Here is a 142,642-nt window from a genome sequence, read left to right as displayed (position 1 = left end):
AGACTGGATTTGCTCACTTAATTCCTTATCGACAAGGAGGGGCAGACGGTTTCTTTCTCAGGCAAAGTGGACCCTAGGAGGCCTCTAGACAGGAGGAGGGAGGGAGATAGACGACAGGGAGAGGCGGGGGTGCGGGGGTGGCTCTCCCTCCATCCTCGCCTGCCCAGACTCATCCGCCCCTCTCTCCCCAAGGAGTACAGCCACGGACTGGAACCACCTCAGCTCACCCTGGAGCCCCCTGTGGGAGTGGAACCCCAAAGAGTCTTGCTTTTCAGAGACAGGAAACCTCAGTGAGGGCTGGTGGCTGACACAACTGTTAAATGAGATGGAGCTCCCCTTAAATGCAGGTCTCCAGACACTCAACTCTGGTGTACTTACCCCTCATCTCCTACCAGTGGGGCAAAGGTAGAGAAAGAGCTCCATGGGACCCCGGGCTGGGGTCCCACTGCAGAGTAGTCAGGGAGCACAGGCTGTGGAGCACGGACCCCACCAGGGAGGGGAGGCAAGAGGGCCACACAGGTAAGAAGGAGCTGGCCGCTCAAGGAGTCAACTCCGATGGGGAGGGATGGTTTGGGCCAAGGAGGACTGTGAGGAAAGACAAGAGAAGCAAGGCCTCAGCCCAGAGAAGAGAGGTGTGGGAGAGGATATCCAACAAGAATCACTCCATTCATTAAATGTCATTATGTTAACAGCCTTATGAGGTCCATGTTATAATTCCCATTATACAGATGAGAAAACTGAAGACTAGAAAATCTCTAGAACATGCCCAAGTTCACATAGCTGGCAATGGACAGAGCAGTGAAGAGCCTGCCCCGGCACCAAGCCCTGGAGAGGGACCAGGGTCACTCCCCCAGGACTGAAGAGGGGCGGAAGTAAGGGTCCACTCCACCCTTCCATGCCCACCTCCAATCTGCTGAATGCAGGAGTCAGCTAAGAATCCACATCTCAGCTCCCAACCCCCACCAGCCCTCACCTCCCACCCTGTCTGTCCCCATGCCCGGAGCTGCTCCACTTCCCCCTCCTCCCAGAAGCTTCCTGACATCCCATCGCTATTGCCTCTGCCAGACCCGCAGAGCAGACCCTGTGTTTGCCGGGATGCAGGGCTCTGGGTCCTGGTCTACTTGGGTGGCTGCATGGTGCAGAGCTTAGCATGGGCTCCAGACTCACACAGCCCTGGCTTTTGAAACGCAGCTCTCAGCTGTGCATCGTCAGGGCATCTGTGCCTTGGTTTCCTCATCCATAAAGTGGGACTAATAATGGCATCTACTTTCAAGGACAGTAAAGATTTAAGGAGATACTACAGGTGAACGATTCACCCAGAGATGGGTAAAGGAGGCACAGGGAGCGTGTATGCCTTCTCTGACGTCCAGAGCACATTAGTGGCAGTTACCACCAGAACCTTAGAGCTGGGAGATGAGGAATGAGGCCCACATTAGAGGCAGCCCAGGTCTCTGAACTCCTGGTCCCATGCTCCTGCCCCTAGACCATGAAATCACACAGTCCCCATGGCGGTGACTGCTCAGAGCAGGCCCCGGGAAGCTGGACTCCCGCCTGCCCTTCCAGCCCCCATACTCCCTCAGGGGCTGTCTCCACCTGACCCCGGTGGTCTGTCTCGGGTGTGTACTGTTTGCAACAGGCGCCTATTGTCTGCTGGCCTGAGTGCACCTGTAGTGCCTGTCCCAGCCCGGTGAGTCAGCTCTTGGCAGGCCGTGAGGCAGCCACTCCACATCATCTTAAGCCTGAAAGAGGACCTTTCTTTTCGCTTTCCTCCTCCTTCCTCTCTCCGCTCTCCATGAAGTGGTCATCTCCGCAGGCCAGCAGGGAACAGCATTCTCTGCCAGGAGTTCTTGAGTCTTCTTGGCAGAGAGGCAGGGTGGGGCCTCGGAAACAAAGAGAAGGCGGCCTAGGGCTGGCGAAGACCCTGAGCTGCTTTAGGGCACTGTTCACCCCCAAACTCCCTGCTTCCAGGGGGGCACCTAAGTCAGGGCAAGAGCAGCAGCCTTTTACTATGACAACCTATACCATCCAGACTGAGATCTGAGATCAAGAGGCTTCTAAGCAGACGAAAGGTGCTCCTGACAATTGTCTGACAAGGGTCTGACAAACCTTAGAGCTTTGCTTATCCATATTTCCCCTATCTGAATCGGAGCCTATCTGCTCTTGCCTTGCACACTGTTCTAGCCTGCTTGGTTAGCTACTTTACATATGTATTAAAGGAATAAATTCAGAGTGAGGAAAAGGCCATTAAGGATATTCTCATTGACAGCAGAAGGTAGCAGGTGTTGAAGATACAAACAACAAAAAGTGACCCAAGAACTAAATAATTAAAGCAATCTCAAGTTGTTCATGGTAGAGGCAAAGAAAATTACACACCCCAGCTCTGTGTTTCAATTACAGTTGGGGATATTCTTAACGGGGACCCAGACTCTTCAGTGGAAAATCAGACTATGGCCAATATCTGTTTAAAAATGTTTGAGACTATGATATATTTTTTCACAAGGACTTTCAAAGAACATGATTTCATTTTTCTTTATGTTTTTGGCCTTTAAAGAATTAAGTAAATAAGAGTTCATAATGGCAGACTAAGTGATTTAGACCAATGCTCCCACTGAGGACAACTAGAAGAGCTGGACAAAATATTTTTAAATCTGCTTGAAGGTATTAGAGAGCTAACAAGATAGTGAGGAATTTCGGGGCGACGACCTAGACCTAGAGAAGTAAGAGTGGCGTGTGAGGCCATTTTTTCCCTGAGGGTGTTTGCCCATTCAGGAGGGGTCAGCCAAGTCCAAGAAGCTGAACAATGCTTTTGACAGCCTTGTAGGTCTAAGAGGACGTGGATTGGAGTTCCAGGCTTGCCATAGGATGGGACTTAGTGAAGCCTCTCTCTGTGAGCATGCACCCCAAAAGGGCCTTACCTTAGGAGTTAAGGATAAACCAGAAGTAGACAGCTCAGTTTCCAATCACTCAATTCTTAAAATTGAAGTAGGTGATTCTGTAGTATTATTGCTCCAGGCACCTGTTAGGCACGAATGTGAATCCTCTCTAAAGGAAGGTAACATCATTCTAGGCCTCAAATTATTTCTACAAATAAGTCTGTAAATACAATGTCCAACACATAATCAAAAATACCTACACCCATGAGGAGTCAGATAATGCAATTTTTAAAACATCAGAAACAATAGGCAATAGAATAGACCCATAGAGGCTACATGTATTAGAGTTATCAGCAAAGTAACTATCCTTCCATGTCCCAGGAGATTGTTGTGGTTACCATTGCTATACAACAAATTACTCCAGAACTTAGTGGAATAAGCAACAACAATTTTGTTGTCTCATGATTTTGCGGGTCAGGAATTCAGGAAGAGCTCAACTGGGAAGTTCTCACTCAGAGTCTCTCATACAGTTGCTGTCAGATGTCAGTTAGAGCTGGACATCCAAGACAGCTCCCTCACATGGCTGGCAGTTGGTGCTGGTCATTGGCTGGGAGCTCAGCTAGTATTGTTGACTAAGGCACCTATGCATGGCCCGTCCAGCATGGCAGTCTCATGGTAGTTGGACATCTTATATAGCAGTTTGCTTCCTCCAGAGTGAGTGTCCCAAAAGAGCTAGGCAGAAGATGCAGGGTCTTCTCTGACCCAGCCTCAGAAGTCATATAGCATCACTTCTGCTAAATTCCATTGGGTACAAAGAAAATTGACTAAGTCCAGCCCAGACTCAAGGGGAGGAAACACAGACCTCCCCCCCACTATCTCTCAATGGAAGGAGTGTTGAAAATTTTGCAACCAAATTTTAAAACTTCCACAGAGATAAAAGAGTTAAGCTTCTATTGTTGAGAAAATTCCAATAGATTGACAATCTCTTCTGAACAATGAGATGTTCTAGACTTTGTCCAAATGAACTATGTATCACCCCTGAGGAGCCTCTTACAAGCCCATCTGGGCCATGTCTCATGAACATCTTCACAATACAACATACTACTAGAGATGGTCAAGGGGTGAGGGGCACCCCAGCTCCATGTCCACATTCACAATGACTCCTCCTGCCCTCACCCCTTCTGAGGCCTCTGTTTGCTCCAAAGAGATGGTGAGGAATCTCTTCAGAAAGCCCAAGAATCTTAAAAGCATGCAGAGGCAGAAGTAAAAATGATCTCAAGTGGTATATATCTACTCTGGGGCTTCTCGAACCTGACTGACCCCTAGAACACCTGCTAAGAAGGAAGATCCTCAGAGAAGATATTTACAACTTCAAAACCCACCAGGGATTAAAATCTGAAATAGTCAAGGAACTCCTGTTAATCAACAAGGAAAAGACAAAAAAATCCAATAGAAAAAAAATGAGACGAACAGACATGTCACAAAAGAGGAGGTACAATGGCCAAGTGTATGAAAAGATCCACGAATTCACTAGTCATCAGAGACATGCAGCCTTCAAATAACAACATGCCTCTCCACACCCGACTGGATAGCACGAATTAGAAAGGTGGATCATACCCCATGTTGGGAGATGGGACTCTTGTGTCCTGCAGGTGAGAGAATAAACTAATATAACCATTCTGAGCAATCTGGCTGTAGTTATGAAACTAAGTGTGCATACGCCCTGCATCTCAGAATCCGGCAAAGGGGTAGATAGCCTGGAAAAATGATCGTACAGGATGGAAAGAGGACATGTACAGGGCACGCATGGCAGCAAAATTTGGAGTAGTGAGGAGTTGGATGCAGCCTGAGTGTCCATCCCTGGGTCATGGATAAGTAAGATGTGGCGGCTCCCTTGAAAGTGGCAGTTAGAACAAGCCAGGCAGACATACAAGGATGCAGAGATCTCCTCCGTAAGAAATGGAGGAGAGTTACAGCCCAACACCATTTATGTAAACGATCAAACATGCAGAAAACCACACGACTTGGTCTACGAAGAAGATGCATCACATTTCAAGACCCATATCAAGCACGCAGAACGAGGGCCTGGGCAGGGGGTCGGGGGTGGTGGGAAACGGGAGTGGAGATCAGGGGTGAAGGAGAAAAATAAGACAAAAAGTAACATTAAAGGGGGCTTTGAACAGACCAATGATGATCTTATACTGTGAACTGAGGTGTATAACTAGCTCAGTTGTTGGTGTCTGTGGTAAAAATAAATAAGTAAAGCTGATTTCTAGACTTCGACTACAGAGGTTCAGCTTCAATACGTGTGGGGTGAACCCAAAAATATGAGTCCTGGTGATTCTGTTAATGCCCTCTGCAGCATCCGAGATGCATGGTTATCAGTGGCTTCTTCAATACTGCCAGCGATGCAGAGCTCATTCCTATACTAATTAGTAGAAAGTACTTCTTATTATATTACGTTGTTAAATTATATAATATATGTTATTATTATTATATTATATTATTATTATGTAATTAAGTTCTAATGATTAGAAAGTTCTTCCTGAGGCCAAAAATTTATCTCCCTGTACCTTCCAAACCATTGATCCAAGTTCCATTCTTTGGAGCAAATGAAATAATCAGGTCCCTCCTGCTTCTGCATGCCAGCCCTTCAATGACCCTCCATTTCTCCAGCATCTCTGTGTTCGTCAAGTTTCCCTCCTTCCACCCAGCCACCTTAGCCCAGTTGTCCCCTCAGGTCTGATCTAGCTACCAATGTTTCTCCCCAAACATGGCCATCTCAAAGAGGTCCCACACTCTGGGTACAGCCTGGCCAGCTCAGAGTATAGCAGGACATACACCTCCTTCAGCCCGGGCCCTATGCTCCTATTATTATAACCTCATATTACAGTTAGGTTTTTTTCTTAAAGCAATTTTCAGTGAGTTTATGGTTAGCCAAACTTCCAGGTCTTTTTCACTAGAATTGCTATGAGGCCTGCTCCATTCATTTCCCCTTACACACACATAAACACACACACACACACACACATACTTGTATATGGCACAAAATGAAGTCACGATAGCTATGCAGTGTAAAGCAGGACCCCAGCCTCCTACCTTGTTTCTTGTGTATCCTCTGGAGATGGTCTGTATACAAATGTATGCACGTATTCTCGATTGCACAAAGAAAAGCATAGTCTACACTGTCAATGTACTCTGTCATGCACCTTGCTTTATAATTTAACCGGGCATCTTGGAGAACTTTCCTTATCAGTATATAACTCCTTGCCTCATTCTTTGTATCAGCCCCACGGCCTTCCATTGTGTGGATCTACCCAAGGTATTTAATTGATCCCCTACTGGTGGATATTTAGGTTGCTTCCAACCCTTTGCAGCATTCAAGACCGTGCCTCTGGGACTACCTTTGCACGTAAGCCATTCCATATATGCACCAGCGTCTCTGTGAGATCAATGCCCATGTGCCCTTTGACTTGGATTTTGTATTGATCCTAGAGCTGGACTTTGTAATTTCTGCCTGCTGTTGATCTCTCCTGTTGGTTTTGCCCGTTGTTCCAGGCACCGTCGGGCAGATGTAAATCCTCATTGTGCCACAGAGCCCATTCCTCTGGTCTGCAGGTCACCTGCAATGGGGGGTGGGGGGGGGGGGCAGCCTCTCAGATCTCCATTCAAGCCATTGATTAAAATGCCCTGGGTGATGACACCAAGGACTAGGGCCCTGGGGCAAGCCCTAGAGAATCTCAGGAGTCCATTCATCCCTGTTCCTGTGGTCCAGTCCCCACTGCTGTCATGGGAGCCAGCCTCGCCAGAATATCAAAACAGGCTCTGTCACCCTCGTGGTGGAAATCCAGCACCCCCACCTCCAGCAGCCCTTCATCCTGTTTTCTCCCTGCCGGTTTCAAACTTCTATCAAGAGCGCACCCTCCCATCCTGCCAGAAAGAGAGCTGAGGCCGGTTAACATGGTATCGTTCGCTCCTAGTGGAGTCGGCTGGAGGGTCTGGAGAGGAAACCCCTGGCCTTTGTAGTCAGCAGAACTAGGACCCTCATCTGCCCATTTCAAACAATGTGGCTTTGGGCACATTGTTTAGCCTCTGGAAGCCTCACTTTCTTCCCCTGCCAACTGGTGGTAGCAGACCCCACCTCTCCATGTTGTGAGGATCTATGAAATTACTTGTCTGCGGCAGGGTGCTACGTTATCTGTCTGTCTGCCTGTCAGTCTAGCTTCCTTATCTATGAATTCACATGCCAAATAATCAACTCCCCAGTATTCACTGGCAACTGACTTCAAGCTCACAAGTCTGTCGTTTCCCAAATAGACTCTTCCCACTCGTAAACATCAGAACATGTCAGCCCAGCTCTGAGGTGGTGCCCTCCCTCCAGAGCTGAGAGTCTGTGCCCAGGAGCTGGAGATCCTTCTGCACCAGAGATGAAGCTTCCTCTGGCCTCAGACTTAAGCCCCACGAATGTCGCCAGTTCCATTCCAGCATCTCTCTTTCCTAGGATTGAGTTAGACCTGCTCTTCTCTGCTTTTAGTTTGTCCCTCTTAGGGGGAGAGTTGGCCCTATTTCTTGTTCCAATGGAGCTAATAGAAAGAATGCCACCCAAGGTTTTTACCGTGAGGTCTCAGCATTTCCCGCCCCAGCGTCCTCACTCTCTGCAGGGTGAGCTGGGCACTGGTGTTTGGCTGAGAGTTCAGTTTACCAGATTTCGAACATGGACGTTCAAAATGGAGTTCGTGTCAGCACCCTCGGTGCCACCTGAGGGGCAGCCTTCTTCCTCCACCTGGGTCTGGCCTTGACGGTTCGGACTGGGCTCCACTCCCAGCCTTGCATCCCCTGGGCTCTTGGTGCCTTCCAAAGTGTAAAGCCATGGGATCCTTCCTTTCCCGGAATCCAGGATGCCCATCACCCAGGGGCCCACTTCCTTGGGCTCACTACCAAACGTTCACAATGATAAGGCCACTGTCATTTCCAGTGAGTGTCCACATGGTCAAGGACCCATTTACCTCAGCCAGATTTGTTCAACAACCCGGTGTTATGGGCACATTGTGGGGCAGACTCTGCATTAGGCGCTGGGAGTACAAAGGAATACAACCCAGCCCCTGCTCTGGAGGGGACACGGCCCCCACCGGCTGCCACGATGGGCTGTGAACCAGGCAGCTGCACATGCCAAGGTCAGGGGCCTGGCCGCTCCTGCAGGTTTTCTCCCTGCCAGTTTCAAATTTCTATCAAGAGCATGTCCTTCCATCCTACCAGCTCTGCTTTCCGAGACACGAAGAACCTTTGTCTGATGGGGCGGCCGAGCCTGTGTCCCAAAGGCATCGCTTCTATTCTCCAACACTTACGAGGTTGGAGCACAGGAGGTAGGAGCAGTTAGGCAGAGGCAGGACATCACCTGGGTCTGTGGGACTCCCAGCCAGGTTCTTTCTACTGTTCCATAAGCAGCCCACCCCCTCCTACCTTACTGCCCACCCCGCCCAGCTCTGTCCTACAGCTCTCTGGAAGGGGGAGGGGCAGGAACTAGTTCTATATCAGGCCCTGTGCTGAGTGGACTCAGACCCAGGTCCAGCCCTCCCGGAGCTTGTCTCTGTCTTTGGGGGACAGACATGTGCATGAAGGACTGTTAGTCAGGGGGCAGGTGAGCTGTGCCCAGGTGGGAGGTATGATTGCAGGGCATTCAAGCTCAGAGGAGCATTGCCCCTGAGCTGGGAAAGGTGGGAAATTGTGTGAACCCTGGTTTGCAGAGCACTGCGCTGCTCCTCAGCTTTTCCACAAGCTGGGCAAGAGGGCCAACAGTGTCACTGGGCCAGTGAGGGCTGCTGAAACCTGGAGTGAGCAGGGCTTGGAGCAAGCAGGACCCTGTTCTGAGCTTCCTCGGCCTGGGCAGGAGGCACGGGCTCTGGAAAGCTCTGTGGGGTCTTCCTCTGTACACCTGGGTCCCCAGATCTGTTTTCTGCAAGCAGGAGACACGTCTCAGCCTGGGGAGCGGGGTGGAGGTGGGGGTGCCTGGGCTGGCCCCCGGTAACAGCATCTCTCCCAGACAGCCCAGCCGCCCAGAGCTGAAAGGTGGGCAGCAGGCAGCTTTGGCAGAGGAACAGCAGCACACCGGGGGCAGCCGGAGTCCTGACAGCCACCTCCACCCTCCCTCCAACCCCAGAATGGGAGGGGCCACTCAGTCTCGCCCACCCCCACTCTCCCAGCTCACAGCCCCCTCCACCCCAGGACCCCAGCCTCTCCTCTGAAGCGTGGGGCTGGAGTTGGACATACCCAGCCCGGGTCTCACAGGAGGTGGGGGTGCCCGGGGCTGAACCCCCTGCTTGGCTGCAGCAGAGGCAGCCCTGGGCCAGGACCCTGACCAGGGGAAAGGCACCTAGAAGTGCCCCTCAGACAAGTCCCTTGACCTCTCAGAGCCCCAGTCCCCTTGACTGGCATGTGGAGGCCTCTAGAACTAAATGAGATAATGCAGATGGCGCGTCTAGATCGTGCTCAGTGCTTGAGAAACAAGACTTGTTGCTATTGTTGTGGGGGTCATTAGCATTATGACTCGGCTCTAGGCCCTCTCCCCACTACTGCCCTAGGTTGGGGTCATTTGGTTGAGGTCCACAAGGCCAATACCCTGTGTGGGGATAGGCGGAGCTCCCCACAGGGGTGGCCCCTTCTGATGTGGCTCAGGAAAGAGAGAGGGGCCTCAGACAAGATGCTGGATTTCAGGAGGTGGGAATCCTGACGCACAGCACAGCCTCTGGAGGAGCTGGGATGTGTGCATGTTGGCGGTGGGGGGCTGGGTGCACGGAAATGCAACAGGAGCCAGTAGGAACACCCCGCAGGAGAACCAAGGGGAAACGGTGTGAAGGAGGCCTTGTCGGCCACACCATCTCAGAGGCCTGGTTCTCTCTGAATATATCACTCTCAGCGTTTGAAACACTCCAGCCTGGTCTCTGCTGCTACAGGGAATTAAGGGCAGGGCCTGTGTCCTTCATTCACTCACCACTCCTTCTTTCCTTCCTTTCTTCCTTCACTCAACCGGGCTGTGTTGAGCACCTCCGGAAGTCAAGGCACTGAGGAGGCAGGATCGACAAGACACCCCTGTCCTCAGGGTGCTTTGACACTCTCTCAAACAGCCCCGCCTCTCTCCCCAGGACCAGTGTGCGGTGGCATCAGAATCTGGTGAGAGACCCCAAGGGGGCAGATCTTCATGGGCCAAGCTGCGCTTCTCAGTCAGGAGGGTATTTCCAGTGCCACTCTTGGAAGTTCTGGGGCCCATCTTTATTAAAACAGGTGGCATTTCCTTACTGTCCCATAGCCCATGAGGGAAAAGGAAGGGTGCCCTATTCTTCTCTGCATCCATGTTTGCTCTGTGACCAAAGTCCTGACAATGGTCTACCAGCCCCTACAGGATCTGGTCCCTCCCACCTCTCTGACCTCATCTCCCACTACTCTCCCTCTCACTCATTCCATGCCGGCCCCTTTGCTGTTCCTCAAACAACCAGCTCTGCTACCACCCCAGGGCCTTTGCATGTGCTAGACTCTCTCGTGGAATGTTTTCCCTCAGTTGTGCACATGGCTCCACCTTTCAGTTCCTTACTCAAAGATTATCGTCTCAATGCGGCCTTCTCTGACCTTCCTGTTTAAAATTGCATCACCTCCTTACCTCCACACTCCCATCCTTCACCCTTTATTGTTCTCCAGAGTGCTTACTTACCACCTTCTAATACACTTATTTTGCTTAACGTTTTCACACTCCACTAGAATGCCAGCTCCATGAGGTCAGGGACCTCTGTCCGTTTTGCTCAGTGCTGTCTCCCCAGTGCCTAGAACAGGGCCTGGCACATAGTAAGTACTCAGTAAATGTGTTGAGCAGGAAAGGGAGGGGGCTTCCAGAACCACATGTCCCAAGGAGACCTCAGCATTGATAGGACTGGCAAGAGGCCAGTAAGTCCTACTGGGGGCTGACCTCCAGCCAGGAGCCGTGAATGGAAGGTTTGCCAGGCAGGGTGCTAAGCAAAGAGCCAAGGGCTCATGCCCCTTGCCCTCTCGGTGTCACCTCATCTGGCTGCAGAGTTCAACGTGTCTGTGTTAGGGGCTGAAAGGAAGCATCTCCTCAAACCCAACTTGAATATCATCTCCATGGGAAGCCTGCCCTGGTTGATGCCGCCTGACCGTTGGCTGACCTTCACCCCAGCACGTTCTCCCACCCCCAGCCTTTCAGCCCCAGGTCGGGTACAAGGCCCCTGAGTGAAGCAAGAGCAACAGGGCAGGGAGAAGGGAAGTTGTCCTAACTGGGCACCTACTGTGTGCCAGGCATGTTCCATGCCCTTTCTCTCCACAGCAGCCCATTCTACAGATGAAGAAACTGAGGCCCAGAAAGATTATATAACTTGCCTACAGTCACAGAAGTAGTAATTGAGGGAGCAGAATTCACACCCAGCTCTCTGATCTCTTGCGTTGCTACCTACCCCAGGGACAGCAGGAAGGACTCCACAGGCCCAGCTGAAAGACTGTAGAATTTGTGACTCTGTGGAGGGGTCTCTGAGGGGCAGCACTGGGTGTTGGGGTTGGCTGAGGAGGCCTGGGCCCCTGTGCATGCTGCTGACACTCCAGCTCCAGCCACGGGGCAAATCTTCCACCCTGGGTGGGCATGGGAGCTCTTCAAGGCCATCTCAGGGGTCAGGGACAGCTTGCCTCAGCTCCTGCTGGCTGTCAGCTCCCTCTGCTGGACCCAGCCCCGAGGAGGAGCTCAGACACAGGGACGCCGCTGTCTGTCTGCACTTAGGTTCTGGCAGCCCCTCCTGACTGCATTGGGCAGTCACGCGTGGGGCACCTGCTGGGTCCTCCCAGTGTCTGGAGAAGGGACCCTCCAGAGGATCTGTTCTGGGTGACCTGGGAGCCTTACAGTGGAGGAGAGAACAAGGGAGGGGGTTCCAACCACTGCAGCCCGACGCTCATCTCAGACACAGCGCTGTGTCTGTGGACAGGGAGCATGTCTCCTCCATTGGGCAGGGGCTCCCTGAGAACAGGGATGATTTCTCCCATCAGACTGGAAACTCCCTCAAGGTAAGGACTCTGTCCTCCCCCTCAGACAAGGAGCTGCCCGTAGGCAGGGGCTGTCTCCAACTTCAGACTGGGAGCTCCTCAGTGGTGCCACTGTTTGCCCGTGATAAAAGCCCAGGGTAGCCCCCAAGAACTCTGGGACACCTTCTCAGCAGCCTGGCCACTCCCAGCTCCCAGACACCTGTCCCTGCCACTCTCCCCACTCCCTGGGCTCCCCGTCCCAACTGTCGGAGTGAGCTGACACTAGGCAGTGCTGGAGAGTGCCACCCTGACCTCAGCAGCCCCAGAGGTGGTGCAGTGAGCAGCCTAAGAGCTGTGCCACGGATGGGACGTGACTGCCCCCCTGAACTCAGCTGCAGCCTCGGCCATGAGGAAAGCGATACTTTGGGGAGGCGGGGTGACCAGTGACATCAGCGTACGTGACAGCCCAGCTTTCCCCTCTGCCCTCCACCCCTCCCACCTGCAGTGCCTGCTGAGCACACTGACCTTCAGCTTACGGGCACAGGGCTCTCTATGTGTCCACCCCAAGGACAGGGGCAGTACCCAGGGAGGAGGGCACTGCTCTCTGACTCTTTGCCTTCTAAGTGAGCACCCAGGGGACCAAAGGGGCCTCAGGCCCTAGCCCTCTCCAGCCTTGGCTTCTTGGGCAGGAGCCAGCCACTTCCTGAGTGACCCCCTTGCTGCCAGCCCTCCCCTGAGGGAAGTGGTCATTCTCTTGGCTCTGCTAGATCTTCCTCCTGAGTGCCTGGCAGGCTTCCGGTAACTGGGAGCCAGTGTAGAGGGCATCTGGCTCCCCACCCCAGGCCTGCTGATGAGTAGCCAGGCCTGCATCCCTGTGGAGGCAAAGGCCCAGCCAGCATGGGCAGGGCCAGCCGTCCCAAGGAGGCAAGTTCCACCACCTCGGAGGACCACCACTTTCCCCTGAGGTGCTTTCTGGAGAATCCTGTTGCTGCAATAGCTCTTCTAAAGTGCCCCGCTAGACCCCACCCAAGGGATGCTGGGTCCAAGCTCAGCATCTAAACATAGTCCCCAGGTGGGGCAGACCAGTTAGAGACACCCAAAACTAGACCAGTGGTTGCCAAACCTGTTTTATTGTGCACCCTTATCAGGAAATATGAGCATGCACTCCATATAGGTATATGTCTTTAAAATTATGTATGTTAAGGCCGTCATTGCAGCTAGCCTGAGGTCTAATACTAGTTGGGGCAAGTGACAGCAGCAGAACAGCAAAACAGGAATTTAACAGGGATATCCGGGAACAAGAAAGCCATAATGAGCCTTGATGAGCTCCCACATATTCCTGGGGGTGTGGAAGCCTGCGTGCACACCAAGAGGAAGACTGAAGAGGGCCTTAGCTATGTACTCATCCCTGGCTAAGCACCCAGAAAGTAAAAGCTGGGGAAGATTAGTAAACTCCCTCCCTCTTGAACATGTGCCCCAACCCACACACAGACGCGTTGGCAGAGGGTGGAAGCCTTACCGGATAAAGATATTTAAGCACAATTTCTGACCAATCTTTGGCAGAACACTAAGCTATGCTGACCCAGGGCAGTTCCTAGGAAGCCAGGCTTAAAAATAAAAAGAATTTAAAAGATAAACTGAGCAGAGACATCAGCAGCCTCACGCTGTGAGGAACATAGACTCCACAGCGTTAGCATAGGCAAGTCACTAAACAAACGAACAAACAAAAACTCAGTGACAAACAACCTAGTGGGGGTGGTGGTGGTGCTGGTGGTGAATCAGACTTCAGAATTGCTACAATATATTATCTAAAATTTCCAGATTTCAACAGAAATTATAAGACAAGCAAAGAAACAGGAAAGTGTGATCCATGCAGAGGGGAAAAAGCAGTCAATAGAAACTGTCTCTGAGGTGGTCTAGATATTGTACTTAGCAGACAAAGACGTCAAAGCAGCTATTATAAATATGTTCAAAGAACTAAAAGAAGCCATGTGTATATAATTAAAGGAAAGACTCATCAAATGACTCAACAAATAGAGAATATCTAGAAAGAGATAGAAATTATATATATATTTTAAAAACCAAATGGAAATTCTAGAGTTGAAAGGTACAATAACTGAAATGAAAAATTCACTAGAGGGATTCAACAGCATTTTTGAGCTGGAAGAATAAATAAGCAAACTTGAAGATAGATCAATTAAGGTTATCCAATCTAAAGAACAGAAAAAACAAAGAATAAAGAAAAATGAACAGAGCCTCAGAGATCTGTAGAATATCATCAAACATACCAATATAAACGTAGTGGGAGTTCCAGAAGAAGAGGAGAGAGAGAAAGAGGCAGAAAAAAATTTGAAGAAATAATGGCCCCCAAATTCCCAAATTTGATGAAAAATAGTAATTTACACATCCAAGCAAATTCCAAGTAGGGAAACACAAAAAGATCCATAGACATCATTGTAAAACTGTTGACTGAGACATGAAAGATTGAAAGACTGAGACAGAGAAAATCTTGAAAGCAGCCAGAGAAAAATGATGCATTATGCAAGGAAACCACAATAAAATTAACAGCTGATTTCACATCAGAAACAATGGAGGCCAGAGGAAAGTGGGATGGCACATTCAAAGTGCTGAAAGAAAAAAACGTGTCAACCAAGAAGTCTATTATCCAATAAAAGCATCCTTCAAAAATGAAGGTAAAATAAAGACACTCCCAGACAAGCAAAGAGTGAGAAATTGTTGCCAGGAGGAATGCCTTATGAGAAATACTAAAGGAAGTCCTTCAGAGTGAAAAGAAATGGCACCTGACAGTAACTCAAATCCACATGAGAAAATAAAGAGCACCAAAAAAGGTAATTGTATAGGGAAATATAAAAGACACTATAAATACATGTCTCTCTTTTCTTCTCTTAGCTGATTTAAAAGACAATTGTATAAAATGATAATTATAGAGCTATATTGTTGCACTTGTAACATATAAAAATATAATATATATTTATAACACAAATACACAATAGCACAAAGAAAAGGCAGGGAAGAGAATTATACTGGATCATGGAAAAGACACTACATGGTAACTTGCATCCACAGAAGAAAATGAAGAGGACCAGAAATGAGAACTATGTGGGTTAATACAAAAGATTCCATAAATATATTTTTTCTCCTTTCTTCTCTTAAAAATACATAAGATGGTACAAAGCAATGATTATAACACTATTATTGGACTTATAGCATATATGGATGTAATATACATAACAATAGCACAAAGGATGGTGAATAAATGAAGTCATATTTAAGCAAAGTTTTGATAATTTACTGGAATTGAGTTAGTATTAATCTGAAGTTGATCGTGACAAATTACATGTTTTAATTCCCAAAACAACAAATAAGTTAATAACTCAAAAATATAATGAAGAAACAACAACAAAGGAATTAGAAGAAACATTAGGAAAATATTTATTTAACACAAAATAAGGCAGAATAAGACAAAATAAGGAAGAACGGAGTTACAAAAATAGTCATGAAGCATATAAAAAAATGCAAAACTGCAGAGATTAATCCAACCCTATCAATAATTACGCTAAATGTGAATGACTTAAACAATAGCAACCAGATTAAGAAAAGAAGATCCAATTATATGCTGCCAACAAGAGGCACTTTAGATCCAAAGACACAAATAGGTTGAAAGCAAAAGAATGGGAAAATACATACTGTGCAAACAGTAACCATAAGAGAAAGAGAGTGTCTATTCCAACGTCAGACAAAATAGACTTTAAGGGGAAAAAAATGATACTAGAGACAAAGAGAGACATTTTATAACAATAAAAGGGTCATTCATCAGAATGATGTAATAATTAAACATGTATGCACCTAACCACGGAGCCCCAAATACATGAAACAAAAACTGACAGAATCAAAGGGAGAAGTGGAGAATTCAACAATAATAGTTGGAGAGTTCAATATTCCACTTTCAAGAATGTATGGAAGAACTAGACAGCAAATCAGCAAGGATATACAAGACTTGACCAATGCTATCAACCAGTAGAATTTGCCATGTAGCGAACACTCCAACTGTTAACAGCAAGAATATATATTTTTTAAGGGCACTAAGAATATTCACCAGGATAGACTATATGCCAGACCATAAAACAAGTCTCAATAAATTGAAAAGAATTAAAATCGTACAAAGTATGTTCTCTAACCACAACAAAATTAAACTAGAAATCAACAACAGAAGAAAATTTGGGAAATCAACAAACATTTGGAAATTAAACAACACATTTCCAAATAACCCATGTGTCAAAAAAGAAATCACAAGGCAAATTTAAATGTATTTTGAACTAAATGACCACAAACATACAACATATCAAAATTTATAGAATACTGTTAAAGTAGTAATTGGTAGTAAATTTATAGCTTTAAAAACTCATGCTATAAAAAGAAGACGCCAAATCCATAGCCTAAACTTCCACTGTAAGAAATTAGAGAAAGAAGAGCAAACTGGGCCTGCCTGGTGGTGCAGCAGTTAAGTGTGCACATCCCGCTTCAGCAGCCTGGGGTTCACTGGTTCAGATCCTGGGTGCAGACGTGGCACCACTTGGCAAGCCATGCTGTGGTAGGTGTCCCACATATAAAGTAGAAGAAGATGGCACGGATGTTAGCTCAGGGCCAGTCTTCCTCAGCAAAAAGAGGAGGATTGGTGACAGATGTTAACTCAGGGCTAATCTTCCTAAAAAAAGCAAACTAAACCCAAAGCAATCAAAAGTAAGGAAATAATAAAGATTAAAGCAGAAATCAATGAAACAAAAAACCAAACAACAGTAAGAAAAAACATTGAAACTAAAATGTAAAGATCAACAAAATTGGCAGACCTTTAGCTAGACTGACCAAGAAAAAGAATTACCAAAATCAAAATGAAAGAGGGAACATCACTACCAATCTCACAGAAATTAAAAGGATGATAAGCGAATACTATGAATAACTTTATGCTAACAGATAAGACAACTTAGATGCTTAATATCGTTAGTCATTAGGGAAATGCAAATTAAAACTACAGTGAGATACCACCTCAGACCCACTAGGATGGCTATAATCAAAAAGACAGACAATAACAAGTATTGGTGAGGATGTGGAGAAACGGGAACCCTCATACATTGCTGGTGGGAATGTAAAATGGTGCAGCCGCTTTGGAAAACATTTTGGCAGTTTCTTAAAAAGTTAAACATAAATTTACCATATGTTGCAGTAATTCTACTCCTAGGTATATATATATATACCCAAGAGAAATGAAAACTTATGTCCACACAAAAACCACAAATATTCATAGCAGCATTATTCATAACAGCCAAAAGGTGGAACCCACTCAAATAACCATCAACTGGTGAATGGATCAATAAAATGTCACCTATCCATACAACAGAATACTATTCAGCCATAAAAAGGAATGAAATACTGGTTTATGTTAAAACATGAATGAATTTCAAAAACATTATGCTAAGTTAAAGAAACAAATACAAGTGGCTAGCCTGGTGGTTCAGTGGTTGGGTTTGTGCACTCTGCTTCAGTGGCCCAGTGTTCGCCAGTTCGGATCCCAGGCACAGACCTACATACTACTCATCAAGCCATGCTGTGGCAGCGTCCCACATACAAAATGGAGGAAGACTGGCACAGATGTTAGCCTAGGGACAATCTTCCTCAAGCAAAAAGAGCAAGATCGGTAACGGATGTTAGCTCAGGGCCAATCATCCTCACCAAAAAAAAAACCAAACAAACAAAAAAACCCAAAAGAGAAACAGGTACAAAATACCACACATTGTATGATTCCATTTATATGAAACATCCAGGAAATGCACATCTATAAAGATGGAAAGTAGGTTAATAGTGGCCCAGAGACTGGGGTGGGAACTGGGATTGACCGCAAATGGGCAGGAGGGATGTCTTTGGGTGGGTGATGGAAATGTTCTAAAATTGGATGATGGGGATGGTTGCACAACTATGTGTATTTACTAAGAACCACTGAATTGTACACTTAACATGGGTGAATTTTATGCTATGCAAATCATACTCAAAGTTTTAAAAAAATTACACATAAGTACTGCATATAAAATATACATTCACCAAAAACATAGAAATTTTAAAAGATAAGATAAAATATATATAACTTAATTTCTAGTATTTTCTTCCTGAACCCTTCCCACTTTGGAGATCATTGAACTCAACTTCGAGGAGGGATGTGTGGTCCAATGGTTTGAGATGTGGGCCCTGGAGCCAGGCTGCCTGGGTTAAAATCTCAGCTCTGCCACCTACTACATGAATGACCTTGGGAAAGCAATGTAAGCTCCCCGGGGCTTTGTCTCTCTGGCTGTGAAATGGGGATGATGAGAGTAATAATAACTAAGCAGGATGTCCAGAGGCTCCTGGGAAGGAACAATGGGGAGAGGCTACTCCCCATTCATCCCTGGGGGTGACCACTGGACCAGGCCCATTGGCCCTTAGGAGCCTTCTTCATTCCTAACTCCTGGGCAAGGTAGGCTTACCAAACCAATCCATAAAGCACTTACTGTATGCTTAGCACAACCAAGCAGGCAGGTTTGAAGGATGAGTCTCCCCGACTCCAGCAACACATACAATATGCAGACTGCCTCACAGGTTCACAGAGTCTCATGAGAAGTTATCTGTATTGTGCAGATGGGGAAACTGAGGCCCAGAGAGAGGACAGTAACTCTTCAGAACACGAGCAGGATTGACACTTCCTACAGTGAAAAGAACTTTGAAAAGGAAATGTCAAAGATGCAATGGCAATTCTGAGCAGCTCTGGGCAGAGGGAGAGAGTGAGGGGAGCTGAGGGAGGAGGTACACAGAGAAGCAGGATGTGGGTGTGCAGACGGGGTTGGGGGGGGGGGTAGCTGCAGCCTGTCACTCTGCCAGAAGCTGGGAGCGCGCCACCAGCCCTGCAGTGGGGAGAAGGCAGGCGGCAGGTGGGCGGGGCTCAGAACACCCTAAGATGTCAGTGCCCCTCACGGCCTGCCTAGGTCCTGGGCTCAAGCCCCATCCCCACATCTATTCACCCTCATCCAATCTGAGCTGGGCTGGACCCCTGAGGATATTGCCAACCCTGAGTTCATCCACCCACCGCAGGTCAGGTCGGGTGGTAGGAGGTGGGGAGTGGGGCGGCTCTTCCCAGCCTCCACGCCCACTTCCCAGGGCAAACTCCCAATCTGCCTTGGGATCTCAGTGTTGCAGGAAGACCTTACCTGATTGATTACCCCACCCCAGGAATGATGCTTATCACATTTTTATCATTTTTGTGTGCCGATTGTTTCAAGTCTTTCCCACCCACAAAGATGGTAAGCTTCAGGAAGGCGCCAGGCTCTGGCTTGTTCAGCACTGATCTCCCACACAGGGCCTAGAACATAGTAGGTACCTGATAAATATTTGTCAAAGGTGTGAATGAATGAATGACCCCTCCAGTGGGGAGGGCTACTGTGTGACCCGGGAGCCTCTGTTTCCACTCCTGTAAGCTAGGATCATAATAATGACAATCATGTGCTTGGCATAACCCCAAGGTTGCTGTGAGATCAAATGCAACAACAGGCACGAGAGACTTCTAAGAGCTGTCCAGCCATCTGTCCAAGCCCTCTGCAGGGGGCTCCACTGCAGATGCCGGCACGACCGCTGCGTGGCTGGGTCAGGCTGGAGAAGCTACTCCATCTCTTTGAGTTTCAGTGTCCTCAGCTGTGTGATGCAATGCCTACCTCACAGGGCAGCGGGAGGTGGATCACTCAGCCCCACGTCTAGCCCAGCGTAAGCCTGGCACTCAGGGGGTGGCCACCGTGACTATTACCTTCAGCTCCAAACCCATTTTATACAGGAGTTACATGGAATTGCTTGTTGAGGACCCAAAGAACGATATTATAGGATATGTTTTTATAGTACATCTGGGCCAAGAGGGTGGGTCAGAGTTTTGGGAGAGACCTCTTGAGCACCTTGTCTGTCCCAGGCATTGCACTGCACACACACAGGGAGCAGCCGGCCATCTGGGTCTGCCCTAAGCTGGTTCCTTCTGCAGGAGCAGCTCAAGAAGGTGAGGTCTGCCGCAGTGGGAGCATCTGGGCAGGCCCTTGCCACAGGCAGGACCCTGAGGGAATCAGGCCATAGGACACTCATGCAGTGTGGTGGAACAGCAAGAGGGCAGTGGCTGCTCAGAGCTCAGCTTCAGACCACAGGGACAGGCTGTGCTAAGCACTTGACTGGGGCTTAGGAGAGGGATGTACCCTATTCTGAGCACCCTCAACAGATCAGGCTTTGGCCTGTGCACTTCACACAATCCTGCCAATAGGTGCTACTAGCCCACTTTTCAAAGGAAGAAACAGGCTCAGAGCAGTGAGGCGACTTGCCCAAGGTCACACAGCCAAAATGTGCTCAGCTAGAATTCTAACCCTGAGCCAGTAGCTTTCCACTGCCCTATCCTGACCCCCTGGGAAGGGGGCCAGGCTGGGGGGGAACTCGCCCTTGGCTATCTCCTGGGAGGGAAGGGAGCAACGGGACCCAGGGCCCTGGACACTGTCCCCCCAAGTCTCTGCTACTTCCAAGTAGAGGTCGGGGCCTCTGTTGCCTCCAGCAGAATAATACTATTAGCTATAATTTAATGAGAGGCTATTGTGTGCCAGTGAGCTTTCGTTAACTCATTTAATCCTCAAAACAGCGTATGGCTGAGTCCCATGATTATCTCCATATCCAGACGAGAAACCCAAGTCCAGAAAAGTGAGCATGGACTCCTCCGGCATCTCTTCTACTTTCTTGGAAAAGAAAGATGTGTCGTCAGGGCACTTTGAAACATCGACCCAAAGTCACAAAACAATAAGGGAGAAATGAGTTGGTTGGGAAGTCCTCCCTCAGGTCTACCCCGAGTCTTCCAGGCTGCAGTGAGAGCTCGACATTCCACAGCTTCTCCAGGCCGCTGAAAACCAGCCCCCACCACATGGCCTTGGCCCCTCCTCTGCTGGGGGTCAGCAGGGGGGGTGGTTGGCTTTTGTTCCCCAGCCCTCAGGGGAGCATCCTTACCCCAGAGAGGCTGCCTGAGGTCATGGGTCTGTGCCCCCTCCCCAGGCCAGCCTGGCCATGCTGGCAGCCCCGTCAATCAGGTGCAGCCGGCTCAGCAGCCGGCCTTTTATTTCCTAAATTAAAAGGGCTTGTGATTCCTGATTGAATTAAGGGCGGGAAGGTCAGCTCTGAGACCAGCAGGGAGATTTCAATCACAGGAGACAGGCGGCAGCCAGGGTGGGCAGGAGGGCGAGACACAGGGCAGACAAGGCTGGGGGCCAGAGTGGAGACGCCACTGCTTCTCTCCCTGGCTAGACCTGGGCAAAGCGTGTTGTGACGATGGCTACTCCACAGCACCCACCCCCACCCCCGTTTTGAGCACGTTGGTTTGAATCAGAGAAATTTCACTCTCCCCCTTGCCCCTCGTGCAGTGGACAGCCTGCACCACTGTACTAGGCAGCCTTGCTTGGCTATCAATTGGTTAAATGCCCTCAGAAAAGTGAATTCCACAGTGCTGCTCACTTTTATTGGTAGCAAGTTCTTTCTGGCTTCTCTGCTAAACTCCATGTCGGACCTTCAAGAGACAAGAAGGACGAAGCTACTTGCCTTGGAGTCATAAAGGACAGTTTCTCAGCCTGCTTTTCCTCCACCTGTGACTCAGGCTCTGGGATGCTACAAACCCCCAATGCCTTCCTAGAGACTTGGACAGAGTGGAGAGAGGACTGCGGTGAACATCAGGAGGCCTTGGTCCTCCTGGCTGTGTGCCCTGGGGAAAGCCCCTCTCTTGCTCTGGGACTCAGTTTCCCCATCTGTACATGGACAGCATAGCCCTTACAGGGTTTGCCAGAAGTCTCACCTCCCTGGAGAGCCGTGGTAGGATTTGCCTTCTTGCTTGGGCTGGCACGCAGCGCACTTTGGATAACCATGGACACCCCCTGCCCTCACCAGCCAAGAGACAAGTCAGGAGTGACAAGGCCTTGACCCCTGTCTCTGCAGGGCAGATGCGGAAGTCCTGGAGTAAAGGCCCCATGTCTTCCAAGGACAGGCGAGAGGAAGCAGGCTTTACCCATGGTGAGTGGGACTGGAGTTAGACGTCAGGATGAACTGACTTCCCGAGTGAGGGTGGTTTCTGAAAGTAGATCATACAAAGCCCTCTCTCCCTCCCACACTCCTCAGCCTTGTGGATTCTCCATGGGGCAGCCTTAGATACAGGGGTCACACCGCAGCTGGTGGGACTGAGGTCAGACATGGGAAAGGACTTCCTAACGGAGGGCTACATATAGCAGTGGCATACACCACCAAACGAGGGGTGGCGTGGGGCCTGTCTGGGAAACTGGGCAGTCATGGGCCCCACCTAGGATGGTGGATGTGAGCTCTGCACCCGGCTCCAGAGAGCTGTGTTCTCCTCTCTCGCCTCACTGGTCTTGAGTGGCTCCTTCCCCTCTTCTGCAGAGGGGAGGTGATGATGCCATCCTAGACACCAGGCAGGCGCGGCTTCCAATGGTGGGGTGCGTGGGTAGCTGGGAGACAGCATTGCTGGGGTCTTCCCCCTGTATATTTCAATCATGTCTACCCTTCAAATAAGTAAAGAAGATCTTATTTTCCGTGTCTAGGCCCAGGCAGTGCCTCGCTCCACCAGCCAACTCGAAAGCCCTTTCCACGGACCGATTGTGGGGCCAAGCACTTTGCATGCATTTCACTCAACCTTCTAATGACTGTTGTTACACCATTTAGAGAGGAAACCGGAGCACAGGGAGGTCCAGGAACTTGCCCAAGCTTAGCGCTAGCAGAGCAGCCAGGCTCTACAACAGTGCCGAGCTTTGAGCTAGAACTCTGAGCTCTGTAGAGTTTTGAGCACTACGGACTGTGCCAAGTCACTAGGCAAGACTAGGGCCGTCTAGACGTGTCCCTCTCATCCTCCATCTACCCTCCTCCTGGCCACTCCCAACCCAGACTTCTAGGAGAGCCCTCTCCTCCCACATTCCCCTGTGAGGGCTTCCTTGTCCCACCCACATCTGCCTCCATGTTCCCTACCTGCCCCGAAGGTGTCCTGGAAGGCAGGGGCAGCCCCGTGCAGGGACTGGGCCTGGTCTTTGGGGTCTGAGTGAGCTCCCTGTAGGGCCTGGTTCTGTTAGTGCTGACAACCTCAGGTGACATGAGGGAGAGAGCCCTGCGTCCCCCACAGAGGGGACCCCTCTTCCTTGGTGGACTCTTAATGACTCGAGTCCACTGGGGAGACATGTGGGGACAGCCCTCCCACTCCAGGGCCTCAAGCTGGAGGATGTCTCCTGGGTCACACCTCTCCCAGGGGCTGGAGTTCTCTGAGACTCGGATTGGGTGCTCTGACTGCCCTCCTGCCCTGCCCTCCAAGGGCCTTGATGGAGTGCTGGATGCTGGAACCACAAGGAGTCAGGCACAGGCCTCAGGGCTCATGGTGGGTGGGTGGTTCCATGCCCTCGAGCCCAGTCTTGGGGGAGGCCTGAGGGGGCATCTATGGAGGGATGCACAGAAGAGATGGAATTCACAGTGGGCTCTGAAGTAGGAAAAGTTGGCAGCTAGGTGGGCAGGTCAGAGGAAGGCATCTCCTAGAGAGAGAAGAGCAAGATCAGAGGTGGGGAGGTTCTTATGTTTGGCTGCACGGCTGTGTGGGAAGGAGGCAAGGGCTGAGGCTGCAGAGAGCTTGGTGAGAGGAGGCAGCTGGCTGATGACACTAATGCCAGTGACACCGGGTACTCCCTGCAGGCTGCAGAGTTCTAGACCCATCATACCTATTGTCTCATCTGGTTCTCACGACTGCCCTAGGCGTAGATGCACCTGAACAACAAGGAGATGGAGGCTCAAAGAAGGGAACGTCACCTGCCCAGGTCACACAGCCAGGGAGATGTGCACCCTGGCAGCCTGGCTTCAATGACACACCACACAGCTGGCCTCCTTCCTAAAACTCTTGGACTTGATTCTGCAGACAGATTTTAAGGAAGGGTCTGGCCAGGTTTGTGCAGGCTGCTGAGTGGAGGATGAATGGGAATGGGAAAGGCAGGAGGCAAGGAGCTGGGGAAGGAATGGCTGCAGTAATTGGAAACAGGAGGCCTGCCCGGCAGTGTTAGGAAGTTGAGTGAGCAGGGCGAGGGCCAGGGCTCCAGACTGGGGGTGGGAGTGGGGGGGATGGGGTGGCGGGGGGAGCAGAGGAGGAATGGGTTAGGAAAGAAGGTGATGAGTTGCATTGAGATCATGTTAAGCTGAGGGGCTATGAGAACTTCAGGGGTCCGGAGCTCAGGGAGAAAGGCCCAGGGTAGAAGAAAGGATGTGGAGGCCAGTGTTAATGACTGAGGTCTTGAATGGGTTCAGGGAGAAGAGAGGCCCCAATCTTACAGTGAGGATTTCTGACCTCTCCAGGACCCACCGAGGTGGGAACCCTTCAAGGAGATGGAGAGGAGACCCAGGGGAACGGAGCATCCTGGGAACATGGGAGGTCAGCATGCAGAGGCTCTGAGCAGGCCAGGGAGATAAGAACTCAACCGCACCAAGCAGATTTGGTGCCCAGGAGGTCCTGGTGGGTCCCGCAGAAGGCAGGGACCAGTGCCAGGCTGTGGGGCGAGGAGGACATGGAAGCCAGGTCACGGGGGTTGGGGTTGGCTTTCTCCAGGAAGAGGAGAAAGATGGGGGAGTGTTACCGGGGAGGTGAGAGTGCACCTCTGGGGTCCCCAGGCAAGCCTCATCGCACGTGTAGGTCCTAGAGCTTCGGGTCTACCTGCCCAGGCTCCCTCTGATGAGCACTCCTCTCTGACTTCCTCCCCACGTCCTCCCCAGAGTGCTCGGAAAAGTGCCGAGCCCATTGCAGGCCCTGGGAAGGGTTTGCTGATTCACTGAGGCGGAGAGCCCTTCAGCCAGAAGATGGAAGAGTGCCCGCCCTGCCGCGAGGCAGGCGGGTATCACAGGGCCCAGGCACGCAGGGCAGCCTGGAGGATGTAGGAGAGGCAGCAGCACTCCCACCATCCTTCCCACACATGTTCTGTGCACGAGTACAGGTGGGCAACGGCCAGCCCCAAGAACCAGGGAGAGAGAGACAGAGGAGAGGTCCTGGGACAGCAGTTCTCTAGGAGAAGGCACAGTCCCTGCCAGCTGGGGAATCAAGGAGGGCTCCATGGAGGAGGTGGCATTAGCACTGGGCCCAATGGAGACGGAAGCAAAAGGACATTCCCAGCAGCAAGTGCACAGGCAGGAAATCAAGAGGCCTCATCGGTGTCTGGCAAGGTGCCTGGGTTGGTTAGCTCCTTGGGCGGGCCAGCCGTGAGTTGTGGTGAGACAGGAAGCCAAAGGGAAGCTGGGTTCTAGGTAGAGAGAGCTTTGAACGTCCAAGGCGAGTGTGCACTTTATCCTGTGGGCAATGGGGAGCTCTTGCAGGTTTTTCAGCAGGAGAGACACCTGGGGCAGGAGTGGCTGTGGGAAGGTAACGTGGTCCTCACTGGGAGAAGGACGGAAGGAATGTCCATCAGGGTCTCCCACGGGGCAGGAACCCCAGCTTCACCATCCGACTCTCCCACAAGCCGGGCTGGTAAAAATAGCTGGGAATCCCACTGGGATAAAAATAGCTGTGGGTGGGGGAGTCACCTGCACGGACAGGTTGGAGAAGTAGGTCATGGCTGAGGGCCACCTGGGAGGTGAGCAAGAGGGAGCCAGATCTCCACGCAGAGCCGACTGCTCCCTTCTTCACCAAGAAGACCCAGCCCCTCTGGGCGGCTCTGGGCAAGCTCAGAAAATGGAGGGTTCTTGAGTCAGCCCTCCTAGGCCTGCAGGCCACCCCGTGTCTCCCCATCTGGGGGCATTCCCATCTCCCAGCTGTGTCAGGGCAGGGCTGGCTTAGGCATCTTCCGGCACCTTCCCTCCGCTTCAGGAATCCACTTCCCAGAAGAATCTAGTGCTTGGTTTCTTGGCGACATCACTTCCTGAACTCACTGAGTCCAGAATTAATTTCTCTCTTTATTGCTACTGTTTGTGTATTGAGAATTTATTAAATTCTATGCCCTGTGCCAACTTTGCCACACTACATGGACAACGTTTCTGAAACATGTCTGTTCCCCAAGAGCCAAGCCTCTCTCTCTTAGAGCCCTTGTCCACACTGCTCATTGTTTAGAAATTATCATACAATAAAATTTACTTTCTTTTTCCTTCCAGTGTATAGTTCTATGAATTTTAACACCTGTATAGATTTGTGTAACAATCCCCACAATCAGGATACAGAACCATTCCATCTTCCCCAAAACCTCCCTTATGCTATCCTTTATAGCTACACCCTCACCACACCCATAACCCCGGCAACCACTAATCTGTTTTCCATCACTGTAATTTTGTCTTTTCGAGACTGTCAAGTAAATGGAGTCAAACAATAGGTAACCTTTTGACTAACTTCTCTCATTTAGTATAAATGCTGGAGAAGCATCCAGTGGTTGCTGGGATCAATATTGCTCCTTTTGACTGTTGAGCAGTATTCCATTGCATGGACGTACCACACTTTAACCATTCAGCCACCGAAGGACGTTGGGATTGTTTCTAGCTTTTGGCTATTGCAAATAAAACTGCTCACAACATTCATGTACAGGTTTTGGGTTTTTAAAAAATTTTTTCTTCTTCTTCCCAAAGCCCCCCAGTGCATAGTTGTATATTCCAGTTGCAGGTCCTTCTGGTTGTACTATGTGGGACACTGCCTCAGCGTGGCCTGACAAATGGTGCTAGATCTGCACCCAGGATCCAAACCAGTGAAACCCTGGGCTGCTGAAGCAGAGTGTGTGAACTTAACCACTTGGTCACAGGGCCGGCCCCCATGTACAGGTATTCACGTGAAGAAAAGTCTTGGTTTATCTGGGGTAAATATGTAGGAGTAGGATTGCTGGGTCGTATGATAAGCATATGTTTAACTTTACAAGAAACTAACCGTTTTTCAAAGTGCTGGTACCATTTTGCATTCCCACCAGCAGTAGGCGAGAGTCCCGGTTCCTCTGTATTCTCCTCAGCACTTGGTTTTGTCAATATTTTTTATGATAGCTGTTTCAGTAGGCATGCAGTGGTATCTCATCGAGATTTCCATTTGCATTTCCCTCGTGGCTAATGATGGTGCATATCTTTCCATGTGTTCGTTTGTCATCCTTATATCCTCTTTGGTGAAGTGTCTGTACAAGTCCTTTGCCCAGTTTTGAATTTGGTGACTTGTTTTCTTGCTGTTGAGTTTTGAGAGTTCTTTATATGTTTTGGATAGAAGTCCTTAATTGAATATGTGGTTTGTAGATTTTTTCCCCACAATCTGTAGCTTGTCCCTTCATATTCTTGACAGTGTCTTTGGCAGAGCAAAAGTTTTTAATTTTGATGAAGTCCAATTTATCAATTTCCCCTTTTGCGGATCATGCTTTTGATATCCTTTATAAAGCCCTTCACCCAACCCCAGGGCATGAAGATTTTTCACATATGTTCCCTTCTAAACGTTTTGTGTTCTACATTTAGCTCTATGATCCATTTTGAGTTAAATCTTTGTATTTAGGCCAAGGGTTAGTTTTTTGCTTATGGATGACCAGTTGTTCCAACACCGTTTGTTGAAAAGACTACCCTTTCTCCACTCATATATCTTTGTACCTTTGTACATATTGATCACATTTGTGTGGATCAATTTCAGATTATTTATCTATGTATCCATCTCTTTGCCAATACCACACTTTTTTTTTAAAGCTTGGCACCTGAGCTAACAACCGTTGCCAATCTTCTTTTGTTTTTTCCCGCTTTTTCTCCCCAAATCCCCCAGTACATAGTTGTATATTTTAGTTCTGGATCCTTCTAGTTGTGGCATGTGGGATGTCAGCTCAACGTGGCCTGATGAGAGGTGCCATGTCCGTGCCCAGGGTCCGAACTGGCGAAACCCTGGGCCACCAAAGCGGAGCACGCGAACTTAACCACTCGGCCACAGGGCTGGCCTCACACTGTCTTAATTACTGTAATGTCATACTAAGTCTTAAAATCGAGTAGATTCCTCCCACTTTCTTCTGTTTTTTCCAAAATTGTTTTAGCTATTCTAGTTCCATTGCCCTTCCATAAAATTTTAGAATCTCCTTGTTAATATCTACCAAAAAACAAAAATTCCTGCTGGGATCTTGATTGGTATTGTGTCAAATCTACAATTCATTTTGGGAAAATCGACATCTTTTCCATGGTCAGTCTTCCAATCTGTGGATACAGTACATCTTTCCATTTATTTAGGTCCTCATCGATTTCTTGCAACAGCATTTTGTAGTTTTCAGCATACAGATCATGCATATCACACTATGGTCTTTATTAGTTCAGCTAATACTCGCCTCCTCCATTAGATTATCAGCCTCATTAGGGTAGGGACTACATCCATGTTGCACACCACTGTGTTCACTGAGCTCCCAGGGGGCCTGCCAGGTATGCAGCAGGCCCTCACTAAATATCTCTGAACGAATGACAGCCCTGTGCACACCATCTCATTTAATCTTCCCATGATCTCTGCAGGGTATAGATTATACTCCTTACTTCATGGAGGAGAAAACCGTGGCTTGGAAATGAGCTGTAGTAGGCATTATTCTAAGATGGTCCCAAGCTTCCCACCCCTGCTGTACACACACATTAACGCCCTCCCCTTGAGTATGGGCAGGACCTATAAATATGATGACATATCATTCCTGTGATCAGATCATAGTCTACAGCAAAAATGAAGGGATTTTGCAGTTGCAATTAAGGTCCCTAATCAGTTGACTTGAGTTAATCACGAGGGAGATTTTCTTGGGTGGGTCTGACCTAATCAGGTGTGCCTTTTAAATGAGAGTCTAGAGGACACAGATAGAGGTCAGAGAGATTCAAAGCAGCAGAGGCACTCTCCTGTTGACCTTGAAGAAGCAAATTGCCATGTTGTGGAGAGGTTCACATGATAAGGAATAGCAGTGGCACCTGAGTGGAGGCCCTCAGTCCCACGACTGCAAGGAGCTTGGCAGAGGAGAGCCTCAGTTGAGATTAAAGCCCCAACCAATGCCTTGATTTCAGCCTGCTGAGACCCTGAGCAGAGAACCAGGCTGTGCAGTGCCCAGACTTCTGGCCTACAGAAACGGTGAAATACCACATGAGTACGGCTTTAAGCTGCTAAATGTTTGGTAATTTGCTATGGAGCAATAGAAAACTAATCCCAGAACTGGGACCCACAGGCCCCCAGACTACCAGGCTCTGGCTCTCCACCACTCCAGCATTTCCTGATGCCTTCTCCTTTTGGGGGGCATCGGGCCTTCCCAGTTCATGCCTTCTGTTTTATTCTTCTGTTTGGATCACAGGCTTACAGAATCCTTGGTCTGTGACACTCATTAATGGTCCATGCACTTTGATTTACATTGCTTAGTTAGTTGGTTTAAATAATGCAATAAGCATCCCTAAACCCACCATCAGAACAATAGCTAGTTCTTGATAGTAACCCATCTAGCCGTGGCCCCCATTCCACCCCCATCCCGCTACCTGCGGTAACGGTCATCTGAGTCCCCCGTCCATCATTCTCTCACTTACTGCTTTGTAGAGTTTAATTGCATGCATGTGGATTCCATAAAATTATTATTTTTAATTTTAATGGTTTTTAACTTTATAAAAAGAGTATTATGTGGTACATAATTTCCTGGGACTTTTTCATCTCAATTTTACATTGCCCAGATTCACACACATTGTTGCACGTTTGAGTGGGTCTCAAACGTTTTGACTGCCGTATGGTGTTTCTCCATGTGACCACGCAGCCACAGCCCGGTCACCCACTCTGCTGTTGGTGGGCAATTTGGGCAGTGGCCAGGTTTTTGCTGTCATCAACAGTGCTGCCCTGAACGTTCTCCTGTGAGTCTCCGAGTTCAGAAATTCATTCTCAGAGTCCAATTCTGCCTAAATAAACCAAAGGGGACGGATTTGGTTTCTTTGACATAGGAGAAACAGGAGCCTAACAAAACTTCCTTCTGGGGGCCACTCTTGACTGCTTGCTCCCACTGCACCCCCCTGAAACTACTAACAGATCCACTCAAACGCCATCAGCCCCAGACACCCAGATCTGGGGCCACGAGCCCCCACCACCTGGGGAGTGTGAGGAGCCGGCAAGCAGCTCCACCCCGACCCAAGTTCCAACATCAAGCACGGCCTCTGAGGAAGCTTGCTGACCACAGTGGCGGCTCACCCACGGCTGCGGGCAGGGCTTTGGCCCCAAACATGTCTCTCTGTGAGCTTGGAATGCAATGTTCTGGAAAGCCCCCCAGCCTAGACCACTGCAGAGCACGCGATGACAGTGAGTGTGGTGACAAGTTGGGAAAGTGGGAAGTGAAACGCAGCCCCAGGCAGGTCTCACTGGAGACCCCGGTTGAGTCACTGACCCCTCTTGGGCCAAAGTGTCCTCACATAGCCCAGAGGAGATGCACACCCAGTGAGATAAGAGGCTTGACATCTGGCTAGAAGGAAAGTGTGAGAGAGTGGAGAAAGCTGAGAGCACGGCCACGTCTGGCAGCTTGTGGTCCTTTCTGGAAAAAGGACCCTGCCCAGGGCTGAATGGAAGGGCCACTCATGCCCAGGGCCCTCAGGCACCCTAACAGCACTGTCACCATCAAATTGGAGGGGACGACGGCCCCTCTCCAGGCTGTGATCCTCTCTAGGTGCCCCCTGTCTGCCCTCTCAGCAGGAGCTGACCGCACCCATGTGGGTAGCGTGGGCAATGAGAGTCCCTGCTACAGGACCAAGGAGCCCAGTGGTTAGGGGCACGTCCCTTTGCAAACAGAGCCAAATCAAAATCCCAGCTCTACCCCTTACCAACTGTGTGACTAGGTGGCTTGCTTAAGATCTTCAAACCTCAGTTTCCTCATCTATGAAATGGGGATGATGAAGCACACCATCATGTGGTGATTAAGAGCACACTCCTTGGACTCCAATCTTGGCTCCACCACTTATTAGCTGTGAGACCTTAGACAAGTTACTTAACCTTCCTGTGCTTTGGTTTCCTCAACTGTAAAATGGGGTTGAAAATGCTACCCACCTCCCAGGGTTGTTATGACAATTAAACGAGTTGATGTTTGTAAAGAGGTTAGCACAGTGTAAGTGCTCAATAACGAGAGTGATGGTCAACATCATTCATTCATTCATTCATTTAACTGGTTTTAATGGGGGGTAAGGAGGAGGGTCGAGTCTTCACCAGGCACTGTGTCTAAAGCTGTGGGGGCAACACAGCAGAGGAAGACAGCCCTTGTGATTCAAGATCTCACCACCCATTCAGAGGAAGAAGCAAGTGCCTTGATAACTCAGACACAAGACCCAGGCATCACAGAGAAGGGCAGAGGACGGGCTGGGTGCCCTGCTAGAGGGAAACCAAGGAGCTTGCCGAGGGAGTTGGCGCTCAGGGGACTGGACCTTTAGGAGGAGCGAGGGTTTATGTGAAAGAGATAGCGGGCGGTGAGAAGCTTGTTATCCGGACGTCAGTGTCTGGCACTGTGGGGCACAGGCCTCAGCCTGGCTTGTCCCAGCCCTGCGTTGTTCAGAGAAGAACCCGAGGTCCAGAGAGGAGGGGTCACGCAAGGGCCAGTTAGCGGCAGGGACATTGGAATGCAGGCCAGTGCTCTTTCCACCCCACACCACAAATGAAGCTTCCGTCCCCCTGCCAGGGTATCTAATGCTGCATAATGGGGCACCCCCAAATGGAGCGGCTAAACAAGCCATTTCCCGGCCTCTCTTGTGTCTGTGGGTCCGCAGCCTGGGAAGGGCTTGGCGGGCTGTCCTATGGCGTCAGTTGGACAGCAGCTGGCGCTGGAGCAGCAGGGGCTGACTGTGCGCTGTCTCCTCTGGCCTCAGGGCCTCGCCCCGTGGTCCTGCCCGCATGGGCCAGCGTGGGCTCCTCACAGCGCGGCCGCCTCTGGGCTCCGCGGGAGCCTTCCAGCCCACGAGGTGGAAGTTTTGTCATATTTTCTGGCCCAGCCTTGAGAGTCTTGCAATGTCTCTGTCACTTTCTATGGGGTACAATCAAGTCACAAACGCACCCAGACGCAAGGGGAGGAGGACTAGACTCCGCCTCTTGACAGGGGTGTGGCAAGGTTCTAGAAGAACATGTAGGATGGGAGATTTTGTCATGGCCATTTTGGGAAAATAACATCTGCCACTCATATCCTCTCGTCCCTGGCCCTGCTGTCCCCTCCTGGAGGAGGTGGGGCAGCAGAGGATGGATTAAGGCTGTCTGGAGTGATGAGGCCCCAGGAGCTATAGACATGGGCAGAGAGATGAGGTGCCGAGGGGGTGAAATCCTGGGGTGGAGAGAGAACAGACAGCGGAGAAGAGGTGGCTGTCAGGGGGCGGGGACACCAGGGCAGCCAAATTTGGCCCATTCCACCCCACCTTGGAGCTGCTGGACAATCAGATGCACTGGCCTGGCAAGTAGAGAGGACGTTCCTGACCTCAGAATGGCCCAAGCTCAGGCAGGTGCCAGGTGTCAAAATGCGCAAACCTGGGCTTCCCCACCCTCCCCAAAAAAGGAAGCACTCAGAAAATTCTTTTGGTCAGTAAATAGATTGAAGAAGATAAATTGAGGCCAAACTCCAGGAAGCCCGCTCCCACGGGCATGATGCAGCCAAACCATGTCCTCATTCCTCCAGCGGTGGCGTACAGGTGGTGCCTTCCTGCATGCCAGGTCTGTGACAGGTAACGACGGGAAGTGAGGGGAGCGAGAGACCTAGCCTTCACCCAAGGGATGAACGTCAGAGAGAGGCCTGCTCTCCCTGAGGCGTCTCAGCCGGCCTGGGCCTGACCAGGTGGGGTTGTGAGGGCACATCCTGACGTTTCCCCAAGTGACCCTTTTCCTGCCTTACTCCTGTCAGCTCCCTTAGAGGGGGGCAGCAGCAGCCTCTACTTTCTGCCCACAGGCTTCTCTAAGGTGAGAGACCCCTGCTCACCAAACTGAGGATGAGTGGGAGCTGGGTGGGAGGGGACAAGCAAGGTCACAGCCCCTCTGTATCCAGTGAGCATCATACTCTGAAAAAGACACTGGTCCCTTGGAGTGTAGCCAATGGAGGGGGATGGGACGAGAAGCCTAGTGCCCACCACCCAGGGCCAGAAGGGTGTGACCTGCATTGAGTCCTTTCATGCTCATTGCCTCTGTTACTCTTCACACCAACCTTGGTGGGAGTCACACTATCCTCATTTCATAGCTGAGGAAACTGAGGCTCAGAGGCCAGACAAACTCAGACAGAGGCTAAATGATAAAGCTAGATTTAGACCTGCATCCTACCAGCTTTTGGGCCAGACTCACCCTTTCATCAGTCTAAGGAAAGGAGAACTTGGGGTCACCATAGACACTGTCTTCAAACCCCCAGGGATCAGCCAGCACTCCGGGGCCAGACTCCTCCCTGTTATCTCCAGGAGCACAACTGGGACTTGGGAGGTCACAGGGACACAGATCTGGGTCGTTCTAGCCACACAGCAGCAGGGAGGGTTCAGGCTGTTCGACTCCGAGGTCCTCCCACCTGGGAGTCTGGTTCTGCAGAAGGTTTTAGTCCAGATCCGCCCCCAGCACACACGTACCCCCCACCCCAAGCAGGGGTTCCCCCACTCCTCACCCTCTTTCCTTTGTTCCGTTCACTCAACATGCCTTGAGAAGTGCAGCGGGTGGGGTGGGGGTGTTGGGGGGACCCATAGGGCAAGTTGTAGAGAAGAGTAGGAGAAACTCAGGATGGAGATTGCAAGGCTGAAGGCAAAAGCTCCCCTTGTGCTCCAGCCAGAAGCTGGGAACATGGGAAATGAAGGCCTCTGGAGAATGGGGAGGTCTGGCGACTCAGTGCCAGCCAGAGTGTGGGGGCGTGAGAGGAAACCAGAGCTTCCTCATATGCCAAAGGTCAGAAGGAGATGCCGGCCATCCCTGGAGTGGGGTCGGGATCAAGGTCAATCCAGCTTCCCACCCAACACTCCTGTGTTCTCGGGTCCCGGCTACAGGCTAACTCAGCCCTGTTCTCACCACACCAGCACTGCTGTCCCACAGGTATCAGAAGAGGGAAGCAGGGCTGTCTCAGAGCCCCTGTCTGGGATGGCATCTACAGGCAGGGTCTACATGGGCCCTTCACACCTGCATGAACCCCTCGCAGAAGAGTCAGAGTCCTGCTAACTGAAGAGCTGTGCTGCATGCAGGAGGAGCCAGATGGAGGGGGCCAGGCCTTGCCTCCAGGAGTTACGAAACAGAGGGTGAGCCAGGCAGACTCCCCACCAGCAAATCCCCAGAGCAGGGCCTATGGGAGAGGAGACATGCTTGCAGCTGCTACTAGTGCAAAATGTGCTTAATTACCCGAAGTGCCAGTTGCAAGGCTCTCCCTCAGGCTGTCGAGGTCTGGGGAGATGCTCATGCCCAGTGGAGTCCATGGGGGCAGCAAGGCAAATGCCAAGTCATCTTTACTGTGGGCTTCTGTACGGGGGGGAGCCTGCCTAGAGCTGTGCTTTAAAATAGCACTTTTTTTTTTTCCTTTTTGCTTTATCTCCCCCAATCCCCCAGTCCCCCAGTACATAGTTGTATATCTTAGTTGCAGGTCCTTCTAGTTGTGGCATGTTGGACGCTGCCTCAAAGTGGCCCGACGAGCAGTGCCATGTCTGTGCCCAGGATCCGAACCCGCAAAACCCTGGGCCACCACAGCGGAGCGCATGCACTTAACCACTCGGCCACGGGGCCGGCTCCTAAAATATTACTCTTGCGAGAAGGATAGAGGGGGCTCCCTTCCATAGGCCAGGCTCCCACTTGCCTCCTGCCCTGGCCCCTAAGAATTAGACTCTTAGACCGAAGCTAAACTAGGCCTCTGTCTTAGCCTGGTTTTCCGTAAAAGTGGAGCTTGAGTGGGCTTCGATCTGGGGTGCAAATCATTTATTTGGCAAGTGATCCCAGACAGCAGGAGTGAGGGCTGAGGGCAGGGGACAGAGTGAGACAGGGAAGGGGGATTGGCCAATACCAGGATGTTTTACCACATTAGCCATCCCTGTGGATGACTGGTGACCCCACAGGGACCTATTTAAGAGCCTTGTGAAATGTGTCTCCAAAGTGTATGCCCAGGAGGGCAAAAGGGGAGAGTATTTGTTGGCTTCTGTCCCTCCACTGGGCATGGGGACTGGGTTTCCCTTCTGAGGTGTACACGCTGGCGGACCTCAGAGGTTCTCAGGCATCCACAGGCTGAGATCCACAGGCATCCATGTACAGGACCTCAGAGAAGCCTCGGCAGGAGGCGGGAGGCACCGGACCACGGCGAGGTGCCATCTGATTGCACCTGAGCAGAGCCCAGAAAGCCTGCGTGGAGCTGGCCACGCAGCAGGGGCTAGAGTAAGCCATAGGGAATGGAGGAACTTGAACCCAAGTGTCCAGTACAGGCCTCCACCTTACTGCCTTCACTGAGCCGTCAGCAGCATCAGCAGCTTCCTGCAGGGCCAGCTTTTCCAAGCGTGAAAAATACTTTCCTGTAGCCAGAGAAAGCTTAGAGCTTGGACGTCAGAGTGGAAGTGGGAAAGTTCTAAGCACACGGCATGGTTTCAGAGCCCTGCTCTGCTTTGTCCAGTTCAAGGACCAGTCTGGCTTTGCTCTTTAAGTGCTTCCCTCACCAGGGAGCCTGAGTCCGGAAGGAAGCAGAGTCCGTTCAGCCTGGAACTGCCGCCAAAGCCCTCCCCAGAGTGCCTGGTGGCTCCCAGCCCCCGCCGGCCTCTCCGCATGCATTTATTTCCTGCCCAGCCAGCCTCACTTCATTTCTCAAGCAGCTCATTCATGCTCCTCCACTTTCTCCCTGCTCAGTGGCTCAGCTCTTTTTCTGGGCCGCACCCCCAGCGCCCTCCTGCCCACCCACTGGACCCAGACACTGGCACCAGCTTCCCAGGCCCCCTGTGGCTTGGCCCTTTCCAAGCCTGTTTGGGGCTCTGCCCAAATCAGCAATTACAAGTACCCACTTTTCTCTCTCGCTCACACAAGGTAGCCATTGTCCACTGCACAAGGGAGGACCATCCGTGTTCATGCTGTGGCGAAGAAAGGATGTTTACCCAAGGTCGTCGGCACCACCTTCATGCTGCGTCCAGCCACTACATGCCACCTCACATAGGCCCACATGGCAGGTGCAGAAAACAGACATGCAGGCTCAGAATGGGCTCCAAATGGGCACACAGGTGGCCCACCACTTGCAGAAATGAGGCCTGAGCAGATCCAGTCCTTTCTCAGCTGTGGCTTCCCTCTGCTCAGGCCCTGAGCTGCTCTCCTCCATTCCTCCTTCCCACCTCCCTCTAATCCTCACCTCCACAGTGGGTATTATGATTCCCACTTGACAGATAAGGACACTAAGCCTCAGAGGAGTTCATTAACTTTCACAAGGGGAGGGGAGAAGAAAGGAGGATGGAGGAGGGAGAGAAGGAAGGAAGAAGGGAAGGAGGTACCTGTGAGCTCCACTTCTGCAGGGCATCCAAAGATGGCAGAGATCGGAGAGCCGGCCCTGAGGAAGTTTCTAGTCTTCCTCTTGGGAGACAGGGTGGTGAATTGCTCAAGGTCAAAGGGAGAATCCCCCACTGAGCTAGGGCTTGGAGATTTGGACCATGGAGCAGGATGGGGCCACCCAGAGGGGTGAAAAGAGTGGACAGAGGCAGAGCATGACCTTGTGAAAGGTCGCCTACTCCTTGCAGAGGCCCAGACCACAAAGGCTCCAGCTGAGACCAAGCTAGAGGAGGCTGAACATGGGGAGAGGGTGGGCTCTGCTCATCTCTCTGAGACAAGAGCTGAGGCCACCTGCCCTGGGGGACTGGTCCCAGGCGACCCCAGGTCTCTCTCACCCTCTGCAGAAGAGAAGAAAGATTCTCAACCAGGACACATCTTCCCTGGAGGCACAAGACGCACAGGACGCCTCTCAGGGGCACGGCTGCCCACCCCTGCGCACCCTCCAGCCCATGACCACCCTGGTTGGGCTCCCAGGTGGGGAAAGGGATAGTGGGTAGATCGCTTGTGTGGGAGGCAGGGGCTGTTTCCTGACATTCACGGCAGTGTCCCAAGGCCCAGAAGCCTCCAGGAGGGGCCACAAAGACTTTGTCTCCAGAGGTCAAAGGGTAACTCAGGCAGCCTAGATGGGCCTGCACGACCACCAGAGCTCAGGGGACAAGACAGGCACTGGGTTTTTTGGGAAACCCTGCGACTGATATCCTAGGGATCCAAAGGGACCTATGGGGTCATGTCTGTCACCACTCAGTCCCTAGTCAAACACTCCCACTGCCCTGAGGATATGGGCCAGAAGTGGGGAGGCCCTCCCCTGTGTACTTCCCAGGCCAGTCAGCAGAATAGCTAATTGTGGGGTGAACGTGGCCTCTAGAGGTCGTCTAGGGGTGGGTCCTTAGCTTCGGGATGTAGGGGAAGGGCTCCTACTCCTGGCAGAGGCCCAGTCCACAAAGGCTCCAGCTGGGACCAAGCTAGAGGAGGCTGAACAAGGGGACAGGGTGGGTTCTGCTTATTTTGCCATGAGCAGGACCCCAGGTCTCCCTCTCCTTTTCTTCCAGGGGTCCTTTGCATAGGTTCCTGCCACACTGAGCCCATCTCAGCTGGCCCAAGCCTTGAGGAGCCAAGCCGGGCCCCTGAAGACCCCTTACTCCCACTCCTGCACTGCTTGCTTCATCTAATTTATTCACTCAGCCATTTGATGAGGATTTATTGAGCACCTGCTGTGTGCCAGGCCCTGTGCTCATCACTGGGGAGGTACCAATGAGCAAAGGAAACAAAAATCCCTGTCCTGTTGGAGCTCAGATTTGAGGAGAGGAGTGTGTTTACAGATAATAGATACAATAAATGGGTAAATTATAGAGTCTTGCATTCGTTTCCTATGGCTACCACAACAAATTGCCGCAAACTTGGTGGCTTCAAACAACAGAAGTTTATTCCCTCACAGTTCTGGAGGTTAAAAGTCTGACATCAAGGTGTTGGCGGGGCCGTGCTCCCTCCAAGGGCTCTGGGAGGGGAGAGTAGTGCCTCTTCCAGCTTCTGGTGGCTCCTGGCAATCCTCGGAGTTGCTGAGCTCGTGGCCGCATCCCTCCAGTTTCTGCCTCTGTCTTCACGTGGCTTTCTCCCCGGTGTCTCTGTGTATGCCCTCTCCTCTTCTTATAAGGACACTATTTAGAGTCCACCCTCAATCCAGGATGATCTCATCTTGAGAGCCTTAACTGAAGCACATCTGCAAAGACCCTATTTCCAAATAAGGGCACATTCTGAGGTTCCAGGTGAACCTGAATGTTTTGGGGGGACACTATTCAACCCATAGTCATATTCACAGGTTCCAGGAGTTTGGACACAGATGAGTCTTTTGGGAGGCCACTCTTCAAACCACTGTCAATATATTAGAAGAAATAATTTGTAGATTATTTGGAGAAAAATAAAGGGTGGTACTACAGAAGGGAGGGTGCTGGGGCTGGAGTGAGGAGGGCAGGTTGCAGGATTCAATAGGGTGGTCAGGAAAAGCCTCACTGAGAAGGTGATGTTCAAAGACCTCAAGGAAGGTGAGAGGGCGAGCCATGGAGATATCTGGGGGAAAAGCATCCAGGTAGAAGGAACAGACAGTGCAAAGGCCCTGAGGCAGGAGTGTGCCCAGCTCATCTGAGGAATAAGGAAGCCAGAACAGAGAGAGGGAGGGGCAGAGTGGTGGTAGGGTGGGATCACATGAGGCCATGTGGGCCGCAGTAAGGACTTTGGCCTTGACTCTGAATGATACAGAGCAAAGGAGAGACGGGAACTAACTGTTGTCACAGCATCACTCTGGTTGCTGGGTTGGGCATAGACTGTAGGGGGCCCTGGGCTGAAGGGTAACTCCCCTGCCCACTCCCCCACCGCCACCAGGCGCCAACGGGCAACAGGCCCTCCTCGGCTCTGGAGTGGCTGCCCAGGACTCTGTCATAGAGAGGCGCCTCAGATCCCCTGCCGTCGGACCCCCTGCCTGCCCACAGGGCTCAGGTTTCCCCTGTCAGCTGTACCCACCAGAGCCTGGGAAAGTCAGCTTTCCAGAAAGATTTCATCATTTTCCATTTGGAAACGTTTGCTGCTCCTGCCACTCCCTCCCCTGCCTCCAAGGCTGAGCACAAAGAGCTGAGACTTTCTGGAGCTCAGAGGGGCCATGGGCCGGGGCAGACGGGCTCCAGCCTGCCCCACGGTGACGTGGGACCAGCTGGCCAGGCTCCCACCGGGGGGAACCTCCCTGGCCCCCATGCCTGCTCCCCACCACTCCAGAGTGTCCCTCATGGACTCTCCCAATCATAGTCCTCCTGCCCTGGCACCTCTGCAGCCTGCTAAGGGGGAGGGCACCAGGCAGTGGCACTGGAGAAGGCTGTCGAGGAGGGGAGAAGGGCTGGACGTCCTCCTCCAGGACTCCCTCACAAAGGTACAAAGGCAGGGTAAGTGGAAACTTCCCTTAGCATCTCTGGACCACAAGGTTTTCCTCTCCATAATGCTTCTCACTCTCGTTGCTATTGTGGGCCTGTCAACACAGAATCTGTCAGTGTTTGCAGAACCTGCCAGCATTTGCAGAACCTGCTGTGGTTTGCAAAGCCTGTCAGTGTTTGCAGAGCCTGCTTGGTCACAGAGCCTGTTACTGTTTGCTGAGAGTGTCTTTTGTTCCTCCAGGCAGTCCCCACCCATTACACAATGCTGGCTAGTAGAGTTCCCTCTCTCCTTCCTCCCCTGCCCTGTCCCACACCCCTCCTTGAGGTCTCCCCAGGTATCCACAGGGCATTTCTCCAGAGGTCCCAAGACTTAGAACTGTAGAAACCTCACAGCTAATCTTCACACTCCCCGGTGAGACCATATAAGCTGAGGAGTGGGGGGCTGGATGGAGTTCTGCTCCTATGTGAACAGAGGGGCAACTGCCTACCAAGCTTGGTCCTGAAAAGAACACACAATTTGAAGCCAAGCAGAACTAGACCTCTGTCACTTCCTAGCTGTGGGGCTTCAGGCATTCTCTCAAGTTTCTGAGGCTCAGTTTCCTCATCAGTAAAACGGGAATGCATTACGACGTAGGGCTGGGTGAGATTCACCTGATACACTGGATGGAGAAAGACTGAAGAGTCAAAAGGCTGCCAGTGACAAGCGCCTGTTTGTGCCAGGCATGGGGCTTGGCTCTTCCACAAAATATCTCCAAGGGCTAAAGAGGTCCCAGGCAGCTCTACGTGGTGAAAATAAGTCTGCAAGGGTCACTTCACCCTGGCCCTGGCTGAGGGAAGAAATCTGTCAGGAACTTGGAGAGAGTCAATGTGGGAGCCCCCAGACATTGGCCCTCCTCCTCCCCCTACTCTCAAGGCTGCTTTGATAGTGAGAGAAAGCAGAAGGGATAGGTCTCTCCTTACTGACCATGAGCTCCCTGAGGTAAAGGTTCTGCCTCCCGCCTCAGACCGGAGCTCCCCAAGGACTGGCCGCGTCTCCCTCAGACTGGGGGTCCCCGAGGGCGGGGCCGCGTCTCCCCCCAGACCGAGGCTCCCCGAGGGCGGGGCCGTGACCCCCTCAGACCGGGGCTCCCCGAGGACTGGCCGCATCTCCCTCAGACTGGGGCTCCCCGAGGGCGGGGCTGTCTCCCCCCAGACCGGGGCTCCCCGAGGACTGGCCGCGTCCCCCCTCAGACCGGAGCTCCCCGAGGACGGGGCTGTCTCCCCTCAGACCGGGGCTCCCCGAGGACTGGCCGCATCTCCCTCAGACCGGAGCTCCCCGAGGACGGGGCTGTCTCCCCCCAGACCGGGGCTCCCCGAGGACTGGCCGCGTCCCCCCTCAGACCGGGGCTCCCCGAGGGCGGGGCTGTGTCTCCCCTCAGACTGGGGCACCTTTCCCCTCTCAGCCCCCCGGGTTGGAGTTCTAAACATCAGCCTCTCCAGCTGTATTCCTGCACCACTGAGTGACCACGCAAGGGACCACGCATCAAGGGTGGGGCCCTCCTGAGGAAGGAAGGGCTGATAAAGGGTTATTTCTCTGAGCACTTGACACAAGACAAACCAGAGCCGCAATCAGAGGGTTCAGTTGGGAGCCATCAGCCAGCCGACTTTAATAAGTGCCTGCTGTATGCGAGGCCCAGTGGCTGGTGCTTTGGGAGAGACCAAGAGGACCTCTACATGGTGTCCAGGTGCCTGGGAGACACGCCTGGGCACTGTGGGATGCTGAGTGCTGGGTGGATGCACTGAAACAGGGGCCTGGGGGAGAAGGGAGCAGTGACCTCCACAATCAGGCGGCCTCCTCAAAGGAGACCCTGGTGGGACCAGTCCCTGGGGTCAGGTTGAAGGCAGTGGCCCTGTGGCCTCAGCTTTGGCCCTGGGGGTCTGCTGAAGGCCCCTCCCCCAGCCTACCCACCCCATTCTTCCTCCCCCGACCTTATCTGGCAGTCTTGGGCTGTGTTTTCCTAGAGCTTGTCCTCTCCTGTCCCCTCGACCCCACCCAAGGCTGAACCCTCTCTCCTCCTGCTCCTGCCCAGCAAGTCCTGGCTAGGTGGGGTCGGGGGGACAGGGGAAGGAGCTTCAAACCCATGGAGGGCCCTTCAGGACTCACCTCCTGGATCCTGAGGCCCCCATCCCCCTGGCCCCTGGTAGCCTGGGAATTTCTCACAAGAGGAGTTCATGAGGGGTTCTAGAGAAGAAGGGAGGACCCCTGGAGGAGGCCCTCTCTTCCCTCCCCTGCCTCCACACCGGGCAGTCACGCCCCAAACCGTTAGAGGATTCCACAACCCACCAGGCAGTGGGCTCCAACTGGATCATCCCACTCCTGCTCCCCACCAGCAAAGTGAAGCCAACTCATTTCTCTTCTCAGCCCTGCCCCAGGTTCCCGAGCAATGAGGAGCTAGGGGGTCCCCTGAGGGGGCTCTGCTATCACAGTAGCCACACTCAGCATATGTAGGCAGCCTGGGGTCCCTAGAGGTAACAATGGTGAGGGAAGGTCAGTGTTGACCAAGCCTCAGGGAGCCCCAGAATAACGGGGGAGGGGAGATACAGCCCTGCCCTCAGGGAGCTTCCAGTCTGTTGGAAGAAGACAAAGCCCTGACTTGTGGAATATCCTATTCAACGAGGGAGACGCAGCCCCCGTCCTCGGCAGCCCCCAGTCTGAGCAGGGAGACCCAGACCCTGTCCCTTCAGGTTTGGTCTCATTTGGCCTAGAACCCCTCAATCCCAATCCAGGGAGTGAAGACTGAGAGATCACCATCTCCTGCCTTAGGTCAGAGTCCTTCCCACCCACCCCGAGAACTAAGGCTAGGACCTAGAGCAGGAAGGGAACTTAGAGACCCCTGTCCTAAAGGGTCACTGGCAGAGACTCTTTCATCATCATCTGGGCTCTGGGCCCCAGGGTCTCCCAGAATCCTGCTAAAAAGCAACCTCTCCATGCAGGCGCGGACACAGGGAGTGGCCTTGCTTTGTCCCATCAACCCCTTTGCTCACGCCAGACACTGATAGCAGTGAAAGGCGGGCCCACGGGGTGAGGGAGTAGGGGAGACCCGATAAGCTGACCTTCCTCCGGCTCCTGTTTTGGCTGGGGCAGACCAGTGTGCTGTTTGGTCTGTGGGCCCAGGGTGGACAGGAGACCCTGTGGGGTAGGGGCTTCCAGGTCCAAGGTCCCATTGGATTGGGACTGGCAGGAGGGCAGTGCATCAGAGGCCCTCTGAGGTCTCCTACTGCCAGGCCATGGCTCCCTTCAGGCTCTTCAGGACACCCACCTGACTCCGCAGTCCCCACCCCAGGAGACAAGGGGCTGCCCGAGCCTCCCCACAGCTTCCACCACCTGCCCAAATCCCTCGGGCCCCTGCTGCTCTCCTTTCTAGAAACCTTGCCCCAAGCAAGGAGGAAAAGAGAAGGAAAGGACTGTCTCCTCAAGGGAACTAAGGGACAGAGGCTGGCAAAGATCTCCCAAACCCCGTGCACCCACCCTCAGCAGCCGTGTGGGGGAGTGACAAGAATCCGGGGAAGATCGTGTTCAATTTGGGGGAGTTGAACACAATCTGAGTATTAGATAACAGTAGGAGATTATTAGTTTTATCCGGTGTGAGAATGGCATGCTGCTTTATACAGAAAATTGGGGATTTTTAGAGATGCATTCTGAAGTGATTAGGGGTGACATGTCTTAGTGTGCATAATTTACTTTAAAATATTTCGGCACAAAAAAAGATGAAGCAAATCTGGCAAAATGTTCGTTATTCTATCTTGGTAACGGATGTTTGCAGGTTCATTGTACTGTTCTCTCTGCTTATATGAACGTTTAAAGTTTTTCATAATAAAATGTCAAAAAAAAAAAGGAAAAAGAGTAAGAAAACAAAAGTTGTACTAACCTGGGTTTGAATGCCAACACTACCACTTCCTCGCTGTGTTATCTTAGGCAAGTCGTACAACCTCTCAGGGCCTCATTCCCTCCAGAGCTGAATGGTACAACTATAGTCCTCTCAGTAGGGTGCTGTAAGGATTAAGCTTAGTGACTAATGGGGAGCCCTAGCACAGCCCTCGGACACAGCATGTGCTCAGTTAAAAATGGTTGTGAGATGAATAGACTGGAGGCTTGGAGAGGGGAGGTCTTCTCAAAATCTGACCCTCAGTTTCTCAGCCCTCAATAAGCAGTAGTTAATGACATTACCTGGGTCAGCAGCCACCCCCCTGCCCCCAGCCCCTCTTCCATGCCAGGAGTTGTGTTGGATGCTCGGGGGGAGAGAAGGGTTGAGGTAGTAGGGCTCCTCTTAACAGGACCGGTGGGCACTGGTTCCCTACAAGGAACACTGAAGTTAGTGGGCCCCCTCCCCATTTGGTACCCAGCCCAGGTACAGAGCAACTGCCCTTTGGCAACTTCCAGTCATCCAGCTCTGAGGACAGTCAGGGCTCACGAGGGGCCTCAGCCATGCTTGGCAGTGCCAGGCTCCCCTGCTCCTGGCCACATGGCCCCCAACTGGAGGGTTCACATGTCCAAGCACCAGCCAGCCACCTGCTGCCTCCTGCCTCCCAAAATAGGAAAGCGTTGGCCTTCTCCCGTTACCAGCCGCGTGCCCTACTGCCCTTGTCCTCGGCATGGGGCTCCCGCTCCTCCCCGGCTGCTGCGCTGTGGAGGGTGTCAAGGGGCTCAGCCCCCAGCCCTGACTGTCCTTGTGGCCATGGAGAGGGAGATTCGGTTTCTCCATCACAAGGGCATCCTCCAGATGGAAGTCAGCCCAGAAGGAGGAAAAGGCCACCTGAACCCCTACCCATCCCTAAATTCTGCAGGGCAGCGGGCTCCAGAGACCTGAATGTTCTGAGGAGCTGCTGGTGGAGAGATACAACCTTTGCACCCCAGGAGCTCCTGGTCTGATGAGAGACACAGCCTCTGCCCTGACGAAGGCCCCAGTCTGAGGGAGGAGACACAGCCCCCCGTACGGGAGGGCTCTGGTCTGAGAGGGGAGGGCCAGTCTGAGGAGGGAGGCTGGCCACATTGGGGGTGCAGGGCCTGGAGGGCTGCATTAGGCCAGTGGCAGCCCACAATGTTGCAGCTTCCTTTGGGAGCCTGGTTATTTTGGGGTGGGCAGGAGGAGCAGGCAACTTTCCAGATTAAAATAGGCAACTTCCCAGATTAAAATAGCCTTCCCTGGGTGTCATTCCTGAGACGTGCACAGCTCCCAGCTGAATGCTTGTCACAAGGCTGTGTTCCTCCTGCCCCTCCCAGGCAGGCTGGGCAGAATCAGAATGGCAGGCCCAACGGTGGGAGGGGGGGTGGGGGGGGGGGCGGGAGTGTGGTGTGGAGGATAAGCCTCATTTCCTAATCAGGGCAGTGTGAGAATGCAGCTCCAGCCTTCAGGGCCACCCAAAGCTGTCCACCACTTGCCCAACTCCTCCTTGCTAAAGGGGCTGCCAGCACCATCCCTCAGGAAGTCTTCCACACTGACTCCAGCTGTATGAAGCCCTCTGGCTCCACTTGCCTCCCCAGTGGTACGTCCAGTTAGTAATTTCCCGTGGTCTGGGGCTCCCCCTCAGACTGGGGCTCCCTGAGGACAGAGCCGTGTCTCCCCTCAGACCAGGGCTCCCTGAGAGCAGGGCTGTGTCTCCCCTCAGACTGGGGCTCCCTGAGAGCTGGGCTGGGTTTCCTCACCACCCTGTTTTGCATAGTGTGGGAAGAAAGTTGACCCAGGACTCAAGAGCCCTGGGTTCTAGTGGTGACTCTGGTGTGACTTTGCCCTCAAGGACAGCGGCCTGCTTGGCATGGCTCTTCAGAGTAGAGATACTCTGGTTACAGATCCAGGTTCTAATCCCAGGCCGGGCACTCCAGGCTCCAATACCTCAGCCTGCTTACTTACCCCTTGACCTTCCACGGGGTCATGAGGAGAGCAGCCACTCCCGCCCCAGGCAGATGGTCAGGCTTAAATGAGATAATGTGCACAAGAGACTTGGCGCAGTGCCCGGCAGAGGGTAGTGAAAAGGTAAACCAAAGAGAGGCCTAGTGGGTCAGTTCTCAGGCCAGTTGTGGGTTGGGCAGAGCCCTAAGCTCCCTGACCCCGGAGTCTGGGGCCAAGACTGGCCCTGGAAGGCCACAGAGTGACCCAGGTCACTGGCCAAGCCAGGGATATGAAGATTCTGACCTGCAGTTCTAGGAACAGGGCACAGTCTGAGCACTCAGTGCTAACACTTGCTTTCCCTTCCCCCTTTGCAACTCTCCCTCTGGCCACCCAGCTCCAGCTGTCTTTGGTCCCTGTCCCCCATCATCCCCCTGCCTATCCCTACCACCCACCACCACCACTTGGAGGAATCCAGCTGCCCTGTATGTGTGACGTCTGGCATGGCGTGACCCCTCCAAGCTGGGCAGGGGACTGGGGCCAGGCCCAGACAACATAAATACATTCCGGGAGTTTACATTGTGGGGGCTGAGAGTACACACCAGTCAGCCGCTGCTGCCCCTGTTTATTCGCTGGGGGTTCATGGCCAGGGCGCCACTGTCGGAGGAGGGTGGAGGCAATCCTCGGGGGGCTGCAGCTGTGTGGACGTCAATGGACTGGGGACTCCTGGAAAGCCTGTAGGTCTCCTGGGTCAACCCCTCCGCCATGTCCCAGCTGCCTCAGCCCTCCCCATGGACCATGTCATGGTGCACGTGAGAGTCTGAGCACAGAGTGGCCTTCCTGAGCTTGTGGTTAGGGGCCCCTTGGCCCTCCTCCCTTGTGGCCCCTGCCCTGCTCCAGGAACCCAGCTCAGACCTCAGTGCATTTTCTCTGGTCAGGCCAAGCTGGGTCAATCATTATTAATGCTGTCCCTGGAACTTTTCCAGAGTGTTTTACTTTTCTGAGCAGTTTCCACCACTCAGCATCTTCTCCACCTACTCTAGGAAGCAGGCTCTGCAGGGACATCTACTATCTGCATGAGAAGGTTGAGGCCCAAAGGGTACACTGGCCCTGACTCCCACCCACAGCTACCTGTGGCGCCTGCATTCAAGACTGACAGAGATGATAGTCTCACAGGGGACCTGCACAGTGATCCACTTGACAGATGAGGAAACCGAGGCTTGAGGTGGTTAAGTGATGACTTGCCCACAGTGGCTCAGCTGGTGAAGTTAGGATTCAAGCTCAACTCTGCCGGGCCTGGCTCCAACCTCCCTGCATGGTCCTTCCTAACCCACTGCCCAGAGTTCAGGAACCTTCTGGGAGCAGGCAGGGGTCCACACATTTCTCGGAAAGGCTCAAATCTTCCTTCCCTTCCAAGATGTTTACATTGGAAAGTCAGAGCATATCCATTAATATATTCATTCTCATTGACAGTGCAAAGCCCTGTGTGAAGCATTGGCAGTAGGAAGGACCAACAATAATAATAAACAATAGCAAATGTTTATCAAGCACTTACTGTGTGCCCACTTCTGTTCTAAGTACTCTATATACAACATCTCAGGGAATCCACACTACAGCAATATGAGACGATTATTAAATCTATTATTAATCCAATTCACAGTTGGGAAGACTGAGGCACAAGGAAGGAAAGTGGGTTGTCCCAGGTCACACAGCTAGAAAACATAAGAGCCAGGATTGAGACCCAGAGCCACTAGGCCGTGTGTAGGAGATCTGGGTGGAGGCTGACTTTATCAACTGGTTTAAATAGTGAGAGTGTGAGTGCTCTCTCACACACACACACACTCCCCAGCCAGGGAGGGGACAGGCACAGCTGACCACAGTGTACAGAAGTAATCGGAGTACTGCCGGGTAGATCAAGGAAGGGTTCCTGGCAGAGAGGGGTTGTGTGCCAGGGCTTAAGGGAAGGGAGAGATATAGGCTGTTCCTAATGTGGGGAACACAGGGCAGGACTCACCTCCAAAGGGCCACTCATGTGACCCTGAACATGGTAGGAGTTGAATCAGTGTTCTTGGAAGGATGGATAGGTGATAACGTGGTGGTTGTGATGGAAGTACTGATGAGGATAGCAGTGCGATGGTGCTGAAGATGAGATGAAACGATGGTGGGAAGGAGATGGTGGTGTGACAGTGGAGGTGTTAGTGATGGTGGTGGCGGTGATAAAGATGGGAACGCAATTAGTGATAGAGGCAAGAACATAAATATTATTTACTTTACACTCCTGTACACAGTCCTTTGCAGTTCACACCAGCCATCACACATTCCTAATTCTCACAGCTACCTTCGGGTGGGCAATTTCATCCTCACTTTATAAATGATGACAATGAGCCACAGACAAGTCATATTCTGCTTGCCCAAAGTCACAAGGCCAGTAAGCTGGCCCGGGCTCTCTGCCTTCAGGGCTCCTCCCCACTTGGAGCAGGGTACAAGGGCAGCGTGAGAATGCTGTTGGTGGTGAGGCAGAGGCCATTCTGCATTCCCAACACAGTGGGCTCAGCCGTCCTCAGTTTGGGGGAGCAAGGAGTAGAACTCGATGAGGGAGGAAGCAGTTCTAATCCCCGCCCCACTACCGACCGCCTGTGACTTTCTCTGGGTGGCGGCCAAGGCAGATGTCAGCTGCCAGGTGACAGCAGGCCTGCTGGGCAGAGTCAGTGGAACCTGGCAGGAGCCCCACACACCAAGGGGATGAAGTCAGGGGTGGGAAATAATCCTGGAGTCAGAGAAAGGCTTGCTTTGGGGTGACATTCCTGGAAAGTTCTGCTATGATTGGCTTGAAGTTGGGGCTTCTGCACAGCCCTTTCCAGTCAGGAGCAAGTTTATTAATAAACCCTGCCCTACCCGCTGCCCTCAACCTGGGGTGGGGAGTCTCACTGCAAGGGGGTGGGGAGATGGAGACTGAGCCCTTAGATCTAGGCGGGGGTTACAAATGGCCTGTAGCCCCCAGACTACATTCCCCACCCCACTGCAGCCATAGGGCTCCCCCTGCTTCAGCCACAGACTCTGAGGGCTTAAGAGAAATGGTAACAGGGGTGGGCGGTCTGCACATGAGTGCAAAGGGCTGCAAGCGAGAGTGCCTGCATGTACAGTTGGGTGTGCAGACGTGAGCTCCTGAACAATGTTATGAGGGTAATAACGGGCTCTGGGGGGTGCACACGTGCAGGGGTACCCATGGTTGGCCTGGAGGAATGTAAACCATGTCTCAGCTGCCTGCAAGGGTGTTCTGTGTGAGCCCTGGGCCATGTGTGTGGGCGGTGGGTGGGGGACATTAAGTGTGAGGGTGCTAAGGCCTCGGGAGCACGGCCTCCCGCCCAGGCACTTCCCTCTGCAGCTCATTAGCACCCAAGGCCTCAATTTACTGCCTCTGCTCCTCTACCCCCTGGCTCTGACTTCATTAGGCTCCAGCCCCCTTCCTAGGACAGTGGGGAGGGGAGAGGAATGACTGCTTAATCTGCAGTGCAGGATCCCTGGGGAAGGAAGGAAAGTCCTGGGGGCGGGGGAGAGGGGAGACCAAGCACAGAACTTAATATAGTCACAGGGCAGGCCGAAGAGGATGTCAGCTCCTATTACACCTACCACCTCGCCCCCATCATATGACCCAGCTCCTGCTGGTGAGGCGTGGGCAGGGTGAGGAGCACCTGGGCCTGGGCATGCTGGGGGCTGCCCTGTGCTCTGTCCTCCATACATCCTTAAATGGAGTCCCTCTCCCAGCTGGTCCTCCTGGCAAGGGGCAGGGTCCAGCTCTCCGCTCAGTGTGCCTCTGGATGGCTTGGCTGGGTAGTCCTGACTCCCACTGGGCCAGCCAGGAAGGGAGGGAAGGGGTGGGCACCTCCAGCACTGATCCCAGCACAGCCCCCAAAGGGACAGGTCCTTCTGATGCTCACCCTCCCCCACCTCCCTCCCTCACCCCTAGGTCCATGGTCCCAAACTATGGCACACCTGTGGGCAGAGCCCTGAGTTAGGCGTAGTGGTGAGAGCCAGGGTGAGAAGGAGCAGAGCAGCCAGGTCAGCAGCCCCTTCCCAGCCGCTTCAGGAAAGCAGTGCATGTGCCACGAAAGTCGGGTTCAGATAAGTCCTCCCCTAAACCCCTCCAGCCTAGAAATCCCGGAGCCCAGTAGGAGGGGGACACAGCCCTGCCCTCAGGGAGCCCCAGACTATCACATCAAATCCCCTCTGTTGAGCTTCCTGTGTGACCTTGGGGATTTACTCAACATCTTGGAGCATCAGTTTTCTTGTCTGTGAAATGGTAACATGGCCGTGTCCCTCAAAGGTACTTGGTCTATGCCTGGCAGATAGCAAAACCTGAATAAAAGGTGGCTGTTCTTCTTCAATGTGAGCTTTTTGTGAAAGAAATCATCACATTTGGTTTTTAATTGGGGAAGTAGATTCCAGTAGGATCGTGTGCACTCCCTATTTCCACCTAGAGACAGGTCATCTCTGGAAGGTCTGGCTGCATTGACACCCCATGGTCTCCCCAGGTAGCCCCAGGCTTCATGTTTATAGTCAACAAATATCCTGAAAAGTCTGTCACACAAGCAGTCCCAGGCATGAGGACACCAGTGCAGCACGGGGACAAGGCAAACCCTGCAGCTGCCCCCACCAGACAATGCTATCCGGTGGCTTCTGGTCATTGACTTCCCGGGAACCCAGTTTTTAAAACTTACTTTTTATTGAATTGTAAGGTTTGTGCATCAAATTGAACAAATCTTAAGAGATCTGGCAAACTTGTGCATATGTATATGCCCATGTAACCACCACCCAGATCACGCACAGAGTATTCCCGCACCCCAGGAGGCTCCCTCAAGCCCCTCCCAGTCAACCCCATCTCTCAGAAGTAACCACTATTCTGACTTTTATCACCACGGGTTGGCTTTGTTCTTGAACCTCACGCACACGGACTCCTAGAGCATACACTCTTTGTATGGGGCCCAGTGTGGTCAGTGTGGGGTCTGTGAGGGTCATCCATGCTATTCCTGCAGCATTAGGTCTTCCTTTTTAGTGGCTGAGCAGCCTTCCATTGCGTGGCTATGCCACAATTTATTATCTATTCTGCTGTTGATAGACATTTGGGTTGTTTCCAGTTTTTAATTAATAGCAGTAAAGCAGCCATAGCATTCTTGGACATGTCTTTCAGTGCACGTAAACATGGCAACCCATGCCTGAGAGCAGATTTTGAGGGGGATGCTTAGTTAACAACTCCAGGGAGGGAAGGAGGGATTGAAAATTATCATGCTCCTGCCCTGGGCCATGAGCTTTTTTGGGTTCATGGGACCAGCCACAGGGGAAGGAGGACAGAGGCAGAGCAGCTCCCAAGAGGAACTCCACCAACCTCGTCACTGAGCCTAGAGCCAGCAGCATGTGTGTGTGCGTGTGTGTGTGTGTGCATGTGTGTGTGTGACTGTATTCGTTTCCCAGAGCTGCCATAACAAATTACCACAGACTTGGTGGCTTAAACCAACAGAAATTTACTCTCTCGTAGTTAAGGAGGCCAGAGTCCAAAATCAACGTGTCAGCAGGTTTGGTTCCTTCTGGAGGCTCTGAGGGAGTCTGTTGCATGCCTCTCTCCTAGCTCCTGGCATTTGCCGGCAATCCCCAGTGTTCCTTGGCTTACAGCTGCATCACTCCAATCTCTGCCTCCATCATCATGTGTCCATCTTCCCTGTGTGTCTCTGAGTCGCTGTGTCTACAAATCTCTCTCTCCCTAAAAGACACCAGTCATCAAATTTAGGGCCCACTCTAATCCAGTAAGATCTCATCTTAAAACTTGATTACACCTACAAAGACTCTATTTCCAACTAAGGTCATGTTCCCAGGTAGTAGGGGTTAGGATGTCAACATATCTTTTGGGGGACACAATTCCACCAACAGCAGTGATTATGACTCTGCATGTGTGGCTGTACATGAGTGTGGTTGTATGAAATTGTGAGTGTACATGAATGTCTATGTGGGTGTGTACAAGTGTGAGGGAGTACTGAGAGTGTGTGTGCATGTGCTTGTGAGAACGTGTCTGTATTGGTGTCTCTGGTTGCGCTCATGTGGCCGTGGGCACATGTAAGTGAGAGTGTGTGTGCCCCTGTGTCCATGGACACCCCTGCTGGACAAGCTGAGAAGGGTGGCAAGACAGCATGGTGGCAGCAGGCCTGGCTCCCTGCCGTGGTTGAAGCCGTGTTTGGAGCCAGCCAGGGTGGGCCAGCAGGGCCTTGCCTCATGAATCCAGAGAGTGAGCTGTGAGAAGCAAGGACAAGGGTGTTTGCTGAGTTGGGCACAGGCTGGTAAGCTGAGGTGGTGGCTCCTGGCGGCAGCATCCGTTCCCAGGTCCTCTTCCAGGAACGTTCCTAGAAGGCCCCTCCACGCAAGCTCCTGTCCCCTGCACCCCATTTGCCTGGATGGGGTGGTGCTGGCTGACTCATTCCCTCCCAGGGTTAGAAGCCAGCACTCAGTTACCTGTTGTGCCAGCCAGGTAGGGGTGGGGCAGGTAGCCAGCCCCTCCCAGGCCCTGCCCCTAGGCCAATCCAGAGAGTACCCAATCACCCGCCACGCCTCGACTGGGGCTGGACCCCAGGAAATGGAGAAAGACAGAGGTGAGCACATGGTCAGGGAAGGCCTAGTGCAGCCCCTTTCGGGCAAACCTGCCCCCGGAGACAGGACATTGGGAGGGTCTCCTCAATAGTAATGTCAGTCAGGGCCTGCTCTGGCCAGTTAACTCATTTAAACCTCACAACCAAGTTTAAGTAGTATTCTCATCATCCCCATTTTACAGATGCTATTGCTGAGGCCCTAAGGAGTTAAATGATCTGCCTAAGATTACACACATTTGTTTATATTTGTTGGAATGCTTTTATTCTCTCTGGAAATCCACGCCCTACCCCTTCCTCCAGACTCAGCCCCAGCTCCTCCCACCATCTCCCTGCCTACCACACACCCACACCCTGGAAGTGCAGCCTCCCCCCTGACCTTCCCCGGGAAGACCCTCTGGCCCAAGGAGCAGTAGGGGGGCAGGTTTGGGGTGGTCTCTCTGATTCCACCCTCCTGGGCTCCTCCATGGTGTCCTGGTTTTGGTTTTGGTGTGGTAGTGAGCTTATTCTCTCTGTGAACATGTCAGTGAGCACACATTGGAGGAGGGGGTGTCTGGGCATGCTGGCACACCTGCAGGTGGGCTGCCCCCAGGGACCCATGAGGGCACGGCTGTGGTGGGACATACATTGCACAGGGTGTACCTGTGAAAGTGCCTAGGCACAGGGTGCAAGCCCCTGTGGATGTTCATGAAAAGCCTGTCCCCCTGCATGCTTGGGCGTCTGTAGGGTGCCTCCCCCATCTCTCCCCCCTTATCAGATAACTGCCAGGATCCTCAGTTCTCAGACTCCCGGGCCCCAGGCGAGAGAGCCTGGTGAAAACTGCCTAGGACTGGGAACAGGGGCACCTAAGTCTCAAGCCTCGCCAGCTCCAGCCGCAGGTGCCCTTGAGCCAGCACCGCCCCACCCTGGCAGCTGGAGTGTCCTCACCCAATGGGATGGGGTGACACAAGGGGAGGAGGCAGCAGGAACGCTTCTCCCGCCCCCAGGAGCACAGGGAGTCTCATTACCCCGGCACTCAGTAGACTGGGGGGATTGAGCCAGGACTTGGCATTGACTACAAAGTGTGGGGGGCACCCCCCAGCACTCCCGCGGGCGGCTGGCCGGGGGGAGGGGCTGTGACGTTCAGTGGCCTCATGCAGCCGAGAGGAAGTAGCTAATTGCTGACCTGATGACTGGGCAGCCTGAGGAGTGGGGTGATGATGCCACTCGCGGAAGCAGGCGCCCCAGCCCAAGGAGGGGGCCCTGCAGGGACGGGTGGGCCAGGCCTGGGCTCTGCAGAGGCCGAGGTGGCTGTGGCCAAAGGAGCAGGGGGTGGGGGTTGTTGAGGCTGTGACCGTGAGAAAGGGCTCCTCCAGGGCTTCCCTCAGCTTCAGGGGAAGAGAGTTCAGAGGCACCGAGGGGATGAGGGGATTTGGGACGGGGCTACACGGGGCAGAGTGGGAGAAGATGGAGGCTGAGGCTTCTTCTTGCCCCCTCTCCACCTACGTTGCCCCCACCTTCCCATCTCCCCCACTCCCACCTTATCCCCTCTTTGGTCCCTGTGGCCCAGGTGGGTGAGGAAGGAGGGAGTAGATGGAGGGTTCTTTTCATCAGAAGACCCCCGGGCACCAGCAGCCTTCTTGGCCATACCTACCCTGCTGAAGACCAGAGCTCCAGGAGAAGCAGTGGCACTTCAGCTGTCCTCACAGACAGGAAGAGCAGGTGGAGAGAACAGCACAAGCAAAGGCCGGGCAGTGGGGTCTAGTGAGGGTGATGGAGGATAGGGCTTGGTGGCCATGGTAATGAGGAGAGAGGAGATGCGCAGCGCCGTTCTGCACCAAGGGCCACACTGTCCCTTCCTGGCAGAAACGGTGGGTAACCACACTTGGAGCTTCTCCCACATGCTGGCCACAGCCTCTGGCCAGACAGGCCTGGCCTCGACTGCCAGAGCAAGGGCCAGGACCAGGTCAACAGCCACGCGAGATGGGGACCACCCCCGGCCCCTCCATCCCCAGGTGTATCAACACCAGAGAACCAGCAGCCCTGAGTCCCAAGAAACAGGATCCATCCGCCTGTCAGTTCTCTGGGCCCCTAGCGCCCCCTGTGGGCAGGAAGCTACACGAATGGGGGAGGGGCCTCTACCTGCCTGCGGGGAGGAAGGGAGACAGACTTGCCCTCCTGGAAGCAAACAGACCCTGCCTCAGGGAACCCCCAGTGTGACGAAGGAGACACCGACATTGAGCTCTGAGCTCCAGCCTCAAAAGCAGCCCCTGTCCTCAGGAAGCTCCTAGTCTGATGGAGACGTACTACCATCAGAGATCCATTCCGAAGGGTGAAACATACCAGCTGGCTTTAGGAAACGTCGTAGTCTGCGGGTAGGGACACACAACCCCAGCGAATTTTTCCGGAGCCCCCAATCTGTTGCAAACACAGATTAGACATTTTGGTGACTGTAGGGCTGCTAGAAAAAAATACAAGATGCCCAGGTAAATTTAAACTAACAACGAATAATTTTTTTAGTATAAGTATGCCCCACATGTTGTAGGGGATATACTTGTACTGAAATATGATTCGTTGTTTATTTGAACTTCAAATTTAACTGGACGTCCCGTATTTTTATTTGCCAAATCTGAGAGCCCTAGATGCCTCCAACTTGAGGGAGGAGGGGGGACTCCCATACACGGAAATGCAGGTAAACACCTCAGCGTGCTCTGGAAAGCAGCTGTGAGGCGGGAGGGGGAGTCCTGGGGCGCCGGCTTGCAGCAGTTTAAAATTCCTTCCAAGCCAGATCCCTAATCCCTCGGTGCACAATGGCCGCCTTCTCCCCCGCCGCCAGCGCCCACGCCCTCCCCCGCGGGGCCGTGGCAGTGCCACCACGGGCCTCCCTAAGCCCCTTTGAAGCCGCCAGAGCCCCGCGCCGCGGGAGGCCCCGCCGCTATGCCAGTTATGCCAGCTATGTCCCCGCCGCCGCCGGCCACCACGGCTCCCCCATTAATGCTAGCTAATCTGGCTAATAAATAAACTCCCCTCCCAGCCTCAGTCCCCCACTGGCTCCTCCCTGCTCCCCGAGAATTGATTCCAGGGCTTGGGTGAAACAAGCGCCCCCACTCCCTTCAGATGCCTCTGCTTTTTTTTCTCTTGCTGCCCTACGTCTGTTGCCCATGTCTGACGGGACTCGGGGCGCCTCTGCCTCGTGCACTGCATCTGCATCTCTTTCAGTCCACCTGCGCGCAGGGAGCAGGCCACATGCCTGGGTGCCCGGGAACTAGACTCGATGCCCCCGAGAAGATCCGCTGGACCGAGGAGCGCCCCCTGGAGGCGGGAGGAGGAGCAGGCCACGCCCCTCCTGGCCCCGCCCTCCTGTGTCCGCGGAAGTGGGCGCCCCGCGGGCTGCCCCAGGACTGGTGACTTCGTGCTAGGGAAAGGCGCCGGCGCCTCCTACGGCAGGAGTCCCTTCTCCGCGGCCTCTGCCGCCCCCTGTGTCCCCACCCGGGCTTCTGAGAGTCTGACTCAGAGCCGAGCCCGCATCGCTTCACCTCCTACAACACACCCGGAGCGCGCGGAGAAATTACAGGATTGCAGGGGCACGGCTAATGCTCTCTAATTACCCACTGCCGCTCTCGTTCGCGGCGCTCTGCGGCGCTGGGCCAACATGCTGTAATTAGGCCGCCCCTCCCCGGTCCCTGAACCCGTCCCCGGTGCCCAGGACAGCGCGCATCCGCTCAGCCCGCCGCCCCCTGCTGCCCTCCGGGACTGCCCCGCGGTCCCAGGAGAGAGTTCTGAGACCCCCCCACTTGGGGTGGGGAGAGGGGAGGTGCGGGACTTGGAGACCAGCCCCTCCCTCCCTGTGAGCCTACAGTCCTGGAGATCTCTGCTGGAAGGGACTGGGAGAGTAGGGACGGTGCAGGACCCATTTCGTTGACATGGACACTGAGGCCTATTGGAAAGCTAACTGTCCGGGGGAGGGGTGGGTAGGGCACCAGGGCAACAGTATCCCCATATTGCGTATGAGGCACAAAACAGTAAAGGCTCTCAGGGAAGGCCACCAAGCCAAACTTCCAGATCAGCTCATTTAAGGGTGGCTCTATGACGCCCCACCGTCTCCTTCCCTTGGCGAGGGCGTTACGTTCCTGCAAAGAAAGGTGATCCCCCATCATAGACCCGGAGCCCTTGGCAGCCGACCAGCTGTGACCTGTTGGTCACAAGGGAGCTGGCAACGGGTGGCTTCAGTCTCCCATCCCAGGAAGGGTGGGAGGAGGCCCTGAAGACACAAAGCCAGACCTGGCAGCCAAGACTAAGGGGGAGCAACTTGGCTGTCTACTTCTTTATCCAACCAGGCTCAAACCTCTCCTCTGTCGGGAATTCTTCCCTGGTGTCCAGGGAGTCGCAGGCTCGCGGCCTTGGGCCAGGGTTAATCTTTAGTGAGGTGTGGACCGGCCTGTGGGAGGATGTGGTCTTTGTATTGAAGATGAGATCCTGCAGACAGTGTGGGCTCTCCGACTGCCTCCCCGTAGGCAAAGGCCAGTGTGGCCAGACTGGTCCCTGAGGCTTTTGAGTGTGAAACACGGGATTTAGACCAGCCCAGCTGGCCTGTGCCTTCACCCTTTTCCTCAGCTGCTAGGATCTCAGTCCGCACTATTGCCACCCTTTGTCATCTTTGCGTGTTTCTCCATAAGCCTGCGAGGTGAGTGTCACTGGGACCCCCCTTTTTGTCTCCCCCCATGCGGTGGCAGTGGTGGCTGAACACAGTTCTAGAAACCCCTCTAGTACCTCCTTTTTACGTCTTGAGTTTCAGTCTGTGCCTTGGGTAGGCACCATATCTTCTCCAGCAGGGATGACAGCTAATTTCTGCCATGAGACTAGAGGTTCCTTGAGGGCAGGGCAGTGTCTCCCCTCAGACTGGGGCTCCCTGAGGACAGGACTGTGTCTCCCCTCAGACTGGGGCTCGCTGAAGACGGGGCCATGTCTCCCCTCAGACTGGGGCTCCCTGAGGACAGGGCTGGGTCTCCCCTCAGACTGGGGCTCCCTGAGTACAGGGCTGGGTCTCCCCTCAGACCGGGACTCCCTGAGGGTCGGGCCGTGTCTCCCCTCATACTGGGGCTCCTTGAAATCATCAGATTCTCCCCACACATGTGGCATTTGCACCCCACCCCACTCCCCTGGCTCTCCGCACGGCCCAAGCATTCCTCCCAGGACACCGTTTGTCACACTTTGATGAATGAAACCTACTAAGAATAACTCAGTCCTTGTAGTCTCTAAAGGACAGAGTGTGGAGGAGGGAGGCTGGTGATTGTGGGGCGCTAGGGGAGGATGGACACGGCCATTCATTCAATAGCATTTTCCCAGGTGCCCATCTGGACTCTGAGAGAAGATACGGTGAATGCCACAGAGCCCCCTCCTGTGCCATTTCTGCTGTTGCCAGTAGGGGAGCAACCACAGGATCCCTGAGACAGAAATGCCCCCTTCTTTATAGACTTCCCACCCCAGAAGTCATCACTTCAGGGCCACCCAGCCTCCTCAGTGCTTGGCACCAGCTCCCTGTGCTTGGAAGTCAGGTGCTGGGGGTAGGAGGCTGCTTCCAGTGGGACAGGGCTGTGGTGGGGTGCCTGTGGAGCAGCCTTCTTCCTCCTGTGGAGAAATGTCAGAGGGACCACCACTGTAGAAGCTCTCAAACTGGCAGGAGGGCCTTTGGTGCTTTAACTGGGGGAGGCGGTGTGAGTGATCCAGAGGATGAATCTCTGTCTTCTGCTCCCCCGCAACTCTCTCTCTCTCATCCTGCCCCTTCCCACTCCAAAACCTCAAGCCTCTAGCTAAGAATTGAGCGACCTTTCCAATGCAACTATTTTCCCAGGCACTTCACAGGGGGCCTGCGGGGTGGGGAGGCTGTGACCTTAACCCGCTTCCCTGGACAGGGCCTTCCTGGCACTCTGCCCCCACCTGCCACCTCCTGAGAAGGACATTTCGGCCTGGTCTTGGCAAAAACATCAGCCTATGAGCTAGGCAGCCTGGTATGGTACCAGCTCTGCCACTGAGCCCATGGTGACCTTGAGAAGACATGTCCTCCTCTGCGCCTCAGTTTCCCCACATGTAAAATGAGTTTTGTCTAGTTTTCAAACCTTTCTTTTTTAAAAAATAACAGATCCTTTTGTAACTTATGTGGAGTCTCAACTAGTAACACAGACAAAGTTTGGGGTTCTATGGACAAAAGAGGAGTGGGGGCCCAGAGCGCCGATGTTTAGTTTGACACACACGTGCACACACACACGTGCACATAGCTCAGCTCCAGGGCACTCCACAGAGCATACTTCACAAACCTCTGAACCCTGAAATCCTTCCCTGTGCAAACACTCTGGGGCCCTGCCAGGGCTGGGAGTTCTAGAACTGGGGGTGCTGACAGTGACTGTGGGTTGCCTGAGTGTAGGGATCAGGGCTGAGGGGTAACGGAGTAGGGGGCTTGAGCTGGCATGGGGAGTCCTTTCAAAATGGGTAATCCCACTGAGGCTGGGCAGGCGCCTGGGTCCAAAGCGGGGTCCCTGCCAACCCTCACTGCCCTCCCTACCCCCTGAAGCCAGAAGTCAAGTATGCTTGTCTGGCCCTGGCCTCCTCAGCTGGGGACAGGGGGCACAAGTGGAGACTGAGAGTGCCCTTCCCCCGGGGGAGGGGCAGCAGGTGTGGGTGGGAGCCTCTGGCAGCTTTTCTCTGGGATCCCTCTCACTATGCCTGGCCAATGCCAGAGTGGCAAGAGTTGGGGGACTGGCAGGGGCCCACAGTGCCTCAGGGGTGGGGGCTGAGCACCAGGCAGCCTGAGTGTGGCAGCATAGCCCCCTGCAGGAGATGCAGTGAGCCTCACAGCGCCACTGATGCTGGAAATGTGAGAATTTGGTGCCAACAGAGAATGCAGGTGGGAGGAGGCCCATCAGGCACTAGTGACAGGAAGGCAAGAGTGAGGAGAGGAACAGGTGCCACACAGGGAAGAAAAATGGCACCGATAAGAGGCAGGCCTGGGCCTGGGGTCCCAGTTCAGGACAGCAGGGATTGTCCCTCCAAAGTGGGGGAACAGCAGCAGTACCCAGTCCCTCCTTGCCCACAGAGGGACTGTGCTCTGGGGTCCTGAGAAAGGCCTGTGCTCAGCCCCAGCTGCCTGGGGTCACCAGGCAAACGAGGTGCTGCCCTTTCCCTTCACCCCTAAGTGATCTGCACCTGCACAGCCCTGGAAAGATCGCTGTTCCCAATTGCCCTCAGGGGACATGTGGGGGAGCACAGGAGTTTCCCCCAGTCCCCACCTCCCTGGGACGTACAATGAGGGATGGGGAGAGCTACCTCACCATCCTCCATCCCACACACACACACATACACACACACACATACACTGGTGTCTGTTCCCTAGAGACTTAGCAGCCTTGGCCTGGGTCACTGCTAATGTCCCAGGCATGACAGCGCGCTGGGGCTGCAGGAATGGAAAAGTCAGCCAAGGTTTCTGCCCTCATGGTGCTCACATTCTAGGGAGGGAATGACAGGTGATCAACGAGTCAACAAACCGTAAAGTTCAGGTGGTGAGAAGACAACTATCAGTGGAGAGTGGGGGGATAGGGGGTCTTTTAGGTGGGGTGGTGAAAGGATGCCTCTGGGAGGAGGTGACATTTGAGTGGAGACCCGAGTTACAGGAAGCCAGTCATGCTTTGGGACCAAAAGGACTCCAAAATGTACAATATTTTTAAACTGAAAGAACATGTGTCCATAGACATTAAAGGACAGAGGACTTAGAACTGTCTCTGGAGCATGTTTGTGTCCAGCACAGTGACAGGAAACCCACATACATTCTCTCTCAGAGCCCTCTTCAGAACCTGTGTGTCAAATGGTATTATTTTCATTTTACACATGGGGAATATGAAGCCCACAGAGGTTATTGTTTCATTCATTTCATAAGATGCGTTGCGTTTTAGCCTCTGAAATCACTATAATAAGTCCCACGTGGACCTGCCCGCCTAGATCCTACAGTCTGTGAGGACAGAGGAGGATCAGGAGGGCTTCCTGGAGGAGCCCATGGCTAAGTTGAGTCTGAAAGGAGGAGGAGGGGGTGACAGAAGTGATGAGGAGAGGAGGGGGCCCAGAGGAGGTGGCATCAGCAGCAGGGAGACCTGCAGGCAGAAGTAAAGGACTGAGGAGGGGGTCGTGCCGGGCTGCCTGGTCAGCAACTTGAGTGAGCTGGGGTGGTGAGTGAGGACCCTGCAGGCAGGTCAGAGTACGGAAGGGCAAATGGGGCCACGTGGTGTGTCTGTTAGGCAAGGCAGGTAGGATAGGACCTCTTCCAAGGCTCTGGTGACCTGGCCACCCCTGAGTGACAGGGTTAATAATGGCAAAAGGTGGGTGCCAGCCAACAGCAAGGCATAGTCAGACAACTCACACAGGCTTACGCACTCCACACACACAGACACATAGACAGACATGTGCACCCCATACATGCACAAACGCACATGCAGCTGGCCTAACTGTCCATCTCTACTGATGAGGGCCTGCAGAGAGGCACAGGACGGGGGTCAGAGGGCACAGAACAGCGTGACTGCATAGCTCTGGCCTTGGGATCTAGGCACCTCTTTCAGGACAGATGTGTCTCCATAGCCCCCTTCCAGGCTCTCAGGCCCCTTGTCCTCCTCTCCACTTGTGCTCTGAGATCTCACCTGCCAGCACATTGTCCAGGATGTGCACATAGGACCTGGTCACGTTCATAGGGGAGGCAGCCCTGGGCATCAGCCAGCAGGAGAATCCAGACTCAGAACAGACCCTGCCAGGCTGGAGTAAACAGGCCAGACCAGAGAGATGAGCATTCACAGGGTTAACGCAAGGGCTCGAATGTGAGGTCAGACACTCAACAGCTCAGACAGGCTGGGGGAGGCCACATGTAAGATTGGTTCCAGTGAGCACTCTGGAAGGGGACTTGTCCCCCAGGGAGCAACGAGTATGCAGTCTTGGGCGGCACTCATGGAAGGGCAGCCTCATGAGTGGAGGCTAGGCAGAGAGAGGGGTGCCCCTGGGCTCTGAGCTGGCCAGTCCCTCCCGGAACAGGGTCCAGACCTGGGGATCTTCTTCTCAAGGGGACAAGGACAAAGACAGCGACAGGGTGGGGAACTCGTCATCCCCGTCCTCATATGACAGGTCATATGAGGAACTGTCACAAGGATGTTCAGCCCCAAGAACGAAGGGCCCAGACACCTGGGAGGCCCACACTCCAGCCATGGCCTTTGCATGTGCCACATCTCCCACTGGCAACTTTCCTCCCTCCCTAACTAGTTAAGCCCTGCATGCTCTTCCCACTAGCTAAAGCAGCACTTCCTCAGGAAGCCTTTTCTGACCTCTCTGTGGAGTATGTCCCACTTTTCTGTGCTCTGCCTCCCACCTTGCCCTGGTCTTGGGGTACCCTTACCAGAGGCAGCTTTACAGTTTTCTGCATGATGGACCACAGTCTCTCTAACTAGACTGCAAGCTCAGCGAGGTCAGGGGCTACATGTGCTGCTGCTTACTGTTGTTTTCCTGGTGTCTGGCACACAATAGAAGCTCAAGAAAATGGAGGAAAGGAGGAGGGAGAAAAGGAAGGGAGGAAGGGAGGGAAGGAGGAGAGAAGAAGGGAACTGAGCATGCCTTGAACTCTCCGAAGGCTGCCAGCTGCCAGCAGCCATACAAAGGAGGGTTAAACTGGTTCTCAGTGGCAGCAGGAACACCAGTAGAAGGTGAACCTAGGGAGTCTGATTTCAAATCATCAACAGTAAGGTTGTAAAAGTCAACTGGTCACAGTGTGGATTGGTCTGCCCTGGAATACTCTGTGCTTCTCAGGATGAGTTTAAGCAGAACCAAGAGCACTTCTCTGAGGAGCTATTACTCCAGGGAATGAAGGAACCGAGGAATGATGAAAAATGAAAGAATGAATGAACAAAATATGACTGATGATACTACAGAGTATTTCACGCACTGGGCAGAAAGCCAGAGACATCTGACCTTTGTCTGTGAGTCTAGCTGTGCCAGACCCCAGGTGGACAACGAGCCGAGGACCCTGTCCTCAAGGAGCTCAGCCTGGTGAGAGATGCACGCAGCACATGTACATACAAGAAAGCACACTGCAAATCCACCCAGCAATGCCACACGTGTCCTACTAGATGATGTTCATAGCAGGGCAGGGAGAAAGGTGTCTTGGGAGCAGCTCAGTCCTGACTTCCCTCCCCACACCTCCCAGCTTTCTGAAGGAGGTCACATTCTGAAATCCACTTTGGGCCACTTTCCCAGGGGGTAACCCCTTGGCACAAGTCTTTCCTGAGGTCAATGCCCCTCTGGCAGCTTCCTTCTCAGGATCAAGGGTAGGGTTGGGAAGGAGAAACTTGGCACCTGGCCTTAGTCAGCAATGACCTTATCTGCAGAGGCTGGGGCTGGGCAGGGGGTGGACACCCTGGCTCTGAACACCTGCCCCCAGCAGGTTCAGAAGCCTGAGACATATGCCTAGCCCATGCTCAGGAGGCCCCCACGCCCCGACCCCCAGCTTCCTGAGAGCAGGGATCATGTCTTACCTGCCTCTATTCCACCCTTGGTACAGAGGAGGTGCCCACAGGTTGTGACATGAGCAGTGCAGGGCCAGGGCTGGCAGAGCTGAAATAGAAAGGGGTGTTCTGCTCAAGCAGACAGAGATGGAACGCCATCCTAGCTGGGGTGCAGTAGTGTCTAGACAGGGACTGGGAAGAGCACACATCCCCCTGAGGCCCCGAAGGCTGGGACCGGACTGAACTGTCTTCTGTTCATGCTCGGGGCTTGCCCTGTCTCCAGCAGCCCCACTGTGGCCTATGACCGGTCAATGACTCACAGCCAGCTGTGGGCATGGAGGGGAGAAAGTGGCCCCTAGCTGAGCTCATGTACTTGCAATTAGCCCTCTACGCCCCCTCACCACGAGAGCCTCCGGCTTCCACGCACGCACGTCCCAGGCTGCCCTTTCCTGACCGCAGCGTGCCTCTCACTGCTTATTTTAGCCTGATGAAGGCTCTTGAAATGTCAGAGCTGGAACCGAGCTGGGGCTCATGGAGTTCAACCCTTTCATTCAACCAGGGAGAAAATGGGGACTCAGAGAAAGTCGGTGATGTGTTTCAGGTAGCACACTAATTGGCAGTACGGCCAGAAATTGACTGCAGACACTGGGAGCCCAAATCTGGCTGTCCTTAACTCAGGGGGGCAGTCTGCTCCAGGCGGCCCCTCACCAGACTTCTGGAGCCTCTGGAGCCAGGATGCCTGGATTCGAATCCTGATTTGCCAGTTATCAGCTGTTAGACTTCAGGAATGTTACTTTGCCTCTCCGTACCTCAGTTTCCCCATCTGTAAAATGGGGCTAATAATGGTACCTACCTCCCAGATTGGTGTGAGGATTGAATGAGCTACTATATCTGAATTTTTGAGACCAGTGCCGGGCACATGACAAGCACTCAGAACATGTTAGCTAACATTCTTACGTGCTCAGTAGAGTCACCAGGATTTGGTCCTCGGTGTGAAAAGTTCAAAAATTTGGTTTTACCAGTTTGTCTAAGGGTAAGCAGACTCCGAGAGGCTGGCCTTCTAACCAGGCTTGTGGCAAACTGACATATGGTGTTACCCTGGGGACAGATGTTGCTGTCAGAAGGACCACAGTGGGAACAGAGGCTGCTTCTCGCTCTGGCAGCCACCACCTGAGATCCAAAGACTGCAGACATCACAGCAAGGGCAGTTGGAGATTCTCAGGGCTGTTCAAGGTGGGTGAGCCTGAAGAATGCCCTTCTGAACTCAAAAATGGGCCTCTGTTCATCTGCAAAACTGGGGAATCATAGCCTCGAACTCGCGGGGTGATTATGTGCATGAGAGCAGGTGACACAGTACCTGGCACAGTCCTTTCCAGCCTCCTCCCATGCCCTCTACCCCATCCCCCATCACCTGCTTGAGGCCAGTTCGTCTTGATTCAGAGCATCCTCCCCTGGATCCACTTGGATAAATATTGACAAATTCTTCTCCTTTCACATTCCTCCTTTTTTAGTCGCCAAAGCTCTGACACCTCACACCAGATGAACTATGGTCCCAGAACACGTACAAGATTGGGGTGGTCTCATTCCAGTCCCAGAGATGTTTGTTGAATTAATGACTCTGTGGATCAATGAATGGAGCAGTTCCCAGAATCTCCTGAAAACTCACCCTGATCTCTCAACATTGGGCAACACTCTGGTTTCCCCAGGTCCCCAGCCATAAACTACTTCTGGGGAGAGGCTGCTCTGCTGTTGTCTTATCTGTTCCTGCCATCTTTCATCTCCCATTAATACAGCAACCTTTCTCTGTTCCCACCCACCCCACCATCCTGTCTAGACAATCTGGTATGTTTGCAGCCTCCCCCAGCAGGAGTGCCGTCACAACCATTCTGCTGCCATAAGCACTGCCCTCATGCCTGGTGGTCAGTCTCAAGCCCTCTTCTGCTCCCCAAGTGACAGCTGTCCCCCACTCACCCAACCCAACTTCCTAAGATGGCCTGCATAAGAAAACTGACCTCTTTAGGTGCTATTCCAGCTCCACTGATAGCCCATGATGCTGGCCAAGGCCCAGCCCTTGCCATGCCAGCCCCAGCTGGCCCCCAGCCATAGAGTCCTGCTGTGGGTAGCCCACTCCTTTCTGGGAACATCACCTACTGTCTGGACTCCTGTCCATCAGGGCAGACTGAAACTCCACAGATTGGGAGGCCAGCGAGAGCCAGCTAGGAGTTTTTGCCCCTTTGAAGGTTGGGATGCTGAACACTAATTCTACCCTCAGGTGCAGGACAAGGCCTGGGAATTGTCTCCAGCTTGGTTCCAGCTTTTTCCTCATCATTGACCTGCCACCCATGCCTCCGCGTGGTCCTGGGGTACCAGTGGTCCCCACGCACCAACCAGAGCATTCCAAGAGTGTTTGAGCTGGAAGATCCTAAGGAACCACCCACGCTGGTGGAGATGCTCCTAGAGTGTTTGAAAACATGTTAGAGTCTTTTTCATCGTAACAATGATTAAGGGTGCTCTGGTATTGGGTGCCACGGCCCAGAAATGCTAAATGTCCCTCAATGCACAAGGCAGTTGTGCAATGAAGAATTGCACCCCTTCCTTCCTTGGAGAAACACTGATTCTAGTCAGACGTACTAACTGTGCAATTGTAGTAACTAAGAGCCAAGGAGGATAAGAGACTGGCTCAAGATTACATAGCAAATTGTCTTATAGGCAATCCAATGAGGGGGACCCAAGTGTTCTCGTTCTTCAGGATTTCAGCGTGATCTGTTCTCCAAATCCACTGGCAGTCACCAAGTTTGAGGCACAATGAGAGAGTTAAAGATGAATGTGAGACATTGGGAAGGCTTCACAGAAGTGTCATTTTGAGCTGAGCCTTGAAGGATGGCTCATGGACTTGTGACTTTTGCAAGTGGGGGAAAGCATAAAGGGAAATTGTGGGGCATGAGGACTGGTGTCCAGCAGTGAAGGTGGCTGAGAAATGAGCAGAGGCTTTGGGAAGAAAGCAGGAGAATGGGAAGTGACTATAAAGTGAATTGAAGCTAGATCACAGAGGACTTTACGTGTCAAGCTAAGTATTGAGATTTTCTTCTATGGGCAATGGGAAGCCACTAAAGATATCAGAGTAGAAGGTGTGCAATGATGAGCTCTCTGCATAATAGGAAGGTACTGAGGCTGCCTGCGGAGAAGCAATTCCGGGTGGAAAATTATGGGGGCAGGAAACCACTGTCAGAACAGTCCAGGTGAAAGACACACATGAGGTTATGGAAGAGGACAGGGTCCCGGAGATGGGCTGAGGAAATGGAGATCACCTCAGAGCCAAGCAACACTGTGGGAATTGGTGATGTCCTTATCCTTAAAACAAGGGATATTATTTTGGTTTGAGTTCTCCTGGAAGTAGCCCCTGAGAAAAGGATTTGAACATAGTTTATTTGGAAGATGATTTCAAGAAATAACAGTAAGGAAGTGGGGAAATCAGGCAGGAAAGGGGAAGGTAGTCAAAAAAGAGTATTATATCAAGCTAGTTACTGTGGCAAGTGGAGATCAATCTTGCTGGAGATTCTGGAAGACAGTAGAGAACATATACCTCCAAGTTAGTCCTTGAAAGGCAATGGAGTTGTGGGTATTTATCCACTGACTCACACCAGTCATTGTTTGAGGGTTGCTCCTTGGGAACACTAACTCTCTGGTACTTTTGGAATGCCCCACGTGCAGGAGCAGGCTCTGCATCCAGAAAAAGCCCTCAAGTATAGCGTCTCAGGAGCTTGCAATTGGAAGCTACCAGGTAGCTGTGTAGGCAAATGGTGAATATCTATAAGATGCGGCAAGGCCCTGATAGTATCTGCAACATATATTCTTTACATAAAAGTGGAGTGAGTGAACCAAGATGGCACCCTGTCTAAAAATGACTCCATAAGTGAACCAGATGGGATATTTCTGAGAGAGGGCCCTGATACCTGAAATGCCTAGCTCCTGTGACCCCAGGAAGGCAGAGACGGAATGTGAAGTACGATAATATTGTTCTGTCAATTTTTGCTTTATATATTTTGACACCAAGTTATTAGGTGCATACAAATGTAGAATTATTATATCTTCTAGCAAAATAAACTTTATAGCATTACGAAGTATCTCTCTTTATGCCTAGTGATGCTTTAAAATCTAGTCTTATTTTAATATATCTACACTAGCTTTTTGCTTTAGTTAGTGTTGTATGCTATATCTTTTCCCATCCTTTATCTTTCTTTGTCTCTATTAATTCAGGTACATCTATGCAAACAACGTATAGTTGAATTTTGGTTCTCATCCAAAATAAGTCTGAAAATATTTGCCTTATAATGGGAAAATTTAGTCATTTTACATATAATAAAATTATTTTTATATGTAGGTTTAAATCTACCATCTTACTCAGCATTTTCTATATGTCCTACCTACTCTATGTTCCTTTCTCTCTCCCTACTTTGCCTCATGTTAGAATTATTTTATTCACTTATCCTCCTCTATGAATTTGGAGGTTATTCACTTTTACAATTTTTTAGTAGCTATCCAGAGTTTACAGCATGCATTTTTAGCAAATCCTAGTATTAATTTATTCTTTTACTCTCTTCCTCCAAAATGTAGCAAGGACCTTAGGACCTTAACTCCCCACAAACTCTATCATATTATTATTTTTCTGTACATCAATATTATTTTATATTTATCCACACATTTACCATTTTCATTAGTCTTCATTCCTTCCTGAATCTCCGACCTTTCATTTGGGATTATTTCCTTCTGCCTGAAAAATATCCTATTAATGTAGGTCTGCTGGTAATTAATTCTCTCAGTTTCTATTAGCCTGAAAATTTCTTTAGTTCATCTTCATTCTTGAATAATTTCTTCTGGGTATTGAATAACAAGGTAGCAGTTATTTTCTTTCAGCCCTCTGAAGAATACCATTTTTTTTTTCTGGCTTCCATTATTTCCACTAAGAAATCAGCTGTATATCTAATAGTTTCCCTTTGGAAGGTAATCTGTGTTTTTCTCTGTCTGACCTTAAGATCATCTCTTTATCTTTGATTTTCAGCTTTTAGTTTTACTCTAATAGTAAAGATGTACTCTTTAGTTTTACTCTGATAAGCCTAGGTGTATAGTCCTTTTTACTTATCTTGATTTAGGTTCTTAGGGCTTGCTGAACATATGGATTGATGTCTTTTTATCAGCTTTTGAGAGCTGTCAGCCATTATCCCTTCATATAGTCTTCTGCCCCATTCTCTTAAACCTCACTATTTCCTCTGGTCTCTTAGACGCTCTTCTGAATTTTCCATCCTTTTACCTTTCCATGCTTCATTCTGGATATTTTTTCTCACTCAGCTTCTAATTAACTAACTCTTTATTCAGCTTTGTCTAATATGCTCTTTAACCTATCCTTTGAATTCTTAGTGTCAGGTATTATGATTTTTAGTTCTAGAACTTCCATTAGAAAAAAAATAGTTTCAATTCTCTGCCAAAATTCTTAATCACATCTTTTATCTCCTTGATCATGCTAAGCATTATATTCTTTTTTTATTTTAAAATCTGTATGCATAACTCCAACAACTAGAGAGGATGTTATATATGTTTTTAGTATATATTTGTTCATGTTGTCTTGTCCCATCACGTGTCTGGTTTTTGGTTTTGTTTTATGGGGTTTCCATGTTTGTGTGGTTCTGTTTCTTTGTGTGTGTATGCCCTGGATGTTGTAGGTGGAAAACCATTAGTAGAAGATGTCTAACCCCAGGATACTATCTTCTTCCAGAGAGGATTTACAAGAGCCTGTGTGCACTAGCAACATTGGAGCACCTTAATTAATCCAGTTTCAGGCATTGAGATGAGTCAAAGCTGAGCTGCAGGTCCTGTGAGAACATGTCTACTTCCAGTTCCTCCTTACTCCTCAGGGGTCCCAGCCCAAAGCAAGGGGGTTCACCAAACACTCCTGTTGATAGGCCTTGTCTCTTATCCCCCAGGAGACCCTCAGAAGCCCTGATCAAACTTTCAGCCTCTCAGTTGCTTCCTCCATTCCCAAAGGAAAAGCACTTCCCAAGCCAGGTTCACCCCACTAGTCTCAGTCCTCTTCATATCCCAGCCCAATAATTCTCCACTACCTTATTTATCTTATTAGTGCTCAAGTGCTTCAAACAGTTTGCTGTTGTTTTGTTTTCATTTTTGGTTTTTTTAATATATAGCTTTTCCAGTTGCCTTCAGTAGGAAGGTTAATCCACATTGGCTAGTCTACTGTTTCTGAAAACAAAAACAATGATGCATAGGAAGTTTCTGAAACATTTGCAACAGTGTTAAAAGGTGTTTTTTTAAAGCCAACAGTTTACACAACATAGATTAATATGTTACGGTTTATCATAACAGAGTTTATTTTTCTGAGTTAAAAAAAAAAAGATGCGAGATTTATATGATTTGTTGGCTTTAATACCAAAGAGAGTTAATCAGGATCATAAACTTAGAAGAGCAAAGTTAAATGATAAACTGGTTTCATGTTTTGAAAATAAAATTAGATTCTGTATTCATTTTAAAAGAACCATGACTTGGGAAAATTAGCAGGACTGGTGGGTGGGTGGAAATTTATATGAAGGGATGAGGAGCCAAGGGCTTGATCTGGGGTGATAGGGAGGAGAGAGAGCAGGTAGACCTGGGGAGAGCATAATGAGTTCAGCACTGGACGGCCTTCCTAGAATGTGCTGGAGAGAGTCCTGCGAGGGAGGTCAGTCAATGGCCAGAAGGGAGGTTCTGGCTGCATGATCTGATAGACTCAAGAAACAGAATTGGGAGCTGCTTGCGCACAGACTGGACTTGCAACCAGAGGAGCTAAATGACCTAGTGTAGAGTATACAGAGAGAGGAGGATGCTATCAGAGCACTGACTTTTGGGAGCGAAGGGAGGCAGAACGAGTTCCAGGTGGTAGGCAGGTGGAACGTGCAGGTCCTGAAGGCCTTAGCAAGAGGCTCCCTCGAAGCCCTGGGGGTCGTAGGCCAATTTCCCCCAAGAGGCTGAGGCTGAGATGCGGGGGAGGCCTCTGCTGATTTTGAGAGCGGTTTCCGTAGTGTCGGGAACCCAGAGGCTACTGAGGAGGGGTTAGGGATCCAGTGGGAGGCCAGGAAGCAGAGGCAGTGTGTATAAACTTCTTTTTTAGAATGTGTGGGGCTCTGAAGGAAGGAATTGAGATGGTGATTAAGGGAAGAGCTAGTGGGAACAACTGGAGGAAGTTTGTGGGCAGAAGGGAAGGAGCCAGGGCCAAAGGAGGGACCAAAGAACCCTCAAGATGGAGCAGAACTGAGGGAGTCAGCACCCAGGAATCCCTGAACTCCACCAATAGTTCTCATTATTCCCATTTTTCAGATGAGGAAAGTGAGACTCAGAGAGGCTGACTTGCCCAAGTGACTACTAGAGAAAAACGGGGCTGGGATGGGACCCAGGTGTGTCAGGTTACAAAGCCCACCCCTCCATATCATTCCACCCCCATCGTGATTTCAGGGTTTCCATGACCATGACCACCCCCGTCACCACCACACTGCCACCGTCATCACGCCCACCATGGCCTCCACCACGGTGACCACCACCGTCACTATCTACCCCACCACAATAATTATGCTCACCCAGTATGAGATTTCCTGTGCTGGATGCATGCAGTTCCTGTCTTCGGGGTCTCCTATTCTGAGAACACGCGAGCAACAGAATAAACTGGCCCAGACAGTCAGCCAGAGTCTTTTGATCACATGGCCGAACAGCCCGTGCCAGTCATCTATTCAGACGGCCTGCATTCCTGGCTTCTTCCTAGGGGAGGGGGCATGTCAGAAACTGGTTTTTCCATTTGCCCATCTCTTCTCATGGCAAACTCCACAGGCCTCCCCCATCACCCATCCTCACCCTACCCTGATCTTCCATTCATTGTCTCTGAGCTGGGAAAATTAAACAGATTTTTCCGAGGGAAAATCCTTAGGGAAGGGAGTGTGTGCAGAGGGATTAGTGCTGGGCCGAGCCCCAGTCATTCTTGGTCCTCCTCTGAGACTTCTCGGCTTCCTGCAGGGACATGCTCCCCACTCACCAGGGCTCCCTACCCTCCCCCAACTCACCACACCCCCTCCTTGGTACAAGCAGGGATGGAAAACCCAGGGCTTCAGCCTGACCCCACCACCCCTATGTGCCCATGGGCCCCAGACCCTCCCTAGCCCTGCCCAGTCCCTCTCCCCTGAGTCGGCAGCCTCAGACCCTGAGAGATGGAAGTATGGGATGCAAAGGGAGTCAAGATGGGGAGGAGGCAGGCCTGGGATGCTCAGAGAAAGTTTCCATGCTGAATGGCTCATTCTGAGCTGCTCTGCCAATTCCCCCTCCTCACTAAGCCCAGGATTAGAGTAAGTGGAGTCCTGGAACACAGGAGCCAGAGTCTGGGAATGGAGCACAGTGTGGTGAAGGGAATCAGGCAGGCTTCCCCTGGAATCCTCATTCAGCCCCTCACACACACCCGCTGTGTGGTCTGGGCAGGCCATTGACCTCTCTTAGCTCCACTTCCTCACTTGTCAAATGAGGATCATCAAGTCTGACCACGATTGGAGAGGATGTGTGTAAGATGTGGTGTTCAGTCGGCGGCGGTGGCTAGCTGACTATTACCACTGTTGTTATGAGTTCTAAGTGCAGGAGGAGTGGGAAAGAATGGGTATTTCCTGCCCCTGACTCTCGGGCCCTGGAAGGCCGAGAGGTTCAGTGAGAGAACGTGGCATTGGCATCTGATAGGCCAGGTTGGACCTCGTCTCCACTGTGTGAGCCCAGCAGTGACTCATCCTCACCAGGCCGCCACTTCCACACTGATACACAAGATGCATTATAGGTCTGCTTCAGAGACTGAGTGAGATTTAACACGGCGTGGGTCTAGCACAGTGTCTGTTGTGTCTGCCCTGCTTCCCTTTTGCCTCTGTCTGAACCCAGTGAGGCCAGCTCCCTGGCTCCATCCTCTGCCCTCCTCAAGCGGTCCCAACCATCCTTGTCTTGCCTGATTTTTGCCACACTCCCTTGCTCCTCTTCTCCAAAACCATATTCACCTGTCACTTGCCTTGCTCAAGAGCCTACCATAGCTCCCTATTACTGATCACATCTAAATCAGCCTTCTCAGCCCGGCATTTGAGGCCCTTTCACCTCACCTTCCAGCCCCATTTTCTCTCCCTTGTCTCACCAGACGCCCCTTGCCCTAAGCTGACTTGGCCCTGGCTGACCTCCTGCTCCCCAAACTTTCCCCACAGCACTCATCTCTTGTGGCCTCCCTCCACCCTCCTCCCTTGTCTTCCAAGCTGGACCCAGCTCATCCATCTCCAAGCTCCAACAAACAAGTTACAGACAAACCAAATCTCAAGCAGCAGCCAAGAGGAAGCCTGTCCATAATGGGCCATAATACAGTTACCGGCGGGTCGGCTTTGGGAAGAAGCAGGTAATCGAATCTCCATCCGGGTGCCATCTGTCTCCGTTGCCCCTGCCTCACCCGCGAGATGCCCGCCCCACATCCGGCAGCCCAAGCAAGCAGGTCCCGGGCCATAATGTGATTCCATTAAAGAGAGGTTGGGTGCTTTGGGGACAAGGGGAAGAATTTCAGAAGGACAAGGAGGAGAAGACAAGGCCAGAGTCAGAGGGGACAAGTACAGAGTGGCACCCACCCCAAGACTGATCTGGGAAAGGCAATGTGGAAAAAAGGCTGTTGTCTTCAATATGATTGTTCCTTTTGTATTTTTAACCACGTTTTCTTCCTTTTAAGTTTCTGGAACGGTGGTGTTGTGGAAGGGTTCCAGGTACATGTCTATGCAAAACTCCCACACAACAGGGCAGAGAGGCTCAGGCCCGGACTCTGGCATCAGGCTGCCTGGGGTGGGGTCCCCACTCTGTCCCTGGCCGGGTATGGGACATGGGAGAGGCTATTTAACCTCTCAGGGTCTGAGTTGGCCCCTCTGTGAAATGCAGATGATGGTAGTAATACCCCGCACACAGCTGGCTGTGAGGCCCAAGAGAAGGGTCCCAGGTAGAGCCTTAGGGCGGATCCTGCCCTGTACGACCCCTCCTATCGTGTTAACTCTCCCGGTTACAATGCCAGGCAGAATAGGATGGCCACTCCTCGGGGGCTGCCTTTAGGGGCCACCCGAACCCTGTCTGTGTGCAGCAAAACAGTGTGGAGATGAGAGCTGTGCAGCTGGCAGTGGCAGGCAGCAGCAGAGATCAGCTTTCAGGATCATAACTGAGCCCTGCTCCTTGTCGCGCATCAGGGTAGTGTAGGCAGCCTTGTCCCCACATTCAAAGCCAGCCCACCCTAGAGCTTCTCATTCCACTGGTGTGGGGTGAGCCCGGTGAGGCTGACAAGGCCAGGAATGGGGACCAGCATGTCTAGCTTGGGTTGCAGGGCCTGGTAGAGAACCAGAGGGGGAGGTCAGCAGGACCAGGAAACACAGCCGCCAGAGGTCCACCCAGACCCTCACAGGCAGCAACAGTGGCATGGAATCTATACTTGCCAATTCCCTGCTCACTTATTCCACACATGTTTACTGCCCCTGCTCTGTGCCAAGGCCAAGGCCGAGGTGAGGCCCTGGGGTTCCAAAGAGCAGGAAAACGGTCCCTGTCCTTCAAGCCACAAGTTCTAGTGGAGGAAGCAGTGACAGTTGACACGGTAAGAGCAGCAGCTGCTGGTCACACCCTGAGAGAGCTGGAGTCAGGGAGAAGGGGGTCGTATATGTGTATTTTTTGCAAAATTAGAACTATACTGAGCATGCTCATAACTTATATTTTTTTTATCAATAATTCCCACCTTAATAAAACAGTCATCCACAACATGACCTCACTAGGCTACAACCTATTGTATACTGTGGATGTGCCATAATTTACTTAGCCATTCCTCTGCTGTTGGGCATTTAATTTTTTTTCTAGGTTCCACTGATACACAGAGGGCCATGGTAAGTGAATGTTCTCATACACAAGTAGCTGTTCATTTCTTTGATTGTTATTTTAAAACAAAATCCTAGAAGCAGAATTGCCAGGCACAAAGAGAGACACATTTTTTCAAGTCTTGCTCCGTAGGGCAGGACATCCTTCTTTGGGATGTGCTGGTGACGAGCCCAGCAGAGGAGGGCCAGCCTCCCCAGGACCCTTTCAGGAATGTCCAGCTGGGGTTGGTTGCAGCCTGTGTTTATCCATCACAAGAGCATCAACCCCTGTTGCTTCCCAGGGATACTACAAAGTCTTATAGCCTTAAAGCTTGTTGAGCCTCGTGAAAAATGGGACTAAAACCCAAGTTGCTCGTGCCTAAGGAATAGCATCTGCTGCAGAATGCTTGGATCATTGTATGGGATAGGATTGCACTAGGCTGCAAGCCTCAGAAACTCGACCTCAGAGACTGAACCAAGGAGGGGGTATTTTCCTCACACCACAAGAAGCATGGCGGTAGCAGCAGCCAGAGACTGATGACCCGCATCTGTGCTGCCCTCCATGACCCAGGCTCTTCTAGCTTTCCTTCACTCCAGGCTGAGCATGTGGCTTTCCCCCTCATGCTCAGAAGACGGCTGCTGGACTCCAGGCATCACACCCACATTACAGACAGGAAAAGAGGGAAGAGGGAAGAGCAGAGCATGAGGCCTGCTGAAAATCCGGTCCCCTTTTAAACAATTTTTTTTAAGATTTTTATTTTTCCTTTTTCTCCCCAAAGACCCCCGGTACATAGTTGTGTATTTTTAGTTGTGGGTCCTTCTAGTTGTGGCATGTGGGATGCCACCTCAGCATGGCTTGATGCCGCTCCCCTTTTAATCAGGAAAACCACCCAGTCCATCTCCAGTTACAGCTCATTGGCCACAACTGTGTCCCAAAGGCCCAGCCTCGTTGTGAAGAAGCCTGAAGAGTCTAGCTTTTCCTTGGCACATTGCTGCCCCGAATTGGACCTGGAATTGTGTAAGGAAGGAGGGTGGGGAAGATGGACATTTGGTGGGCCCTGACACTGACTGCCACCTTGCTCACATGCATGATGAACTGCAGAGTGCCTAGCTGCCTCATCCGGGAATGTGCAGCCTGGAGGCAATGAGTCTCCCAGGCCTGGAGAGAATAAACAGAGGTTAAATGATGACTTGGCCAAAACGCCATGGAGGGAATTCAAACAACAGAAGGAAATCAGGAGACTCCCCAGTTCTCTCCAGCCTTAGGGCTTTGGGGGAGAGTCCCACACTCCTAATTAGATTATTATATTAAGTTTGGTTTAATGCAGAAAGTATCGTGAATCAAAATCCCAGATTCAAACTTCACTCTTCCCGTTAACATGTAACCTTTAGCAAATTCCTAAATTTTTTCAGCTTCAAATTCCTCTACTACCAAATAGGAATAAACTAGCTTGTAATTATTAAGTGATTAAGAGATGCCAAGCACTAAGCAAGTTATTTGCTTGAATTATCTTATTTAGTTTTGACAACAATCCTAGGAGATGGTTGTTATTGCAGATGAGAAAACTATAGGACAAAAGGGCTAACAGTGGGGCAAAGCTCTTTACCCCTGTACCATCCTACCCGTCAGACTTTGAGGTGAAGTGAGATCAACACTGTAAACTGTAATGTGCTTCACAAATGGTCCACATGGGAGCCTCATGCACTGGCTCAGGATGGTGGGTCTATCAAATCTAAAAGAAAAACACCAAATCCATTTATTCATTCAACAAATATTTATCCAGTGCCTGCTGTTCTCAGAATTCTTAGGGGATATATCAGTGAACAAAACAGACAAAGTTTCCCACCCTCAAAGAGGAGATAGTCAAGAAACAAAATAAATGTTTCATATTTATATATATTTGATAGAGATGGTATGAGCTACAGAGAAAAGTAAAGTAGAAATGGGGTTCAGGGTGGCTAGAGGTTGTCATTTTACATGGGGGAGGATCAGAGAGAAGGCTTCACTGAGGAGACATTTGACGTAAGACCTGAGAAGATGAGGGAGCGTGTCATGTGGATACCTGGGAAAGGCAGAGGGGACAGCTGGTGCGATGGCGCAAGGTGGGGCTTGCCTGAAATATTTGAGAAACAGCAAGAAGGCTTGGGTGGCCCGAGTGGATTAGGTAGGCAGAGAGTAGGGAGAGGAGGTTGGAGAGGCAATGGGGAGGGGTTGGTTAAGGTTTGGTGGGCCACTATAAGGATGTTGGCTTATTGAGGGAGATGGAAGCCACTGGAGGGTTCTGAGCAGAGGAGCAACGTGATCTGGTTTATGTTTTAACAGGATCACCCTGGCCCCTGTTGAGAATAGACTAAGCAAGGGAGGAAGCAGAGAGACCAGTTATGAGGCTCTTGCAATGACCCTGCTGAGAGAAGATGGTACCTTGGACCAGGTGGTAATGGGGGAGCCAGTGAGAAATGGTCAGATTATGGATGTATTTTGAAGTTAGAGCCAATAGGATTTCCTGATGGATTGGACACAGGGTGCGAGAAAAAGAGACGCATCAAGGATGACTACCAGCTTTTTGGTCTGAGCAACTCAGAGGAAGGAGTTGTCATTAACTGAGATGGGACTACTGTGGGGAAAGCAGATTTGAGAGGGGGGATCAGGAACTCAGTTTCAGACATGCCAATTTTGATATTCCTGTTAGACATCCAGGTTGGGATGTTGAGCACGCAATTTGAATAGACAAGTCTGGAGTTCAAGGGAAAGGCTTGGGTCTAAGATATAAATGAGGAGTCATCAGCATACAAACAGTATTTAAAGCAATGAGAGTGAATTAATGTACCAAGGGAATAAGTGTAGATAAAAAAGAGAAGCAGTTCAAGGACTGAGTTCCAGGGCTCTCCACTGGTTAGAGGTCAGAGAGAAGAGAAGGAACAGCCAAGGAGACAGAGAAGGTATAGCTGGAGAGGTGGGAGGAGAACCCGGGAGTGCAGTGTCCTGGGGAAAAAGATAAAAAACACGGTCGACCTATCTGGAAATATGCGTAAAAGCTTTCAAAAAGTTAATTCCCTGTAACTAAAAATTGCTCTTCAAGAATATATTCTAAGTAAACACTCTTGGCTATGCACTAAGATTCATGGCCAAGAATGTTCTTGACACTGTGGGTTATAAAAGTGAAAAACAGGAAATAACCTAAATGTTGAACAGCAGAGGATTGCTTAAATAAATTATGATACATCCATATGATGGGCTAGCATGCAGCCATGGAAACCCAAGTTTTAAAAAATATTTTTAAAAGGTTGAATGCCCTGTGGACAGATTTATCTTCATGATCTATTATTAAGTGAAAACAAGCCAGTTATAAATTGTTATGGTCAACAAGATCCCCGTATCAGCCAGCTAGGAACGTGGAAACCACTCCAGGCATTTCAAGCAGAAAGGGATCTAGTACAGAGAAGTAGGTGTTTACAAAGCTGTGGAAGGGCTGGCTGTCAGGTTCATTGCTAACTTTTAGGGTGTCAGGAAATTGTGGAAACCACCTGATGCCTGAGCCTCCAGCATCAAAATAGAGAAGATGCCTCAAGGCTGCTCCCAAATCTCCTGTCTGCTGAAGCCCACACACCTGCCCTCGGCTGCCAGGAAAACAATGCTGTGATTTATGCTCTCTCCACCTGCCAGAGCTCACGGACGTGCCTCTCGCTGGCTGGCGGGAATTCCAAGAACTGTAGTTCCCTGGCTTCCAGCCCCTACTGGGCAGAGGGAAGCATAGAGCAGGGAAAGGAAATAAAACTGAGTTGCCAGCAAATGAAACTGCACACTTTTATAAATATTTCTTCACAAAGATAACGTGCCTGGAGCATAAACATGGTGGTAGGCCAAATATCACCTCCCCAAAGATGGCTACACCCTAATGCCTGGAACTTGGGTATATATTATGTTACCTGGGAAAAGGGACTTTGCCGATGTGGTTCAGGTTACAGACCTGAAAACAGGCAGATTTTCCTGGATTATCCAGGTGGACCCAATTTAATTGCATGAGCCGTTAAAAGCGGAGAACATTCACTGCCTGGAAGTAGAAGAAAGATGTGGCAAAAGAAGACTAGAGAGGGCTGACAGAAGGAAGTCCAAGAAAGTCCAAGTGTGAAAACGATCCTTTGCTGGTTCTGAGATGTTCGGCGGCCATGTGCAATAACCAGGAAGAGGCCTCTAGGAGCTAGGGGCTCCAGGTGACAGCCAGCAAGGAAACAGTCCTACACCTGTGACAAACTGGATTCTGCCAGCAACCTGAATGAGCCTGGAAGTGGATCCATCCCCAGAGGCCCCAGGTAGGGAAGCAGCTTTGCTGACACCCTGATTTCAGTCTTGTGGGACCCTAAGCCGAGAGCCCAGTCAAGCTCACCTGAAGCTCTGACCTTTGGAAACTGTGAGATAATAACCGGGAGTTGTTTTAAGCTCCTAAGTCTGTGGTCATTTGTTATGGCTGCGTAGAAAACCAATACAAGGATCAAGGTGCCGCATGTGGTTTTCTCTGAGTAATTGGACAGTGGTAATTTCTTTTTTTATTTTTTCCTTCTTTCCTTTTATTCTTTCTTTTCTTTTTTTCCTTTTCTTTGATTTTCTGAATTTTTCCACTTTTCTATAAAAACATGAAGCCCCTTAGGCTGTTGACACGGAGTGAGCAGAGTGGCCCTTGCCCAAGCAGGGAGGATGGTCAGAACACAGAACAGGCGTCCTGGAGAGGCAGTGAGTTAGTACCATTGCTGGGGGGGGGGTTGCGGGTAGGATAATGCTGTTGATAATAACTAACGCTATGTGCCAGGCCCTGTGCTATGTGCTCACCGTAAACGACTTTCCTAACTGTTGCAACAACCTATTTTACCACTCAGGAAACTGAGGCACGGAGGGAACTAAGTAGCCTGCCTAAGAGCCCAGAGCTGCCAAATGGCAGCCCCAGGAGTATGACCCAGGGAAGCTGGCTGCAGATGCCAGCTTCTCAGCCTGGATGGAGCAGGCATCTCATGGCGGAGGCACGGACCCCACGGTGCAGGGCCCCCTGGCCACTCCAGGGCCTTTCCAATGTTTAAGATTCAGAACTCACTGTACAGAGGACTCTGACTCCGAAGCCCCTTCTGTACAACAGATCAAAGCAGAGGAAGGTCTTTGGTTGTCACTGGCGTGGGGAGGATTGGGGAGGTGCCCAACCCCATCCAGCTCAGCCGTCAAACCCACCTCAGGAGGCTCCACAGAACCTCTTCGGTTCCCTGGAGCACAGTTTAGAAAGGGCCCCTCCAATCCTGAGGGTCTCTGGCTCTGGGGAGGGGAGGGAGAGCTCTTCTGGTCTCCCCAAGCTGCTAACACCGGGTCTGCCCAAACAAGAAGGCTTCTCTCAGAAAGCTGCACTGTTATTCCAAAAAGCAGTCAACTAGCTGCCATCTTGGCTCCATCTCACACAGCACATCTGGGATGTATTTACTAGCAGCTCCCCCGGGGGCCTGGACCCAGTGCAGAAATTGAGAAGACTGGAAATGAGTAAGACTCATCCAGGGCACTTAACAGAACCCAACAGTGGCACCTCCTTTTCCACAGGAAGCTGCATCAGTCAAGAATCCATCATGATTTTGCAAGAGGATTCTAGGGAAAGCCCTCTTGCCTTGCGACTGGTAGAGGCCAACTCGAATGCCCTAAGGGTTCTTCATTCTGCCGTGCACCCCTCCTTGTTGTGGAAGTCCAGGTCCAAACTCCAGGGCCCATCTCGCCTCTTTCTATCCAAGCCTCTGCCTCGTGTGCCCACCCAGGGTCCTGACTCCCCAAAGCTGGGGTATGCCTTGCTCTTGCCATCTTGCCAGAAGCTCGATTTCTTCCCTGAGCCCCAGACTGATGGCAGGAGCCTCTTTGTGCTGACCAACCTCCCCACTCTAGTCCCAGCCTCCCATGGCTGGGAAATGCGGTTAGCTCCATCCCAACAGGGTTGCCCCTACTGGGATGAGCCAAAAGTAGCAGGAAAAGACTCAGGAATCCTTTAATCCTCAGAGTATTATCAGCATCCAGAGATCATCGCATTCAACCCCTGCCTCCGTGCAGGAATGCCCGCCATTCACTCTTGCTGGCCTCCTGTCAATGGCTGACCATGCTCGTCCTCACTGCCTGAAACTCAGTTTACCCGCACACTTGTCTGTTTGCTCCTGATCTTGTCTCATGAGAAAGAATGGAAATGTGTCTATACCCACTCGGGTCATATAAACACAGCCACAGTCACCTCCCTTCCTCTTAAATGACTGGATTACTTAAGGGCCAGAGAGGGTTCATGGGCCTGGAAGATGTGGAGATTGTGGGTCAAGGCCTTATTCCTTCTGTGCTCCTGGAGCTGACAGTCATGGTAAGGAGAGAGGCCAGCCTAGAGAAGACATCTGAAGGGTACACTTGTCTCTTTCTGGCCACCTGGCTTTAGCCCTTGACCTACGTAGGTGCCCTCAGCCACCTTAGTGCCCTATACCTGTCATGGTCCATACTGGAAAGTCGCTTTCCTCTCTCCCCCGACCCTCTCCTCTCTCCAGCAAGCCTCTGAGCACAGCAACATTCACTCAAGGGTGATGATGAAGTCAGTCAGGTTCCTAACAAAGGTGCAAGGCCAGAGGACCCCCAACTGCATCAGGAAGTGGAGGGAAGGTGGAACAAGGTCACATGTTTAGGACAAAAGAACAGCCCTCAGGACCCTGGAGGAAGTGGGGAGAGGGGTGGAGTGGTCTTTGTTCTCAGAAGCTGCTGAGGGAAGTCCAGATGTTGAGCAGGCTGGACATCTTCCTTCATCTCCCAGCAGCTTCAGAGGACTCCTTTAACCTGCCCCACCTCCCCTAGTGTGGGAAGAGCCACCTGTAGGGAGGAGCCCAAAGTTCAAAACCATGTCTCCTTCAAAAGACTAGGACTTGAGAGAGCCCTGAGGGTGATAGAGGGGCAGGAAGTCTTCAGGGACCAACAGAGGGGTTCCCGATTTTCTTCCAAGGCCCCCTGCCCTCTGCTCCTTTGTTCTCACTAGCCTCCCTCTCTTCCCTGGCCCTCCTCACCCCCTGCTCAGCTCTGTTTCCTCTCTGAGTTTGGGGGGCAGGGGATGCCTCTTGTGGATCCTTACTCCTTTGGCGACAGGAAGCCGAGAGCCCACAGCTTGAGCTTCAGCTCTTCCCTGTGGCCATGCCCCCATTTCACACTTCCATCGCTTTCTTTGTGCTTCTACTTCCAAGGGAGGGATGATCAGCTAAGGAGGAAGTTCTGAGCTAATGAAGTGTGTATTGATTAAGATTGTGTTAATAAAAGCAGAATACATTAAGGCTGTGTGGTTCCTTCCAGAAGAGCAATAAGGACAAACACTGGGAAACTCAATACAACCCACAATTTTAATATGTAAAATAAAGAGATGAATTTTTCCCAACATGCTTAATGAGGAGACTTTAGAAGTTGTCCCATATTAAAGACAGATGTCAGCTGTCACCATTAACTACTACCACTAGTATTGAACATTGTTCTGGAATTAATTGACAATGCAATTGGATAAAAGAATAAAATAAGAAATATAAATATTGTAAGAAGCAAGCATAACTATTATCATTGCATGATATTATTCTATGCTTGCATATTCCAAGAGAATATAAAGAACTAAAGAACTTTTAGTAGTTACCAGAGAATTTAACAAGGTGGCTAGTTTAAAAACAAGATTTCCTAAGCACAAGAAATAACTAAGAAATAGAGAAATAAGGTCTCATCCATGAAGACAACAAAAGCATAACATGGGGTCCTGCCCTGTGGCCGAATGGTTACGTTCATGAGTTCCACTTTGGCAGCCAAGGGTTTCCGCTGTTCAGATTCTGGGTGTGGACCTAGCACCACTCATCAGGCCACGCTGAGGCAGCATCCCATATAGCACAACCAGAAGGACCTACAACTAGAATATACAACTATGTACTGGGGGGCTTTGGGGAGAAGAAGAAAAAAAAGATTGGCAACAGATGTTAGCTCAGGGCCAATCTTTAAAAGTAAAAAATAAAACATACGTGAAACATGTAGAAAAAAAATGTGTAGGTATACATGGAAAGAGCTATAAAACCCAAACGAGTGACATAAACATAGACTTGAATAAATAGAGCGAGACCTTGCTCTTGGATAAAAAGCCAATAATATTGTAAGCATGTTAGTGTCCCCATAATGAACCTATAAATTCAGTGGACGTCTGTACAAAATATCAGCTGCTTTTTTTGACAACATTTGACAAAATGATAATAAATTCATCTGGAAAGACAAGTATAAAAGAATAGCCAGAACACTCCTGGAGGGAAAATTGTAAACTAACAAGGGAAGAGTAGCCCTATAAAACATTTTTTAAAATATGATACAGCTACAATACTTAAAATAGCATGGGACTGGTACAGGCAGGCAGCTCAGTAGTAAAGAATAAAGAAATTTGAAAGTCACCCAAACAAACATGTGAATTCAATTCAATGAATTGAGACATTCGCCAGATATTTGGGACTAAAATAAATAAATCCGTAAACCCTACCTAACGCTGAAATAAATTCCAACTGGATCAAAGCTTCAAAGAAAAAAACATTTGAAAAATAAGACATTTGAAAAATAAAGCCATAAAAGTGCCAGAAGAAAATGTGTGTAAATGTTATTATGATTCTGGGATAGCAAAGACTTTTCTAGTCATGGAACAAAACAGAAGTCACAGCAGAAAAGATTAATAAATGTATCCAAGTAGAAATTAAAAGAAAAAACTCCACAAACAAAATCAAACAACCAAACAAGAGAAAGTATACCCGTAGGATGTACAACAAAATGGTCATTTTCTCAGCTTAAAAAAAGACATATTTTACAAAACAATAAAGACAACAATCCAGGGGGAAAATATAGGCAAACAATATAAATAGGCCATTCACCAAAAACACAACTGGCTGGGAAAAATATACAAAATGCTCCATCTGACTAATAATTTCAAATGCAAATGAAAATAAGATATAATTTTTCACCTCAGATTAGCAAAGATCAAGAAGATTCATAACACACAGTGTGGTAGAAGGCAGGGCTACACAGGCCATCTCATACAATACTAAAGGAAGGAAAATCAGTACATTCCGGAGAGCAATTAGGCATTATCTTTTCATTTTAAGTGTTCACACTCTTTGACCAGCAGTTTAACTTCTAGGATTTTATCCTGCAAGAGCATTTATGCAAGTGCCCAGAGGTAAATGTACAAAGATGTTCATTACAGCATTGTTTATAATTTAGAAATAAAAAAGGAAACAACCCAGAGATTCATTTATAGGGAATTGGTTAAATGAATTATAGTACATCCATGAGTGAAACACCATGTAGCTATTAAAAAGAATAAGGAAGCTTTTTGTATATACTATTAGAAAGATATCTAAGATAATACGTGAAAAAACAAGTTGAAAATTTACGTATAATATAACCTACATTTGAAAAATAAAATTTAAAATAATATGCTTTAATCATGCCTTGGCCCAGCCACTCCTCCTCCTTCAGAGGTCCCTAAGGAAGCTTCATGTATAAGAACAGTAGTAAAGGGAAGCAAAATGTTACTCTATTATTAGCTGGAGGCTTGGCCTCCAACCTGAACTCCAGTGAGTAGACAAAGGCCCCTCTGACTCGCACACAGCAGAGGACCTGGTGGTTCAGGGCTTGTGCTCCCTCTCCCTGTACACCCACCACTCCGCCTGGGGCCACATGCTCGACCCTGAGGATAGCCCGGTCATACATGCGCACACAGACGTATCTCCTTTGCTCAGAAGGCCCCCAACCCTCTAGTGGCTCCTGTATCTCTCCCTTCATGGTGTGAGAGCAGAGGGAGATGGACTGGGGGGAGGCAGGGAAAGAGGTTGACCTCTTCTGGGGTCAGAGGTGATGAGCCCTCCCTCCCGGATGCAGGGGGTGGACCAGGGCCAGGAATTGCAACAGCCCTTAGCCGGGTTTGAGGCTGAGTGGGCAGGCAGCCTGCTGTGGTGAGGAGGGGAAGGGTTTGTGGGAAACATCGTTGGCAGAAATAGCCAGGATAGCGTGCACCGGCAGCCTCTGGGGAGGGGACCCCTGCCCTCAGCCAACTCCCCCAGGGTCTGTCCCAGGTCACCAAGGCCACCTGTCTGCCCTATAGGCCTTGAGTCACTTCCTGTGTTTTTCTTTTTCCTCAGGTAGGCTCCTGACTCACAAACCTCCTTCTTTCCTTCCTGTCCCTCTGTGACTCAGGGGCAAGGACAAATCCCACCTGAGGGCTAGGAGAAGGGGGACCCTGCCTGGGGATGAGCGCCCCCCCTTACCTCTGTACCTCCCACACCTTGGTCTCCCCATCCCTGACACGGAGCTGGCCCCAGCACTAGCGGAAGCCCAGATCCACGGTCATCTCAGTCAGTCCCCTGCATCCAATTCAGCCCAAACAGGGACTCCTCATCAGCTCCAGTCCTTGGAGAGAAGGGCTGGAGCACTTCCTGTCTCCAGTTTCAGCAGATTCGTCCTCCCCGCGGCCTCTGCTCTCCAGGCCCTGCTCTCCTGCATTACAACAAACTCCCTTAAGGGTGAAACCATATCTCATTCCCTCAATAAATGTTTTCTAATTGAATCAGAGTCAAGCTAAGTCTCCAGGGCAGGAGCCACAGGCCCAGCTGATTGAGAAACACAGAAATGGAGTCCTCCCCACTGGGGAGACTTTCTCTACCCGCCCACATGATAGACACTGTGGGTTGTCAACTCAGCCCCTGCCCCCAAACCCCTTGTCTTCTTTAAAACCCAACCTACCCTTTCACACAGCGCCATGCCTCACCAACCAGGGAAGCCTCATTCTCCCTACCAAGAGTTAACAAAGGAATGAGCATGTGCCATAACCTTGGCCTATGAGAGCCGAGGGTAAGTTTGCCAGGGGCACTTCAAGGAAAAGCTTTCTTGATCTTAAAAACAGATCCTCAGAAAGAGATGGCCCCTCTTCAAACTCCAGACACAACATGTCTGGATGTGACGTCTGGAACTTCAGCAGCCATCTTGCAACCATGAGGGGAGCTATAGCACTGGAGGAGCAAGCCAACACCTGAGGAGAGCAAAGCAGAAAGACAGAAAGAACCTGGATGTCTAACGATGTGGTAGAGTCACTCAATTAACTGCCCTGGGGCCGCCCTACCTCAGAACATTTTTCTTATGAAATAAACACTTCCTGTATTGTCTAGACCATTTTGAGTTGGGTTTCTGTTCCTTGCAGTGAAAGGGCCCTTATGATACAGCTGGCTTTTTGGAAAGCCTGGCTGCAGAAACCAAATGAGTCGTTGTGAGAAAGGCGGGTGTGTGGCCAGAGGAGGGAGGAGATCACAGTTTCCAAACCTCTGGCTCATGCGTAGCCCCATGACAGGAGACCCAGCCAGCTGGGGACTGAGAGGAGCAGAAGGAATGTGGACCACGTGTGGATGAAGACATGAGAAACAGGAGGTGGAGTGAGGGGACCTCTGGGAATCAGCAGCTATGGATGTGGTGAGGGAGAGATACAAAGATGTTCATTGCAGCATTGTTTCTAATTATTCGTAATTCTAAAAATAAAAAAGTGGACCAGCCGGCCCCGGGGCCGAGTGGTTAAGCTTGCACCTTCCACTTTGGCGGCCCAGGGTTTCGCTGGTTTGGATCTTGGGCACGGACATGGCACCACTCATCAAGCCACGCTGAGGCAGTGTCCCACATGCCACAACTAGAAGGACCCACAACTAAAATTATACAACTATGTACCAGGGGGCTTTGGGGAGAAAAAGGAAAAATAAAATCTTTAAAAAAAAAAAAAAGTGGAAACAACCCAGATGTTCACATATAGAGAACTGATTAAATAAATTGTAGCACATCCCAAGAGTGGGAGCAGTGAATCAACAGAGCCGTAAAAAGAGGAGGTGAAATCTAAGCAGGGACCCTGGATGGGGTCATGTGGTTCCCCCCATCATGGGTCGTCGGGGGGAGCCAGGTCCTCTCCTGGCCCAGCCTTGGGGGGAGGGGCCTTGAGCCGAGTTCTGGGCTTGGTTCCTTTCACGTATTCCTTTATATTATGCATTCCATTCCCGGACCGCCCAGTACAGCTCTGACCCCAAGCACAGCTCTCCCTTCTTGAGGGCAGGGCCCCTGTGTTCTGTGTTTCGGGGCTGCCCTGGGCCCAGTACAGCACTTGGGGCCTAATTACATGGGGCCCAGGAGGAAGGGAGCATCTAGCAAAGGTGAGGGAGGAGGAGAACTGTCCAGAAGAAAGAAACAGGCAAGTGGAAAGGCCAAGGTCGCCAGAGCAGGATCCCTGCCCGGGAACCAAGAGAGGCCCAGAGATGGCCAGAGGAGGAGACAAAGAAGTAGACTCTAGAGGGCGGGAAGTGAGGAGCTCGGGTGGGGAGAGTGGCAGCAGAGAGCAGAGTCGGTCCATAGAGCACTGTGGGCAGGGGCACCTGACCACAACGCACAGTCATAGGCCTCAACTCCCAGCCCAGTGCGAGCACGCGTGTGTACACATACCTGAAATATGCGTCTCACAAAACCACACTTTCCTACTACACGTAGGACAGTCTTTTTCCTATTCTGTTCTATTTCATGTTTTTAAAATGCCAGCCCCAACCTACTGAATTAATTTCCCTCCCAACGAGCAGGTCACGACCTGCGGCTTGAAAACTCTGCTCCAGGGCAGTGACACTCAAGGAGTGATCCGCCCTCCAGGCCTGTCCACAGCCACTTTCAACCAGCCTGGGACAGGGGAGGTACAGAGACGAAGCACAGGCATTTAGAATCTTTAATAGCTATTTGACAGAGTGATTTCATGTCTGTTGAATCCAACAATAAAAAATTGCAGCTTCCTGTGTCTTATTTTATTTTTCTAATAATTCCTTTGTATTATATTTTATAATATTATTGGTCTATGACAAATTGGAACTAAAAAAGAAAAAACTGGTCCTTCCCCCAGGTAGTCTGGCAGTGCTGCTTTAGAGGATCCAGGCCCTGCCCAGAAGCTCATAGTCCAAGATGATAAACTCCTCTGGCCTTTCCACACAGGATGTGGCCCCCAGATTGGCACACAGTGCCCTCTCCTCTGCTGTCGGAATGCTTCAAGGCTCAGCTCCATGCCGTTGCTACAGACAGTTTCCAAGATGGCGCCTACCCACGTTTGTTCTTCCTCCCAGAGCTCTCACAGAGCGTTGCTCAGACTCATGTTGCATTGGTTCATGTTTTCCTCTCATTGGCTGTTGACAGACCCACTTACCATGGATTCTGGGTCTGACATGAGCACAGTGCATTGCACGTGGTAGGCACCCCAAAGGTAAGAGAGAGTGAAGGAAGAGAGGAAGAAGAGCAGAGACAGGGTGGGAAAAGGAGGGATGGGCTCTGTGTATGGTCACGGGGATGGGAAGTCTGAATCCAGGCTCCTCTGACACCCCAAAGCTAGAAAAGGGCCCTGGGTGGAGATCCTAGGTGAATCCCAGCCAAGGCGGTCTGGGGAGGGGGCAGGATGGGGGCCCTCTGGAGCAGAGAATGAGCAGGCTGCTCGGAACCAGGCCTCCACAGGCATCTTGGGGCCAGCCCCAAGGAAGGGAGCCAGAGCTGGGTCTGGGGTGAACCAGGCAGGGCCTGGGAGCTACTCAGCAACTGTGCTCATGGGAGAGCAAGGGGGGTGAGCCCCATGAAGGTGGTGCTTGGAGGGTAAAGGGAGGGGACTAAACCCAGGCAAACTCTCAAGGGGTCATTTCACCCATCCTCCTGCCTCCATCCCAAACTCTGGTAGCAACCCCTGGACTTTCCATCCCAACATGCCTGAGAGCTGAGACACACCAACTCTTTTGTTGGTGGGAACTGGTCCCTCTACCATGGAAGCCCCCACCATTCCCACCTCATTTTGAGTTTGGGGGTTTTGTTGTGTGACCTCAGGCAAGTTGGTCAATCTCTCAGAGCCTCAGTTTTCTCATCTGTCAAATGGGAATAACAAACTCCACCGGAGAGGGGTGTCGTGTGAATAAAGTGAATAAAGAAGTGAATAATGCACTGAAAGTGCCTGGCAGGTGATGGGTGGCAGTCATTGCCCCAGGCTGTTCCCTGGAAGGCACTTGACCAGGAACTTGGATATCAGTCACACGGTGTGTCCTCTGTGGGCCCAGCAATCTGGCAGGGCCAAGGAGGAATGGGCTAGCTGATAGGGAAAGGGGGCAATCAAAGAAGGCTTCCCAGAGGAGGCGAGTTGCAGCCAGGAATTGAAGCCTGAGAAATGAAGGAAGGGTGAGCTGCCCACACAGGAGACCCCAGCCTCTGGAAAGACTTGTGGGAAAAAACGAGCTTGGATGGGGATGCAGGGAAGACCAGCTTGGCCAGCTCCTGGAATGAGGCAAAGTGTGCAGGGTGGGCAGCTGGCAGGGAGGTGTGTGGGTGCCGTTCCTGAGTGTCAGCAGGCCCAGCATGCATGTCCCTGCCCCTGCCTGGGGACAACAGATAAGCAAGGACGGAGCCCCCACCCAGCCAGGTGGGCAGTTCTGGCCTCAGAGACGAGGCTGCCAGCTTGCCACCAGGAACTGGCAGCAAAACCGACAGGGACAGAGGCAAAGACGTGGGGAGTGGAGCAACATGCTTTGTGTGTGCTGGCCACCGTGGGGCCAGCTCTTGTAACTTTCCTAGAATGAGTAGGGGCCCCGGGGCAGGGCTGGAGCTGCCTCCGCCTGAAAGTCTATCTCTGCCCACCACCCAGAGGGACAGCAGCGCCCCCGCCGGCCCTGACCCCCTCCACCTCAGCTAGACCCTCCACTGCCTGCTCCTTCTTGACTCAACCAGCAGCCCCCTCACACAGACACACTCACACACACAATCATCACCCTTGGCTCAGCACATGCGCACACTTACCCCCACCCCCCCACCTCCCACAGGCAGGGGTCATCCAGTGTCTAGTGGAGAGAGGGGGCTCTCCTGGTTCCAGACAGCACAAAGAGGCCAGGGTGTTGGGGCTGGACAGAAGCAGACACAGAGAAAGAGAGAAGGGCCTGACAGGAGAGTCAGGGCCTGAGAGAGACAGGAGGACAAGGGAAAGAAGAAAAGGACAGAGAGAGAGAAGGGGGGTTGGGGAGAGAACAACAAGGAGAGACAGAGGCAGTGAACGGAAAACCTTCAGAACTGGAGCAGGACACTGCCCTGTGGGGTCCTGGGGAGCCAGCAGGGGACAGGGGTGTCTTCCCCCATCAGCCATGCAGGGTGGGTGTCCCATTTTCTCCACCCTAGTGCCCTCAGTCACCATACTGGCCTGTCACCAGGAAAGTTCCTGACCCCCTCCTTCTAGATGAGACTGCAGGGCCCCACCATTTGTCCACTCCTCAATCTGAGCAGCTCTCACGAGAGACCCATCAGACCTCCAGGCGCACTGAGCATCCAGCCAGCATGGCTCCATGTTTTCCCTAAAGTGCATTGCCTTCCATTTGTAGAAAACACCCTTCCCCCGGCTTTTGTGGCCTCCCACTCCACCCCAGGACCCTCGAGAGATCTGTTCCCATTGTCTTTGCTCATCTCTTCTCCAGGAGCTTAATTTCTTCTGCAGACTCCGAGTTTTCCATCTCCTCCTCCTTCAGATGCCCATAGAGAGGCTCCGGGAGCCCAGCCCGGCACTGATGCCCAGGGGAGCTACTGACTGGCCAGCCAGAGAAGAGCCTAGTCCCCTCCTCCTTTGTTTCCTGCCTCTAACCCATCGCCTCTCTGTGACAAAACAGTGTCCCCAATCCCACGGACAGTTTGGAGGTGGAACCTTTTCAGGGGAGGCTTGAAGTCCAACCAGTGTATGTTCTTCCTTCCCTCCACTGGGTGGGCAGGGTTTCCCCCTTAGAGAAGCAACCACACCACCTTTCTTCTAGAAACTTAAGGCTCTCAGGGCATCAGGGTCCGGTCCTTTATTATGAATTCCTCCAATGGGCCTGGTATGGAAGCCAGGCTGCTGATCTGAGACCTTGTCCCCTGAATCTCCTCTGACTCTGGTGAGGAAGTGGGTGACCGTGCACGATGCCCCTTGCCAGGCCACCAGCACACTGCTGGGCAGAGATGTGCCCGCAGCCCCACAATTCCGCCTTCTCATCCTCCAGCACTGCCAGGGGACCATCAGAAAGAGAGTGGGCCACGGGGACAGAGACTGAGACCTAGAGGGAGGGAGAGGGGCAGAGACAAAGGGAGACTGGGAAGGTGGGAGGCCGAGACAGGACCAAGGAAAGACAGAGAGACAGAGAAAGAGAGAGAAAGAGGGAGGGGTGGAGACAGAGAGGGGGAGAAAAAGAGACAGAGATGCCAAAAGAGATAAATAGACAGGAGCAGAGTTTGGGCTTGCATCCCCTCCAGCCCTCTCAGTGTGATTTAAAACCTTGGTCTACTCTAGAGATCAAGGTGGAGGCTTGGCCTGGGGCTGAGGGCTGTCTCCCAGGAACTAACCCCATGCCCTGGACAGAGCCCAAGTGGCCCAGGACAGTACCTGGGGCAGGTAAAGGATGGGAGGTAGGGGATGAAGAGGGCCTCTGTCAGGGCCTGGGGGGTGGGGCAGTCGTGGTCCCTCCCCCCACGGACATGCAAGAAAGCAGCAGGAGAGACTATGACTAGACAACAGGGAGAGCATGATGACAGCCGGGGCCCTAGGATGCATTCTCCACAGGGCAGGGAGGTTGAGGAGGCAGGGGGAGGAGTCTGTGAGGAGGGAGCTGACGTCCTCCTGGAAGGCTCCTCCTGGAAGGCCGGAACTGAAGACCAGATGCCCAATCTTCTCCCACCTCCCTCTACCCCCAGCGATGAGTCAGGGATTCGGCAGAATTTTGGACTCGGATTTTCCTTTGGGCAATGATACTTGACACTCTCCTGGGTTTCCTCCTGACACAGCAGTGAAATCCCCAACCATTCTCAAAGCCTCCTTTCTCCATGGCTCCGGGGACAGATCCTGCTTTCCCCGGGAGTCACTGCCACTGCAAATCCCCTTCCAACCCCAGCCCAGGGCCGGCCTCCAATCGCTCTCAGGCTCCTAGCTTTGCATGTGCTGCTCCCTCTGCATGGAACCCCCTGCCCAGAACCAGCTTCTCATCCACTGGGAACCAGTTTAGATGGTACCTGCATGACTGGCCAATTCACAAGAGCCCAGGACATAGCGAGCAGCCCCTGAGTGACAGCAAGTGAATGAACCAATGAATCAATCAATGCAGGAAATCCCGTGACGGGGAGACACCACAGTCTGAGGGTAGAGACTCAGCCTCTCCCTCAGGGAGCCGCCAGTGAGCAGAGCTGTGGAAGGCAAGGAAAATAAAGCTGTGTGTGGTCTAGCAGCGGGGCTCCCTCTGAACCTCACAGCAGCGTAAGCCTTCATTGATGGCCAGGGCCTGGCACACACCTGCTACAATAGAGGGCTCAGGAAACACTTGTAGGAAGGAGGGAGGGGAGAAGGGAGGATAGAAGGAAGCTCCCTGCCCTTGGCTTCTCTTTGAGGGGTGTTCTCTGGTCAAGTTGCTCCATGGTGACCAGAACCACCTGAGCCTTTTCCATCCCTGCCCTGCAGTGCCTGGCGCAGGAGAAGACAGAGGGAGTCCTTGTGACAGAGTTGAGAACTCTGAGCACCAAGAAGCCTGGCATCAGGCAGGCCCCATGCCCAGGGACAAAGCTGCCTCAGTCTCCAGCCCCACAGTGAGGACAAGAGTCGGGTGGACAGGGAGGCCGCCGTGGAGCCAGGCGGAAGTGGCTGGGCAGTGCAGGGCACCGGCCTAGGGCTCACAGCTGGACAAGTCTCTGCGTGGCCTTCGAGGAGGAGGGGTGCAAAGGAGACCAGGCAAGGCTGAGGCCCGCCCCTCTGTGGGGTCTGAGCCTAGGGAGAGGGGAGAAGCTGGGGGATGGGGTGCTGGGAGGACAGAGAATCCCTCCACCACCCCTACGAGGTGGAGCGGAGCCCCCACACCACTGCCCCTGAGCAGCACGGGCGTCTGGGAATGGATCAGGATCACAGTCTCAGGAAGGCAAGTGAGTTTCCATGAGTGAATCTTTTCCATCCTCAAATCAAAACCCACATCTCTGGCCCAGCAGGCAAGGCTGCCACTTCCTCTCCAGGGCGCAAAGACCTAGAAGGTGCTGGAGAGAGACCTGATGCATGGGCACCTCTTCTTCCTTCAGGTCCCCACAGGGGATGGCTGCTGTGGCCGAAAAGCAGAGGGGAGAAGGTCAGGGTGAGAGACACTTTCTCCTGACCCTCCATCAGGCTCCATGTTCTCCTGAGACATCCCTGCCCCAGGAGATGGAGTGCCAGGATCAGGGCAAAATGCTGGGGATGGGACTTCAGCACTGCACAAGGGGGTAGAAGACAGAGACTTCTTGGGTCCATGTGGGGTAGGAGCTAATTACCAAAACAGGGGTAACTGCTGAGGCATGAAGCCAGGGGTTAGCGGGTCAGTGACCCACCCATCCACCTATTCCTTAGTTCACCAACATTTAGGGAAGTGATGTATCTAGTTAACCAACATTTACATAGTGTGAGATAAAGCACAAGTCCCTAACAAATATTAACTCATTGAATTCCCGGAACAAACCAATAAACACAGCACTCTCATCATCCCCAGTTACAGATGGGGAAACTGAGGCTCAGAGAGGGTAAGTGACTTGCCAAGTATCACAAAGCTGGAAAGCGGCTGAACCAGGATTCAAATCCAGGCATAATGCTGCCCCAACTCACCCCTGCTGCTACCATGGTTTCGAGGCCTGGCAGGGGTCAGGGACAGTCAAAGGTCAGGAGGCAGGGTCAAAGATGACATCCTTCCTTTAGGACGAGCAGGCCCTTTCAGGGAATAGTCAGAGGCCTTTCCCAGGGAGGGCTGGAGCTGGAAAGAGCAGCTGATGTAATTGCTCCCCCTTGAGGGGGGTGAAGGGTGGAGCTGGCCCAGGCCCAGGGGGTGTGCCTGTGATGACAGGGGCCTGGGCCAATGGCAGGGCCCCAGCCTCCCAAAGCTGGCCAGGGAGGGAAGGAACCCCTGGGGGGGGGGGGGGGATTTCTATTATCTTGAGGAGAAAGGGAGGAGGGAAGAAAAGTTGGCCGGAAAGCCAACTGAACTTGCAACTTGGTTTAATAACCAAATCCCAGTTCTCTTGTGGGCCAGAGCTCCCTCCTGCTGTCCCATCCAGGGAAATCCGGGCCAGGCCTGGGGCTGGGAACAAGGAAGCCTGTCCCCACAACCCCCCCAGCCTAGAGCCCCAAAAGTTGGGTCATCTCCCCTGGAACCTGCAGTAGCTCCTCCCTAGCCCCCAGTCCTACTCTGGCTGGCCAGGTAGAGAGAACTTGGGGTTCTCCGGCAGCGGTAGAGAAGGAGGCTCCCAGAGATGGGGGCTGCATTTTCCACCCTGAATACGAAGCTGTGTGGGTGGGAAAAATAAATGGCACCAGCAGGGCAGGGGGCTAACCCGTTTGAAGGAAGGCTGTCCTGAGAAATGCCGGGCGTGCAGGCCTGGATGGGAGGCCAGGGCACCCACTACACTGTCAGAATGGCTGGGGTGGGGCGGGGGAGAGTGGGCACAGCTTGTGTCTCCTTACTACTTCCCCACTACTCACACACACTCACTCACAAACATTCACACACTCGTAGATACACATACACTAACACCCACTTGTAGATATACTTACACATGTATATATACTCACATGCACATTTACACACTCATAGACACACTCATAGACACACACATGCTTATATATATGCTCACACACATATATACACCTACCCACGGAGACGCACTCAGATACTTATGTACATACACACTCCAGCACTCATACACACACACTCACACACCCACACACATATATACTCACACACTGAGGCACACTCAGGCATATCTTACACACACACTCTTCCCTTGTGGGGTTAGGACTAGGCTGGGAAGGAGACGGGCCTTCTGGGAGGATGGTATGGCTGGTAGCTCCTAAGGGGTGGGTGGGTAGAAGCCTGGGACTGGGCGGGGAGCCCAAGGGTGGGGGATGGTGCTGCAGGCCACCATGCAGTGCCTGGGCCAGGACTGTGAATGGAGTGGGCACTGGTCCCGCCCCCTCCTCGAGCCCGCCTCTGGCCAGGCCAGCCTCCATTCCCCGCATTGTCTCAGGCGCCTCGGGCAGGGTTCCCAGGCCTGGCTGAACTGGGGGCCTGGCCAAACAGCCCTCTCTGCCCTTCCATTCCCCTCTCCCCTTGGGAGGGAGGGTTGTGTGGGGAACTGGGGGAGAAGGAAGCTTCCTGAACCAGTGGCATGCCATCCCCCAGCCCACACAGGCCGCAGGCAGAGGAGCACAGCTACAGGGTATGGCCCCAAAAGTCCCGACTCCATCACCCCCCATCCTTCCCAGGGCAGGCAGCCTTGGAAGTCCAGCCCACCCCCACCTGTGCCCTCGACCATGACATTCATTTCCACCCCCATCCCTGGGGTCCATCTGCCCTCCTCACGTGCTGGGCTTAGTCCGGGACAAGCTACCTCCCTCCCAACACCCACCCCACTAGGGCATGGGAACCACATGCATTTTACTCTTAAAGGCCAAATGAATCACCTGGGGCGAGGAGATGCAGGCATTAATGGATAAATCCAAAGAGGCTCCTTCTCTGAGACCCGGCTCTTTCCTGCCTCCTCCAAGAGGTTCCCCACCTTCTCCTGGCAGCCTTCACCCAGAATGGAGGCCCTCATCTTTCCCTGATGGTGCCAGAGAGCTATGTCACCATCACAGTGGCTGCACCTCAGCAAGAACAAGGGACTCTGTGGGCAAGAAGACCAGCCATCGCCCAGGACCCCACATGGCCTCCCTTAGCAGGACTTGGGCAACACTCCCCAATGGGCGCTGAGGGGTAACAGCAAGAATAAGGCCACCATCCTGCCTTTATAGGGCTTGTGTCCAGGAGGTGCTCCTCCCTGCCCTGGAGCTGAACCTGGTACAGGACTTCCCTCAGATGCTCTCCAACCTGATTTCCACCTGCACCAAAGGGATTTTTCCAAAACACAAATCGGATCCCTTACAACCCTTGCTTAAAGCCTTTCAAAGGCTTCCCAGTGCCCTCCAGATAATTCCTTAATGTACACAGCACAACACGTGAGATCTGGCCCCTGCCACCACTGTGCCTCCTGCCTGATCTTCACCCACTGAAAAGAACAACCCCCACTCCCGTTCTGGGATGCTCTCTTCTCCTTCTAGGCCTCTCTGCCCAGCCCACTCATCATCCTGCAGCTCTCTGCTCCACCTCCCCTGGGATCTGAGGCAGAAGCCTTCCTCTCTGCTCTCGCAGCCCGTGCATCTCTTCTCTCCAGGCGCGGATCAGTGTTTTGGGATGGCCTGTTTGCTCATCAGCCTTCCCATCTTAACCAGGAGCTCCTCCAGGAGGGAAGGAATACATCTGCCCTGCTTCTCATTAAGCCCTCAGTCCCAAGCACAGCACTGAGCACAGAGGAGGTTCTGGACAAATGCAAATGAATGAATGAGTTAGTAAGTGAAGGAATGAACAAATAAACAGCCTCTAACCACCCAGCCTTTCAGGCCATCATGCATACCTCTTCCAGAGCTGACCAGGGCAAGTATGCCACACCCCACTGCTCTTCCCCCTCAACCCACTGCCACATACTGCTGAGTAAGGTGGCTCCCACCCTCTGGGAAGAATCCCCTGGAAAGTCCCCTCCCAGATCCAAGCCCCACACCCTTTGAGGCTCAGCTCCTGTCAGGGACCCCACCGCCAGAAGTCCCTGACTGCCTCCACTCCGGCTCCAAGACCTCACTTCTCCAAACCCTGCAAAGCCCTCTCCTGGAGCAGCCCTTGGCCTTCTATTATGATGTGCCTTTTCAGTGCTCTCACTCCCTGTCCCCCTAGGGCTCCTGGACTCTCCTGAAGAGTGGGGCCCCAACAGACACTACCAACAGATGCTACCTGGGCTGCAGCGAGAGGCAGGCCCTGGGCTGTGTCCCGTGGAAAGACAGGCGACCTGGCCTGGTCTACGGGGCAGGGGGCAGGGGGCAGGTCTCCGGAAGCCAGGGGCTCTACCATTTCCTTCCCCACCCCTGGGCCCTGCTGGGAACTCCAGGACGAGGAAAGTGAACATCAGAGGAGGAAGGCCCCAGTGTGGAAGGGAGCCCGGGTGTCAGCCAAGCAGGTGGGATCCCAAGAGAGGAAAGAGCTAAGATTGGGGCGTCAGAAGCCAGACTCCCAGCCCTGGGGCGGGAACCCAGAGGAGAGAGGGAGGAGCCCAGCAGGGCAGGAAAAGCAAATGGAGGCTTCTTCCCAACCTCCTGGGCTGCTGCTCAGCTGGGGCGCTTCTGGTGTGGGGCCGGGGCGGGGGTGGAGGGGGGGGGCGGCGCGAAGGGGTTATTGTAAGGACAGAGCTGTGCATGTGCCCACCCCATCCCCCTGAGCCCTGCTTGCCCCTCTGCACCTTCTGGCAGTGGCTTAGTCACCCCCTACTCAAGTCATCGTTGCTCTCAGCACCAGTCAGCAGAGGTTAGATGCCCACCAACTGTGTGCTGGGTGGCCCCTGGCAGTGGGCCAGAAGTGCAGCAGGCCTGGTGCTGGCCTGATAGGGGAGTGGGGTGGGGCTCCTTGCACAGACACCCTCATCGCCCCCCCAACACACACACACACACACACACACACACACACCAGCATGCCAGGCCCTAAAGATGGGACAGAACCCAGCTGACAGGAGAGAAGACCTAAGGATGGGGCCTGAGAAGGTGGTCTCGTTCCCCTGGGCAGCCACGGGATGGGGACTAACATCCCTCCTGGCTCCTGGGTGCCCTTGAATGAGCCTCACCCTCCTATCCATCAAGCAAAGGTCATAATCCCTGTTCACCTCATCTCTCAGGGTTGCAACGATGATCAGACTAGATGTGCCCATGGGAACCCTCGGTGGACTTTATAATCTACAAAATGAAAGGTTTCTTAGTATCTTCTCATTGTTGTCTTTATCATCTAGGGAATCTAACCCTGCTGCCTCATTTAAATACAGCAGCTTCGTCTCCCTGAAGGATCCCCTTGCTCAACAACCATCTGTGGCCCCTCTTTACCTATAAGATAAAGGCCACATCCTATGGTCAAGGAGTTCATCTGGCTTAAGCCCAGTTTCTTCTCCTTTACACTCAGTCTCTCTGGTCCTCTCAGAGTTCCCTCAATAGGTTTTTACCTTCTCGCCTCCTTGCCCTGGCTCATGCTGTTCCTTCCTCCCAGGATGCCCTCCCCCAGTGCTACCCATAGTATTTAGCTCCATCCCTCAAGACCAAACTGTGGTACCAATACTCCCATAAAGCCTCTTGCTTCAGTCAAGCTGGAAATGATCTCTCTCTTTCCCTGTGAAGGATTTGTTTTACACCAGATGCCACAACAGTTCCTGGCACAGAGTTGGTGCTCATGAAATGAAAGTTGTAATGACCACGCCCTAGGCTCTAAACACTTAACATTCACTGACTCATTTAATCCTCACCACAACCCCACGGTTGTGGGACTATTTGCCTCCCCATTTTACAGACGGAGAAACCAAGGCACAGAGATGCTAAGAACCTTGCCCATGTGAGCATCAGAGCGGGGTTTGAACCTGGCAGACCGATGTCAGAGCGCACGCACATGCCTCTAAGCACCACAAGAAACTGAGCCATGTCTGGCTATTTGTCTTTGTCATCCCCCTGCCCAGCCCAGGACCTGGCTCAGAGCAGGGGCTTGGGAAATATTTGATGGTTGCAGCACTCACAGACCTCAAGCCTCCCATAGATGTTCACCTCGCTGTGCTGGAAGCCCCCGTAGGATGAGGCCCAGAGGCTGGCTCAGATGGGTCCCAGTACACGTAGCTGAACAGCCACACTGGCCTCTAGGTCCACGGCCCTCAGGCGGTAGAGTGCCCGATGAGGGCCGGAAGAGATGGGGCAGCAGCCCTTCTGCCAGCAGCACGAGGTTGCCTGGTGGCATGCTTGCTGCCTGCATTGACTGCTGGCCAAGGTCGTGATTAACCCACCCATTGTCATTGTCATCATGACGGGGTGGTGGGAGAGCCCAGAGCTGGGGGGGCAGGGGGGTGGGGAGCAGGCAGGAGCATCAAAGTCCAAGTGCAAGGGGCTCTAGGGACCACCTAAACCAACTGTTCCCTTGCATTTAACAGATGAGGAAGCCGAGGCCTAGGAGTTGGAATGACTTGCCCGAAGAGCACAGCAGAGGCTTGCAAAGGCATCTCTGGGCCTTCCTCCTCATCCTGCATGCAGGCCTGAGCCCCTGTGTCCCCGTGAAGAGCTTGATAATCAGCCCCGTGCAGCCCAGTAACCAAGAGGCCTGAACTCTTCGCGGATCCCAGCAGAGGAAGGGGTGCCCTCAGGCAGCTCCGCCAGACTGCCCTGCCCAGCCAGCAGCAGGCCGTCCAAGGAGAACTGGGAGAGAAGTTGGGAGAAGGCCAGCTGCTAACTGTGGAAAATAAATCGGGGACCTCTAACCACACAGCTGAAGAAGGGCCAGCGGCACGTAGACGTGTTTCCTTTTGTGCTCTTGCTCACCAACTGTAATTGTTAATTGAAAGCCACGAGTTATATAAGTTATGCGGATACCAAAGAAGGAATCGACTCAGTGCTTGAAAAGAACCCAGCTGCTGAGTGGTTTTCAGGATGAAGAAGGGTTTCTGAAAAGCAGGTGGCTGAGGAGGGCAGCCGCCCCAAAGAGGGCAACCAGGACAAACTGTCTCCCAGCGACAGCTCTCTGGATCTGCAGACATGTCGTTCCTGGGGTTTTAGAGTACAAGGAAGTGATCAAGCTGCTGATTGTTCACAAAATCACATAGAAAGTCCAAAGAGTTGCCATTATATTGATTTCTTAGCTTAAAAAGGAGACACAGCCTCCCCATCTCTGACCCTGAGCTAAGTGAGGGCAGAGCTGTGTCTCTCCCCTCAGACTGGGGCTCCCCGAGGGCGGGGCCAGGTCTCCCCCTCAGACTGGGCTCCCTGGGGGCGGGCGTGTCTGCCCTCAGACCGGGGTTCCCCGAGGATGGGGCCGGGTCTCCCCTCAGACTGGGTTCCCCGAGGGCAGGGCCGTGTCTCCTCCCTTAGACTGGGTCTGAGCTGCATCTTCCCCGTAAGACTCAGGTCTCCCTGAAAACAGGAGCTATGTTGTTTCTTTCCCTTCAGACAAGGGGCTCCCTGGAGCAGGGGCAGGGTGTCTCCATTAAATCAACCCCTCCCCACTCCCACCAACCTGGGTTGAAGAACCAGGGACCTGGAGCCACCTGTCACCATGGGAAAATCTTAGGACACACCCTGGGGACAGGAGTAGGAAGGGTTAAGAAGAGGCTTACAGCTGCAGCTCGCAGGGACACCTTTCTCATTAGCCACCCTCCCCCTCCCGCCTGCTGCCAGGGCTTGGTTTGCCTCTGATGGGTTCCAGCTGACAGCTGGGCCTCTTCCATTCTGACCCTCTGGCACTGTGTCCTGTAATGACCCCATCATGGGTACCCCCAGCGGCCCAAGCCAGGGAGAGCTGGCATCAGGATGGTGTGGGATGCAGGGAGGGAGGGGCAGGTCTGCCTCAGGGAGAAAGCAGAGCACAAGGAGCCCTGGAGGAGGGTGCTGGGGGCTTGGGGCTTCCACTGACTCCTCTGACAGCCTAGCCTTGTTGCCCAGAGGCCCCAGGTGTGGTGATGGGGGCAGCCCTGCCCACATGGGCTAGTTTCTTCTGCTGCCACCACCCGTAGGGTAGAGGGTACCACAAATCTTCCAGCCTGGGTAGTGGCCCATGGCTCCCCCAGCCCCTCCTCAACCATGCATCATTCCTGGCAGTCTGTGCAAGCAGAGGCAGCAAACCCCATGCTGCAGCCTGAGGAGAGCAGGGGCAAACTGCAGGACTGGCCAGATGCCGGTGCCCAGTACAGGAATACCAGCCTGGTCTGGATGAGGAGGCTAATCTTGGACCTTGAGAAATCCCTGGCTTTATTTCTCAAATACAGTCCCTGCCCCACCCACATCCCTTCTTGCCCCTCACCCAGGCCTCCTTTCAGCATCCTTGTGCCTTTCAGGACTCATCTCAAATGTCACCTCTCCTGGGAAGTTCCCCTGCCCTCTTGGATCTGTTCTCCTCTGTGCACCCAGAGCCATGGACATCCCTTTATCTGCTTTCCGTGTCTCTTCTTTGGCTAGATAAGGAGCCACAAAGGGCAGCCAGGACTGTATTTCCTTCCTCTCTATCTTCCTAATACCTGGCACAGTGCCTGGCACATGGTAGGTGCTCATGGTATTGTTTCCAAAGACAGATCCAGCCAGGAGTTAAACAAAATCCCTTAGACCCTCATAACCAATATTTGCTGGGCCCAGCTGCTTTCAAAGTTCCACCAACTGCTCCCAGACAGGCCTGGGAGGTTTCTCACCTGGTGCCAAAACTCCCGCAGACCACCAACGAAGGGCACCAGTGAACCCTCAAGGTACCAGAGCTGTGCAGTGGTCTGTGGTAAAGAAAGGGGAATGCATCTCCCCTTCCATCCTCCTCCAAGAGAATCCAAAACAGAGCTGACTGTGCCTGGTGTCTTATAGATGTGTACTCGACACAGTGGTCTGGCTCTCAATATCCATTCCACCCTCTGCTGGGTGACTTCCTAGACTGCAGAGATAGGAAAAGTGAAAAAAACTACATTTCTCAGTGCCCCTTGCTGTTAGGATTCAGGATGTAATTCAGATTCAACAACTCAGATGCACTTGCATGAGATTTAGAAGGCTGTGCTTCTGCAGCTGCTGCTGCTTTCTGGGAATCAAGGGGAGGGGGACAGTTTACTTTTTCCTCTTGTTGTTGTTGTTTTGCTGCAGTGCTGGCAGAGGGGGTCAATACGGCAAGGCCCAGTGCACCCATCTACTAGTGTGGGTCACAGCAGGTGCAGTGTGGAGCTGGTGGCAGTAGCAGCTTCCTGACCATGGTAGTGCATGTGTTTCTGGAGCTGTGAACTCCTGATTACTAAAGGGCAGCAGCTCTCTTGGTGGCCCAGCTCTGTAGTGTGGCCTGGAAGATTGTTCCTGAAAGTTCAACCTGAGTCTATGTCTTCGGCCTCCCAATAGTTCAGTAGCCATTTCATATTCTGTAATAAATCCCTTCCATTTAAACTCATGAGAGTGGATTCTGTGCTCGGCAATGGAATGCAGATGCACAGTGCTTTGTATTCTACTCCCAGCTCTCTCTCCTGCTCTCTCTCTCTCTCAGGTGCAGATACAAGTCTACCGGAGAGCTGGACCAGAGCAAATCCAGTGACAATCACCCGCCCAGCTTAGAACTGCCCTTGTTTGCCTTTTGACAGCAAAGCATGGTCACTTGGCCAAGATTGTCTCCCAACCCTCTTCCCTTTGGATGAATTTTCTTCTAGAAGTTTCCTTAGACCCTTGTACATGTCTGAATCCCAGTCCAAGATGGTAAATAGATTTTCATTTCATCTGTCAACTGTCATCAATTAGTAGTGATGGCCTGGACCAGTGTGTGGGAAAAAGTGTAAGGCTGCTTCTGGACTCAGAAGGAGAGAGCACTATGATCTGCTAGTGATGCCTGGCCATGGTGCAGAAGTGGACATTGATGATGTGCATGCTGTGTAATTGCTCACATATTTGAGGGAGAAGTGGATAAAGGTGATTTCTGCTTAAGCTAAACTGGAGTCCATTCAGCCATTTCCTCCCCAGGCGGCTACCCAACCCTGATACCACCCCACAAGTCCCTAGCACTAGCTGCTGATTACCCCAACTCAGCATTTGTTCCTTGACCCATTTTACCAACTATTCTTCCTGCTTCCCCAACTTCATCCCTCTCCAATTCACATCCCCAGCCCAGGGCACCAATGTTCACCCTAGCTCTCACATTCACCAGGGTTCTGACCTTGGGAGTGGACTTCAGGACAGAGCGGGAGCTGAAATGGCTAATTCCTTGAACTAAAGGAAGCCCATGCCTCCTCCAGGAAGTGGTCTGACCTCTAGTCTCCCCAAAGGCCCTCCCTCACAGATCTCTGTGCCCAATCAGTGCTGGGCACTCAGGAAGTGCTCCATAAATGCATGGATCAATGAAGGAATTTGTGGATTGCTCAGGAATGACCTCACCAACCACTGGCTTCCTTTTTCCCATCCTTGCCTCCTGCGCCTTCCCGTACTCAAATACCTTTGTTGACACTGACATCTGGCCTCCCAAATCTCCAGGAAGCCCACACGCAATGGGGCGCTGCATCCCCTCTGAGTCATCCTTGAACCCAAATGCAGCCTGCTGCAGAAATTAGCTACTGTGGGACAAAAACTTGTGGCCTTTGGGGGCTCCCAGGCTCCCCTTTGAGGGAGGGGAGCCACTTTCTGGGCATAGTAGAGGTTGGGGTGGGTGGTAAGTCATTTTGCAGGGAAGAAAACTATCCCTGAGCCCACCCCACCATATCCCCACTCTGGGCTCCTGCTCACCAGCCACACTGTTTCCACTAAAGCAAAACAGATGGTGTGGTTAATTGGGGTGTCATAGTGGGCTCTGGCCCTCATTAAAGCTGAGGGTGGGGACAATGGATGATTTACCAGGTCATAAACAGAAGCTCAACTGGGGCCAGTGCCATCAGGTCCACAGCCCCTGAGGACTGAGGGAACAGCGGACAGAAGCCACTGGTCTTGGGCCATGGGGTCAGCACGGAGTTCAGATTGGATGCTCTTCACCTCTCCCTGACCACTGGGCTCTGAGCCAAGGCAGCCTGGAGCAGGCAGAGCCCAGTGACAGCTTCTGGGGGGTCCAGATGCTCACAGCTGGAGAAAGTGAATGCCGACCTAGGAGCGGGGGGAGAAGTGGGGTGGAAGCGACAACTACAGAGGAGCAGAGAAGCCCAGGGGAAGATGGACAGGAGCTGCTGGATTCTGGGAGACCCCCAGAGGTGCAACTGGGGCCTGCCTCTTCCCACCAGAGCACCAGAACCCCATGGAGACAGTCCAGCCCCAGAATCCCCCACAGAGGGACATGAAGTTTCCAGGAAAGTCCATCTCCCTCCCCAGGGAGCCCTGTTCCAGAGAGAGGCAGTGGTTAAGAGCCAGGCTGCCTAGGTTCAAGCCCCAGCCCTGCCGATCACTGGCCTGTGTGACCTTGAGCAGCTTCTTTAACCCCTCTGTGCCTCGATTTCCTCATCTGTAGAACGGGACAACATTTCCTCATGAGAATTGCACTAGTAAATGGACTCAGAACAGTGCCTGGCCACAGTGCTACATGAGAGTCCCTGTGTTGGTGAACTGGGGAGATTCTTGCCCTTCCCTGTTGTCAGCAGCCACAGCCTCTGGGCAGCTTCTCCTTGCACATCCATTATTCCCAACCTCTGAATCCCCTCCTTCGCTCCACCAGGATCCCCAAGGGGTGGGAGGGACAAGGGGCTCCAACCTTGCCCAGAAAGGGACTGAGCCAGCTGCATTTCAAAGACAGCCCGGATAAGTAACAAGAATGAACACTGTGTAATGAGCATCTGCTACGTGCCAGGCCTGATGCTGGTGCTTTACCTGCACTTGCCCAGTTAGTCTTGAAGGTAGGTGCTGCTGTCCCACTACACAGAGGAGAAAGCCAAGGCCTCAAGAATAAGTGTTCAAAATCACCCAGAGAACAAGAGCAGGAGCTGGGTCAGCACTCCAGACTTCCTGCCTCCAGAATCTGAGCTCTTTCCTCAAAAGCGGCCATTGATGTCACAAACACTGAGAGACTTTTTAAAATGCAGAGTCTTAAGATCCTTCCAGACCTAGAGAATCAGAGTGTCTGTGAGGGGGACCAGGAGTCTATATTTAAATACAATAGCTGCCACTGCCTTTGGATCTTCTCCACCCAACGCAGCCGCCATCTTAGACAGCGGGACCCCCACACAAGGGAAAAAGGAGATGGGGCCCAGCCAATCTGCACTGGTTGTTTCTGGGAGGATGGGAGCATCCCTGCCTCTGGATCCCATTTTAGCCCTATGATCCCTCATTCTCTCTCTCCTGGAACTGGGGCCTAACCAGGCAGAGTGGGGCAAAAGAGGGCAAGAAAGCATGTCTCCAACATGTCTTGGAGTGGGAGGTCCCAAGCAGGAGGCGTGAGAGGAGCAGCAGGGTCAATGGAGCCACCTCCTCTGTCCATTACAGGGTACAGGTAGAATGCAGAGGGGCCCAACAGCCTGGACAGTGCCAGGGGTCCCCTCAGCAGGGTGGGAGACAAGCTCTGCAGGGGGTACATTCTTTTAGACCGGCCCCTCTGCCTGCAGCAGAAGGGGAACCCTCTCCCCACTCCATCATGTCCCCCAGACACCTCTGGATGTGATGGGAGAGTCGCCCCAGGCTCCCTGTGCTGCGGGGGCAGCAGACGCTGGTCTTCAGTAAGGAGTGGAGAGGGATCAGCACACATCACATCACGCTTGGCACGGCCCCCATTGGTGGGCACCGTGCCACTGTGTCAGCCAGCCATCTCCCTGCAGAACCTTTGTCAGCAGGGGAGGGGCTGCCAGGGGATCAGCACCCACCAGGAGCGGGCCCAGCCTCAAGAAGGCCCCTGACTACTGCCCCTACCCCCAGGTCCTTCCCTCCCTGGGCCCAGTTTGTAATTCATTTTTATTTGTGTGATCTTTGCTCTCGGTCTCTCCTCCAGGCTCTACCAGAGCAGGACTGAGTCTCTGGGGTTGGCCAGGGTATCCCAAGCACCTGGCACATTTGTTGAATGAATGAATGACTTGAATGAAAGTACTACATTCCTGTCCACACCCTTGCCCCTAGCACAGAACTTGTAGGTGCTCAGTGCTCAGACTTGGCCGGATGGTAAAGAGGAGCCCATCTTGCCAAAGCTGGGAACTCAAGGTCAACCCCAGAGCAATTCCAAGGCAGTTAATCAAGGAAGACTTCCTGGTGGAGATGGGCAGGGAGCAGGGACTTCCAGTCTCACATCTGTTCTTCCTACTCATCACCTGTTTCCGGTGGGAACTCCCAAAAGGCAGAGGTCACGTCTGGGTCTCAGAGCCATCCCCAGCACACCCCCTTTGGAGCCACGTGCATGGCCTGTCCCACTGTCAACTGCCAGCTGTGACTCACAGCTCATGAGCCTTTCCTCTTGGCCAGAGATCGGGAGCAGATATTACTGTAACATTACTAACCACATGTCACGGCTGTGACCACACTTACGTTCAGACCATGTCCCCCCAACTCCCTCTCCCACCGAGGCCAGAGCAATGACCTCACCCTCAGGGGTCAGCAGCAAGCAACGTCAGTCCATCCCAGAGGCTGGGGGATGTCCTGGATGGCCTTGGTCTGCCTGAGGAGCCCAGAGTCTGGCCCCTTCCCCTCAGAGCTAGTTGCACAACCTCCCTCCCTCCCCCCGAAGCTGCCCAGCTTGGGTAGGGGCTCAGCCCTTGCTGCCCCCACCCCTACCAGGGTGGGCAGGAGGGAGGACGAGAGGGAAAGGGGAAGTGGTGGAGGCGGCCCTATCCCTGTCCTTCCTCCCCACTGGGCCCAGGATGTTCACACTGGGGAAAGTGGCGTCTGATGATGTGGCTGCAGTGGCCAGCTCCCGGCGCCAGCAGAAATCCCCAAGCCTGTCAGTAGACCCTGTTCAGACGCGTTCGCTGACCATGGCACTGAGTAAGTGCTGAGAAGACACCTGCAGACTGAGGTCACGCCCTGCCTGCCCTCTCCTCCCCAGACAGGCCACTCCTGGAGCTCAGACCATTCCAGTTCCTCCTGTCAGGCCCTGAGAGGGCCCAGGGCCTCCAATCTTGCAGGAAGGCTCAACAGGAAAGAAAGGAGCCCAGCTGGGGGCCCTTAGGAAAGTTACCCAACCTTTCTAGGCCTCACTTTCCTCAACTGCAAAATGAGGGTAAGACTAGCTGCCTCTCAGGCTGCCATGAGAATCAGTGAGCGCAGTGGCCTGGATCTGCAGCGGGTGGACAACAGCCAATGGCAGCCAGTCTTGGCATTGCGCTGTTGCCATTAGCAGCTCAGTGTCAGGGAAGAACTGAGGCTTCAGAGAAGGGACAGAACCAGGTTTGTTTGAGGAAAGGAATTGAGAAGGCCCCACCTGCCCTCTGTTAGCTGCAAACTGAAGGGAACAAGGTCCTCATGGCAGACACCGTCTCCCAATGCCCATTCTTCCCTCTTCCACGTGTTCAGCCAGACCCCCATGGTTGACTCTTCTGCCCAGCCTCCCTCGCAGCTCGGTGTGGCTGGGTGACTGCGTCCTGGCCAGTGGGATGTAAGCAGCGTATGTGATTTCCAAGAAGTTCCCTTAAATGGAAGGGTATGCCCTTCTTCAACTCTTTCTTCCTCCTTCCTACTGGCTGGAGCTCCAGCAGTCATCTTGAGCAATGAAGTGACCTCGGAAATGGAAACTAGACCCAGCAGGTCAATAAGATAGAAGGAGCCTGGGTCCCTGACAGCATGTATTTGTCAAACCAGCCCAGGGATGTTTGCCTCCAGACTTCAAGCACATGAGCAAAAAAGATGCACATCTATCTTATGTAAACCAAACTTAACTCTGATAACAGGCCCCTCCTCCGGTAGAATCACTGCAAGACTCATGTGTGGCTGGGTTGGGTGGCAGGAATAGGTGCCTGGAAGAGGAGAGTTGCCAGGGATGTGACACCCCCTCAAGGAGCACTTTCTTCTGCATGCCCTACAAGGCCATGAGGAGCCCTGTTGGGAGGTCTTAGCTTTCAGAGGAGCTGGGGATAGATGGATGGATGGATGGTTAGATGGATGAAGAAAAGGAAGGAAGGAAAGAAGGAAAGGAGGAAGGAAAGAGTCAGGTAAGGGGATGAGATGAGGAGAGATATCCAGAATGGAGGACATACCCTGAGAAAATGCTTTGGGTGACAACAAGCCAGGCTGGGGGGTATGGGGAAAGCAGGATGGCCAACCTGACCCACTGTTCATGTTCGACTCTCAGTTTTCCCATCTGTGCTTTGAGATGGGCCTTACTGCCCCACTATCCAAAGTGAGTGGGCTTAAAAAACACACACGTAACACAGCATTAGCATGGCATTACACCAATATGACCCCCAGCCTGGAGCCCCTCTCTGTACCTGGGACTCCTCATCTGTGAAGTGGGGATAACAGTGGAACCTCCCTCAGCCAGTTGTCATGAGGATGCAGTGAGACAAGTCCTGCAATGTGCTTCTTGCAGTGTGTGGCCCAGGGCAAGTGCTCAGGAAACAGTTGGGAAGGAACAAAGAGCCACCGGATGGGCCTATGGTGTGGGTTTAGGGAAAGAGACCTGGGATCGTTGCCCCAGAACAACAGCCCTAGCCCTTGGAGACCCTAAAGATAAGGTAACATAAATGTAAATGCTGTAGGAGAACCACACCTTCCACCCCATCAGGATCCCGAGGGCACAGGCGGGGACTGGGAGTAGCAGGGAGACCCGGCAGAGTGGCAATGGCCAAGGTTTAGCCTGCTGTCCCGCTGCAGTCAGGCCAGGCCCTCGGTAGGTCCACATTTGGTCACAAGAAGCTAGCGAGAGGCCAGGCAGGGCAGCAGAGGCCACGTGGAGGGCAAACACAGGCCTGAGAGGGAAGGAAAAGGAATCGGCTTGGGGAAAGCTGGGGGTTGCCTCCAAGGCTGTCTTCAGCAGTTAGATGAGATAATGCCAGGGATGCCCTTCCTAAAACTCCCCGCAAAAAGCCAGGGGTTACACTATTAGTGAGACTGTTATTAAGGATAAGAAGGGGCTTCACGAGGGGAACTGAGGGCCGTCATGTCTTCTAATAATCCTATGTTAAATCACAATTCCAGGTGCCCTACTGGAGAATTTTGACTGCCCACGAGATGAGCTCTGGCGTGGAGGGAGCTGTGGACAGAATCAAGAATAAAAGGGTCCTGGAAGTCCAAGTGTGACCTCCAACCAGCAGCTGAAGCCCTGAGCCTCTGCTCCCACCTCTGGAATCAGACAAGGACAAGGGGATGATTCTGGGCAGGGGTTTGGGAATCATACAGAGGTGAATTTGAAACCACCTTGGACAAAGTTACCTAATTGCTCTCTGCCTTTGGTTCATCTTCTGTTTTTAAACAGAAACACCAGAGCTGGGCTCAGAGGGCTGTGGAGAGGATTAACTGAGTGGCTGCCAGCTGAGAGCCTGGCACCTGGGACAAGTTCCACAAATATTCTGTAGTGAGCTGCTATTTCCCTCCTGTCTGGATGGCGAGTGAACTGAAAGTGTCTGAGCTCAAGTCTAGAATTCCTTGATTCACAGTCCTGTGATTTGCCGATTCTGACTCTGGGATCTAAGGACTGGGGATGACATAATGACACAGGTCTGCCCAGCCCAGCCCTGGCCCAGCACCTGACAGCCCACATCATTTTACCTCCACAAGTGGCCTTCACCCTGCCCGTCATGTGCCCCCAGCCCCATGACAGCCATTTCTGACCCTGTACTGCGGTCTCACCTGGAGTCGGGGCAGCACGAGCCCCTCCAGCTGACTTCCTCACACCTACAGTCCCCTGACAATGTCACATGCTGTGGAAGTTGGCAGGGCCAGAGATGCCAACACAAACACCCTGCCTGTGGAGGGACAAGAGCCCATGGGGGTTATTTTTAACCTGTTGATCAGAGGCCACTGCTCTGGCCCTGGGAGGCCTGGGGCTGGGGGCTCTGAGGGGGAAGCGAGCTGTCAGGCCTCACCTCAATGACTCTCAAGGGCATCATGCTGCAGGGGCCCTAGCCTTCACCCCACTTTGATGGAGAACGGGAGAGGAAGACACAGATGAGGACATGCTCCATCTTGTCCCTGGTCTCAGCTGGGATTGAGCTCAGCCAGGAAGAGCAAGGGTGCCACGTATGGCAGAACAATGAACCTGGAGATGGGGCCTCTCCAGTCCCTGCATTGCATAGCTAAGGACACAGACCTGAGAGAGGAGGCCCAAGGACACACCGCTGGTGAGCACCAGCTCCCTGTCCCCTTCTTTACCCACAGATCTGAAGTCTGACACAGGCATTTCAATAACTCCCCAAAGCCGCATCCTGGGGGTCACCTTGCCCCATCCCCCTGCCTCGTGGACCACCTTTCCTCTGCCTCTTCCCGGTCTGTCCAACCCTGGTGGACTGAGCCCCTGACAACCTCAAGATGAGGCCCCCAGGCCTCATCCTGCAAGGACTTCCCAGGTGCCCAAGCAGTGCCCCCCGGAGGCCAGCAGCAGCAGTGGCCAGAGCAGTGGGCAGCGCCATGGTGGCTGGAGGCCCAGGCGAGGACGTGCGGGCCAGGGCGTGCCTGCGTGGGGGGAGCAGGACCAGGCTTCTGCCAAGAGCCCGCTGCCGCTGCTGCCGAGCCTGTGCTCGCCAGAAGGGGGGGAGCGGCAAGCAGACAATGGACCCCACAGCCCAGCCTCCCGGCCTTGGCCCCTTGAGCTGGGCAGGCAGCTGCTGGCCAAAGCAGCCGCCTCCACTGGCCCCTCACGTAGCCCACGTCCTGCCTGCTGGGTGGCCTTATCACCGGGTACGTGCCAGGAGCCCACATGCCCACACTGCAGTGGGGAGGGGACTGGAGGCCCGGGATGGATAGAACCACTGGGGAGTAAGGCTTCCTGCTCCCCCTGTGACTCCCAAGGAGGGGCCTGAGCAGGCCCTGAGTACCCTTTGGGGACTGTCCCATCCCCAGAGAGACCTTAGCCCCATCTTGCCAAGTCCCAGCTCTCAGCTACTCTTCTCTTGGACTGCCAGGATAGGGGTGGGGGAGAAGGAAAAGGCTGACATCATCCTGTGATTACTCTGGGTCACCAGCTCACAAATACCAATTATACTTCAATATAATAAGTACTATTACATTATACCCATTTAATACACAGGGAAACAGAGGCACAGAAAGGTTGAGTAACTTACCCATACCATACAGGTGGTAGGGACAGAGTCAGGATTCAAACCCAGGCAGGCTGAGTCAAGAGCCACACCACTCCCCAACAGAACACAGCAGGAGCAGGGACGGGACTGGACATTGTTCACCCTCCCACCCCACAGGAATGGTGGCTTTTGGATCTGACCAACACGGGCTCAGGGCCAGGCACTGAGTGCTATAGGCCAAGTGAAGTGCCTCTCCGGGCCGATGTTTCCTCGTCCGTAAAATGGGTGCAGTGATGTAGTGAGGAAGTGAACCAGCAGGCGCCTCAGCTGAGGAAGGTGCTGCTCCCCTTCACCTAGCAGAGCTCCAAGTGTCCTTCCATCGAATGATGAGAATGTCTTCTATCTGGCTGGCTGAAGCCCATCATCCTGGCCTCCATTCCCTGGGGCCAAACCCACAGAGCAGCTCCATTCCCTGGCACTCAGGCTCTGCTGCAAGCCACCAACTAGCCCGGCCAGGTGACTCCGATGGCATGGCTGGCTCAGGCCAAGTACTGTCATTTAACCCTCTGTGGACATTGGGTTCTCCCTGTCCTCTCCCCTGGAAGACTATCAGTGCCTGTAGCAGGGCTGAGGAGGAGGGGCTGAGGGCGACGGCTGTGTCACCCCCAAGAGATTCGAGGGTCTGAGGAAAGACAGGAAAGGCGTCAGCACACAAATGCACAGCGTTCACTCAAGCATGTGCTCCCTCAGACACAGACATCCCAAGCTGGGGCTCCTTGAGAGCAGAGGCTGAGCAAGGTGTGCCATCCGGGCTACCTGGCAGGGCACATGCGCATAGTCAGGCCCTGCTCCCAGTCCCAGTCCCAGTTGGCTGCCCAGGAGCTGTGTGACCCTGAGCAGGTCCCTTAACCTTTCTGGGCCCTGGTTTCCTCACTTGCGAAGTGGAGATCACATTCTCTATCTACATCCCAGTCTTGCGAAGATAAAATGTATGACACACTTCCTCCTCATGATCTGCTAATGGATTAAGACTACAGTGTGTGTGTGAGCAAGGAGGGGGCTGACTGGGAGGACACAGGAGACGGGCATAGACGTCAGAGAAGGAGTGGAGCAGAGGGGTTTCCCCACCGTGATGTGGGGCCTGAGGCTGCCCAGGCAGGGGGAGAAAGGCTGAAGGGGCTGAGTCACCCACCATGTCAAAGATGCTGGGAATCTGCTGCCTTTCCAGCCACTGAGAGTGAAGTGACCACAGGAGAGACCACAAGAGACAGCAAAGCCTCAAGGAATGGGGAGGTGGCCAAACGGGACAAGGAATGAACCTGTGGCAGATCTTAGCTCCGGGGACCCTGAGGAAGAGTCTGAGGGGCGAGCCTCAGCCCTGCCCTCAGCGAGCCCCAGTCTGACAGGGAGAGGAGGATGTCTGCCTTCAGGGAGCCCCGATCTGATGGGGAAGTCATATTGATGTCTGCCTGGAGGAACTTAACAGTGCAAAGGGGGAACCCAGCCTCCCCCGGGGGATCTCTCTGTCTGAGGGCTATGCTCCCATGAGCACTCGGGCTTAAACGAGGTTGTGTGGGTGCATGTGAATGTGCAGAGCCCAGTGGGGAGAGAGGATCCCTGGCTGAGCCCAGGGCAGGGGATCTTCCCCAGAAGTGCTTCTGAGATGCTGGAAGACAGAGGGCTGAGGGAGACAGAAGTGTCACCACATCTGATCTGGGGGTGGCTGGGCTCGCTGCCCCGAACAGCTGGGCCACATCTGGCTTCCAGACATCCACCTCTTGCTCCATGATTCACTCCAGCCTCACATGTTTGCCGAGATGTGGGGACACAGGCTTCGAGCTGCACATGCTCCCCAAAGCATGCGCAGCCCAGAGCACATGGAAGACGGCAGCTGTGGCTGGGAGTGGGCAGGCACCACTTCTTTTCCTACTCCTGGCCCTAGTGTCACTTCTCACCCAGCCACTGCTGCCGGCGAGAGGACGGTCGAGTCCACTCTTGAGTCACCATGACTCAGTCTCCCCGCTTGGAACCCTCACACTCAGCCTTCACAAGCTTTATGCAGGGACAGTGAGCAGGCTTGGAGTCAGCAGGGAGGAGGCGGCATTGCCAGCCAGGGGTTCCCAATGCCCCCCACTCAATCCTTCCTGCTGAAGGGAACATTCAGGAGAGCAGAGGATGGGGCTTGGAGGGAGAATAACATGCAGGGACGGAGAAAGTAGGGAGCACAGGGCATTTCCCCATCAAGTGGGAGCTCCCTGAGGACACGCTGTGTCTCCCCTCAGACTGGGGCTCCCTGAGGACAGGGCCGTGTTTCCCCTCAGACTTGGGCTCCCTGAGGACGGGGCCATGTCTTCCCTCAGACCGGGGCTCCCTGAGGGTGGGCCGTGTTCTCCCCTCAGACTATGGAACTTCCATGAAAGCAGGGACTTTACCTTTTCCAATAACTGGATCTGAACTGGATCTCCCTGAGCTCTAGAACAGGTGACTCACCCACTGTCTACATCAGTCTGGGTTTTCAGACTTGTTGGAGGTGGTAGGGATCAACTTTCCAAAAACCCCCATGCTGAGGGATGACAGTTATGCTCACTGGCTGGGGGGCTCCCTCAGTGCGCAGCCTGCTCCCAGTTTGCCCACTCACCCCTCTGGGTGGTCCCTCCCACAGTCTAGCCTCAGTCTCTTGTGCTAAATCATCCGCTGGGCAGGGCAGACCCACAGGACATGTCTGCAGGGCCTTGTGGAGTGGGGGGTCCAGCTGAGAAAGCTGGCATGCTCTGGCTTCATCATCTCACGTCCCGTCACCCTCAGCTGGAGGGGCTGTAAGTCCAGTTCCCCCAGATCCACCACTGAACATCGGGAGGGGCAGACAAGCCTGAGCATCTGTGGCCTGGGGAGGCTGGGCTAGGCAGGCTCCTGCTTCCATGAGCCCAGATCAACACAGGAAGTGGGTCCCAACCCCTACTCATCCTTATCCTGCACGCTAGCCCCCCGGACTAGATAAGAGGGGAGGCCTCCTACACCAATGGATCACTGTGAGGGGCAGCACTCCCCTGGAGTGGATCCACTTGGAAGTGAAGGAAGCAGGCAACGGGCTGGACAGGCCTGGAAATTCCTCCCCACCCTTAATCACCTTTTCATACCAGGAGCAGGGCTCTCTCCAGCCCTCTGCCCCCACTCATCCCTGTCTCCTCCTCACCTCCCGCACCTCTGTCAGGGAAATGAACCACGAGGCCATGCAGCACTGGGTCTGCCATGGCCACACGGAAGCTAAGACTTCTGGGCCCTCCTTGTTCCACTGACAACCCCACCTCCAGGCTGGCAGGGTCGGAAAGCCTGTGCCTCTCCACCTAGCATTGAGGATTGGGCATCACCATGGCTGAGAGTGCCCTGAGGTATCAACCTCACTGTACAGATGGGGAGACGGAGGGCTGTGCTGTTACACAGGGTAGATCCAGCCCTGGAGTGAGCCGCCCAGGCATGTAGTCAGCACTCACTCTGTGTGAGTCAGGGCGGCCCCTCTCCCAGTTGGACTGTGAGCTCCCTGAGGTCAGGGCCTGGTCTCCAGCTTCCTGAAAGGAGCTTGCTAAATCAGGGCAGGCTGAGTGCAGAGCCCAGGCTGGCCCTGGCGGCAGATTCAGACAGAAAGCCTCCAATCCCACTGGTGTCTCCCGCCCTAGTCCTAGGGAACGCACAGTTCAGAAGATTCTCCAGATCCCCACCCCCTTCCCTTTGCTTTGCACTGCCCCTCAGCCTAACCAGGCTGGCTGCAGGGCCTCCTCACCTCTGGGCCCCTCTTTGGCTACAAGCCCCGCCTGCTTGGTTCCTGGCAGTCCCAAACTCCTGGTGCCTGGGGAAGAAGGGTCTAAGGTGCACAGGCAGACATGCATCCAGGCTGGATTGGACCACCTGGAGGAGCCCCCAGAGCCTGGTACAGGAGCCCTCTCTCCCAAGCTGGCAGAATGGGGACAGAAGCCCCCATGCCATCCTCTACCCCTGGGGCCCAGCCACTGGCCGTGCTAGGTCCAGCTTGGCCAGTGCCCCTTTCCCTCTCACCATCCACCCAGCATCAGTCCTCATTCAAGTACAGTCCTTGCTCCAGCCAGACGTCTGAGCACAGACTCGTCCCCAAGAAACCCATGCCTGACCCTTCCAGTTTCTGCGCATCCTGCCCTCTCTCCCTCCTCTCCCCACAGAAGCCATCTCCCCCTGGGATACTGGGCTCACCACACTCTGCAGAGCTCTGACCCATGAGGAGAGCCAGCCTGACCCCAGCCCAGGGAAGAGTCTCAGCAGAGGCAGCAGGCAATGGGCAATGACTCAGCTTCCCCAATAACCGAGCATGCCTCTGTCTTGCGCCCAAACCACTCTCCTCTCTGTTCCGATTGCCAGCCTATGCCTACTCTCAAGGCAGCAAGTTCGTTAGGTCTGCTTCCCATTGTGTGGGTGAGGATGTGGTCTCTCTCTTATCGGCGGCCAAGACTTGCTGCAACCCGACTCTGCAGCAGAGAGAGCTGTCCTCGAGCCCAACACTCAAGTTCATACTCTGTAATCTAGAGAGAGGCTCTCACAGAACCTGTCGGCTTCAATCACTATCTCTACTTTACATACCTTTTTGGTCAGGTAGCTGGGGGTTTTTTCACATTTATTTAATTGTGGTAAAATAAAAAGAATATAAAATTCACCATCTTAATCATTTTAAAGTGCACAGTTCAGTGGAATTAAGCAATTCACATTGTTGTGCAACCATCGCCGCCAACCATCTCCAGAAGGCTTTTCATCTTCCCCAACTGAAACTCTCTACCCATTAACCACTAACTCCTCATCCTTCCCTCCTCCCAGCCCCTGGCAACCACCATTCTACTTTCTGTTTCTATGAATCTGATACGTCATTAAAGTGGAGTCATACAGCATTTGTCCTTTCATGATTGGCCTGGCTGATTTCACTTAACATAATGTCTTCAAGGTTCATTCACATTGTAGCTCGTCAGAATTTCCTTCCTTTTTCAGGCTGAATAATATTCCCTTGTATGTACATACCACATTTTATTTCTCCATTTCGGTAGCTTGTGTATTAAGTACTTTCTTAGAAAATCAAAGTAATGCATTCTCAGGGTAAAATGTCTGAAGAGATTAGAAGCAGATAAAGTGAAAAGTGAAAGCTCACCTCTGCCCCACCCACCTCATTCTGCTCAGAGTGAATCCCTAAAATTTTCAAAGCAGAAAGCAGATAGATTCATATCCATTTTTTACACAAATAGTGACATACTCCTCACCAGTACTTCTCAGATGTGAGCGTGCATCAGAATCCCCTAGAGAGCATGCTAAAACAGACTGCTGCGCCCCAGCCCGACGGTTCCTGATCCAGTTGTTCTGGGGCCGCCCAAGAGTCTGGGTCTCTAACAGGCTCCGTGGGAAGCCAATGCAGCCCGAGGGTGTACCCTTTGTTGACCAGTGTGATCAAAGCAATGTTTCACCTCTTGCTTTTAGTAACTATTAACCCATCAAGCTGGACCTCATTTGTGTGTGTGTGTGTGTGTGTGTGTGTGTGTGTGTGTGTGGAGATTGGCCCTGAACTAACATCTGTTGCCAATCTTCTTTTTCTTTTTTCTCCCCAAAGCCCCAGTACATAGTTGTACGTCCTAGTTGTAGGTCACTCCAGTTCTTCTATGTGGGACGCCACCACACCATGGCTTGATGAGCACTTCTAGGTGCGCGCCCAGGATGCAAACCAGTGAACCTCGGGCCACCGAAGCAGAGCACGCGAACTTAACCACTCGACCACTGGGTTGGCTCCAGGACCTCATTCATTTTAACCACTGCATACTACTCTGGTGTTCGGATGCCCCACAACATAGCTAATTGGTGCCCTTTTGATGAACTTGACGCTGCTTCCAGTTTTTCAGATTTGAAAAGAAAATTGCAATGAACACACTTGTAGGGCTACTTTGAACACCTTGATATTTGTGACAGTGTATCTGATAAATTCCTAGGTACGGAAGCCCTGAGCCAATGATTTATGAGTTAATACTTCTTATGTACATCACCAACCCCCTTCACAGGTCCAGTTGCCTTCCCACCAAATCTGAGGATGCCTGTGTCCACAAAGTAAGGGGTCACCCGTTTTGGTTGTTGTCAGTCAGATTGGGGAATAGAGAATCTTATCATTTCTTAATTTTGATTTCTTGTGTTTTGACCTAGGACAGGCATTTTCACCTGTTTATTAGCCATTAGTGTTCCCTTTTTTTTTTTTTTGGTGGGGAAGATTCATGCTGAGCTAACAACTGTGCCAATCTTCCTGTATTTTGTATGTGGGTTGCCACCACAGCATGGCCGCCAACGAGTAGTGTAGGTCCGTGCCCGGGAACCAAACTCAGGACTGCCAAAGCAGAGTGCACCAAACTGAACCACCAGGCCATGGGACCAGCCCCTAGTAGTCCCTTTTTTGTTCATGTGCTTTGCCCATTTTTCTATTTGTTTTTCTTTTCCTTATTGACTTCTAAGAACTCATCTGTCATATATCTTGAAAATATTTCTTCTGGTTTATTATTTGCCTTTAGACTTCAGGATTTAAAATTTTTACTTAGCCAATTTTTAAAAATCTTTCCCTTTGTGATTCCCATATTTTGTGTCATACAGTCCCCAATCCAAGAATATATACATTTAAAATCTCTTATTAATGTTTTCTTCTAGTAATTTTATGATTTCCTTTTCACTTTTAAACATTTCATCCATCCGGGACTTATTTCAGAATAAGGAATAGAGAACTGATTTTATTTTATTTTTCCTAAACAGCTAGCCAGTTTTCCAATTTGATTGAATAATTCATCTTTTCTCCTCTGATCTAAAATGTCAATTTATCATATATTCAATTTCCATTTGTTCACGGTGTCTGTCTGGACACTCTTCTGTTCCTTTGATCTGTCTGTCTGTTCCTGTGCCAGGACTCAACTGTTTTATTACTGGAGCTTTATACAACATTTTAGTAGCTCTAGTTGCCCCCTATAATCCCTCTTTTTCAGAATTTTCCAAGCTCTTTTTGCATGTTTATTTTTCCAGATGAATTTTAATATAATCAAATTCAAAAGATCTTGTTGTTTTTCACATCTTCTAACATGCAATTTTCTGACTTCTCAGCCCACAGCAGAACAGAAACAAGTCAACAAGAACAAGGTGGGGTGGTCAGCCTGAGGCAGGCAAGGTGATGGTAGTGGAAATGACAACTAATAGGAGGGAGTTGATGAAGAACTATAACAAGTAGACACATCAACTATTAAAATGTAGCCATCATAGAATGGGCCTTTAGTGTGGGGCTGAACAAGACCCTGGATTTTCACTGTATTACAGCCAGGATAGTGATGGACACTTGTAACCACAGCTCTGAGTCATAAAGACTCACATGTTCTGCAACCTCTGATTAAGAAGGCAGGAAAGTGTGTAATAGCCACTAGTGATTTCCATCCAAAATATCTCTTTTTAAGGTCTCAGATATTAATGTCTGGAAAACTAGTGTGAAATGGTTCATTCTTGAATGATGACAGAAGTATGACATATTACTGGTTTCTCTACAGTTTTCTCAAAACCCACCTCCAAATTCCAAGAAGCTGCCAACTCTGGGATTTGAATTCACTCTATCTGTGGAAACACAGCTGAGGGAAACATCCTCAGCCTTTCAGCCAGTCCACACACAATAATAAAAAAAAAAAAACGGTTTAGCTCTTACTAAGCATCTGTCTCCAATACACGAGGCATGTTATACGCAGACTACATTTTAATCCTCAATGGCCCCACTAGGTGAATACTACACTCCCATTAGACAGGAAACTGAGGCTCAGAGAGATCAGACTTGGGCAAGTTCAAGTTAACATGTGACAAAGAACCCTCAGCCACCTTCACTCCCACATGCCACTAACCAGACCTGTTCAACTCACTGCCAACCACCACATGATGTCCTAAAGGCCACCAATCCTATTCAGACATCCCTTTGTAGGGCCTTGCCCAGAGCCTGAATAGCCAGGAGAGGCCTCATCCCTGCCTCTGAGTGTCAGCAACGGTGGAAGGAGGTGCCAACCTGGGCCATCTAGGGAAGGAAGGGACAGACCCCAGGCCACCCACTGACCAGCCCCTGAGATCCAGGGCTCAGGCAGTGGGGAGGGTGCCTCTGGGACTCAGGAAATAACTCCAAGGTGAGTACTGCCTGCCATAGCCTGGCATGGCCTCCCTACACTCCCTGGTTATCTCAGGAAAGACTCTGTGTTCACCATACCATACCTGTGCCAGCCTGGTCCTGTCCTGGACACCGGAGGGAATGGGAGTTGTGCAGGTGACATGCAGAGGGAGGAGGCGGCAGGGAAAGGCACTTCCTTGGGAGTATCCCATCCAAGAGGAGATAAAGGTCAATGCACTCCTATGTTTTTCCTTGACAGCCAATTGTTAAGGCCCTCTAGAGCCCTAATGGTGCCTGTCAGAGATTCAGGTAGAGAGAGGTGGGCCCCTGAGGGCCTCCAGGCTCAGAGCTCCTGGGCAAAGGTGGGACTATAGGGTCATGAATCTAGTGTCATCGACTCTCCCCCCCCCCCCCCCCACCGCGCCGCCCTCCCCACCTCCCACCTGAGTTTGCAGCCCTTTGTGACCCCAGCCCAGGACCTAGCTGACAGTAGATCAGTGACCCAGACGAAGACGAGGGCAAGGGAACCAATTCATTTCAGCACCTAGTCATCATGAAGCGCCTACTACGCACAAAGGACCGTGCTGTTGGGGTGGAATGAAAAGGGGCCCGGGCAGAAGCCACGTTCGCTGGAAGGCAAGCAGAGCGCCACGAGAAGGCCTTGGAGCAGTGGGAACCCCAACGCCCAGCATCCCCAACTTCGGCGCGCAGAAGAGCCGCGGACTCCGGAGCTCCGCGCGCGCTCCCAGGGTCGGCGCCGCACGCGCACGCGCGCCCGCAGCCGCTCCCCCGCCCGCACAGCTCTGGCTCCCGCGCGCGCGCACTTGAGGCGTCCCTTGTGCGTCTCCTCCATTCGCTACGTGCAGAATGGTCCGTCGGCAGCAGCTGCAGCGCCGGGTGGGAGGGGGAGGAGGAGGGGAGGGGAGGGGGAGGCGGCGCCCAGGTCTGGAGGAGGGGCCGCGGCGGGCCGGGCCGGGGAGAGCTGGGGGAGAGGGGCTGCGCGAGAGCCCGGGTGGGCGCGACGCTTCCCCCGCTCGTCTCCTGCTCGCCATTGCTTCCTTCTGTGAGGCCATTACGGCCGTCCCCCTGCTCCCTGCCCCGGCGTCCTGGAGCCCAGCCGACCACGAGGGTTTTTCTCCGTGTTGTATCTTCCCGAAAACCCAGAACCCAAACCCAAGAAAGAACCACTCCTGTTGTCCTCTCTCCCCTCCTCCAGTCCCAATGACATTTCCCGGCTTTTGTGTGAGATGACCCAAAAGCAAGCCCTTCTCCACTCCTCCTCCATGCAATGGGGTCCCTAAAAGCTACCCTCACTCCCCTTCTCTCTTACTCACCTGGAGGAAGGGGAATGGAGAGGATGGACACCAGAGCCTCCTATTTCCCAGCATTTCCACACAGGGAAGGCAAGCATCTCACCGTGCGCACTCCGACAGGAGGGCAGGAGGGCGGAAAGGTGGAATAGCCCAGAAGAGCAGGCTGCTGCCCAGGCCCCTAGGCCACATCCGAAGGACGTATGTCAGGACCCTCCTAGATTGGCATGAATTCACCCACATTACGGGGCTGGGTCCTACACACCTGTTTGTAAAGAGCTCCCCAGGAATGTAGTGCTGAGGGGCCACCAAGGGGTGGATGGTATATCCCTGGAGGATCTCAAATAGACAAGTTCCCTGTCCTGCCAGGAATCCAGATGTTGCCCAGATGTCCACAGCAGCCCCTCCTAGAGGGTGGGACACCAGCTATTCTGTGCAGCCCCTCCCAACCCATCTCCCAGGGTCAAGGGAGGAAAGCTGGCGACCTCCACTGCCCCTTCCCCATTCCGGCTGTTGGGAGGGGGCAGCTCCCTCATCCTGGGTTCACTTCTAAGGCAGTCACCTGAGTTCAGCCTGTGATCTAACCTCTAGTCCTCTGCTGACAGGTTAAGTCTAGAGCCCCAGGAAGGAGGGCGTCCTGGGTCAGTTTCATTTCACATAAACGGACTGTCCCTGGATCCAGGGAAGCGGATTCTCCCGTTTCCTCCCCGGTGCCTCAGTCTTTTTGGAGGCGCCCTCTGCTGGCCACTGGGAAGTGCAGGAAAGAACAGAGTCCTGCAGACTCAAAGAGCGTCTACAGAAAGGGACAAGAGGTAGAGGCAACCGGGAGCCAACTGAGAGCGGTGGCTGGACTGCCACAAATAAGAGAGGCATGCTGAAGCCTTCTTGGAGGTGGGTTTTTGAGCCAGCTTTCAGTGGGCAGAGAAGGGCAAGCCAAGCTGGCAGATGGGGGCTCAGGACCCCCTCAGGCCACTCCCTGAATGGTTCACACACTCACCAACTCTGATGGCTGCTGTGCCTTGTCAGGGGGCCCTCACTGTCAGTCTCTATTGGGGTGTGAGCTGGGAGGAACAGCCGGGGCTGGAAGTCCTGAACCTTCTAGTCATGGCCTGGCTCCTCAGGGCTGAGAAAAAAAGTAACCCCAGACAGAAGCCTGCAACTGACAAATTTTTGCCCCCACCCCCACCCCACATACATAAGGATGGTCCAAGCCCAGGTCCCTGGCATGGTGGGGCTCAAGGTGGGGTAGGGGCCTGAGTCACAGCCTGGTGTGGTACTGCCCTGGCTCAGGAGAGGCCAGCTAGCTGAGAGGTGAGACCCGGGTCAACAACCCATCACCCTGCCTCGGGCTGCCAGGCATCCTCCCCATCACGTCTCACACGTGGGGCCAGGGCAGTGCCAGGGCGGGGCCAGGGCCTTGTGGGCTGTGTAGCACTAGGGCCTGTGCCTCAGGGCCACCAAGGGGCAGGAGGAAAAGAATGAAGGGGTTCTCACTGCTGCAGCAGGAAGAGCTGGGGTGAGAAAGTGGAGGAATTGGATGGACCCCCAGGCATCTGGAGTCTCTCCCAGCGTGCTAGGCGAGGGAGGCAGCAGGTGCCACCAGGGACTGGCAGCTTCTAGGACATGCCCCTCAAGCTGCTTCTCCTGAGGAGGGTCACCCTCAGGCCATCAGCATCTGCACAGGCCCTTTGCCTTCCATAGGCAGCCCCTGCTCCCAGTCTTCTCAGGCCCCACAGGGGCCCAAGTGCCCAGAGCCCCAGGAAGGTCGAGGGCCTAGCTGCCTGCAACACTCCACTCACTGATACACTGACTTCCACCTTCCTGGCCAGGCCCCGTTCCAGACCCAGCCAGGGTGAAGAGGACTCCCAGGGGCGGAGATCGAGGCCCAGGAGAGAACAGAGAGTATCCTGCTTTAATTGGAGGTAATTAGTTAATTTACTCTGAAAGCAGTGGGGGAGGGGAGGGGTTAGGGCCTGTGGACTAATAGGGCTCAAATTCTCAAATCCTGGTGAGTCTCTTTCCAGACCAGAGCTGATCTGAGTGAACCCACACACACAGGAGCGGCAGTCTTTGGCCCCAGGCCAGACGAAGGCCTGGAGCAGACTGGGGTGGCCCTGCAGGAAAAAAGCAGGTGCCCTGGAGTGGGCAGAACAGGCCTTTTGAGGTTAGGCAGGTGGGAACTGGCCTGAGAAGGACTGGGGAGGTGCAGGGGGCTCTGGAATGGGAACTCTCCTCTGACGGATAATTTCATCCCTCTCAAGGTCAGTGCCCCCCTCCCCAAGTTAGGGTCCCCATTCTGAGTCAGTGGGCTCCCTGGGCGGCTCATCCTAAGGGAAACAGGGCCGAAGGCTAACTTCATTCACTGCCTCCTGCTTCAGGAAACCATTCCAATCACCGGGAAAGGGGCGTCGGAGGCTAGAGCCCCTGCCGGGCCCCCGGGGGCGTGTCGTCGGCCCGACGCGTCGCCGGCCAGCGGCGTGGCGAGGACTCTGGCCGGCAGCCTCCCGCGCCGTCAGGAGCAGCTGACTCGCTGGCGGCGGGCCAGGTCGTGGCGGGGCCGGGAGGCAGCAACGTGCGGCGCGGCATGTCGCGGGCTCAGCGGCGGGGAAACGTGGGGGCGGGCCCGGCGCGCCGCCCCCCCCACCCCACGCAGGCCCATTCATAAAACCCGCGGGCGCTGCCGGGCCTGGCAGCCTGGACTCCTAATTGCAAACTCATTAAGGAGTTTGCATCTCATTTGCATGGAAATCATTTCCTGGCCCTAAACAGACGAATGCCCCCTTCCTTCAGCCCCCTTTGCCCCGCTCTACCCATCCACAGTCTGGGAGGGGAGAGGGGCCTGTCTCTGCCCTGTGCCCCCTCCTTTGCCTCACCCCTCCCATCCCCCTGGTGAGGAGTGGGGCAGGGGGGTTGGCAGAGCACCCACCTAGCTGGGATTCCTACCTGGGCCGCAGGTGAGCCGGCTCTGCCCCAGTGGGTCCAAGCGAGGGGAGGTGCCCGCCAAGTCATTTGCCCCCCGGCCTGGCCATGCCCAGGGAAGGGAGGAGGCGGCTGGCGGCTGGCCGCAGCAGCTGGTTGTACCTGGCAGGACTAGGGCTGGTGGGTGAGGCTGTTCGTGCCCAGCCTCACGTACATGCTTAGCCACAGGCTGTGCTCCCACCCCCACACCCCTCGCCCCACAGAACAAGCGCCCAGTGACTACAGAAACAGACACCCAGTCACGGCGCACAAAGGCACCCACACCGGGCCGGCCATCATGGCCGCCGCCCTGGCAGCTACCCTTGGGGGCAGGCATATGCCTTCACAAGCCATTTGGTCCTTCTTCAGCGCCCTGCCAGGGTTGGGGGGAAGGGGCTTCTCTTGAGACTTTTCTGAGTAAGGGGAGCTAGTAGAGGAGCTCTCTTCTGTATCCCAGACGCAGCTTCTTCCCCTCCTCTTCTGCAACCCATATTCATGGAGGCCCCAGGTGCTGCACCCTGCGTGAGGACGTGCCCAGGCACAGGGTTGCAGGGCACTCCAACCCAGAAGGGGCAGCGGAGGAGGAAGCCCCTGAGGAAGGAGCACCTAAGTGCCTCCCCAGTGGGGCCCTGTCCTTCCTGTCCCAAATGTGTGTATGCTCCCCAACTTCCAGGACGGGGGGAACCTTGTAAACTGTTGGAAATGGACTAGAATTACCTAAAGCACATGAAATCAGATTCTACTGGGGACATAATGTCCTGGTTCTATATATCCTGAGACAGTTTAAAAAGTAATCACAAAACTTGTAGCATTAGGGTCTAAAACAAAAACCTCCTTCTTGTCCAAATCATCTGGGTCCCTCCCCAGACATAGCCCTGCTTATGCTTCCTGTCTGCCCACACTCCCACCTGCTGCCCCTGAAGTTTCTCCCTTCCCTTGCTAGAGCATGAAGAGGTGGGCAAGGATGTTCTGGAACACTGACCATAGTCCATCCTGAATGGAATTGGACTGACTCGACCCTCTCATCTCCTGGAGCAGCTGGGTCTAAAGTGTGTGTGCACGGGTACAGACGTACAGGAGGAAAATATTAGGACGTCGGTGGGTGTTTTCATTTCATCCCTTTTTCATTTAGTGTGAGTGTGTCTTAATATAAAACTATGTTTATGTTACAGGTGCATGCTTAACAATTTTTTTATTGCTACAGAGCACGATCAAAAAAACTTTGGAGACCACTGGTCTAGGCTTATGGTGGGGTGGTTGCACATGGGGGATGGCTTGTCTTGTTCATCTTAGTATCTGTCCTGAGAAATGGTCAGCTCAGAGCCTGGCAGGGGGCAGGGGGCAGGAGGCAGGGACAGAGACAGAGTGTTGAATGAACAAAGTCCACCCCTAGAACTGACAGGTGAGCAAACTGAAATAACTCTGGGTGGGGAGTTTGCTCAGAGGAGCATATAGGCAGGTGGAGGGAGCCTCTCATTGCTGCTGCGTCTGCAGCCTGCCCATGCCCAACACCCAGCATGCACCCAAACCCACTTCCAGCCACCCCAGTGAGCGCAGCACCGTCCTCTGCCCGCTGGCAGCGTGGCCTGTCTGAGCTCCTCACTAGCTCCTGACTGGCACAGCCAGGCAGGGTTGCCACCTGCCATATCCTCTCTTAACCTGGTGCGAAACCTATTGGAGGTTTCCTATCCTAGAACTCTCTGGAAGCTAACCTGGTGTAGGAGAAAGAATTTAGGCTCCACAAGTACTCAATCCTTTTCCAGCTGGGCTACCTTGGGCCCAAGACATAACCAGTATGAGCCTTGGTTTCCCCATCTGTAACATGGGACTCATAATCATACTCTATACATAAACAACCCTATACAGAGTTGTTGTACATATTGAATGGCCTACTGTGTGTACAGGGTCTGGCACATAGTAGGTGTTCAGTAAGATTCTTACCTCCTTTGTGCAGCAGGTGCCCCATAAAGAACCTGTTGAACTGTGATTTGCCGTGAGCATGGGAAGGAGAATTCTGAAGGCAGACCGATGAACCTTTGCAGAACACCTTCCTGCAGAAATTAACAGCCACCTCAGCAGCCTGGGGTCCTCTCCAGGCTCACCCACTCCCTGGAGGGGCATCCCATCCCCACCTTTTTTCCACCCAGCTCCTGTTTCTTTTTCTGCGCTGCGTTCACGTCAAGTATGAGCCAAGGGTGACACCTGGTGGCCATTTCTGTAGCTGCAGAACCCAGAGCGGAGACACCCAACAACAGGAGGGGCGTGAGGTGAGGTCCCGTGGGTGAAGGAGCCATTCTTTCCAGCACTTTCCCTGCACCTCCTAACTCCCTCTCAGGGCCCAGGGAACATCCAGGATGCCCACTCCTCATTCTGCCTTAGAGCAGCCCCTCCTCACTCCCCCTGAGAACAGCCTGAGCTCTGAAGGTTGCACCTGCCTGATGAGCAGGGTGACCAAGGAGGCCTCTGCTCAGACCCTGCCCTGGCCCCAGGCAGAAGGCAAAAGGACAATGGCTACCCTTCCCCAAGTGCTGCGGGCCAATAGGCATCATCTCATTCAAATCTTATCACCAGGGCCTATTATGACAACAGAGAAACCAGGTACAGCAAGGTTAAGCAACCTGCTCCGGGTCACATGGTTCCTAAGTGCCCAAATGATGAAATGAGTGGAACACCTGGCAAGCCTCTGGGGGACAGAGGAGGCCAAAAGGAAGTGGCCTGCCATTGGGTTAGAAGTGCCAAATTCCAATCCAGCCTTGCCCAACAAGTAGAGTGACCTCCTTCAAGGGCCTTCTGCTGGCTGAGCGCCAGTCTCCTTGATGGTACCATGCGGTGTTCGATAGAGCCGTGATTCTCAACTGACTGTATGCAAGAATCACCTGGGGAGAATGTTTTAAATACCGACGCTTGCCCCGGCACTGGCTGATGAAATCAATATCAGTAGGAGTGGGACCGAGGTATAGGTATTTTCAAAATCTTTTTAAATGACTCAACATGAAGCCAGGGTTGAGAAGGAGGCCTCTGGGAGATTCCATCTTCAGATCTCCCTGCACTCCAGAGGTCAGCCCCTGAGGCCTCCCTGCTGCCCGGAGGGCTCACCAGAGAAACAGCCCTCTCTCCCCCAGCATTCCCTGGACATCTTAACTGGTCCGCCCAGACCCCCAGGACAAGCTGCCTCCCCACCCCCTGGGCCTTCAGGGAGAATACTGGCTATCAGTCCTTCCCAGAGGGGGCTCAGCAGGTGTGACCCCACGCCTGGCCTCTGGGGTGGGGGCATGGAAGGCCACTGGGAGCTTAACCCCAACAGGATGAAGGCGCCATAATTAGGGTCAGGCGGTTGGCTCAGCCTGCGGAAATCCCCAGCTTAGTAGGGATGGGGGTGCTTCAGCCTGGGAAGGGGGGTCAGGGCAGAAGTGAGGGGGCAGAGGAGCTCAGGCATGTGGAAACCCCAGGGCCTAGCCCCTAGCCACCTCCTGAAAGGGCCCTCTAGAAGCTCAACACCGTTACCCCCCACCCTGGACTCACTGACCGCCCAGGGAGGGAGGGAGGGACGGACCAGCCCCCCAACCCCAGCAGCCCTGCTGCTCCCTCAGGCTGGGGTGTGCCAGGATCATCCCCCTACTCTGGCGTTTGGTGGGAGGACGAGGGCACCGGTGGGAAAGCACTAAGTGAGCGTTCCCAGGGCAACGCAGGCTTCTCTCCAGCCTGTAATCCTCAGGCCTTGAGTGAGGGATCACTTTCCTCTGTGGAATGTAACACGGAGGGGACAAAAGGGGGCAGAGGGATGGGGGAGGGGGAGGGAAGATGCCAGGGAATGAACTTTGCTGGGGGTACTTTCCAACCCCCAAAAGGCCCTTCAGGAGGTGGCAGCTGCAAAGAGAGAAGTCACCCCCATCTCCAGCTCACCCCAGGGCACAAGGTCTCCGGCTGGGCTGGCCAGGTAGCTCACAGCAGACCCTGCGTCCTAACACTGGGTGCCTGGGTGATCACCTTTGCTAACCACTCATTTGCAGAGGAGGAAATGGGTTCTGAGAGTTTAGAACCGGCCAAGGTCATGCAGCTCAGAGCCCCACCTAGAAGCCCCAGCTTTCCAAGAGACTGGCCGAGTGAGCCAGCGAGCACTGAAACCTGTAGGCTCAGGAGTTCCCATGCTCACCTGGGCTGGAGTCCCTCTGCTCCCACAGCAGGACACCCCTCCTTCCTGCCCTCCTGGGTCATGGGCTGGGCATGGCGGGACAAGCAGAGGGCAAGTGCCTGCTCGTCACCACAAGCCTGTGATGGCTGGGACCAGGGGCCAGCCCAGTGACTCCCACATTGAGATTCAACACTGATTCCTCCAGGAAGCCTTCCAGGCTGATCCACAAAGGGCTAGCTGTGCCCCCCACATCCAGCCTTGACTTCCCAAAAGGTATCCTCCCCTCCCCTACCTCACCTCTGGCCCATCACATAGGTTCTACATGGGTCTCAGTTCTGCAAACTGTGGGCTCTCCCCATACTTTGACCCAGGAACCCCTGAGGGCAGGACCATGGGGGCAAAGACAGTGCTGTGCCCAGCCCAGCACCAGCCGCAGGGAGACTTGAGAGACAGAGGGTCTTAGAAAGGGGGCAGAACTCATCTCACGTCACAGAACCTGGAAAGGACCCACAGTGGGAAGTCACTTCAGAAGTCATCTGGTCCAGCCCCGCCATGGCCTTCCAGTTGGGGGTCAGCCTCCTGTGTTAATGCCTATAGAGATGGACATCTCTTCAAGTATTCATTCGCTCATTCATTCATCCAACGAACCTCACCCAGCCACCTCCTACCTCTCAGGGGCTGAGGCAACCCAGTCCATTTTCAAGAGCATAGGCTAAATCCTTAACAAATAGAATCAGAGGCCTACGGACCACCCTTCCTGGGCCTAGTGCTAAGTGGAAGTAGAACTTGCTGCTTGGCAACACCCCTGCACACATTTGTGTTGCCCTGTGGCATTAATGCAGCGTTTGCAGCCCCACGTTTCCCTTCAGACTCATGACAACCGTCCCAGGTGGTGTTGACCCTCCTTGACGGGGAAGCTGCGGCTCAGAGAGGAGGAATGACTGCAGCTGGAAGAGAGGTGGAGCCAGGACTCAGCCTGCATGGCTGCACCGTCAGCCCGGCACTCACTTTACACCCACCCTGGCCCTCCACAGGCTGGGCTTTCAGGTGGAAGACAAGCCTTGCCCAGGGGGAAAGAAAATGTGAGTTAGGCTCCTAACTATCAAAATAATAACGGTGAAGACAAGTCAGAGGCCTGCTGGGTTCCAGACACTGTGCAGGCGAGTCAGGTGTTGAACCCAGAACTCCTACCCCCACTCCTCTGGGGCCAGTGCAATGCCCTGGGCTACACAGCCGGCACATGCACGTGTGCACACACACACCCCCAGGTGGTATGAGTCCCTGCATGTCCCAGGGGACAGGGTGTCCCAGCCGCTTCGCTCCCCTCTGATAACCCAGCCGCTTCCAGCAGGACAGGCACATACCCTTCAGGCTGACCACATTGGGCACATGCCAGGCCAGCTGCCAGGGCCCTGGTCTCCACCCCACTGGACCCTAGAGGATGACCTCCTCCATGGCTGACGCTGCTCAACCTCAGGAAGGGGGGTGACTCCCCAGGATGTGAGGCCTAGAGCCCCCCCAAGCCCCTCCTCAGAGCCAGCATGTGCTGCGGGGCTGAAGCCTAATGAGGAGTCTCAGGGATCCCCCTGGCTTTGTCTGGGCACCAGCCCCTTGGCACACTCCAGGGAGATGCAGAGGAACAAGGAGAGGCACAAGAGGGGCCAACAGGACTCCAGCAGGAAAGGGGTGGTGGGGTGGGTGGTAGAGGGGGAAGCAGGAGTGAATCAGAAAGGTGGAGGCATCTGTGTGAGGTCAAGGTTTGGAACCAAGGAGAAGTATGGAAAAGGCTTGGCCAAGGACTGCTAACAGGGCAGCTGGAACTTAGGAAAGGGAAGACCTCTGGGGGCGTGGGAGGAGGTCATCAAGAAATGGACCCTGGAGCAGGCAGAGCTTATAAGCTGGGTGCCCTTGGGCAGGTGGCTTGCTCTCTTTGAGCCCCTCAGTATCATCTGCAAAGTGGGAATAAAAATCGTACTCCCCTCACAGACTTGTGGGAAGTAAATGAGGTCTTGGGTGTAAAACACCGCAGAGCACCTGGCACCCAGGACTGCTCAATTCACAGGGGCTGTACTGAGGAGGCCCACAGGGCCGGGAGAGCAAACCCTGAACAATAAGCCACACCTGCCCTGGGGCTGTTAGGAAGGGGTTTACAGAGCAGAGAGGCAGGGGGCCTGGGGCCATGGACCCCCGGTAACCTCTGCCCTCAATGCCCTTGTCCCTTGAACGGTATGAGGGACAAATAAGAAGGTAAGACAGCCACTGCTGCCATGGTGGCAGCGTTCTGGAGGATTCTGGAGGGTCCTGGGAGAACTGCTCTTCGCCCCATGCCCTCTTCATTCACATGAGGGGGTGGAGGTCCAGGGCAGGATAGGGACTCACCCAGGGTCACTCTGAGAATGAGGACAGAAGGCAGGTCTGCTAACCCCCAAGCCAGCCTCCTCTTCTTTGTAAGGCACGCTGTCTCCTGTCCAGAAGGGGAAGCCAGGGGCGAAGATCCCTCAACCCCGTGAAAGGGAGAGAACTAGAAACCACGTTCCCTGGAAATGGAGATGAGAAGCTCCACTCCTCTTCCCACTCAGAGCTTTAACTAAGACCCTGCTGAGGCCTGGTGAACACTTACACTTCCTCCAAAGACCAAACCAAAGACACCCGCTCTGGGAAGCCCTCCCAGTGATGGCAGCAGTTCCAAGCTGTGTCCTGCAGTGGCCTCTCTTTGAGGCTTTGGCCTAGCCACCACCCTGGTCAGTGCACACGTTGTTTCCCCCCAATGAGCTGGAGTTTTTGAGCCCAGGGGCATGGTCTTAATCAAGTTGGAGGCCCCGACACCACGATCCAGCCTAGCACAGGTGTATTTAGAATGAAGGAATCCTGACCAGTTGGCCCCAGACCCACCAGGGGCAAGGGTGACCGACGGGTAGGGACGGGGCTCTGGGGCAGCTGCCATCCTGTGCTGGCCAGTCCCTCCCTCCCCCATACCTGAGCCCTGTGCTAAGAGCAAGTTCCTGGTGCAGGCTGTACCCTGTCCTGGATGCCTGGCATTTACCAAAAGGGCAGAGACAGTGAGAAGGGCCTCCCCTGTGCCATCCTCTCAGAAAGGAGCCGGGCAGCAGGCAGGAGGGAAGGGAGTTAGGTTTCAAAGTGCCCGAAGATGACAGAATGACAGAGGATGCTCACCATGTCCAAACCGACAAAGGATTAATATCTAGACTAGATGACACAAGGAATGTCTGCCGAGCAACAGGAAGACAGCAACCCTACCCCAAAAGGGACAAGACATACAAACAGGCAGTTCAAGGAGACAGACCCTAAAGCTAACAAGCACGAGAAGAGGTGCTGAAAATCACCACTTTACCTCTGGTAGATGGGCAAAAATGAGAAAGCTGGATAAAGCCCAGCGCTGGTGGGGATGTGGGGACACAGGAGCCCTATGCCCGGTGATGTAGGCTAGGCAGCCACTGTGGACTCGGGTTGGCCACGCTTAGTCAAATGAAACACAGTGAGCGCTGTGACCCAGCGGCTCCACTCACGAATACAGCCTCGGAATCAGCCTGGTCCCTACAAGCCAGGAAGGGGGAGTCATGCCGCTTGTTCATGGTGGGGAACAGAAAATTGTGGAGCGGCATCACAGGGTACAATGCAGCAGTTTGAAGTAACAAGGCTAGATTTTTTAAACAGTGCTGAGTGAAGGAGACCTATAACACAATGACATTTACCAAAGTTGAAAAAAAAAAAACCATGTTTACAAAACAGCAGCACTCATTTGCAGAAATATTTGCATCAAATACTATGAGGGGAGAAGGGAAGCATGTGGAAAGAGGGTGAAAAGGAATAAACACACAAACGAAACAAGAAAGGCCAGTGATACCCATGCACCTGCCGTGAACTGAGACTAACTCTGCACCTGCGGGCTGTGAAGGCAGACCATGCCCCAGGCCCTCAGCACAGGCTCTCGGCTGGAGCCAGGAGCCCACGTGCATGAGGGGCAGAAATGGGCTGACCTCAGAGGTCACCTCTCCCACCACCCCCCACCACCAGCAAGGGAGGGTCTTGGCCAAAGTCAATCCACGGCAGACTTGAAGCCCCACCCAGCTTGCGTGGCTTTTGTGCCCTGGAAATGGAAGTAGAAGGAACCTCAAACCTGGAGCAATGGGGCTTGCCTGAGCTGGTTGCAAGGAGGAAATGAGAAGCATTTGCCTTCACAAAAGTCTCTGTAATTAAGGGTTTTTCTTTCTTTTCTTTAAGGAGAGTCCTTATCTTTAGACACATTCAGAAGTGTCTGTGAAATGATATGCTGTCTGCAGTGTGCTTCAAAATAATCTAGGGGGGCCGGCCCAGTGGCCGAGTGGTTAGGTTCGCGCGCTCTGCTTCAGCGGCCCAGGGTTTCACTGGTTCAGATCCTGGGCGCAGACATGGCATCCCTTGTCAAGCCATGCTGAGGCAGCATCCCACATGCCACAACCAGAAGGACTCACAACTGGAATATACAACTATGTACTGGGGAGAGTACTTTCGGAAGAAGAAGAAGGAAAAAGTTATCATAGTCATCATCATCATCTAGGGTGGGGCGGGAGAGTGTGGGTGGCGGGATTGATGAAATCAGATTGGCCATGAATTGACACTGCTGAGTCTGGGAATGGGTGCATGGAAGTTCATTATGCTTTACACTCTACTTGCATGTCTGTTGGAAAGTTTCTATACTAGAAACTTAAAAAAGGAAAGTTTCCAATAAGAAAGTCTCCCATGTGAGGAGACTGGTTTCTGACTTCAAGGAGCCCCAATGTGATAGGGGAGACACAGCCTTCTGCCCTCTGTGTGGCCAAGGCTCCCTGCATCTTCTCAGCTCACCCTGCCGGCCATGGGCCACACGTGAGAAAGAGGCACGATCTCAGCACCAAAGCCTGGCCTCCCAGACCTGGCCTTTGTCACTGAGGCCCAAGGGTCAGGCACTGGAACCACATCTAAGCAGATCTGGTTCCAGTTCTGGCTCCACCTGCCCATGGCCCTAAGCTCCTCACCTTAACAGCACCTGCCTGGAACGGAGGAAACACCCAGTGAGGCCAGCTATTATCAGGGGGGAGAAGTCTCCACTGGCCCAGCCCCTCCCCAACCAAGTCTCTCTGTTCTTGTTGTGGTTGCTCACCTCTGGCTGCCTCTGCCTCCACGTCCATGTAATGAGGACCAGAATCACCAGGTGAGTTTGAGCATTACATGAGGCGATGTTTCATGAATGGTCATACTGTCACCAGGACCAGGGGAGGGAGCTGGTCAGAATCACACAGCCAGGTAGTGACAGAGCTGGCTTAGTCACAGATGCATGACACTGAGCCAGCTGCCAACACCCCGTCACCATGAGGCCCGTAGGCTGGTAGACAGAGTGTCCTCGTTCAGAATCTGGGGTGGTGCCCTTGGGACCATTCCATCCAGCCCCTAGTCCCACTCCCAGAGCCTCTCACTCAGGGGAGCACCAGGGACGCTGTATGGGTGAGATGCAAGCCAGGAAGGGGAGGGCTTGGGAAAGAGGAAGACAGAAGACTTTATCCTGCCCTCTACGAACACAGAGGGGTCCAGGGACATCCGTCTGGAAGAGTGTGTCCAGACTCAGGGGCTCTATCAGGGGCTGCAGGGTGACTCCTAGGTGAGGGGTGGCAGCCTGGCCTGGACTCTCCTTTCGTGACAATAGTAATAGTAATAGTGGATGCTTGTATAGTTCCTACTATGCACCAGGCAGTGTTCTATCTGCCTTATGTATATTATCTCAACTAATTCTCACAGCCATCCTAAGAGGCCAATGCTATTATTGTCCCTGTTTTACAGATGGGGAAACTGAGGCATAGAGAGGCTCAGTAACTTTCCCAAAGTCTCTCAGCTTATAACCAGCAGAGCTAGGATTTGATCCGGGGCAGTCTGCCTTGAGTCTGTGCTCTTGACCACCCCAATGCACTCTCAGAGAGGGACAGACTGGCCTCTCCTAAGACAGTACTTCTGATTCCTGAGGGATCTGGTGGTTGTTGATGTGTGCGTGTGCATGTGCATGTGTGTGTGTATGTTGGGGGGCTCAACCACAAAGGGGTACGGGCCAATGGCCACGCCTCCTTCCCCCATGGGAGCCTGAGGCACCTGTCCCCCATCTGCCTCCTGGGAGCTCAGAGGGTGGGGAGACCAGGCAGAGCAGCAGCTGGTACCCTCTTTACCCCGTGGACGGGCCCTTCCCCCGGGGCAGCCAGCGCTGGCACTGGGGCAGGACTTCTATGTGTCTCCTGCTCTGGAAAGCAGAGTAGAAAGTAAGTGAATGACAGGATCAGAGGCAGGCTTGAATTTACTCTTTTTCTTCTTAATTTAAATCTTTCACAGAAAGTTGACCAAAATCAGTAACTAATTACTTGTGAAACTCCCTCACAGCCACTCACAGCGCAGCCCTGGGGAATGTCTGTCCTTTCTGGGATGGGAGCAGCTGAGGCATTCCCTGCTCCCTCCCCCTGAAGCTCGTCCCTCTGCAAAGAAATGGCACCTAATACAGAGGTCAGGAGCTGGGTCTTTGGAGGCAGACAAAGCTGAGCTCAGGGTGAGTACTGCCTCTTCCAAGCTGTGCCACCCCCACCACATATTAGTTAATCTCTCTGGGCCTCAGTCTTCTCATCTGTGAAGTGGGAGTGGTGATACTGTCCCTCACAGAGCTGTTAAAAGGTTTAAATGAAGTCACGTATATTGAGTGTTCAGCCTGGTGCCTTACTCGCAGTACGTGCGCCACATTGGCTATGAGCTTTACTGCTGCTGTCAGGACCAGCCCCAACCAAGCTGTGAGCTCCTTTGGGGAAGGAATTGCATCTTGTTTCTCTTTGTCTATCTCAGCATTTTCTTTTTTGTTTGTTTGTTTTCTGCTTTATCTCCCCAAACACCCCCTGTACACAGTTGTATATCTTAGTCGCATGTCCTTCTAGTTGTGGGATGTAGGATGCCACCTCAACGTGGCCTGACGAGTGGTGCCATGTCCGCGCCCAGGATCCGAACCCTGGGCCGCCGCAGCGGAGCGCGCGAACTTAACCACTGGGCCAGGGAGACAGCCCCTATCTCAGCATTTTCCACAGGACTCGGCCCCCAGCAGGTGCTCTGTGTCTTTGGTTGAGTTCCTTAGAAACAGATCCTGAGATGGGGCCCTCCTGGCTAAGTGCTCCCAGGGGACAGGAGAGGGCCTGGGGGAAGCAAATGGAAGAGGAAGAGGCCAACAAGGGTGCCGAGGATGGTTTCTGCCTGTCCCACAGGACTCTGGAGTGTAAGATACACCTCAGGGTTGTCCCCATGCCAGACAGGGGAACTGGGCCTTCTCTCACCTGCACCCCAGTCACTGGCTAAGGGCCACCTTGGGGGATAAACTTCCAGGCACTTCCGCCATGCTCTGGTAGCTGAGTGCAGTCTGCAGAGAGAGAGCGCACAGCAGGGAACACACACGGAGGGCAGGGAGGGTGCACAGAAACGGAAAGGGGTCTCAGGGGATCTGCCATGCTCCATAAATATCTTCTGGGTTGAACAGAATCAGCCCCGGACCAGCCTCTGAAGGGTTCTGGTTCCCTGTGGAGTCGCGGGTGGTGGAGGCAGGGGGGCGGGGGCTGCCAGGCAGAGGGGAGCAGCTCTAACTACCCTGCAGAGTCCCAGCTGGTCAGAGCCAGGAGGGTCCCCCCAGTGGCCAGCCTCTCCCCTGGCTGAGCAAGGGCAGGCCTGGGGCTGCCTGAGATGGCCTTGAGAGCCCTGACTATGTGCCGGGCACGGATGCCAAGTTCTTTGCATGACTCACCCATGTCTTCCTCACAACCACTCGAGGTAGTGTCCTGATTCAGACATGAGGAAACTGAGGCATGGAGAGGCTGAGGGACCTGCTGGAGGCGCCCCAAAGAGTCAAGGGCAAAGAAATCAATGCCATTAGTCATTAGGAAAATGCAAAATAAAAAACCCACAAGATACCACTTCACACCAGTAGGATGGCTATAAAAAGGAAAATAACAAGCTGGCAAGGAGGAGGAGAAATTGGAACCCTCACACACGGCTACTGAGAATGTATAATGATGCAGCTGCCGTGGAAGACAGTCTGGCTGTTCCTCAATAAGTTAAACATAGAGTCACCATATGACCCAGCAATTCCACTCCTTGTATGTACCAAAAGAATTGAAAACAGGTGTTCAGACAAACCTTGGACAAGAATGTTCATAGCAGCACTATTCGCAATAGCTGAAAGGTAGAAACAACTTAAATATCCATTAACTGATGAATGGATAAACAAAATGTGGTCTATCCATACAATGGAATATTATTCAACCATAAAAAGGAATAGATTTGGGGCTGGCCCAGTGGCACAGTGGGTAAGTTCACACAGTCCGCTTCGGTGACCCAGGGTTCACCAGTTTGGATCCTGGGCACGGACCTACGCACCACTTGGCACGCATGCTGTGGCAGGCATCCCACATATGAAGTGGAGGAAGATGGGCACGGATGTTAGCTCAGGGCCAGTCTTCCTCAGCAAAAGAGGAGAATTGGCAGCAGATGTTAGCTCAGGGCTAATCTTCCTCAAAAAAAAAAGAATGGAATACTGATACACGGTACAACATGGATGAACCTGGAAAACATCATGCTGAGTAAAAGAAGCCAGACACCAAAGACCACATATTGTATGATTCCATTTATATGAAACGTCCAAAATAGGCAGATTCATAGAGACAGAAAGTCGATCGGTGGTTGCCAGGGGTTGGGGGAAGAGGAACAGAGAGTGACCACTTAAGGAGTGCTGGAACAAGATAGTGGCGATGGTCGCAGTGAAATGAACTGAACTGTACACTTATAAATAGTTAAATGGTAAATTTTACGTTATATGTATTTTACCACAATTTTTTAATAAGTTTTTAAAAAAGTGACTTAAGGGCAGAGCCTGGATCACACCAGTTCTTGATCCTTCCCTCCACGGGGCCTGGGAGCGGCCGACACAGAGTCAGCCACAGTGTTTCGGGATGGACAGAACAAATAGAACACAACTCTACTGGACGCTGTGCTGACACAGATATGGGACTCAAGTTGTCTGTAAACATTCCTGTGACTTGGCCTGCTGCAGAAATAAAAGCACTAGCCTGGAGTTCTGACACACCCGGATATAAATGCTGGCTCCACCACCGGCTATGTGAACTTGGACCCACACTGTGCCTTTCTGGGCCTCACTGTTCTCATCTGGAAAATGGAGCTAAGAAGAAGAGGCCCTCCGGGTTGTTGGGAGAAGTCAGTGAGTTAACACAGGTGGAAATGCCCTGAGCATGGCACCTGACACACAGGGAGGGCTCAGCAAAGGCTGGTCTCTTTTCTCCCTCTCCTTTACCCACATAGGCCCTTGACCTCTATCCCTGCCAGACTCCACCTGGACAAACACCCTCCCAGAGGTTGGACGCACACAGCAACTCTTGTCCAGGTTCCTTGATGGACCCTGCCCATGGGACGTTTGCAAATTCCAAAGAGAAAACTAGTTAATCTGTAGAAAGCCTAAACGGTATAGAGAAGTGAAGAATTTCTGGATTCATCCAAGAAACATTTGGGATGGGGGAGCACTCCCTTTCCCCTCCAATCATACCACTTAGGCAGCTACCTGCTTCCACATCATTTTCCTACACACACACACACACACACACACACACACACACACCTCCCTACACCAACAATTCCCAAGAGCTGATCCCTGACCATGTTCTCACCTGTCTACAGCTCAAAATGTTAGTATAAGAGTGCCTATCAACCTTTCTAGGGAAAGACTAGTTTTTATTTCTACTTTTCTTTGGGGGGTATTAAAATGTTCTTTTTGTTAGGATGTAGTAATGGGAAATTAATCTTTTTAAATTATCCTATGTCCTTACTTGACAAAATAAGATGCCAGCAATTCTTACATCAGTTCCCAAAATGACTTTTTGAAGTTTTATTCATAAATCTTCAAATCCGAGGAGCACGGCTCTCCCTCTTCCTGCAGAGGGTGAATCCCGCCTCACTTGCTCAGTGGGTGGGAGGAGGCTGGAGCCCCGGGGTCCATCCCTGCCAAGGTGGCTTTCTCCAGACCCTCCCCCTCATCCGCACAGCAGCAGACTGATTCCAGGATGGGCACCACAGCCTCACAGGCCAGCCTCTACATACTAACACTCTGGTTCCTGCTTCCTGGTGCCAGAGGTCCACTCTCCAGCAGTGGAGTGAGTGACATGGAGCCATGGCACTCTCCCATTGACCAGACCTCTGGTTTGGCCTAAGAAGGGACAAGCCATGTTCAGGGACCAATTTTCCTGTGAACCAAATGAGGCTTCCTTAGACCGTGTGGACACCACTCACCCCAGGAAACTCACAGCCCAGGCTCCCCCACCTGAGAGGGGCACCTGGGCATCAGGGGGACCTCCTGGCCCTCTCTAAGTCTCTCAGGCTAGATCATACCATTCTAGGTCACTGTCCTACCACCCAGGGCGATGCTCAGGGCATGGCCAAGGCCTCTAATACTACAGCCAGAAAGGTACCCCAAATTCCCACTTAAAATTCTGTCTTGGGCTTAGAAGCAAAGTAAGTGGCAGAAACCTGGGGCCTGCCCCCAGGACGCTCCCAGTCTGGGGGAGGCCAGGCTCAGCCTGATATACATTAGAAGCCATCAAGAGACCACAGGGAGCTGTGAAGATAAAGAGGGGGGAAGAACAAGGATGGGGAGGCAGGCAGCAAATACAGACTAAGGGCCCACTCTGGACCAGGCACAGTGCTGGGTGCTAAGAATGCAGACATGCAAAAGCCACAGCCCCTGCCCTGAGGGGCTCCCAGATGAGCAGATGGAAGAGGCAAGGCCAGGGACTAACACTTTTCAAGGCTATTCATCTCCCATAATCCCAGAGACAAGAGACCCATCCTCATGGAGTTGACAACCAAATCAAAAGTAGGAAAATCACAGATTGGGGTAAGCCCTAGAAGAAAATAAACAGAAGGTGAGACAAAGCAGAAGGGGGCCAGTGACTTAGAGGGTGGTGGCAGAAGGCCTCTCTAAGGAGAGGTCATGGGGAGGAATTACACAACCCAAGTTGTGTAATAAGAGCTTTATCCTCACTTAGCAGATAAGAAAACTGTATCTCAGAGAGGTTAACTACCTTGCCCAAGGCCACACAGCTGGTGATCGGCCAAATCAAGATTCCACCATGCAATCTGGCATCAAAGCCCATGTTTTTGTTCCCCTACCCACTGAACAGTTCCCCTACCCACTGAACAGGCTGTTCCCAAATGTGGTAAGAGACTAATGATAACTGATATAATGACAGGGACGGGGGGTGGCCAGTTTGCCAGGGAATTCTTCATGGAGGAGAGAACAACTGAATGAGGCCTTTAAGGATGAGGAGAGTAGAAGTCACGGTGTGAGAAGGCAGGGTGGGCTAGATTAGATTATAGATTATAGATTATAAGGGGCCCTGAATGCCTATCAAAGATGTCTGATTGACTCGCAGGCAATGAGAAGCCAAGGAAGGTTCTTGAACAGGCTAAACTGTGCTGTGCTTTAGGAAGATGACTCTGGTGCAGGAGCCAGGAGAGGCTGGGGATGAGGGGAGGGCCAGCTAAAATAAATGAGAAGAGAGGAGAAGGGAGAAGGAGGGAAGTGGTGAACCGTGAACTGAAGGGGGGGGCGGGGCATGGCCCCTCAAACCCCAGAGATAACCAGCATGGCTGGTTCCCCCTAGACAGCACCATATTTGTCCTGAACACACAAAACCTCGACAACACAGTGGGTGGGTACTCAGGAGAGCAGAGGAGCTCAGGCAGTAGATAAGGAGGTATTTTTGCAGACCCCAAGAATGGGGTGCCACAACCCAGGACCCCACGCTGCTTCACTCTACCCGCCCCTGCCCCCAGGCCTGGCTTGGGTCCATGGTCCCTTCCTAGACAATAGCCCCAGGCCCTACTGCCAGTGACCCCCATCAGCCCAGGTCTTTCTGTCCAAGATCCACAGCCCCCAGGCCCATGACCTTCCCTCCCTCCAGGTCCCCAGCCCCATTCTCTGGGGAGCATAGAGGATGGGGTGTCAGCTTCACAGGGTTGGGTGACCCTCAGATAATAACAGCAGCCAACACTTAGCCCTCATTCTGAGAGAAGCCCTATTCCAATGGCTTTATTTTTACTCATTTCATCCTCATAACATCCCTACAAGGTAGATACTATTGTGTTCCAAGCAGGGGAAACCGAGGCACCAGAGACTTGCCCAAGGGCTCTGAACCCTGGTGATCTGGTGCCAGGGTCTGTGCTTGCAGACTCTCCGCTGCGCTGGGTCTTCAGCCAGGCATGACTCTCTGGACTCTGAGCGTCTCTACCCTTTCTCCTCTCTTCTTTGCTTTCCTGACGGTCCTGCCAGATTCTCCGAGTCCTGCCAGGAGGGCGGGCTGCATGTGGGAATTTGGCATCTGGTCCTCGGCCTCTGCCCCCTCTGGAACATCCGCCTGCCTGCAGCAGTGGGTGTGAGGGACTGGCCTGATGTCGCAGGGCCCCTCCGGGAAGCAGGGCAAGCCTGTCTGAACCCTCCTCACCCCTGCACCAGCTCAGGGCGCCCGCTTCCCCCCACCCCCTGGACCTGGAACACCACCCACAGCCAACCCCAGCCAGCCCTCTCCCTTCTGCTCTGCTCCAGGGACCTATTCAGGCAGCCCCTGCCCTGGGTGTCTGGGTACCAGGGCGGCGCACTAACTTCTCGACGGGGGGAGCTGGGAGCCCTCGTGCCCACTAGGTGGCGCAATGCGTGTAGAAATGTGGGTTTGACCGCTGGCCTCCCCTCTCACCGGCAGAGGGACGGAATTTCCACCACAGTCTTTGTAGGTATCTCATTTTCATCCCTATTCCTCACCCTCACCCCATAACCAACCATTTGTATGTGTTCTTGCAAAACATGAGCATGTATTTTTGGGGTTCATGCTTAGTACATTATGTATTTCTTACTTGGTTCACTCAGCACCGTATTTTTAAAACCCATCCATGCTGCTAGGGGCACATTCAGTCCCTAGAGGGCACCCTCCACATGTATTTACCCACTCAGGATGACTGACACCCACATTCCCTCCAACACCCTTCAACAATCTTGTGCCGAGCGTCCTTGCACAGGACCCCTATGGCCCTGCCTGAGAACTTAGGGAGCGGAATTGCTGGGTCAGGGGGTATATGTTGTCTTAATTTGATGCAGCACTGCCAGCCAGCTCTCAACTCACCCATTCTTGGAGGGGTCCTGGGGAAGAAAGACTCCCAGCCTCTGGCTGGCATCCCTCCCAGGGGGCTGGCCCAAACCCTTTCCACTTGGGCCTTGGGGGAGTTACAGAGCTGCTGGCCAGCGGCCTCTGTCAAGACCTAAAGGGTAAGACTTTAGGTCCTGCTGTCTCTCCTGGGCCTGCTCTGCCCACCCTTACTGAGCACTCACCAAGGCCACACTGGCCATTAAATGCCCCACATTCCTGTCTTCAGGAGTCTTTCTGGTGCCAAAGTCAATTCTTTCCCTCTTCCCCTTCCCGCAGAACTACCCCCGTTTTCTGCATTTTCCCAAGTTCTCTTCCTCAGCCCATTCCGTCTGTGTGATCAGTTGTGTGCTTCCTAGCTATGTGTCTACAGGCAACTTATTCAGACTCTCCAAATATCCTTGTCTATAATATGAAGATAAGTAATATCATTACTAAAAATGGCCACACAGACATAATCCCTCCTGGCTTCTGCACACAGCCCTCTCTCTGAACCACTGCTGCTCTGCTTCCCACACATTCAAGCAGCTCAAACTCTGCCTCCTCCAGGAAGTCATCTCTGATTGAACCAGATATGGTTCTAAAGCCCTTAACCTAACTGTCACCTAGTAAGAGCTCAAATATTTTGGGGGCTGCAAGTTGAAATAACAATAACAGCCATGATTCGTTGAGGACCTACTATGTGCTAGGAGTTCTTTATCCTACTTCAGCCTCACAAGAGCCCTGGAAGGCAAACATTATCATCCCCACTTAACAGAAGAGGAAGTTGAGGCTCAGAGAGTTAAGGTGACTTGTCCAAGGTCACTGGCAGGTAACTGTCAAGGTCAGGAGTGGAATAGTGTTGTCTGACATGTTTCCCCTACCCAACACCACCTCCTCCCCTCCTTCCCCCACACATTAGTGTGTGCGCTGCATTTTAAATTCGTTTTACATATATGAACAATACAGGGATACATTCTCCTTATAAAAGAGCTAAAGCACTATAAATAGGGCTGTGACACCTTCAACAAGGACCTTCTACCCTCCCCAAAGTACCCTATTAGCAGTGTCCTGGATTTTGATCCAGTCCTTTTCCCATGCATTTCCATAGATTTTTCTACATGTGTAGGAAATAAGTAATATTGTTGGGTGTTTTTATTTTACATAAATACAGTGTGTATATCACTCTTCATCATGCTTTTGCCCACCTGACAGTGTGTCTTAGAGAGCTCCATCTATTTACACCTATGCTGTCCTTTCTTGGAGCTGCCAGGTGGCGTGGATGGGCCTTGCTTACTGAACCAGCCTGCTACTGACGGCCACTCAGGTTGTTTCCAGTTCTCACTATTAAAACTGAGGCTGAGGGGCCAGCCCAGTGGTGTAGTGCTTAAGTTCATGTGCTCCGCTTCGGCGGCCTGGGGTTCATAGGTTTGGATCCTGGGTGTCGACGTAGCACAGCTTGTCAAGCCATGCCACGGCAGCATCACACGTAAAATAGAGGAAGATTGGCACGGATGTTAGCTCAGCAACAATCTTCCTCACACACACACCAAAAAAAGGCTGAAATGAACATACACATACAGACCTCCTTGTGCACTGTGATCTGTATCCTGTGCAGGGCGTGGACAGTCACCTCTTCTCATCTGCTGCGCTGCTAAGGAACACCTCTCAACCTGGGAGCCACTGGAGGTCTCAGGGGCCTCGAAACCCTGAAGGCATACCCGAAGTTGTCTATGCTGCCTCTGGGTGTAGGGACCATTCCAGGGAGAGGGTCCATAACCCTCACCAGGTTTCAGGTTGTCAGAGGGCCCCATAAAAGCTTAGAAGCACTGACCCATGTGAACTTGTGCCTTTATGCAGTACTGTGTTATGTACTCAAAAGGCCAAGGCAGGCAGCACAAAGCCCCTTTCCTCCCAGTGGTTTTGCCAACAAGGATTCCATCTAGTATTGAGAGGACCTTTGGAGCCAGACCAAGGCCAAAATCCTGGCTCCATCCCTTGCTGTGGGCAACTAATTAACACCGAGCCTCAGTTTCCATTTCACAAAGTGAGGTGAGCGATACAGTTTCCATTTCACAAAGTGAGGTGAGCGATACCTGCTTCACAGGGTCCTTGTGAAGAGTGAATGAAATCACCTGTGCCGAGCACCTGGCGCACACCGTAGGCGCTGCTGTTTGTCCCTGCCCTCGGCCTTCTTCACTTCTGGCCAACCTCTTTGGGCAACCAGGACCTTCTCAAGGGCAGGGACCAAGGCTCACCCAGAGTCTGCAAGCCCCTTAGGCTCAGAGCCTAAATGTGCTGCGGACAAATTTAGGAGCAATTAAGCTGTGAGCAGAATCCCCACATGATACCACAGCAATGCCACTGGGAGGCCCCAGGACGGGCCCTGCACCTAAAGACCTGACTGAAGTAGTGTGTGTGTGTGCACGCGCATTCATGTGAGTGTGAGTTCATGTGTATGAGTGCATGTGTTCGTATGTGTATGTGTCAGAGTACGTGTTTGTGTGAGTGCATGTTAGTGAGTACAGATGTCTCAGGAGAGGCAGAGACCAAAGGGGGCCAGGAGCCCCAACCCCTTCCCTTGAGAAGTTTCCAGGCTGATGGAACAAATATGCAATCACCTACTATGCACCGAGCTCTGCTCCTGTCCTTGAGGATTCTCTGCCCTCATTGTACCAAGTGCTGGAGATAGAAAAAGATACGTTGCCTGCCCTCTGGAGTCAGACTCGTGATTCAGCAAGGACAACCCCATGCGTGGCTCCCAGGAACAGAAGTGTGTTCGAGAGAGTAGAGGAGGCAGAGTTAACTCTCTTGGGGCCATAAACCCATTGGGAGAGAGGGGGCATGTCCCCTGCCAGGCCCTGCAGACCCTGACTCAGGATGTCCCCAGCCACCTTCTCTCCTCCCACACCCCCATGTGGCCACTGAGCCCTGCTGGACAGACCCTCTCCACTGCACAGGCGGGAAACCAGGGGGGCCCAGCGCCCTAGTGCACTGACCACCCTTTCTCCATCCTCGGCCCTCTGCCTCCCTCTGTGGAGCTGATCCCCACCTTTCCCACCATACGCCCCCCACTTTCAGTGGACAGCCTCCCTCTCCCAAGGCCTTCAGGAGTGAACGACTTCAGTTTCCTGCCATGCCCCCACCCCCTGCAAACAAACTGACCTCCCTAAGCGCCCCGTCAGCCGTCAGCCACCAGGCTCAGTGATGTAGGTGCTCTTCGCTTGCTCAGGCTCCCCTGCTACGCCCTCTGCTAGAGGCTCCCTCCATCAGGCACCAGGGCCTCCTGCCTCCAGCAGCATTGCAGAGACTAAGCACCCCAGCGCCACTATATCCTGGCCCTGGCACCCTAGACAGTTACTCCACAATCTGAGCTTCAGTTCCCACATCCAAGGCCAGGGCGAAACCCAGTAAGACTGACAGAACCTACCTCCTAAGGCACGGGCAGACCAGACATCAGCACATGAGGTTCTCTGAAGATGGCTGGCAGGCAGTGTTCACTGAATATGATCATGGCTGCTCCAACCCCTAGGCGACACCCACCACGTCTGGGAGGGCACAAAGGAACCGTTACATGACCATTAGGTGACCAGGCATACAGCATCCAGGGGGTGTCACCAAATGGTTGTTTACTTTCCCCATCGAATCATCATTCATCAGTCTGTCAGATGAACCCCCAATCTGTCCCCTTTGGGGTCTCTGCCCACCTCCACCCAGGGCCGGGCTCTCCATCAGGCAGTGTTATTACACTCCCCTCCCAGGGGGTCAGCTTCCTTGAATCTGGACATCACTGGGGGGCCTTCAGACTGAAATAGAGACCATGCTAAAGGATCTTCTTGTGCTGCTAATAGTGAGTACTGAGTACT

At 52.8% G+C, this 142,642-nt stretch overlaps 3 long non-coding RNA genes across 4 annotated transcripts; 1 reads left to right on the top strand and 2 right to left on the bottom strand.

Moving 5' to 3' along the window:
* Positions 1-37,813: 37,813 nt before the first annotated feature.
* On the bottom strand, positions 37,814-118,618 carry LOC123288316 (uncharacterized). Its single transcript, XR_011504962.1, has 2 exons — positions 118,485-118,618; positions 37,814-38,277 (listed from the first exon to the last, which is right to left on the bottom strand). It is a non-coding gene; the product is annotated as an uncharacterized lncRNA (long non-coding RNA).
* LOC106828749 (uncharacterized) lies at positions 50,691-62,630 on the bottom strand. The gene is made up of 2 exons (XR_006531966.2): positions 62,349-62,630; positions 50,691-50,942 (listed from the first exon to the last, which is right to left on the bottom strand). It is a non-coding gene; the product is annotated as an uncharacterized lncRNA (long non-coding RNA).
* LOC123288318 (uncharacterized) lies at positions 116,256-122,552 on the top strand. 2 transcript variants are annotated; one of them, XR_006531970.2, is made up of 3 exons: positions 116,256-117,169; positions 120,290-120,382; positions 120,839-122,552. It is a non-coding gene; the product is annotated as an uncharacterized lncRNA (long non-coding RNA). The 2 variants fall into 2 exon arrangements; XR_006531969.2 differs by lacking the exon at positions 116,256-117,169 and adding an exon at positions 119,228-119,351.
* The last annotated feature ends 20,090 nt before the right edge of the window (positions 122,553-142,642 follow it).

Source organism: Equus asinus, chromosome 8 (genome assembly GCF_041296235.1).
Source record: "Equus asinus isolate D_3611 breed Donkey chromosome 8, EquAss-T2T_v2, whole genome shotgun sequence".
NCBI classification, from domain to species: Eukaryota; Metazoa; Chordata; class Mammalia; order Perissodactyla; family Equidae; genus Equus; species Equus asinus.
The sequence above is the reverse complement of the archived record's forward strand: the minus strand, read 5'-3'. Positions and strand labels throughout refer to the sequence as shown.